The 144,179-nt window shown below is 40.8% G+C and overlaps 3 protein-coding genes across 5 annotated transcripts; all 3 read left to right on the top strand.

Annotated features, from left to right (window-relative positions):
* The first annotated feature begins 4,520 nt into the window (after positions 1-4,520).
* filip1b (filamin A interacting protein 1b) lies at positions 4,521-25,572 on the top strand. 3 transcript variants are annotated; one of them, XM_079474408.1, is made up of 7 exons: positions 4,521-5,024; positions 13,842-14,114; positions 14,685-14,858; positions 15,007-15,185; positions 18,555-21,306; positions 22,426-22,483; positions 24,175-25,572. In XM_079474408.1, exons 2-7 carry the CDS (start codon positions 13,848-13,850, stop codon positions 24,210-24,212), a joined length of 3,468 nt encoding a protein of 1,155 aa, XP_079330534.1. In that variant the 5' UTR covers positions 4,521-5,024; positions 13,842-13,847; the 3' UTR covers positions 24,213-25,572. The 3 variants fall into 3 exon arrangements, with proteins under 3 accessions (XP_079330534.1, XP_079330533.1, XP_079330535.1); XM_079474407.1 differs by lacking the exon at positions 24,175-25,572 and having other exon boundaries at positions 22,426-22,961; XM_079474409.1 differs by lacking the exons at positions 4,521-5,024; positions 13,842-14,114; positions 14,685-14,858; positions 15,007-15,185; positions 24,175-25,572 and adding an exon at positions 17,777-17,920 and having other exon boundaries at positions 22,426-22,961.
* A 128-nt stretch (positions 25,573-25,700) lies between these two features.
* Positions 25,701-28,307, top strand: cox7a2b (cytochrome c oxidase subunit 7A2b). Its single transcript, XM_079475055.1, has 4 exons — positions 25,701-25,750; positions 26,542-26,631; positions 27,944-28,028; positions 28,141-28,307. The coding sequence occupies exons 1-4, from the start codon at positions 25,733-25,735 to the stop codon at positions 28,197-28,199; spliced, it is 252 nt and encodes an 83-aa protein (XP_079331181.1). The 5' UTR covers positions 25,701-25,732; the 3' UTR covers positions 28,200-28,307.
* Positions 28,308-30,134: 1,827 nt separating this feature from the next.
* Positions 30,135-84,309, top strand: col12a1b (collagen, type XII, alpha 1b). The gene is made up of 78 exons (XM_079475644.1): positions 30,135-30,271; positions 31,444-31,546; positions 34,447-34,563; positions 35,414-35,557; positions 36,330-36,386; positions 37,270-37,533; positions 37,626-37,790; positions 38,230-38,403; positions 38,488-38,778; positions 38,856-39,458; positions 39,570-39,848; positions 39,948-40,223; positions 40,361-40,633; positions 45,401-45,670; positions 46,876-47,142; positions 47,319-47,511; positions 47,593-47,717; positions 50,063-50,223; positions 50,379-50,487; positions 50,573-50,737; positions 50,826-50,972; positions 51,261-51,403; positions 51,843-51,972; positions 52,595-52,740; positions 53,065-53,194; positions 53,285-53,421; positions 53,595-53,724; positions 54,085-54,224; positions 54,316-54,448; positions 54,699-54,719; positions 55,558-55,697; positions 57,273-57,402; positions 57,507-57,646; positions 58,589-58,718; positions 58,934-59,073; positions 59,199-59,328; positions 59,503-59,642; positions 60,209-60,338; positions 60,833-60,972; positions 61,051-61,180; positions 61,254-61,393; positions 61,568-61,700; positions 61,773-61,912; positions 61,992-62,121; positions 62,201-62,340; positions 62,424-62,553; positions 63,268-63,410; positions 64,240-64,369; positions 64,491-64,633; positions 64,989-65,118; positions 65,195-65,314; positions 65,391-65,537; positions 65,616-65,732; positions 67,782-67,934; positions 68,024-68,098; positions 68,701-68,840; positions 68,967-69,090; positions 69,295-69,438; positions 69,639-69,803; positions 69,885-69,923; positions 70,008-70,146; positions 70,396-70,538; positions 70,960-71,069; positions 74,828-74,986; positions 75,222-75,299; positions 77,458-77,544; positions 77,670-77,723; positions 77,801-77,896; positions 78,343-78,396; positions 79,604-79,657; positions 79,756-79,809; positions 79,893-79,964; positions 80,495-80,530; positions 80,615-80,681; positions 80,814-80,996; positions 81,384-81,461; positions 81,774-81,944; positions 83,561-84,309. The coding sequence occupies exons 2-78, from the start codon at positions 31,477-31,479 to the stop codon at positions 83,662-83,664; spliced, it is 10,932 nt and encodes a 3,643-aa protein (XP_079331770.1). The 5' UTR covers positions 30,135-30,271; positions 31,444-31,476; the 3' UTR covers positions 83,665-84,309.
* The last annotated feature ends 59,870 nt before the right edge of the window (positions 84,310-144,179 follow it).

Genomic DNA, 144,179 nt, shown 5'->3' on the forward strand with positions numbered 1-144,179 from the left:
GTGCACATAGACACACACAATATGCACACACAGACACACACACAATACGTTCACATAGACACACACAATATGCACACACAGACACACACACAATACGTTCACATAGACACACACAATATGCACACACAGACACACACACAATACGTGCATATAGACACACACAATATGCACACACAGACACACACACACAATACGTGCACATAGACACACACAATATGCACACACAGACACACACACACAATACGTGCACATAGACACACACAATATGCACACACAGACACACACACAATACGTGCACATAGACACACACAATATGCACACACAGACACACACACAATACGTTCATATAGACACACACAATATGCACACACAGACACACACACAATACGTTCACATAGACACACACAATATGCACACACAGACACACACACAATACGTTCACATAGACACACACAATATGCACACACAGACACACACACACAATACGTGCACATAGACACACACAATATGCACACACAGACACACACACAATACGTTCACATAGACACACACAATATGCACACACAGACACACACACACAATACGTGCACATAGACACACACAATATGCACACACAGACACACACACAATACGTGCACATAGACACACACAATATGCACACACAGACACACACACAATACGTGCACATAGACACACACAATATGCACACACACACAGACACACACACAATACGTTCATATAGACACACACAATATGCACACACACACACAGACACACACACAATACGTTCACATAGACACACACAATATGCACACACAATACGTGCACATAGACACACACAATATGCACACACAGACACACACATAATACGTTCACATAGACACACAAAATATGCACACACAGACACACACACAATACGTTCACATAGACACACACAATATGCACACACAGACACACACACAATACGTGCACATAGACACACACAATATGCACACACACACACACAGACACACACACAATACGTTCATATAGACACACACAATATGCACACACAGACACACACACAATACGTTCACATAGACACACACAATATGCACACACAGACACACACACACAATACGTGCACATAGACACACACAATATGCACACACAGACACACACACAATACGTGCATATAGACACACACAATATGCACACACAGACACACACACAATACGTGCACATAGACACACACAATATGCACACACAGACACACACACACAATACGTGCACATAGACACACACAATATGCACACACAGACACACACACAATACGTTCACATAGACACACACACAGCAAATACGTAAAATGATTGACAGAACAGAAGCAGAGCGCGTGTTCTGATTGGCTGCAGTTCCTGACTGACCGAAGGCGCAGTGTTTTCTCAGCGATGTCCCAATATTATCTCACTGTTATCTCACTGTTATTAACTACATTTGGTTTTCCTGAACATTTATTTTAGTGCGTGAACACGAGCCAGTGTTTAAATTTGGAGTTAAATGAAGATAAAAGTACGTTACGTGTTGAGTGACGCTGTCTGACCGCAAAACCTTTTTTTCTCACTAAAGAAACAACGAGGAACAGTTTAAAACAGCACAAATAACAAATCTTAGGGTACTCGCATTCTTGGTTTTGATTGTTTATTTGTCAGTAGGGGGCGTTATGTACTGTTTTCTGCAACACTGAGAATATGGAGAAAACTTCAGCACAGTTTAAATGTCTTACTACAGAAAAGCTGTACACTGTTAACTGTGATGTGTATGTTTGAGACAGCTTTGACTGGTTAACTAGGCTATAGTTAATATTCTATTATATAATAATATAATATACCCCAGAAAGAAGGATTCAGGGACTGTCGCCATCACCCACATGTCATTCCAAACCCCCTATATCCTCAAATAATAGATAGATAAACACATAGCCGCGGGAAGTGACGTCGAGCTAAAGAAAAACTAATAGTGTTGTAAATAAATAAACAAAGTCAGATACTATTTGCATTAGGATTACTTCTCCAGGGGTGTAAGGCGTAAAGTCTGCATAGCGTGGTATAAGGAGACAGGGGTTCTATTATAACTCTTGCTAAACTGCTCTTTTACTTTTTTTCTATCACATTACAGATCATAAAGGAATTTGGATAACGCTATACATTGAGGTACCCTTTATAAAGCATTTATAAATGTGTTCATAAATGATTAATGAGTCATTTACAAATGCATTAGGAAGCAGTTATAACTGCATGAATAAAAAGAGCGATTCTAAGGAAATACCTGCCAAATAGTGAGCCATTCTCTAACTCACATGTTATAAATGATTAATAAATTTATTTATTGATTATTTATTAAGCAGATTCATTATTATCTTGATGTTGTTTGCAATACACTCTGTCAGACTGGACACTGTAGGATGTTATGTTTTCTTTTCTTATACCTGTTCACTATTTTCCCTCTTTTAATTCATGCAGTTATAACTACTTTATAACTGCTTACATAATTGCTTATTAATCGTTAATGAACACATTTATAAATGCTTCATAAAGGTAACCTTAATGTAAAGTGTTATCTGAATTCGTTTTCAATTAAACGGATTTAAGACTTAAAATTAATTTGTATTCATAAAGTTTAGGGTAAGGTTAGGGGTGTAGGGCTTAAATATATATCAATAAGTTGCCATCATTTTAATAATTATTATAAATATAATGGTTTACACTGTTATGATTGCATAATGTTTAATGCACAACGAGGTGCAAATAGTAACGTAATCTGACATTATTTATAAGTACTTAGTTAAAATAAAAACAGCTATTTTCGGTGTAAAAAGTATTGATGCCTTGGGCTGGCTATTTGCACTCAGTGATATTTTTTTTATAAAAAATAAAGATAATACATTTTTTAAACGTGTCTATACCCTAATATCCATTGAAAACATTTATACCGTTACAATGACAACACAAGTGTCTCATGACGTCACAGCGTTAGTGAAGGTCACAAGAGAATTTCAGATTTTCTCTGTAAAACCCTTTTAAAAAGTTGTGTTTTTGAAAACAAAGAAAGCCAAACGGAGACATTTTTGTAAAAAGAGACATTTTTGGACTTTCCTCTTAAGGTGGTGGTGTTCAGCAGGATGTCACTTATAATTGTTTCAGTCACATGACAAATGAATAAAACCGTAAATAGACGGTCAGTCTGTTTGGACTGTGTGTAGGGGTTTCAGATTCTTTGGACAGACACGCATCTCTGTCTGTAATGAATGGGAAATGTGTTTCATTGCCATACATTGATCTACATATATTATCACTGATAATGTGAATAGTACGCTGGGATGCTTGTGTGCTGCCTACGGTCAGCTCAGAGTATGCCACAAACCACACTAGCATTCTTCTTTCACTTTTTAATTACGATTTCTTGACGTATCTGACCAAAATGCACATATTTGTACTTGTGGGTGATGTTGTGCTTTGAATGAATGCATTGTCTAAAATAAACCTCAAAACAATGACATGAGTTTTTGGTTTGGATTATGATGCTTAATAACTGGTTCAGGAATAGGTCGTAAACTCTGTGTTTTATTTTCTACAAATGTGTCGGGATAATTTACTCGTTGATATTATATATTGTCATTTTATTTTATACATATAGAGATGAGAAATAAACGTTTAAACAAACCTGTTTAAATGACATTTCTAACACGTCTATGTCAGTCTTTGTCATATGATGTCAAGCTTGTGACGCTAAAGAAAGACAATTACACTCCGAGGAAGCAAACGTTTCCCATAGTAAAAGATCTGTGATCGCTCTTATGTTGTTTACATGTAAACGTTCTTAGAAACATGAAAGATCCAACTCTCAGTAAGATATTTTTAACATAAACATATGTGATCCTCAAACGTATTTATTACGTTGGATACGTGTCATAAAATAATCTCCAGGTATAAAACACGACACACATTTTTTGATCCTCTAAAACTCTCATTACCATAATGAATCTGAATAGTTTTAAGCCAGTAATTCTTATTTTCCTCCGTGTTTTATTTTTAAAGATGCCTTTTTATTGACTTTGGCAGATGTACTAGACAGTACAAATATGAATAGTACCATGAAGCATAAACATTTCTAAGCGTTAAAACTTCATGATTTTTATGGTGATGAGAATTTAAGAAGAACATAACTGTTAGGTCATTTTATGATTCCAATGATTCCAGAAGAGTTTTGTTTTTCCTTTTCCTTGATATGGGACCTGGACATCTTTTGTACAGGTTTCGAGAGGTTCATCAAGCTGACCGTCCCAAACATTTCCCCACAGTCTCCATCCAAGTCCCTGATACAGGAAAAAGTGGATTTCTACCCCGGCAACTGCTCGGCGGGTTACGACAGTCTTTTCCTCATTTGGCTCAATACCATGGTCCAGCTGTCATCAGGGTTCACAAGCGTCCCCCCCCTCAGCTGCTAAATGCTACGAGAGACTGAGCGCATGGGTTATAATTAGCTCTTAGTCGACACACCACTTCACTGTTGAGAACATAAAGGAGTGCCGGGTCTCTTCACACTCTCTAAACTGTCTATCGTGTCTTTCTCTCATCCAGAACACTGGAAACCAAAGAAGAGAAATCAACCAGGTCGGACCACCTCTGCCTCCTCTTCTTATTGTTCATATTCTCTCTCTCTCTCTCTCTCTCTCTCTCTCTCTCTCTCTCTTTCTCTCTCTCTCTCTCTCTGAGAATCATTGTGCTTGCTCAGACTTGGATACTGGACGGCGCATAGCTCACAGGGTCATAGTATTCAAACGGTTTCGGTTCTGACTGCAGGAGCAGATGACGACGTGAAGATCGTCCAGCAGGAGGTTTTTTGTGTGATGGTTTATTCCAGGAACAGTTTGCTTCAAGTGGACATTTCTCATGTTGACGACACATTTTAAAAAACTTCACAGACTTTGAAGCAAAGTCATCTTCATTGAACTGGTGCCTGAAGCGTGGGAACACTTAAAAACGGTACGTCACATTATTTTAATTCATATATTGATTGTCTTATCAGTACATTCATATTGAAATAGTTCAGAAATCTCCTTTTTACTGACATACGCTGTACTGTGAAAATTCGCACAGAATTGATATTTTTGTGTCGGAAGACATTATAATGTAACGGCAGTAACTTTGAAGAACCGTAAAACATTGAGCGTAACCGTTGAGAGGTTTATTCAAGAGTTCTCCCAGAGGTCAAACGTAATCATCCTTATCTCATTCCAAACCTGTATGAAAGTAAGTAAAAGTAGAAAATCCGAAGGAACGGGACGTTGAATGAAAACGAGCACTCTCAAACTTTAGGAAAGGAAGAAAAAGGGTTCGAATCCGCATCGCCAAATTGACATTGAGCTGTCAGCATTTAGTGTCACGGATGTGGCGTGTTTCAACACATAGAAGCGTGAATGATTTTGAGAGCTAATCCTCCGAAGCCATACAATAGCATTATGTAAGCTGTTCGAACCGTTTAAATATTATATTTGTGGACTGAAGAAATTCACACAGGTTGAAGAAGTGTGAACCGCTCCTTTGAAAAGTTGACTTCATTGTGAGGGTTTGCCTTCGGTAAACGCTTCATCAGATTCCATGTCCTATAGAGGAGTGTCTTTCAGTCTGAGCTCTGGGGAACTGAGGATAAAACAGAGATGCTTGGCAAAGCCGCAGCGCTTTGAAGTTTCAACCTTTCAGTCATGATGTCTTAAATCAGCCCGTGTGACCTAATATTCCCTCTGGACTTTGACTCTGAACTGTCTAAACACTTCGGTTTGTGAAGGCCGAGGAGTCCGCTGCTCATATTTCTCTCATGAGAGGTAACAGAAGAGTTAAAGTACAGAATGCATGTGTTTAGACTCAGACAGAAGATTACAAATAAAGCTGGAATTTGACTGGAGTCATCATGATGTTTGGCTAATTTCTCACACACACCTCCCTTCTTCCTGCCGGGATGGTGAGCCAAATGTTTCCCTTGAATCATGTGCTGCAGTTAGCGCTCGTGTCACCGATGGACTGATAGGACACGGGTTGTGACATCAGTGTGCTAATTCTGCACTGCCATGTGAGACTTAAACAACAAGCCTTCACTCCTACTGTCTGTCCTCACGTCGTCATGGCATCAGAACATACACCGTTTGTGTGTGTGTGTTTGTTTGTTTATGTGTGTAGTGTATTTTTAGCTAACACACAATGTCCAAGATGGCAGTATCACTGTTTAAGCTTGGCATAGCACACTTACTAAAAAGTACAAAGATATGTTTTAGAAGTCGCATGTTTTGCTCGGTTGGTAGAGTATTGTGTTTGCAACGCAAACGTCACGGGTTTCAAGATTAAATGCAGGTCAAGTTGCCTCTTAATGTGCCAAGTGCATGTAAAAGTACTTTGGCGGACCGTATAGACGGTTTCATCAGATGCATGTGCCTGGCCTGAAGTTAACTTCCGGTCTGTGTTTGTTTATCGGTCTGACTAGTGACGCCGTTAATATAACAATTCATTTTATATTGAATTTATAGTAATATCTTAATTGTGTGAAGGATAATCCACAGCTAGCCATGCGTTGAAGGGTTTTAATGCACGATTTGGAGGCCAAGAACCCCCCGACGCCAAGTGCATTAAAATGAATGCACGGCTAGCTGCGGATTATCGCGCTTAAACTATGGTCAATTGCCAAGTTAAAGCGTTTATTGATGTTTACAGTGTAATATTAGAATAAACAGGTTGAAATGACAGATATTTTGTACGTTAATTTCAAACTGACTGTGCGTTAAAGGGTTTTAATGCACAACTTCCAGCCAATCAGTATCAAGTATTCAAAGAGACATTGGTATAAATTAAATTAAGATACTCAACTTTCTGGAGGTCTACCGTGTCGTTGCTGCCGAAATCGTCTATAATGATATGTAAATAAGCATTCAGTATCAAGGTATTTACCGTATAAAAGTACCGTGGTTTGAGGTTCTGTACCGTGGTATTTTTTTTACCATTGTATTATTTAGTTTTACTAAGAATTTATTTCACAGGCCTGTTTAAAAAAATGCTAGTCTAGATCTGTTTTTATGTAAGAATAAATCACAGAAAAATAAAGAAGTGAGGTATACTTGTTTATTTAATAAAGAGGTGGATTGATGTATATCAGCAGAAAGATGATTTCCGCCATGTGTGAAGCGTTAAAGTCTTCACCTGTTAGTACTTGGGAAAAACACTCCCTTCAGGAAGGGTGTGAGGCGCTATAAATGACACAGCCGTGGGACTCAGAATTAACAATATATCATTACAGCCAAAACAGACTCGGCGGTGAGGTCATCTTTGTGCTGCGGCCCACACCTATTGTCAGAACCGATCGTGGCATCGGCCCAGACGCATTAATGTAGACGCTGAGAGATTCCAAGCCGCTGATGGCCGTATGCTTTTCCTTTCTTTTTTAGCAGATACTAGTATATAAGGTTCCTTACAGTCTCTCTGGAGTGTTAACTTAAGACTGCGTTCCAGTTCACACAGATGCTGTGTGTTGAAATATTGTACTTCGCTGGCGATAGGAAAGTGCATTTTTTCAGTATGCAGAATCACAGTACAAAAGTGGTAGCAAACAATAGATTTGTGTTATACAATTGTGTCTTGATATCAGAGATCCCTTTGTCGCGTAGTTCTGTAGGGGGTGTGTAATGATGTTGCTTTTCTCTTGTCGCCGTTTGAAAACAGTAAGAGATTATTGATCAAGGAACCCGCTAGCTATGTTTACTGTACATGCATCAAATAATCGAGTTATTGGACTGATGGATCAAAGTGTACTGATGGATCTTAATGTAAACGTCAAACTTAATCCAAAATAAAAGTTGGATGGTGGAAGGGATGATGTAGACCTGAAATAATTCAATTAACATGACAGAATTAAGTATGTCAACTAGGGATGCCTAAATCCTTTCTCTGCCATATCGGTATCAGCCGATAAATGGTCATTTTTTATGTTATCGGTATTTGCCGATAATACAATATATTATTGCCGATAAATCATTTCATCTGGTTAAACTGCTTCAGCTGGACGCTGCCCACATATAAAATAAAGCACAGTTCTGTCTTTCTGTCGTGATCATTCACTTGTTGATGTAGGTACGGTATGTACTGTAGATACAGTATTTTTCAATGTGTAAGTGATAGGAACAAAAGCATATTGTTTAAATCAGACCGCGGTCTGAATGTTGTCTGTCTTCAGATCTGTTAGACATGTGGCTATTAAAAAAACAATTCTGGGTTGCTCGGGAAGAACATCTACCATTTGTTTATCAAATAAAAATATACCAGAAGAGTTTGAAGGTTAAATGTAAAGTAAACTTGGTACATGATTTTCAGGGGTAAAAGAGAACTAACGGTTTCCTTGTTTTCTGCAGTCGTCCACTTTTTACCCTTTTTTTACATCTTAGGGAATATTCAGATACTGTATATCGACCAATATATCGGTTATTGGCTTCCAATGTTAAAGAATTATTGGTTATTCTTCACGGCCAAAATGTACATATCGTTGCAACCCTAATGTAAGCACTTGAATCTGAGTATTTTCTCATTTGGATTCATAAATATCAATGATGTTTATGTCCAAATCTTAAGTGTATTTTCCAAGCAAGTCAAACACGCTATTCGATGGTGTTTTTCGTTTTTGTGTGTCAGAAAGTTGAGGGTGTGTGTATTCAAAGGTTTGCGTTCTACGCCGTGCAATTCTGTAAACAACGTGAAGTTATACTTAATATTTGTAATAATATATAATAATTGTATTTTTTATTTATAAATAACTGTTGAGATTCCATGTTGCAATTGGTTACGATAAAATATTGAATGCAATAATTTATTACAGATTGGTCATTCCGTTCACCCCAGCTGTGATTAGTTTCGCATTTTTCCATTGTCCTCCTTTTTTACTGTACGAGAGCAATGACATCATCATCTTCACATCAGAAAAGCACGAGGTCTGAGCTGAGGTCATGCTGGAATCCGAGCGAAACCATGCAGAGATTAAAACCCAGCTTTATCACTAACATTTACTCATCCGTCGCAGCTAGGCCAAACAAAAGAGAGCGTGCTTATATAACGGACTCTAAAGGCGTGTGTGTAATGCTGAGGTCATTGCAAAATGTATTTCTCGTTCTGGGTCAACAGATCTGGCAACCTGCGAACTCCTTTCTGAAGGAGCCAGTGGAAAAGATTTTCTAGATAGCAGCTCATTCGCATTAAAGTACATCACTGCGGTTGTGTTTGTTGGGTCATTTCCAGAAACCGTTTTAGAATCAGCGTACGAATTGAAAAATTAAGAAGGTGACATAGACATAGGCATAGGTTTAATAGACATCAGCAATTTTTCCAAAGAGAAAGTTTTACCAAAGAGAGTTGATGGAGCAGTTGTCACGTTCTGTGGTCAAATAATATAACAAAATATATATTGTATAGTAAAAGCTAATGAAAGCTGTGACTGTTCTATCCCATGTCTTTTAAAGGGGTCATATATTGGACGGCTAAAATGAACATTATTGTGTGTATTTGGTTTAATACAGTGTGTTTACGCAGTTTACGTAAAAAATGTCACATACCGTGCATTACTGTTGCTCCTCTGTGCTCTTGCTTTCTAAAACGCCTCCATTTACTACATTTCGTTACACTGTACTTGTATATGTGTAATGACAATAAAGTTGAATCTAATGAAATCTAATTTGGAACAAAGCTCATCGTGTAAAAGCGCAGGATGCTCTGATTGGCCAGCTACCCAATGCCTTGGGATTTGCCGAATACCTCAAACATGTGGTGGAAATGTAACGGCCCTTTCCATATGCCGTAGGGCTGGGCGATATGTATCGCGATTCACGCTACTGTCTAAATCGATTCTGAAATCGATTCGATGTTTTATGGACAGCTCTTCTGTGAACTACGGCTCTTTGATCACTAGGAAGTGCTACTCAATCTAAAACTACTAGAAGATTGCGTCGTTTATAAGGAACATTTGAAGAAGCAACGCTCGTCAAACATCATCACTATAAATATACTTTATTATCATGAAAATACCTGAAAAGGTTTGAAGTGCAGCGATGGAATATGACCATTGGCATTTCTTCTTTTGTTACCAAAGATCACTCGTCATATGACTTCTTTATATAACAGATTATTTTTATTTTAGGGCTGTCAAAAGATGAATTGCAATAAATCGCATTTAGATTAAAAGTTTGTGCTTACATAATACATGTCTGTGTACTGTGCATATTTATTTTGTATTTAAAAACTCATACACATTCTCATATTTACATTTTACAATTTTTACCAATAATTAAAATGACTTATGAACGTTTATAAAGTTTATATTTTACTTAGATATATGCATGTATGTGTTTATAAATACAAAATAATATGCACAGTACACAGACGTATGTTATGTAAACACGCTTTCATTCTGAATGCGATTTATCGTGATTAATTGTTTGACAGCCCTATTTTTAATAAGTTTATTTCTTTGGTAAAAAGCTGTTTAAGTTGCTGTGTAATGTACCATGGGACGGTCCTCATGATCATAAAATAAACCCTTAGTGGGAGAAAACATCTCGATCACACTGTGTGTATTTATTTTGTGATGATGACTATCCCCTAATAAAATTGCACACGCAAATGACCGTGTGGACGCAAGGACACGAGCTTAAACAAAAAAGTAAATCTGATAGACTCCTGAACCTTCACCTAAAACATCACAGCACATTTTAAACTAGGATACAGTTTATGACTTCTATTTATGAACATGTGCGCTCTACAACCTCTCAATGTCATCTCGCTCTCTCTCTCCCCATAATTCTATTGAATTCAGGCACAGCTTGTGGGTGTGAAAGGGTGTTGTGAATGTGATATCAAAATCTGTGATACAGTAAAAAAGCTTGTGCATTGGAGAAAATGATTATTAACCAACCTCAGTCTGAAAAGCGAACTTCATAATATCTCACTTCTTCTTCTTTGTGTCTGCCTCACAGGAAGGTTATGTGCGCCTCGTGTGTGTTAAAGATTACCGTATGATGAGCTTTTGGCAATTATATCATCAACACGAATGCAATGCTTCTGCAATAACACATTTTTCTCAAGTATCGTGTATTTGTGTGTCTGTGCCTGTCCGGGTCTGTGACCACTATGACCAGTCTTGAGTATCATCAAAGTATGTTAAAGCCTTTAAACCGATGTGAGATGACCAGTCGTATCAGTGGTTCGGAAAAAGCAGTTTTATTCTCAAAGGGGTGGTCTACCATGACCGGATGTGTTCAAACGAGAGCATTCGCTTCTCATGTCAACCTGCAGAGACATCAGGGTACTCGTGAGCCTGTGAGATAACAAATCATAGACGTCTGCAGTATGTTGTTTTCGGAGGGTGTTGTCTTCAGTGTACATCGTGCAGTACGTCACTTCTCAACGGTGTCTTAACGTCTGAAACGAAGTGGGAAATTTCACAAGCTGAGATAGATGTGCCCTGTTAAATATGACAGCAATGCCTGGCAGGCACGAAGCCTAGATGAGTTATGCCAACAAACAATGTGCCAGTTTTTTGACCTGCATGTCCGTTCTAAATATACAGTTAACACTACCGCTCACCTCGGCTGAAAATACCTGAAGAATCGGAAGAATTAAGAGCTGCAAGTAACCATCCTTCATTCAATCCGTATGCCATTATAAATGTCTCCAATGCGTGGATTAAGAATTCAGGGACCGCTGGGCACAAGTGTCTTGTAGACCACCCCATACGCACAAGATTACAACCTGAAGGACAATATCTGTACACATTCTACATCATATAGGATTTACAACTCAACAATGCTTTTCTGGACCAGCAACAACAATATCAAGACATTTTCCAGCACACTGTAATTCACCGGCATTTGCAAGCACACACTGCCTCGCCTCGACCTATATTCATTCAGTTCTGTCTGATTCTTCCTTAATTCACACACAAAACTGATTTTCTAATAACGAAAGCCAGAAATTGGTAAAGTAAGGCAGTTAGTCCTGATAAACATTATATCAAAATTCTTTAATGGCGAAGAACACCACCAAACTCTTAGATTTTGATATTTTAAGGACAAGCGTGAGGGTATTGTAACTGACTGTCACCGGTTCTATTCGCCCTGCTTTGCTCGGGCCTCGAACCGGTGACTACCCGGATGTGAGACGACCACAGTGTCTAATGTCTGTCGCTAGAGCACCTCTGATGGTCGGGGAGTGAGGTTTACACACTGCACAGCTCTTCACTAGCCTATAGATTATATTTACGACAATAAAGCCGTTTTCATTTACATATTTTCTGTTTCTAAAAGTTAATAAATCAAAACTTGCTAACGTTACCCCTGGGCCGGTGCCCATAATGCCCATTGGATAATCCGGCCCGGATGTCTCCAAAGACGCCCGTGTCTCGGTCTGATTGGTCCACCCGGTGTCTCCTGTGTGGACGTCTCTATAAATACAGTTCAATTTCAGCACCGAACAGCTGGGCTGAGCATCCAGGGAGCTCTTGAGATGTGAAGTACACAGAGTCAGTTGTAAATATATAGAAGACAAATTCACGTTTATATCCACCGGCTGCCTCGGCCTCTAATTACAAGAGAAGTAATGTCACCCCAGGTGTCAGGGATAATCAGACATATATAAATACACCCATCTCAACACTTTCTATGCTTTATTTATTTTGTTTGTATGTTATTTTTATGTTGTATTGAGGTTAAACAGATGAGAATTAGAGGTTAGCTAAACAAGTCAAAGGTCGGGACTGAAATTAATATTCCCACCCCTACATGACTAATATAGACCACTTTGCTAGATGGTCCAGATGCACTTCCGGTCTACTTTTTTTTATCGTACATACTTAAATCTCAAAGATATTCCTTTAAATTCAGATTTGGTAAATGTTGTATAGGCTGTATTTTGTAGTTTTGAAGCAGCGTTGGTTTACATCATCTGTGGTGGTCTGCAGTGCAGTGAATTGAGAGTGAAGATATTTGATCAGAAGATGATTTTTTTTGCCCGGCGAACAATAACACGGGTGATTAAAATCACACTAATCTAAGTGTGTGAGATTTGTATCGATTCTGTCAAAACTTTATGACCTGTTGTGAAATTGAGCTTTTTGAACATCTTGTTTCGATTTTTAAGATATTAAAGTCTTTTTTTCCGGATGCTTTTCTAGTGGGAACGTGGATCCCGAGAGATGTTTGGGTTGTGAAAAGAGGATTGTGGGATATGATGTCAGAGCAGAGAGGTTCGGTGTGAGATCATAAGGGAGGGAGTTCATACGCTGTTTATCAAAAATCTTGACGTCGTCGTTGAGCTCAGCAGTGATTACACAAAGAGCTCTCTCTCTCTCTTTCTATCTCTCTCTCTCTCTCTCTTTCTATCTCTCTTTCTCTCTCTCTCTCTCTCTCTCTCTGTCTCTCTCTTTCTATCTCTCTTTGTCTCTCTCTCTCTCTTTCTATCTCTCTTTGTCTCTCTCTCGCTCTTTTAGGAAAATCCCCCACTTAAATCTACAGATGGGAACATGAGAAACTTGCAGATTGATGAACTCCATATTATAATATTGTAGCCAAAAACCTGTGTTTGTCTAGTAGATGGGTGAATGTTAGAAAACATATCAAGAACATGTGACCTGTTCATATATAATCCCCCAAAACAAAGAGTTTGTGTTCGGTTATGACCGTACAAATTGTCCGACGTGGCATCAGAATGGCACGTGTCACACTGTACTTGAACACTCGGTGTATCTGTCCGTGTTCATCACGTTGTTGTTTGCACGTCCAGGTGAAGATGAGGTCAAGGACCAGCGATATGGAAGGATCAGAGAACCGACCGTTTGCTAAAATCCACAACACGGAGAAAGAGAAAAGCGTGCCGGAGCAGATGAAGAAGCAAACCATAGGTCAAAAGGAAAGCAGCGGGGAGAATATTGTCGTTTCTGGAACGCTGAAAAAGCCGCAGAACCCTCACGAGACGCAGCAGAGAAAAGCCGGACTGATGGACCTGTCTAAGGAAGAGCTCATCCGTCTTCTGGGTGTCATGGAAGGAGAAGTTCAGGTGAGACTTGGACGTGTGATAGAATTGATTTTATGTCTACCGTGGTAATAAGTTTACTCCAAAATATCTTGGTAAAAGAGGTAACTTGTTAACGTGTGCATTAATCTGCACGATGGATTTTTGGAAATCGACTATCCGTGTGCTATAAGAAAGCTCATTTAAGCATTCTATCATTTGGCAGATTGCTAATTCTACAACCAAATACTATGTAACCCAATATAATGCGAATGCTAAGGAAGGGCCGAAAAGCAGCGCACGCTGCATGAAATACTCTATCCCATAATGCAAGTGTACTGTATTTAGCACATTCATACACTTTAGGCAGAATGCATTTATCCATTGGAATTCCAGCCAGTCTTATGATTTGCTTTTAATGCGTAGAGCTCCCCCTGCTGGTGTATAGAGAGAACGCTATTACATTTTCAGAACAGCGTGAACGATTGACCTAATAATTGAAAAATTCAGCGTTAAGATATATTCGACCAGCACTGTCAAAAGAGTATCATACAGGGACTTTTCGGATGAAAATGATATCAACATTTTATGTAACACAATGATTGTGTTCATCAGGCACGTGAGGACATTATTCACATGCTCCAGTCTGAGAGAACACGACCAGAGGTTCTAGAGGCCCATTACGGTTCTGCGGTTCCCATCCAACCCCTGCAAGCCCTGCAGAGAGACAGTCTGATGACCAGCAGTGACATGACTAGAGATGATGTGTACGACATCCCCATGATGGAGGTGTGATTTCATCTCTACTCCCTTCAAAACGACCTTTCTCGTAAAGAGAAGAGACCGTTCAGCCGGACCGTGCAAATCATTTTGATCCATTCATCAATGTTTGAAATATGTTTTGACATGCATGAATATAAAGATGATGTTTCTACAGCTGGACCGTTTGGAGGAGAAGCAACGAGAAACGTACAGACGGATGTTAGAGCAGCTTCTGTTAGCAGAGAAGTGTCACAGACGGACGGTCTCCGAGCTGGAGAGTGAGAAACGCAAACACGCCGACTTCATGAATAAAAGCGACGATTTCACCAACCTGCTGGAGCAGGACAGAGAGCGGTGAGCGGGTCTGCACGGTCGCGTGTCACAAGCCCTTGTCTGAACTATCTGACTTTTACTTTAAGGATTTAGATTCTCGGAGGAATCTGCTTCAGCTTTCATAGCTCAGGAGATGTGATGTAGTGTAAGAGCTGTTTGTGTCACAAATGAAATATCAATGACACGTTTTATTGGAGCTTTGTCTCAGTATAGGTAAGATATTTAGAGCAACTGTGGTGTTGTGTATTATAGACATTGCAGATATTAGAAATGCTTTTTATCTGTTGAAAATCAGGTGACTCATACCTGCGAAATCCAAACAAGGTCATGATGAGATAATGAGATCATTCATGTTCACATGATAAGAACCTTATGAGGGTTTCTCTGTCACGCTCCTCTGAATTCCCCCTAAACTTTAGAAAAGCATGATTTTAAAACAAAGATTTTAACATTTTCTAAATATTATACATTCATGACTTTTTTTCGTCTGTCGGGTGAGAATCATTTCATTGGTCGCCTAGAAAACAACGAGCCACGTGTTGTTTATTTTTGGGGTTTTCTCAATAGTCAATGGTTACTCAGAAACCCATCAAAACCTAAATAAATTCAAACCCAACAACAAATGCCTAAACATAATATTTGTAGCCATGTGACGACTCGTTGAAATAAAACTTAAAGCCCACATGAAAGTACACTGTTATAGTATTTACCATGTAGTATAATCTGTTTAGTATACCAGAGTGATTATAGTTTTGTTTTGTTTTATTCATATTTAAAATACCTTTTATTTTTTTATCTTTAGTTTTTATGTTAGTTGTAGTTCATATTTCTAAGCAACTTTGCTTTATGCTTTGTCATTTGATTATTTATTTGTTTATTTTTAATGTTACTATATAATATTTATTATTATAATTGAACATATAATAATTTTTAGGCAATTTTTCACTAGTCAAATATTTGATTTGACTTCAACCAACAGAAACTTTTCTAAAGTTCGTTTCATTTAAGGAAACAAAAATGACCTTTTAGTAAACTACTGGAAGTTGATCAACCATAGTAAACCGTGTAGAATACTTTAATATTTACTATAGTAAAGTTCAAAAACACTACATATGTATCTATGAATTCCACTATAGTAAAGCAGTATTGTTTCATGTGTGATGTTTCTTAGCTCTGGTGTTTTTACCAGTATCACGCTGATCTCTGAGCGCTGTGTGTGAGCACATTCCTCCATGATTCTCTCATTTCACAGATTCATAGCAGGTGAGGTCACGCTATCACCACACCACCTGGGACTGAATGACGGGTGGAGACGGGGAATCCCGCCAAGAATATAAAACTGCAGCGTGCCGAGCTTCTGCAAGCTCCTGTGATGTGCTTCCTCCTCACATTACCCCTCTCTCTTCTTCACTCTTGTTGTTTGTTAACCTCTCATTTTAGAAACCCTGTAATTTGAAGACAGGAACTAGTTTTGTTCTTTTATTGGAAGAAGGTCACTGCGAGACAGACACTGATCTTTATCTATGTAAACATTCATATTGAGTTAAAATCTGAATTCACCTTGTTTACTAACTGCAAAAACCTTTTTAAGTCGAAGAACCTTACCACAGTAAAGTTTAACATAGTTAAAACTACAATATACGTACATCATACATTACCAAAATGTATGCTTCACTATAATATACTTCAGTATACTACGTTACAACAGTTTACTATAGTAAATACCAGTGTTTACTCAAAATACTAGTATACTGTAGTATTTTGATGTCTTTATTTATATTTCAAGTGTAAAACATTAGAAAGGGTCATTTAGAAATTGACAAGCTGTGTGAATTAAAGTTTATTTGTGTAGGGTGACCATACGTGTCAGTTTTCCCGGATGCACCCTGGCCAAGGTTTGGCTGCGTCCTCCGGAGGTCACATTTTTCGCATACGTCATCACGGTTGTCTCATTTGAGTAAAATAATAAAATTAACATTTATTTCTCTTAACATGCAATCATTGTAGTTGCTTGCCTAAAATAATAAACCCCGGTGACGTGTGCGCCAAAGCTATAGAAATCCTGGCCAGGACACGTCCGGGAAAAATGGCACGTATGGTCACCGTAATCTATGTCTGTATTGCAAAATGTTTTTTACTTACGGTAAATCAAATGACACCATCCCATTTATACGAAATACCGTGTCATTGTTCTCCCACAAAACAAAACCTTCCCCTGCATTGTCATCCAGTTCCCATGGGAACACAAAGTCGCAAGTGAGAAAAGCAGTAAATGGGTCATTTCGGTCAAGTTTATGTGAGCTGGAAAGGGAGCTCATGAAATGCTGCAAAAGATTGAATGTGTTGGCCATCAGTTTAATTGACTGTTTCCTAAAACAATATCCTGACTCGGACAAAGAGAGAGTGAGAGAGAGAGAGAGAGAGAGAGAGAGAGTGAGAGAGAGAGAGAGAGAGAGAGAGAGAGAGAGAGAGAGAGTGAGAGAGAGAGAAAGCTGGGAAAAGAGTCCGAAAGCTGTCTGTTAGCTCCTCCTCCTCTCACCGAATAAGGTCAGAAGAGTTGTGTGTTAGTGGGATGATATCACCAGTGCCGTTTCACACAACGTTCACCTCTCACTGTGATGATGACATGTTTGGAATGTGATGGTTAACACAGGATCCTTGAAATGATGCGGTGAGCGTCTCTGCAGAGTAGTTAAAGTTGTGCGGTTCACATCGCTGTAGACATGGATCTACCTGGACTGCTTCCCAGATAGATGGTGAGTTTGAAAACTGTTTAAAGAGAATGCAAATGAGCAGTCGGATTGGATCGGTACTGTAGAATTCTCAGGAAAATTAGGTCATGGAATTGTGAATAATATACTGTGGGTTTTTTGGTGGTGTCTGGCATTTATTTTGCAATAGGCGTTTATATAAGTTTGTGAGACTCCCGCAAAGCAGGTCAGGTTAAACATTTACCAGCATCGTAGATGTTTCTTTAAGTGGCTGAAAATCAACTCTTGTGATGTGTCGACTATTATCCCGGTGGGAGTGATTCCCCATTGATCTGTCAAGCTGCTGGGGAGCTGTTGCAATGCTGTGACCATGTAAGCGTGAAACTCTCAGTGACTGAGGGACAATCACAGCTTCCAATCTGTTCTCTCAACTGACATGCTTTTTGTCTGTAGAAACATTCAACTGTTTTTTTCTGAGTCTACTCATGCATTTGGGATCATGTGCCAGGAATTGCATGGGTTGTGTTTTTTTCTCATTTAATACTGTTAAGAGTTATATCATATAAAATATAATTATAGTGTATGATTGTTGTTGTTACCGATCAATTTAGGTAAAATCCCGTTTGGGAGGAATTGCGTGAACTTTGTTTTGAATGAGTCCTTAATCGTGTTTTTCCAGACTCAAGAGACTGTTGGAGCAGGAGAAAGTGTACCAGGCTCGGAAGGACAAAGATCACCGAAAACATCTTGAGAAGGTTCAGGAGGAGCTGGTCAAGCTGAAATCATTTGCACTGATGCTGGTGGATGAAAGGCAGCTTCACATTGAGAAGATTGACCAGCAGACACAGAACGTCCAGGAGCTCAGCAAAAAGCTGCATGAAAGGGAGCAACAACTGGAAGTCGTCAACAGCAAAGCTAAAGACGACAGCTTGAAGATTCAGAGGTTGGAGCTTGACTTAGAACATAAGACCTCTAAATTCACACAGGAACATGAGGAGATGACCACCAGGCTCACCAAGACAGATTCTGAAAGCCGACAGTTGCGTCTGAAGTTGGCTGGCTTGTCACGCAAGATCGAGGAGTTAGAGGAGACCAATCGTACGTTACAGAAATCTGAAGAAGATCTGCAAGACCTGCGTGACAAAATAAGCAGAGGGGAGTGTGGAAACTCAAGCCTTATGGCTGAGCTGGAGAACCTTCGGAAGAGAGTTCTGGAGATGCAGGGAAAGGATGAGGAGATCACGAAAACAGAGACGCAGTGCAAGGAGCTAAAAAGAAAGCTTCAGGATGAGGAGAACCACGGCCGTGAGCTAAAACTAGAGGTGGAGAAACTGAAGAAGAGGATGATGGACCTGGAGAAACTGGAGGGAGCTTCTAACATGAGCAAATCTGAATGTGCTCAACTTCACACCAACCTGGACAGAGAAAGAACCTTGACGAAGAACTTGGCCTGTGAACTAGAGACGGTAAAAAAACACATCAAAGAACTTGAGAGCTCCGAATCGAGACTGGAAAAGGCAGAGAAGAGTTTGAAAGATGACTTGGCGAAACTGAAATCATTCACTGTGATTTTGATGGACGAAAGGAAGAACATGGCAGAGCGAATTAAACAGGAGGAGAAGAAAAGGGAAGAGCTGAGCAAAATGTTCAAAGCGGAGCAATGCAAGGTCACGGACGTCACCGAAAAGCTGATTGAGGAAAGTAAAAAGCTTCTTAAATTGAAGTCTGAGATGGAAACAAAAGTGTCCACGCTTACAAAAGAAAATGAGGACCTGAAGTCTCAACTCGCAGGTGGAGAAGAGAAAATCATAGATCTGAGTGCAAAGGTATGTCAGATGCAAAGTAAACTAGATGAGCAAGAGGAGAGCAAGTGGGAATCTTCCAGAAACAAGGTTGGATTTTCTGATGAGGACAACAAGGTTAAGGAGCTCACGCAGGAGATCGAGAGACTCAAGAACCGTCTGAAACAGCTTGAGGTGGTTGAGGGTGATTTGTTGAAGACGGAAGATGAGTACGACATGCTTGAGAAGAAGTTTAGAACTGAGCAAGACAAAGCCAATTCCCTGTCCCTGCTTCTTGAAGAGATGAAGACCCAGATCACCAAGAATAAAGCCATAGAGAAAGGAGAACTGGTGAGCCAAGAAGCTGAGCTTAGACTACGCTGCAAAATGGAGGAGGCCAGAACGAGAGATCTTCGAGCCGATGTCCAAGCTCTGAAGGAGAAGATTCATGAGCTCATGAACAAGGAGGACCAACTTTCCCAGCTTCAGGTGGAGTACGCTGTTCTCCAAAAGCGATTGATTGAAGAGGAGGAGAAAAAGAAAAACACGAGTCAAGAGGTCCTTAAACTAACCAAAGAGCTGGAAGCTACAAAGCGTTACAGTCGTGCTCTTAGACCCAGCATGAATGGAAGGAGAATGGTGGACGTTCCTCTCACTTCCACTGCGGTACAGACGGAAGTCGATATGAGCGAACACGCCGAGGATGAGACTCCGGCCGTGTTCATTCAGAAGTCCGTTCAAGAAGAAAATCACATCATGAGCAACTTGAGGCAGAAAGGTCTCAAGAAGCCTACGGTGTTGGAGTGTTACCCGCCGGCAGCCACAGAGATGGCCGTGAGGAAATCCTGGAACCCTTGGATGAAAAAGAAAGAAGCTGTAACGATCACCCAAGAGTTCATATCAGACAAAACAACCCAACAGGTCAACGGAACAATATCTCCAGAACTAACCATGTCTCAGAAAACAGGTCGACCACTCCATATTAAGGTGACTCCGGATCACCAGAACAGCACGGCCACGTTGGAGATCACTAGTCCACGAGCTGAAGACTTCTTTGCCAGCACTACTATCATCCCAACTCTTGGTCTCCAGAAGCCACGGATAACTATCGTTCCTACCTCCATGCTGACAAAGTCCAAAGCAAACAACGGAGCGAGTGGTCCGGAGCGGACAAAGTCTCCGGTTACCATCACAACCATCTCTCGAGCCAAATCTCCTGAAAAGGGTAAAACCGACCATCCCACCTCTCCTCTGGCCTTCATCACTGTTAGCGCGACGCCGGTCTCCCATGCCTCCCCGGAACCACAGGAGATGACCATGGGAAGGGCTATGTTCAAGTTGACCCCTGAAAAGCAGACCGTGCCAACGCCCGTCCGCAAATACAACTCCAATATAATCACAACAGAAGATAACAAGATCCATATCCACCTGGGCTCACCTGGGTTTAAGAAACCTCAGGATGATAGAAGTGGCACGGTAACCCTTTGGCCCAATGGTGTAAGTTCAGACAGCATGAACACGGGGACGGTTCTGCGCTCTCCGCGTCAGCTGACCGCTCACGTGGGGAACTCGGGAACACAGGGCAAGGTGACCAGCAGCATCACGATCACTCCCATCACATCGGCACCTTCACGATCGACTCAGTCTGTAGTGAGTATCACATTTGATTTGTGTTTTGAAGTGCATAAGTGTGTGAGCATACTATTGTGATTGTAAATTGTCATTTAACCATTAATATTGTGATTTTGTGTCCCTGAAAACAAAAGTGTAATATTTAATCTTCTACATTACAGTTGCTTCTGAAATGTTTCAAAATGATATCAGGCGGTGCCTGCTCTCTAGATAGCTCTCTTTCAAGGTATCAACAAAAATCAAATGCATTCCCCTTTTATATATATGATTTCTAACACAAGAATGGTGTTTGTCTACCCAGTAAAATCCTTGAGATAGTGGCACCAACTGACAACCTTCCCCATACCTTAATCTGAGATAAATTGGCTTTAATTATTATTAGCACACACTTTATAGTGTTATGTATGACTGCTTTCCTTGCCTTACACATCCTACTAAAATAAACAACAGCTATAAAAGCCTGTTACGAGAGATTATGCATGACAAGAACAGCATCTGACATATCGACTTTAAGAAATTCTAGTTTCTGAAAAGATTTTCATTTTGGAAATGAGAATTCTTATCTCTATTCAGTTTGAAGTCAAATTTTAAAAACGCACAAAGAGATAAATACGTTAAGCAGCCTGCAATTTTGTTTGTGATGGAGAGAGACAAAGTTACGGATTGCAGTTTTTCAACAATTCTTTATATCCTAGATAGTATACGTCTGTAAAATGTCTGCTAAAGATCTGTAAAACATCTGCTGTGTAGAGACATCTTAGAAATGTCTTAGAAAAGGAAGTATTGCATACATTCTGAATCATAAACATCTTAAAGACATCTTCTAAACGTCTACATGACATCTGGCAGAAAAAAGGTCTCAATCTTGCAGATGTAAATGCAGCCGTCATTTAGACGTCTCTGAGATGAATGTGTGCTGCTTTCAGGGTCGTTGATGCATTTTTCATGACTATGTTAGACACTTTCGTAAAGGAGTCTATAAAAGGTTCATGTTCGGAAATAAAAGGTAATCTACATACGTAAATATGAAGGCCATACTAAAGGTTATTTAAAACAAGAAGGGATATTCACCCAAAAATGAAAGTTCTGTCATTCTCAAGTTTTGACAGACGTATGTGTTTTGTTGTCTTTTTGCAGCATGGGACGAATGTGCAGTCACCTCGCTCCGCGGCAACAAGAATCCCTGTGTCAAAAGGTATGAAACCAGGGAAAGCGGTTATAGGCCTGTCCACGACGTCACGCTCTGAGAGCCAATCTATGAAAATTGAACTGAGGAAATCTGCCGTTTGCAGCTCTGTAACCGCAGGAGGAGGAAAGAGCTGAGAGCGACTCGTGTTAATGTACCACTGAAACCGTATCAAACACATTCATTCAATCATTTCACTGAGCCTGCCACTTTTAAACTGAGTCACATGACTTCTATTGTAAATATTATGTCATATCAATCTTTATGTACAGATATTTACGTTCAGGATTTCACATGAACGTCAGCACGTTTGTTTTCCAGCTCATTATCTCTAACCTTTTATCTTGTTTTCTTTCTTTTTTCTATTTATTTTTATCACTTCACTAATGTTTTGTTTTGTAAAGCTGTTTGTGGAGGTTTCCAAATGGCTAAAAATGTAATTGTGTGATTCCACGAAATAAAACATGTTTCTGTCTTCAGAATACACAGATAGCTTGTTATTTGGGCTTTTTGGAGTCACCAACACATGCATCACATGCATACGTACACACGCACCTCATCATCTTATCAGAGGCATTGAATATTGATCAGGAAACCTCCATGACATGTGAATAACATTAAGGCATGTGCCAACGATCATCACAAACTCACTCATTCACAGACCACAGGTATTTTACACAGAAGAAAATCTTTTGGTTTTGTGTTCATATAATTGAAGTCAGTGGCATTCAGTCTGGTTTGGTAACCAGCGTCCTTTAAAATATCTTCTTTTGTGTTCCGAAGAAGAAAGTCATACAGGTTTGAAATGACATCAGGGTGAGCAAATGATGACAATATTCTTATTATTGACTATCCCTTTAAATGATATCAACAGAAGCGCTATTCAATTCCTTACAATTTAGAAACAACACTGCCTAGACTTTGATAGTTAGGCGTTAGTGTGAAACAGTCTTTGTTTAAATGTGGTAACATTTCAACTCAAATCAAAAACAGTCCCTTAATGATAAAAGTTTTGAAAAAAAAGAAGCCACCAGGAGAAATTTATGACTGTCATTGAGAGTAAATAAATGATCATTTTGGGGCTGTAAGGTTCATCTTGAATCAATGCTTCTCCTGAGATCTGTACAACTAGAAACGAAAAATACAAACGTTCAAACCAGTGTGACATTCTCATTTCATGTTTTCATTTGGGCTCTTGAGCTGCTTTTTAATTTGTATGAATTATAGCTTTTTGAAATGTGTTAGAAAGCTACTAAAGTCTTAACATGTGTTCACAGTTTTTCAAAAGTCAATGACGTGACGTGGCTAAGAATTCGGCACATTAAATTGACATTAGACTTTATTGAAATTGCTCAGCATCTTGGTCATTATTCTTTGTTACTGATGTTCTTGTGTATCAGCAGCTTTTTCATTGGATTAATTCAGTTTTCATCGCACTGCCAATAATATGACTGTTTTCATTTTCTAATCCATCCGTGTACTATAACACGCTCTGACAGCTTGCCGATGACATCACTCGACAGCGCTACAATTCTGAGAAAGCGGTCATAAAATCCTGCTGATATTTTCCCCATTCGTGATTCTGGCTCCTAAGACGCATTTACACCAATCGGAAAACGATTCTTTCCATGAGGTCAGCTGCTGGAGTTTAAGAGCTCATTGTGTCTCAGTTTGCTCACGTTCCCTGTTTTCATCCTCAGAGAATGTTGTGCTCCATGTGAATCGAGAGCCACGCTGAGATGTGTTCCAGCTTCACTATGATACGGCTCGACAGATCGAAGCCCTGCGCACCACACCGCTGAGAGAACACCAGATCCATCACACCTGCACACCTGTAGTTCGGTTGGGTTCGTGCATGAGTCCGCAGCATAGGATGATGAAGATGCAGTAGAGTCGGATTCAGAGTATTAAGGGAGTAGAAATAGAAAGTGTTCGGGATGTGGAATTGAGATTTGGAGAAAAAAGTGTCAAAGTGAAAGGCTACAGTATGTTAGGAGAAATATGTTTTGTAAGGATTGAGACGTCAAGCTGATTTGTTTAAATTTCCTAAATCAATTTAAAAAGCGGTATGTCAATGGAAGACACATATAGAAGCTTTAACAGTAACACTTTATATCAAGGTACCCTTTATAAAGAATTTATAAATGTGTTCATTAATTAATAATACGTCATGCACAAATGCATTATGTAGCCGTTATAACTGCATTTATAAAAAGAGGGATTCTAACGAAATACCAGCCAAATAATGAGCCGTGTTTAAATCACATGTTATAAATGCTTAATAAATGTATTTGTTTATTTGACTCGAAAGCAGATTTATTATTATCTTGATGTTGTTTGTAATATAGGCTGTCAGATGGACACTGTAAGGTGTTGTGTTGTTTTCCTTACACCAGCTCACTATTTGGCGGGTATTTCATTAGAATCCCCCTTTATATTCATGCAGTTATAACTCCTTTATAACACATTTATAAATGTGTTCATTATTTTTAATAAGTAATTTGCAAATGCTTTTTGAAACAGTTATAACTGCATGAATAAAAAGAGGAATTCTACCGCAAAATTCCTGCCAAATAGTGAGCCAAGTTTAACTCACATGTTATAAATGCTTAATGTATTTGTTCATTATTTATTTGACTCAAAAGCAGATTCATTATTATCTTGATGTTCTTTTCAATATAGTCTGTCAGATGGACACTGTAGGTGTTGTGTTGTTTTCCAAACACCTGCTCACTATTTGGCAGGTATTCCATTAGAATCACCCTTTTAATTCATGCAGTTATAACTGCTTTATAACGCATTTGTAAATGACTTATTATTCATTATTGAACACATTGAACAAAAACATTTCAATTCTGTTTTAGGCAACTGTACAAGGCCTATCTGACTTTTTGAGATCAACGACTTTCCCTGAATATGCTCATTTAATACAGAACTACATCATTACGAAGGTAAAATGGGTGTTTATTGAAAGGTTTTTGATGGCACGGGTCTATGTAAAAAAAGGGTATGTGCTTTTTAAACTCTGTGTATGTGACTGTAATGAAGTCTGTGTTCGCCAACACCTGGACAATTCACTGAATAAATGTCTCAAAGTGTCTTGTCTGTTTTCTCTTACTCTGCCGATCTTTACATTAAGAAAGGAAAGTTGAAGTATATGAATTGATGTGACGTAACGGCGGTGTTTCTCCAGTGCAGCAGGGGGCGCTGCTGTTATTTCTCTTTCTCTCTGCGTCTTCAGTCACACACGCGTGGAAGATGCTTCGACACATCACGGTAATTGTTATATTTAATTATGTTACTCGTTGTTAAAAAACACATCATGTGTGACATCTTATAAATCATCAATTATGTTCTGGATTCACTTTGAAATTAGAGGTTGTACTTTAAAACGCGTTTGTTTCACTGCAACCGAAACGCGGAAGTCAAGAAGCGTTTAAAGTTCTGCACGTTCACCAACAAAATAAACATTTGGATTTAAAGACGTTTAAAATGTCACAATTGTTTCGTTTTCACACATTAAAATAGTTCAGACATTATGTCATTCATTAAACAAATCGAGATGTCTGAATGTCCATTAGGTCAGTAAAACAAGATCAAACTAAGTTGTGTCTTTATAAAACTATCAGAGTTTATATTAAAACGACTAAAGTCGGTGTTGTTGTTTATTCTGCAATCATTTTCACACCAACCGCCTGCAAAAATGCTCAGAAAGTGCAGTTAGGTCACAGAGATGCTCTTGAGACTTTTGTTTACAGGTGTAATTTGCTTTGTTGATATTTTATTGTCTAATGCAAGGACTTTCTAATATTATTTATTAAAAAACTAAATGTGATTATCAATTACATTCAAGCATTCCGTTTTTATATAAAATGAAGGAAATAAAACAAAGAGATTCATCCTGAAGAAGAAGCAACATGTGGAGAGCTGATATACAAAGTTGTTTTAGTTCATATTAATATTTAATTAAATCTTTTTTAGTTATTTTGACAGAATTAGGAATATTGAAGGCAGGGGCAGTGAATGCTGGGAAAAATCAGTAGAAAGTGAAGTGTGTTCTTTCTCAGAACCTTCATCAGGTTTTCAGACGGCAGATCTCCAGCAGCGTCCGGCGAAAACTGGAGAACAAGGTTGCAGAAAAGCAGAAGATCTTTCAGGTAAGTTCACATGCCATCTGTGTCACAAGTTTGTCATGTATTAACTTCACAGGACATTAACATTTAGTCATTTAGCAGACGCTTTTATCCAAAGCGACTTACAAAGAGTTCAGGGAGCAATAAGTGACAGGTCATAAAAGAGCAATAGGTGCTAATACAAAGTTTCTAGTTTCAACAAAAGCCAGAAGAGAGAGAGAAGAGAGAGGGTTAGTGTGGAGGGACACTGTTGACCGTTAACACGTTTGTGTCTTTAAATGTCATCAGCTTACACTTTATATCGTTTTTATATCAAACTCTCCAACTCACTGACACTGAAGTCACCAGACGTCTCTCCAGACACCCCACCACCTGTCCCCTTGACCCAATCCCCTCCCATCTCCTCCAGGCCATATCCAGCACACTCACACCTGGACTCACACACATCATCAACACCTCCCTGCTCACCGGCAATTTCCCATCCACAGTCAAACAGGCCCACACATTTGACCCCTCTACTACATACAGTTACAGACCTGTCTCACTCCTCCCATTTATTGCAAAAACTCTTGAAATGGCAGTTTTCAACCAGGTGTCTTCCTACTTATCCCACAACAAACTACTGGATGACATGCAGTCTGGCTTCAAAACAAACCACTCCACTGAGACGGCACTGCTATCTGTCACAGAAGCACTGCGGCTAGCCAAGGCGGAATCTAAACCCTCAGTCCTGATACTGCTAACCCTATATGCTGCGTTTGACACTGTCAATCACCAGATTCTGCTAGCAACCCTGTCATCTCTAGAAATCTGAGGCTCCGCTGGTTCCAATCCTACCTCTCCGGTAGATCCTTCAGGGTGTCATGGAGGGGCTCGCTGTCCACGGCTCACCACATGATTACTGGGGTCCCTCAGGGATCGGTGCTTGGACCGCTGTTTTTTTCCATCTACATGGCGTCTTGTAATGCCTTCTTATAAAGGCAGTAAATCGCTTTCCCGCTCATTCTCCTTCACAACTCCTTCCTGGTGGAACTTACTTCCTAACTCATTCTGGTCAACCACATCTCTCACAACCTTCAAAACACTACTTAAAACCCAGCTCTTCTGTGAATGCTTGACAGACACATTCAAAAAAAATGATGTACACTAACGTTTTTAACTTTTACACTTTTTTTAAACTAGTAACTTTGTATTAGCTCCTATTGTATTGTTGCTCCTGTATGACATATCGCTTATTGCTTCCTGAACTCTTAGTAAGTCGCTTTAGATAAAAGCATCTGCTAAATGACTAAATGTAAATATCTGCTTAATAACATCTGTGTTTACTGCTGTGTAGGAGGCCAATGGAATGCCAGTACATCTGAAGGGAGGGATCGGTGATGCTGTTCTTTACAGAGCTACTATGGGACTCACAGTGCTGGGTGTGTCAATGCTGCTTTGTTATGATGTATCGGTCATTGATCACTGTTAATAATGTGATGTATGTTCTATGTTGTAGCTGTATTCACTTTTTATTCATGTGTCTGTTTTCAGGAACAGCGTGTGTCATATATGAGCTTGTAAAGGCAGCCGTCCCTCAGAAGAAAGCTTGATTTCAACTTCCGGTTTTTCTACATCTACATTGAGTGTATTTATACTTTCTTTTGAAAGGCAAATGGGACCAATGTGATTTTAGGAAAATAAAATGAGTATCATAAACAGATCTGTATTTTTTCAACTCTTCTATTTTTTGAAGGAATAGCCGCAGTGGTTATGAGCTAAGATTACTTTTGGAAAGTCAACTGTAAGTAACCTTTACCATGTTAAAAATGCTTATAGATATACATTGTAATAAGAGGTGGGCTGTTTTGACCGGGAGCATTGAACAGTTTCCCAGAACTAGCTAGTTTTGTGGCGATGAGTACAAATCCCTTTTGAAACTAAGTGACCGTTTTCCAGATGTGTGTAAAGTCACTCAAGTTAATGTTCATTTGAAGAATAAAATCAAAGAGGTCTGTGACTGAAGATGTAGCGATTACCAGAACGTTTTTGAAGCGGCGTGGTTCTTAGATTTCTTCTTTTGATAGGCAGAAAACAAACAGCAATATGGACTTACTTCTTGCACTTCAAAACAATGTGTTATATTTGTAAATGTGTGTATATACATCAGAGGATTGTCGTTCCCTCTGGAAATTAAAATAGATAAGAATTGAGGAAAAGTAAATCGATCTCAGGTTGTGTCGAGCTTTGGTGGTCTATACAATTAAGTTTGAATGAGAATAGTAGAGTACAGTATGTCATTTGTGTCCCAGAGCGGCACGCAGTTATAAACATTATAAAACTACATTTGTGGTTGATTGTTCAAGCAATCTGTAAGACGCATAAGAAGATTACTTATCCAAAATCACATAAATAGGTTTTATAAATAGATCCATATGCAGATTTAACAAAGTAGTAAGATGGAAAGCAGGCGCTCCATCTTATTTTGACCCTCGGACAGTTGGCACCCACATGTTGAGTAAACGACTAAACATTGCCTCATCAGATGGACAATAGATGTATTACACAGCTGTTCTTTTATCTAGACATCTAAACATTTTTGGTTTTTAATTTAGTATTAATAGGAGTGTTTATTTGAAACAGCCCTCGGTCCACACCATACGTCACCAGAGTCGACCACCAGAGGGCTTCAGAGTCAAACAAATAGACGGGCTTGTCACCTGTCAATTTTGATGAAAGAAAAACGTCGTTTCCGCTTTATAACTATTTACTAACTATGATTCTAGTATAGTATTTTAGTTTAACTGTAGTGACTTTTTTTTATAAGATGGTGTTTTAAGTCATAGATAATTTGGTAGTACTGCATTAAAATGACAGAAGACAAAATCTACACATTTTGTTGACAGTTTTCAAAGATGCTGACAAGGTGTCGGCGAATTATATGATAAGTATCTCACAGAAAGTTTGACGGTATCTATAGTAACCGAATCAGTTATCTATAGAATCAGTTGAAACTCACTCGTCTTGAGAAACAACCATTACATACATTCTGTGGTTATAATGAGAAACGTACCGGTTCAGCATTTGTAAGTAAGGAAGACATTATCATTTCTAATGCAGAGATTATACGCTTCTGACAGAAAGTTATCTACTAAACCTCTATAAAGTTATTCTGTACATTCGCGTGCGAAATAATTATTTAACGATTTAGTTAGTTTGCAACAATGAATGCGTCCACAAACAGGCCCGTGAACTCAGACATTCCTTCGCACGTCGTTCGGAAAATCTGTCCAAAGCCATTCCCGCTAAACCTCCGACATTCAGATGAGCGCCTGTGACGTCACGGGCCTGGTTCAGAAGCGCATCCCCACAGCCATGACGTCACGGCTGCAGGTCCGGGTCCCGCCCTCTGCCCAAGAGCGCATCCCAGCGCGTGTGACGTCACGGACCCGGGTGCGGGTGCCGCCCCCTGTTAAGAAGCGCGTTCTGGTCTGCGACCCGGTGCATTTGGAAACAGCCCTCGCGAGCTGTGGGTGATCAAAAGCCTCGTCATCTTCATCTTTCGCTCCATCACACTCATCCTCAGGGAGAGAGAGAGAACATTAAAGACTCTTTACATCGGTCTCAGCGTTATTTCATTCATTTGTGATGTATTGAAAGAGCCGTCGGAAACTTGAGGAGTTCGGTAAGTGTTCGTGTGGATTATTCTTCTCTCTTTATGAATGAACTTTCAAACTTTCTCTGGAAGGCAGTGCTGTGATTTAAATGTGAGATCTGTGAGAGTGATATGTGGGATGATCTGCACGCACGCACGCACGCACGCACGCACTGACCCATTTACCGAAGCTCTGATCACTTTTTTCCACAGATGTTTGAATGGTGATTTCATTTTCCACCCTCGCTTTCCCCCCCCTGTGCTCTTTATTTCAAGTTTGATTGATGATGAAATATTCTCTAAGGTTTATGATCCTGAAAACAGTTTAAATAACTTTCTTTGTCTATTTGTGCCACATGATTTGTGTGACTTATCTCGGTATTGTTTTATTTCGCTCAGGATTTCAATAAACCTTTTTCTGAGTTAATATATGTTCAATTGGTCAAATTTGTGTCACGCTTTGCAACAGGTGGTTGACATTCAACATATTTATGAACTTTATTGACCTAACTACGTGTGAATAATGTCCTGTTAGAGCTCACCGGCTCATTTCATTGGATTTCAAAGTTTTGTCTTCTACACTTCAATGCTTTTTTAAATATACATTTGTCTCACTTAATGATGAAGCACACGCAGGAGAAAAACAGGAAAAATGCTAAACTTTGTGAAATGTGAATGTAATGCTAAAATATGACACATAGCCCTAATAATTGCAATGCATACATTGTTGGTGCTGTCTGTGGTTATATATTTGGCGTGTGAAATACCAGAAGTGTCCAGTAGTCAGTTTCCCTCAGCATGAACTTCAGGAAAGCAAGTCTTTGTTAGGGGAGACACGACAGGGGGCGCAGGAGTTTTTCCATCCCTGATGTGCAGGATCTCAGATCAGGCACACATCCAAACAATTGCATATATCGTCTATGAACTCACAGTTTCCGATGTAAAACAGATGATTTGGGAGAATGACGTGAAGCGGCTTATGCCTTTACTGAGTCTATAATTTTACACCGCAGTAACGTTTGCCTTGTTTTAAGCTCATTTTCTCAAGTATTAATCAAGGAAATGTTTTTTCCTTTGGTGTCCTCAGATGTGGCAGTAATAAAATGTTGATTTGGAAAGAAGTGTAGCTGTACTGTGTTGTATTCTGCTTGGTGTTTTTGATTTATGTGCAGACTGTTGTGTTTAATGTGATTGATTTTCAGACTGATTGATGTTCTGTTAATACTGGAGTGAAGATGTCGCTCAGGCGTTTGGCAGCTGCCGCTCTCATAACTCTTTCAGTGCTGGCTTCAGTCACAGCTCAAGGTAAAACAGACAACACATCTTTCTCCGTTCATAAACTTTTACTTCTTTGTGAAATATATTCATTAATAATGTGAGTCAGTTTGAAGGTGTTTTAAAATTAAACCTACATTAATTTAGTTCATATGTAGGCAATATGATGTTTCTATAACCGTTTTGATCCATTTTATCATTTTCAGGGTGAAAATTCTTGTTTCTTTATTGCACAAAGGTTCAGAGTATCTGTGTGTAATGCCTCATTTCAGACACTAGGGGGACACTGCAAGAGGACATGAACCGTCCTGAAATAACTCTTAAATAAAAGCGCTTGTGTGATGTTAAAGCTGCAATCTGTAACTTTTCCGTTTAATGAACAACAATGCAATTATTGGGCAAGTTCGTGCAATTTTATGTATTTAAACAGAGATGGTGACCGAGTTGACTAGTTACAGATTGCAACTTTAATACAAGTGGACAAACTTTAATGTAATCATGACAGCACTTGTAAGAAGTCATTTAAAGGCATACTCCACCCAAAAATATATATTTGGAAAAATGTTCGTAACTGACACAAAATATTGTATCTTTAAATTCTGTTGAAGACAAAATGTGATATTTTAGGAATTTAGGTCTGTAAACAGGTTTAGGGCACCATTGACTACCATTTATTTTTCCGGTAACACTTAACATTAAGGTTTCCTTTATGAAGCATTTATAAATGTGTTCATTAATGATTAATAAGTCATTTACAAAGGCATTATAAAGCAGTTATAACTGCATGAATAAAAAGGGGGATTCTAACGAAATACCTGCCAAATAGTGAGCAGGAAACAACATAACAACCTACAGTGTCCATCTGACAGCCTATATTTCAAACAACATCAAGATAATAGTCAGTCTGCTTTTGAGTCAAATAAATGATGAATACATACATTAATTAAGCATTTATAACATGTGAGTTAAACATGGCTCACTATTTGGCAGGTATTTTGTTAGAATTCTTCTTTTTATTCATGCAGTTATAACTGCTTCATAATGCATTTGCAAATGACTTATTCATCATTAATGAACACATTTATAAATGCTTTATAAAGGGTACCTTGATGTAAAGTTTCCCAAATTTTTAGTGATGTCCCAGAAATGTCAGTCACTAACATTTTTCCCATCATCTTCTTTTGTGTTCAACGTAACAAAGACATTTAAAGAGGTTTGGAACAACTTGTTAGAGCATGACAGAATTTTCATTTTTGGGTGGACTACCCCTTTAAGTGAATCCTCTCTAATGTCTTACCATTTTAAATGATTAAGTAGCACATGTTAGGTCAAATTCATTGAACGCAGCCTGCGTACGAATATTTTCCATATGCAACATCAGACACGTGCAGGATTCAAGACCCCTCAGACGGAGAGAGTCACTTTCAACTATTTCCTCTAGTAAAACAGTTCGTCTTGAATTTCATTCGTTCAGTAGCAGAGCTCCTCGGTGGCTCCGAGTGGTAGAAGCTGTAAAACTGTGAAATAACCATATCAAATTGTTCAATAAGCACCTCTACAACACACATCGACGATTTACAGTGGAAAGTGTAGTGGGACAATTTGCAGGTTTTTATTATGCACACAAAGAAAATCTTTATTTTAAAGCCAAGTTTCCTTTTTCTGACTCAAAGGAAACGACAAAGAGAAAATATGAGCTTTACTTTTTTTATTTTCTTAGGGCAGTTCTTGGTAAGAGTGTTCTTGTCAGCATTCACATATGGATGAATTCAAATGTTTTTTACATGTTATTTTAATAATATCACACATAAGTGTGCTGGCTTTCATCAATGACCGCCGTGGTAGCTCTGCCGATGACGATGGGCATCGGTGCTTACCGTCATCTTCGCTATAGTGCTGAGCTGTGACAAAACAGCTCAATGTCATGAAATGATCTTCCAGTTGATTTTTGGACTGGCTTGGACAAAGAGAAAAAAGGAACGCTGTAGGATGGATGATTGGCTTGAATGCGAGTTGTGTGTGTGATGTGAGGTAGCTCTTGGGTTGGACCCATTTGGAGTCAGAAATGGAGCCGTTTGTGACGTCTGGTACAGCCAGGTTGGTAAATCTTGATTTTGGTGAATCTGTTTCGGTCAAGCTGAAGGCCTGGTCGAATTCTGATCAGAGCCACGGCTTCACAAATATTTTATTGTGATATTCCAGCACATCTGCACACGTCCCATATTTCCCACACAGATTTCAAACACAATGGAGCTTTTTCATGAAACACGAGCAGAACAGATTTGTAGAACAAGAAAACAATTTTGGGTAAATTCTCTCATTGAATTTGGTGTTACAATGTCTACTTGCGTTTCGTGATTAGGACACAGTGAATACACACACGAAACACACAAGAATATCACTTTAAAATATTTCAACGTCTTCTACGTGTGCGTCTTGTACATGAAATCTTTAGTCCCATAAGTTGTTGCTGACAACTTTTCATGTACAAGTGCATGAGTTTCCAGTTCATGTAGTTCGTCACTGAAGTCAATGTACACAATGTGCACTCTTAAGCGGTTTGCAATTGAAACTGAAGTCTTGTTGTTTTATGTCTTTGTATATATAACGCTATTGGAAACAGGTCAACACGGCATGTCTAACTGTGTTGGCTGGGCCGTAATGACTGCATGCGAGTCGTGGCGTAACGTTTCGTCAAGGTCTCTGTACTCCTGTACTTGTCTATGCTTGAGCAGTCGAGGCCCTACGGTCAGACGGCTCAAACAGATGTCATTTTGACCCAAAATGGCCGTCGTCCACGTGTGTTCAGTGTTGTTTCGAGTACTCCCCCAATGATGAACTTCATTTCGTCCATAAACCTATGTGCTCCTCTCATAAATACAGCTCTGGAAAGGTGTCGCGGAAATAACTTTCGCCTTCTTTTTCCACAGTAATGCCTCCGTCAGACCTGAGGTTTAAGATTTTAAATGAAAACACAGTGCAAATGACGTGGACGCAACCGCTGTCGAGAATCGAAGGCTACAGAATACAAGTCATGTCGAATGAAGGTGGGTTCGAAAACAAGATATTTGGATATTTGGTAAGGTGTTAGCATGAATAGTAGGGATGTGACGATATATCACGATTCACACTAATTATAGCGGTCTAGGTCGATTCTAAAATGTCTGTGTTTTGTGCACAGCTCTTCCGTGAACTAAGGCTCTTTGATCAGTAGGAACTACTGCTGGATCCAAAATCACTACGAGATTGAATCATTTATAACCTGCATTTGAAAAAGCTCTCATTAAACATTATAAATATACTTTATTATCATGGAAAAATCTGAACAGGTTTGAAGAACAACCATATCATTTACATTTCCTGGAACTTCGTGTGTAAATCACGCTTCTTCTGTGTCCCATATTCTGAGTTTCTGCGTGAGAGCGCCCTCTGGCTTTCAGATGTCGCAGCATTTAAACAGAGCATTTAAAAACACACGATACATCGTCAAAGCCCTTGACAAACCGTGTACAATAAGACCAGAAATGTGTGTTATGCAAAAGTTTCATTTTTGGAAGAACTTCAAGGTTGTTAAATGCAAGGGGTTTTTCAATGAATCTATTGCTATAGTGGCCTTGAGCACTAAAGCCTATGCAGTTTGCTCCAGGGTATCTGTCCCTGTTGTTAATGTACCGTATGCTTCTTAAGATAAGTGTGCATCTGGTAAACGACAAGTAACCTTTAAAGTCAGTGCTACGGGCAACCGGAGAGACTGCGTCCTGACGCGTCCTTCAACAGTGATTTACACACCCGACCGATGTCTGAATTAGATTCATCTGTGAACTTGATGTTATCTTCACGCAGAATGTATATCATGATATTTAACATTTCAAATGCCAATGTTTCATTTTCTCGTAGAAGAGGCAGTTAAAGAATTCACGCTGTCTGGGTCTTCTACCAAAACCTCCATCAGAGATTTGACTCCCGATTTGGATTATGTTGTTATGATAACGTCATATTTAGGATCTGAAGAGAGTATACCCATCTCCGGTCAAATTACAAGTAAGTGCTGAGACAGCTAGAGAAAATGGATCTGCTTTTCTGTAGAAATGCAAACTGTTTGAGTAGAAATGGTGAATTATGTGTAGAAATTAATAAATTATATATTTTTCAATTCAGAACTATGTGGTATGTCTACACTTGACATGCACAGGCTGAGAATGGCCCAAGAAAATCTGGTCATGGTCAATTTTTTCTAGAAATAGTCTAAATTGTATTGTTTTATTCTTCACTTTATGTTTTGGAGTTTTCTTGGGTTTGTTTTAAAATACTAAAGCTAAAAACTTTTTAGGTTTACAATCTCGATCTTGGTAGTTCTGTTCACGTTCTGTTAAACTCTCTGAAGAAAGAAAATTCCAGCATGAGATCTCTGTAATGCTTCTGATGAGTTTTAATCTCATGAACTGCATCTCATATATAAGATTCAGAAATGTTACAGATGTCTCTGTCATTAGAGTTTGAGAAGAGATGTCAAATATGCGTCAAACTGACCTCAGATTTGTCAAGTCTGCAATCAAAAGTCAATATTATTGAAGACCTTAATATGAACTCGAACATTTCTCATCAAATCCAGATTAATTTACCTCTACACTCTACGTTCATGAACATCTCCATACTCTTCATGTGTTTCAACAATAACACGCTCATTTGATTCTCTTTTTATTTCTCCAAAGCTGTTTTAGAAGACACATCTGACACTAATGAAACACAACTAGCAATTGCTTTTTCCTCTGTATGGATATATTTGCTTGAATATCTCTCTGTTTTGTTTTAGTTCAGTCAAGTGGTTTTGAAGGAGGTTCCAGAAAGCCTCAGGTCTCAGATGCAGTCCGTAAGTAACTCCCATCATTCTTATCTGTGTGTTTCTTTCTGAACTTATGTTTCCTGTGTTCAGCTTGTTAGTCAGCATCACTGATAAAACCAGTCAGCGTTCACAGCGAGAGTTGTTAAGTAGACCCTTTGTGCCTGATTTGAAATAAAAAGGGTGGCGTGCTGAGGGTTGAAATCATTACAGCACGTCTCTCTTTACAAGAGCGCTGTGGCCTGTTCTTCCACATGAAGGTGAACAGATTTACTTTTCCTTTCCTACATCAAGCAGAAGTGGAAAATACAACCACCCCCTCTGATACCATGAGGGTTATAGTGGCTTCTAACGATGACTCGCTAACCAAATCCAGTCCTGTTTGCCGTGCTTTACGGTGTCTGCGCTCCAGCTCTTCCCTTCTGCTGGCGCACGTGAAAAATAACTGAATCCAGTTACTGTAATAAAGGCAGGCAAGCTGCGATACGTCCAAAACGCCCGTCCTGTCCCGTCTGCTCAAATCCCACCAAAGACGCAACCAATGCGGTCCGTTCAAGGACATCAAATTCCACAGATTGTGGTTGAGGGAAGAAGTGATTGAACGGGAAGGAATTTTTCCAAACTGCGTGGAGGACAAAGATAGAGAGAGGGAGAAGACTAGTAACAACTCGCCCAATAACATAATTGAGAGGCACGCTGTTTGATTTCCAGACCCGTGTGTCAATAAATGAACGTGCATGTTGTCATGTGCAGAATATTTAGCTGAATGAATATACAGATTGCATGAGGTTACTTGCTTGTATAAACACTGAAACATTCAAAATTGTACCTTGAATTAAGATATTTGTATTGGTAAAAAAGGATAATAATATTAATAATAATAATTCTGACTGACCGATAATGTTTTCCCCAGAATGCTCAGCCAGTGCCATCGGTGACCTGGTGTTCCTGGTGGACGGCTCTTGGAGCGTCGGCCGGGACAATTTCAAATTCATCCGCAGTTTCATGGTAGCCATGGCAGGAGCATTTGACCTTGGAGAAGACAAAACCAGAGTGGGTGTGATCCAGTACAGCACGGACATCAGAACCGAGTTTAACCTGAATCAATACTTCAGACGGGCCGACCTGCTCAGAGCCATTAACAATTTGCCCTACAAGGGCGGCAACACTATGACAGGTACCTAACTTATACTGTGAATCATACCTCTCTTGACTCTCATGTTGAACAGATATGATATAAGTCTTGTTTTTTCTTGTCTTTTTACGCAGGCGATGCCCTGGACTATCTGCTGAAAAACACATTCACAGAGGCCGCCGGTGCCCGCCAGGGATTCCCCAAAGTGGCTGTCATTATAACAGATGGAAAATCTCAGGACCCTGTGGAGGGCTACGCCAAGAAGCTGAAGAATGCTGGAGTTGAACTCTTCACTCTGGGTGTGTAGTTTTAAGTGAACATGATTCGAGGGTGAAGTAGGACGTGTTCTTAAATGAACATTCTTGTTGCTAGAATCAACCATCAGATTTTAGGGATGGGTTTAGATGTAATGTTTTGGTTAGGACTGGAGTCAGAGAGGCTTACCATTCAATCAGATTTTTAGGGATGATTTATGGATAGACTCAGAGTTTTGAACTTTACTTTTAAAAAACAAACCAACAACAAAAGATTATGTTGCTCATTTGATGGAGCATTGCAGTAGAGGTTGTATGTTGATTCAGAAACATCTCACATGGCAGAGTCAAAGTGATCTTAGTAGTTAATTCTTGCTTTGAGGTTTGGATTGGTTCTGTTTTAATGGACCTTTCAAGAAATCCATCTGCACAGAAAAACTACATTAACTTATATCCCATGTCATCATTTGTTGTGTTTATTCAGGAATCAAAGAGGCAGATGAGGAAGAGTTGAAACAAATGTCTTCCACGCCCCACAGGACACACGTGTACACAGTGCCAAACTTCGATTTGATCAAAGCCGTGGAGAAATCGCTCATTACGCAAGTGTGCAGCAGCGTGGAAGACCAACTTAACTCTCTGATAAGCGGCGAGGAAGGTAAACAAAAACAAATATCAGAGTTAGCCTTAAACCCAATGACTGACCTTAACCCCAACATTTCTTCCTTCTGTCTTTTTTCAGACATTGAACCAGCATCAAACCTTCATGTCACAGAGGTTGCGTCCAAATCCATGCGGATTACCTGGGATGCGTCGACAGGGGAGGTAACCGGATACAAAGTGCAGTTGGTTCCGATGATGGCCGGCAGCAAGCGGCAGGACCTATACGTCAGGCCAACACAAACATCTGTTAACGTCAGAGATCTGACCCCCGACACCGAATATGAGATCAGCCTGTTTGCACTCTTCGGACTGACGCCCAGCGAGCCCGTGATGGCCATGGAGAAAACCCAGCCTGTTAAAGTATCATTGGGTGAGGAGGACATCCATTATTATCCGCTCTTGAAAAGTCTCATCTGACTGTTAACTGAGCTCTGTTTTGGTTTCCAGAATGTTCTCTGGGCGTGGACGTGCAAGCGGACGTCGTCCTCCTGGTCGATGGCTCATACAGTATCGGCCTGGATAACTTCGCTAAAGTCAGATCTTTCTTGGAAGTCCTGGTCAACAGTTTTGACATTGGGCCGGACAGAGTTCAAATCAGCTTGGTCCAGTATAGCAGAGACCCGCACACTGAGTTCTACCTGAACACCCATCACGATCTGAGCGCCGTGGTCAAAGCCGTAAGAACGTTTCCATATCGAGGAGGCTCCACCAACACGGGCAAAGCCATGACGTACGTGAGAGACAAAATCTTCATATCTAACAGAGGTGCTCGCGCCAACGTCCCTCGCGTTATGATCCTCATCACCGATGGAAAATCCTCGGATGCCTTCAAAGACCCAGCGAATAAGCTCAGGAACACGGACGTGGAAATTTTTGCTGTGGGTGTGAAAGATGCCGTCCGCTCGGAGCTGGAGGCCATCGCTAATCCTCCGGTGGAGACACACGTGTATACGGTGGAGGACTTTGACGCCTTCCAGAGAATTTCTAATGAGCTTACCCAGTCCATCTGTCTGCGGATTGAGCAGGAGCTTTTGAACATTAAGAGGAGACGTGAGTACAAGATTGTATTCATCTATAAAAGGCTCAATTTGTCAGAAATGTGTCTTCCATCATCTACTTTTTCTGTAAGACTAAGAATTTTTAATGTTCTTCCATCTTCAGAGTTGACCGCACCCAGGTCTCTGACCTTCTCAGAGGTGACCTCCAGGAGTTTTCGGGCATCGTGGATAACAGATGCTGTAGATGTGCAGTCTTATATGGTGGAATACAGGCCTGAAGCGGACACAGACGCTAGCTACATCTCCGTCTCTGTGCCTGGTGACATGCCCACGGCTGTGTTACTTCACCTCACTCCAGTCACAAAGTATGAGGTCAAGGTGTACGCCCAATATGAGAAAGGAGAAAGCTTTCCTCTCATTGACTATGAGACCACACTAGAAGGTGGGCATCAGTTCTTTTATCTTTAAAAAGTCTAATAAGTTCTCCTCTTTGAACTTAAAGTCAACATTTATCTTTGTCTGTGTCCTGGATGTTTTGCAGAACAGGGAGCCGTGAGCAACCTCAGAGTGTCTGAGGAGACCACCGACAGTTTCCGTGTTTCCTGGCAAGCAGCTCCTGGTTCAGTGGTGCGTTACAGACTCACGTACGTCCCGGTGAGAGGGGATAGTGGGCCGCTAGAAACAGCAACAGTCGGTCCCGAGACCACCATCGTCCTGCAGCAACTGTTCCCGGTCACCACATATCGTGTCTCTGTGGCAGCTGAATACCCATCAGGCGTTGGGCCTCAGATGCAGGTTGACGGGACAACGAAAGATGGTAATGAAATACTCTATCTTCTCTTTTAATATATTTGACCTCTTAGTGAACGCGGTTGATCATTGGGGCACACTACAGTTTTGAGAGTCGCCATCTCTGATTGGTGATCAGTTGTTTTCTCTTCTTGTGTCTGACAGAGCGTGGCTCACCAAGAGACCTGCGTGTCTCCCAAGAGACCACATCCAGCATGCAGCTGTCCTGGGCAGCGGCTCCGGGAAAAGTCCTTCAGTACAGAGTGTCCTATCAACCCACGGCCGGCGGTGAGATGAAGGAGGTGACAGTCAGGGGTGATACCTCTGCCACCGTACTGAAGAATCTCCAGCCGGGCACGGACTACCAGCTGGCCGTGAGGGCACGATACTCCTCAGGATCAGGAGAGTCACTACAGGGAACCGGAACTACACTGGAGGGTATGGTCACACACAACTGTCCCTTAACAAACATGGATGAGTCTAAACATTTCAATTCAATGAAACATTGAATCAAAACAAAGAATCACCCGTACACCTACTGTACATACTACATGCTTTCCCTTACCAAAATCAACCGTGGTAATACTACAGTATAAAACCTAAAATAGTTACTATAGTTAAACTGTAGTAAACACAAATTAATTATGATTTTGCTAAAGTGTGCCAAAGATGTGCCCAAAAATGCTCACTTCATTACTTTTACTATAATAAAATGATGGTACTGCCATCCAACCAATCCTCAAACAGCCGCTGACTGTGAAGTGACCCCAGCATCTTCTGACTTTTTACAAAACAAATAGAGAATTTTTGACTAAACCTTGCTAACAAGCAGCAATACCAAACGTTTTCAGAGTGACTACGGAATAACGAGAGCTGCTGCCTCCTTATCAGACGCGTTTGGCCAGATAGAAATATTACAAGTACCAAGCAAGCACTATAGACTTGGAGTGGAAGGTCCTAAATTTACAATATTTGTGCAAATACACACAAATCATGTGAAAAATACACATCAGTCTGTTTTAAAAATGTCACACATCAGTCTATTCTGTAAGGTTAGTGATATGCAGAGTCTGTTTTTATGCAGACAATAAATGAGGCACACCCAGTTTTTCTGATGCACACCCAGAGTCTCTTTTCTGGCTACGTTATGGTTGAAGCAATGTGGTAGTAAATGGAAGATGGCTGGTTCAATCCCAACAGAATAGAGTCTTTTTTTATGAATACCTTTAAACCTTTGCACATTAATGTCACATGAGCACTAAAGGGCAATTCCAACGTGATAGAGTCTAAACATAAAAAAAATTCAGTCTATGACATATTTTTAATTTTCTATTTTAAAAAAGGGTATAAAATGTGCTTTGGACGTGACAAAAAAAGGAAATGCTTTTTGGGAGATGACAAACTTTTTGTAGGATTTCTGTAGAAGGGATGCCTCTTTATAAAACATAAAAGTTTTTTGTCTCCATTATGTCTCCATTTATGAGGAATATGTAGCATGAAAACAAATGCTTTAGAAATTTGAAGCGAGATCTCACATGGGTATTTGAACCACCAAATGTTAATATCTGTGTGAGATATGTTACCATAGTAAAACATTTTAATGGTAAGGTTGACATTTTTACGGAATTGCCCTAAAATCTACATATACTTTCGCTCTACCAAAGAAATTTGAACTTGAACAATATTTCGTGTGTTTTGTGTGTACATGGATATCTGACCTTTTAGTCTGTGAATGCATTTCAAGATAATACTTTTCGCTCTAATTCAGTATCTTTCTGACATCACAACGGTAACGATAATACCACATTTTTCTGGACTGGAGTCTAAATACTAGATCTGGAAACCAAATCTGATGTCCAATAATCTTACTGAAACCCTCATTTAAGGTCTGATGACCAGACCTGGTTCGGTGAAAAACTGCTAAAAGTGTTAATTCATTCAAAAAACAAACTCTTCTTTAACAGAGCCTATGCTGTTCCAAATGGCATGGTCTTTGATTCAGTATAAGCATGTTCATCTGTCAAGCTCCAGAAAAGCACCAGTCATATAAAATGCAATATCTTCAAAGTGCTTTTTTGGAGCAAAACAGGGCTCAGTAAATCAAGACACATTTGAGTTATCATGTGGATGTTTGTCCTGCATGCAAAAGCCCCCTTTTCATAATTCAGCCTCTTTGTTGGATGCCAGTATGGAATGATGTCATACAATAGATGTCACAGATCTGAAATAGTGATTTCACTCCATCGAGATTGAGAAGCTGAGCTAAATGAAGATCTCTGTTGCAGACTGGAACATAATTCAGGAACTATGCTCCACATCCCGCTTTAAAAGATTTCCCAAATTCATCACAATCCCTCCAGCTCACCCTCAAGAGATACAAACCAGAATAAGATTTCCATTCCAGGTGTGTGTTGAACGAGTGGGACGTTCTCCGGTGTATTGCTGTAATTCTCAGCTCAAACACCTTGAGTTAATTCATCGTGTCGTAACTAAACCTACAGAACCGTCTGCGTGCCGTGTGTCAGTTTGGGAAAAAGCATACATGGAATTGGAAACAGGATGATTTCCAGCCAGCGCTGGCCTTGGGGCTTTGGGAAGGAGAAGGGAAATGTTATATGGGTTCTATAATTGTTTCCATATGTCTTACGTAAGTTATACATTACCCAGTTTAGTTGAATTAAGAGTGGAGGGATGTGAAATGACATTTGCCCTTTACTACTTACGTGAGAGAATATTCGATGGAAATAAAAGACTTTCATCCATCAGAGTCGAATTTTGAATGAATACAGACTTTTTCCTTCTTGAAACGATTTTGTAACTGGCACAGTAGTTTGCCATGCGTTTTTTTAATCTGCAGAACCTTAAAGCCGATGCTCTGATAATGCGTGTTCATGATCTCACCGGATGAAGATCGCGAAACTAAGTTTAGCCGTCTTGTGATTTCACTCACATATACTGTAAATAAAAGACATTCAGAGTTACTGTAATACACACGCATGTGGAAAGTATTACCAATCCAGTGTTTTCGAAGAGATCCGTTCCAAAGAGATTCATTTGCATTGCGTTCTGACCGAAGCTGCACACGGTCAGATGGGTTACAGATGATAATAGCGTTACACGTGGATTAGAATTTAAAATCAAGTCTCAATCAGCAAAACCCAAACAGGCCAAAAGATGCTTATCTCCTCCAGATCCACAACACCTGGGTGTCCGACCGTTCCTTCCTGTTTGCCATCTGTAAAAGTCTGGAATGAGTTCAAGCTGCTCTCTCTGTCCCGCCCGTGACCCCCGAGATACGTAAAATTCAGATGAAGAGGACGAGCTGAAGGGCACCTGTGCTTTGCCGGTCATTGACACGAGGGTTAAACTTCAAAAGCGCTCCGGAGAGAATTTACAGCGCGTGTGTGTGTATGCTTTGCCTCAGGTTTTGGATTTCTGAACGGCAAGGGGTGTTGAATTGGCTTTTGGAGTCCAGTTTGGTTTTTAACTGCATTCAAAGGATCATTTCACATGCGGACGACTTTTTTTCTGTAGCAACAGTTCTGGAAAGAGACAGAAAGGAGAGGAGGAAGAAGGATGACAAAAGGAAGTTATCATTAGACAGTCAGCGACTAGAATTTGATGGTTTTGTTTTAAAGCACTTATAGGTTGGCAAGCATATCCTCTGATTCTTCTGCAGAATGGAGGAGAGGAAAGAAACGCATTTGAGTCTTTGCCAGTAAAGATGAGATATTGGAAAACCGAAGCGGTTTCAAGTGAAATGTGATGTGGATATTGCAGATGTTCGGACAAAAGACACATTGGTTAATGTCATCTTAAAATAACTACCTACTTACTGAAGTATTTGAATTCAACACGCTAGAGAAAGATTGAAAGCAGACATTAAGTCTGGGCTGTGTGTTGGCAGTGTCACCATGAGCCTCCCTCTCTCCCTCTTTCTCTCTCTCTCTCTCCCTCTCCCTCTCTCTCTCTCTCTCTCTCTCTCTCTCTCTCTCCCTCTTTCTCTCTCTCTCTCTCCCTCTCCCTCTCTCTCTCTCTGTCTCTCTCTCTCTCTCTCTCTCTCTCTCCCTCTCTCTCTCTCCCTCTCTCTCTCTCTCTCTCTCTCTCTCTCTCCCTCTCTCTCTCTCTCTCTCTCTCCCTCTCTCTCTCTCTCTCTCCTCTCTCTCTCTCTCTCTCTCTCTCTCTCCCTCTCTCTCTCTCTCTCTCTCTCTCTCTCTCTCTCACAAACACACACGCATACAGACGTAAATGTGTGATATATTTATAGAGGCAGATGTCTCACGATGTCTCTGGTGTAGTTTGTGTGCAGGTGTGTTGAAACGGCAGTGAGCACTAATTCATTCAGGTGAAACCAAATTTAACAGCTGGTCATAAAGTCACACGCACACTTATTTTCCCCCAGAGGTCTCACAGTTAATGTTAGAAAGCTTTCTGACCCGTGAGATCTTACAGTCACGTACTATCTTTCTGTGTGTACACATTGTTTTTGAGTTAGATTGTTAGATTGATGTCCTATCAGAGATATGATCTAGATATGAGATATCGATGTGGATGTGGAGATACATAAAGTCAACTCTTATGATGAGCGTGTGTGAGATCAAATACGCAAATCAACTCTGAAATGTAAGACTTTTACGCTTGTACTGTATTTACAGTATATAGTACTAAACCATTATAGGGTGGCTCATTCTTTATACATATTTTTCCACATTTCAGAATAATACGAAATGCTTTGAAACTATGGAATCACACAAATGTGACTTTGGGAATTATTTGTATCTAAATTTAAGCAGAACTATTAAATAACATGGATTTAGTCATTTGATTTGATTTTATTTGACTTTTTCGTTTTATTTAGTTTTAGTTTTAGTTTTAGTTTTAGTTTGGTTTGGTTTACTTTAGTTTCATTATTTATTTAATTAAGTTGCCCTACAATTATTATTTTTTATACTATATAATTATAGAGACGATTTAAATACATAAGTATACAAGAAAAAAAAAAATTATGCAGTCCCCTTAAATAAGTTTATAAAAAAATTGTAATATAATAAAAAAAATTAAGATCATGAAAGACATTATACTGTATAGATATTTACTCACTACATGCGTTCACAAAACATAAATATTAAATTAATATAATAAAGAAAAGCTGTCTATAGTATCCTGTCTGTTGTATATTGAGTGTGTTTTTACTGTTACCTGCAGAGTTGGGCTCCCCCAGAGACCTGATAACCAGCGATGTGACCGATACCAGTTTCATGGTGTCGTGGACTGCCGCTCCAGGACGGGTGAGACAGTATCGTATCCGCTGGAGGTCTCTCTTCTCTGAGAACTCTGGGGAGAAGGTCATACCTGCTGATGTGACCAGCACGCTGTTGGAGAACCTCACGCCTGAAACACGCTATCAGGTGTCTGTGTTTGCATCATACGACAGAGGAGATGGAGAGCCGCTCGTGGGTGAAGAGACCACAGATGGTGAGCGTCTTGATTCATTCAATGATGTGTTATTTGTGTTAAAGGGATAGTAAGAACACAAAAGAAGATATTTTGAGAAATGTGTTCTGAAGAAGAAAGAAACTCATGCAGGTTTGAAATGACATGAGATTGCGTACAAGATGATAGAATTTCCAATTTTTATTGAACATTCCCTTCAATGCCATATATACTTGAGATTTTTACCGGTTAAATGGTCGAATCATGTTCTCCAAGAACCATTTTTCTAGTCTAAGATTCTAGAATTGCTGTAAAGCCATTCATTAGAGATTTGGTTGTAAAAGGTAAGCTCTGGGCTTTTAACACCTTTTTTAAACCATGCAACTCAAAAAGTTGTTCAATAGGGTTTTAGGAACTCATGGGGTTCATAGATGGCCATAAAAACCTTTTTGAAACATTTTTAGGTTTGTTAAAAATGATTGGTTGAAAGAAGTTGGAGGTTAAGTGAAGGTTAGATGAGTGTTGTGTAAGGTTACGTTCAGGTTGGGGTGGGGTGGGTTAGGTTACAGTGAAACAAGAGCTGGATTGAGCGAAAGATTGAAAATCATTTGCGCCTTCTTTACCTTTAGGAGAAACATCTTGAATACGCCCAAGATTGTCAAGGAAAGAGAAATGGTTCTCAAGATAATTCAGACCTGACAGAACATGTACGTCTGCGCCTCGGGCTCGGCTCTTTAAAGTGCATCAATCAACAAGCTTTTGATAGAACGAGAGAAAACCTTTCAATCTTAGCTCGACACAAAATTATTTAGTGGTAGCGTGACTTCTCCAAGTTGTGGTTTCATGCCTGGCATCAGATTTTGGCAGATGATGGGAGTTTTGAGGCTCTGTGCAGAAGTCACTTGCCCCTAAGTGGAAAAAGTGAGCTGGTCGCGGCATGGGTGCAGGGAACATCACCGCCGTTTTAAAGGGAGACATGTGTGCAGGGCAGCCCATAATATAAGCCGTATGTTGTCTGGGACGCTTGCTGAAGCAGTGGCTTCGTTCCATCATCCCATCACAGACACACAACTCAAAACATACAAATGGAAAATTTCACCAATGTCAGTTTTGAGAAAATATTGGAATAAGGGTTGCTTAATTTTGGCCTGACGTGTTTCAACATTTGGTTTTCAAGTTCTCATTTACTCCCATTGTTGAGGAAAAACTCAAATTTAATTTAATTTTGTTTCGTGCGTGTTTTGTAGCGTCTGCATCCACAAAGGCTTTGGCCGTGTCTGACGAAACCGAGAGAACCATGCGGGCGACGTGGAACCCAGCTCCAGGCCCCGTGCAGCACTACAAGCTCACGTACGTCCCTCAGGCTGGAGGAAAAGATATGACCATGAAAGTTCCTGCCAGCGTGACCACGGCCGTGCTGAGGAAACTTCAGCCCCTCACCATCTACAACATCAAAGTGCATCCCATTTACAAACGCGGAGAAGGAAAAGCAAGGCAAGGAGTAGGAACCACACGTACGTTGGCCAATAATTCAAAGCCCATGAGTCTGAAAGATCTGTAGAGACGCAACAAGCATCGCTTTTACTGTTGCTCATATTCAACATACCTCAAAAGCCGAAGAACCTGGATTGTTCTGTCCTTGTTTGTGTCTGTTGATCATATATTGATATTGCTGTTTCTTTTTCTGCAGTGTCACCTTATAAAGCCCCAAGAAACTTGCAGACCTCAGAACCCACCAAGACGAGTTTCCGCGTGTCCTGGGACCCCGCTCCCGGCAACGTACGTGGATACAAAGTTTCCTTCCATCCCATCGGCAGCGATATTGATCTGGGAGAGCTTCTAGTTGGACCTTACGACAACACGGTCGTTCTGGAGGAACTCAGGTAGAACAGCTCGCCATGAACTTTAGACGTTTCCCTTAACATAAAGAAACATATGGTTTGAGTTGTGCGTTTTATTCCCAGAGCTGGAACCAAGTACTCTGTGGCTGTTTTTGGAATGTTTGAAGGAGGTCAAAGTATGCCTTTAGCTGGAGAGGAGAAGACCACCCTCTCCGATGCCCCCGAGCCACCTTCTGTCAGACCTTCTGGTACAAAACGCAACAATGACACATTCACGTTGTATTTGTTCAGTTTGTGGTTTTATTAGTGTAACCTGCCAACGTAACAAATATATGATGCTGACATGGCGGATTTTAGGTTTCGTTGATTCGTCTCACAACGTTTATACGAAATGTCTGAACATGGTGAGATCTTGACAAGAGGCTAAACAGGTGCCAGAAACGCGGTCTTAAAGCTTAACACGCGGGCTATTGGCAGACACTTTAAAGATGTGAACGTAGTCATAACATGAATGAATTTGAGGTTCAGTTGTGAAGCGGCGACGAGCTAAATTCATGACAGGCCCTGATCAAATTAAGGATTTGGCTACCAAATGGAACACAAATTTGGTAGTAATATTTATTTTAGAATGTGCAGTAGATAAGAACATGTAAAAGTTAGGGATGCACCGATACCTTTTTTAAAAGCAGAGTACGACTACCGATATTTTTTCCGGTATGCGGCGATACCGATGCCTGTACCTTTTACAACACAGTGTGACCAATAAAAATAAAATTGCTTCTTAACTCCACCTAAACACATTCTGAAAAATACAGTGCTTTTCATAAATTTCAAAGCAAATTTCACAACAAATTTCTGAGTTATGTCACATGAGGTATCGGTCTTTGGTATCAGTGCAGTTTTACGAGTACATGTGCTTCTCTCGGTAAAGTGTCTGAACGTATTTCACTTCCTCGAGACGGCGATTTATAGTCTCTTTTTACTGTATAAAAAGAGTACTGTATATCAATAACAGATCTTGTATTATTTAAAAACTTTGTGAAGTGTTTTACTAGAAAAGTGTGTGGAAACGTTCAAGTTTTGATATCTGATGCAATAACGTTTATTTACATTTAGTCATTTAGCAGACGCTTTTATCTAAAGCGACTAACAAAGAGTTCAGGGAGCAATAAGCGATATGTCATACAAGAGCAATAATACAATAGGTTCTAATTCAAAGTTACTAGTTTAAACAAAAGCCAGAACAATACCTGTTGAGTTTTTTTTCACTTTGTAATTCATGTTAGTGTCCAATTTAACGTATAAGTGATCTTTTCTTATTTTTTAATCCTGCGAAACATGCGAAAAGTGTTGTGATTTTAGCACTATTTCAGTTTGACCAGGCAAAGAGCTTTCCACAGGAATATATTTCTCCAACCAAACCCTTATATCCAATACCTTCATCCTGAGAGATATCATCACATCTCCAGCAGATGAAAACCTGGCCAGGGAGTCACAGTCGGAACAGCCTGTATGTTCAGCAATAATGGTCGGGAGAATCATTTCCGCTTGACAGCTTTTTCCATTTAGGACTACATGACCTTTGCGCTCACAGTTTTGCTTTACGAGACGTCACATTTCATTAATTTAAGGCGAAACATCCAGCCAGTTGTTAAAATCAAATCTGACACTGTTTACTTTCTATACGAATGGTTCTGCTGGTTTTGGATGATCCATCATTGCACGTGTTTCTAAAGAGAAAAAAGTAGTCTTGGTAATCTTTCATCAAAAAGTGTAGTTTCAACAGCTACAGCTATAAGTTTTGGCAGTGGTTGTGATAGATTTTGTGACGAGTGCTAAATGACTTTCAAATGATTCTTTCCTTATGTTGATTATCGTTTTATTTCAGTGACTTATTCAGCTGTTGATCTAGTATTTGCATTAATTTCTTATCAGTTTGTACTCTCAAAGGGTCCAATGTTCTTTTTGGGGCTTCTACAGATTAAAAAAGGTAGAAATGGTTCTTTTAAGAACCCTTGACCGAAAGGTTCTTTGGTGAACCAAACATGTTTTTCATTTTGGTTTTGCAGAAAGGAGGAGATTCCACCACACCTTCTTGAAAGTTTCAATTGCTCTTTATGATTTTGAGTTTGACCAAATCTTTTTCAATTGCAGAGCGATCGCATGTGCTTTAGTCTCAGTTTTGGAGCTTCCGGCTCTTGCAGGTTTCTGGAACATCACGAGGTCCACAGAGATGGAATGCACGAAAGTGCTTGGAAAAGGAGCCGTTTTTATTTCACGTGTCACAATGAGCTGTTTTTTGTGCTGTGTAGAACAGAAGCAGTGACAATTCCAGGAAAACAGCCCCTGGGCCGGATGCCAGAGGGGATTTGGATACAACACCAGGCTGAAGGTTTTAAAAGAGAAAACGAATTCCTTGTGGAAAAAGACAGCCGTTCTAAAACAAGAAAAATAAATAAAAGCCTTCAAGAAAAAGTGTGATGGTCATTTTTTTGTGGTGTCAGGGTGTGTGAGTGTGTGTACGCATTTACAGGTTGTCTTTTCCATCGCTCTAAATGTCTCGGTGTTTAATTCCATTGTCTTTTAATCACAGATAATGAGTGTAAAACTACAGCCAAGGCCGACATCGTCCTGCTGGTGGACGGCTCCTGGAGCATCGGCCGTCTGAACTTCAAAACCATCCGAGGTTTTATCTCTCGCATGGTGGGCGTCTTTGACATTGGGCCAGACCGGGTTCAGATCGGCAAGTCTTCCGTGCTTCACTTTACTGTTTTAGTTGTGTTAAAGGTTTTTTATGACCGCATTTGGGCACCAGATGTGAGCTTTATGATGCAGGCTTCTTTTTGAGTTATTACCACCCGTTTTCTTTGTATTAAACACGGAATGTGCTTGTCCCAGGTTTGGCCCAGTACAGCGGGGATCCCAAAACCGAGTGGCATCTCAACGCTCATTCCACCAGGCAATCCCTCTTAGAGGCCGTTGCAAATTTACCCTACAAGGGAGGAAATACAATGACGGGTAAACCTAACTAGCGCTTTTGACCCAGACAAACAAAAGCATAGTCATTAAAAACTCCAGAAAATAACGCGCAATGTTTTCAAAGGTATGGCCTTGAACTACATCCTCCAGAACAACTTCAAACCGAATGTGGGTTTGAGACCCGACTCACGTAAGATCGGAGTCCTCGTAACCGACGGCAAATCTCAAGATGAAATTATAGAGAAATCTCAACGCCTGCGTGACTCGGGAATCGAACTGTATGCCATCGGTAAGATCTTAATTTGATAACCCTGAAGGTCAGTTTGAGATTTGAGATCTGACGGTAATGGTCAAATCGGTGTCCTCTTGGCTTGAAGGTGTGAAGAATGCTGATGAAAATGAGTTGCGATCTATTGCCACCGACCCGGACGAGATCCACATGTACAACGTCAAGGACTTCTCATTCCTGCTGGACATCGTGGACGATCTCACGGTCAACCTCTGTAACAGCGTTAAAGGCCCAGGTAGAGTCATGCTTGAGTCTCTGTGTCAAGATATAGGCCAGGACAGCAAGAGAATCTGAAAAAATATCTGTCAGGGTTATTGAGTTTGATAGATAGATTTTACATGCTCTATGGTTAATTTCTGCGGACCATTAGCATCCAAGAGTTCCGAAAGCTCCTTAATTTGTCTCTATTCAAATTGTGCTCTTCTTTTGCTAAATTGTTCTTAATTTTTATATTAACAATCCTGCTGGATGGATACATCACAGATGACATCATTTTTATGTTCCATTGTTTTTTATGCGGCAGGTGGTGGACCGGGGACGCCCTTTGACCTGGTGACTTCAGAAGTAACGCACTACTCTTTCCGTGCTACCTGGATGCCTCCTGATGAGCCAGTGGAGAAATTCCGGATCGAGTATGTCCCTGCCGCCGGAGGAAAAACTGAAGTGGTGAGCGCCTTAGACACATTTGTCACAAACAGAGCGTAACCTTCTTCATGCTTGCTGTATTTATTCATTTACATTTATTTATCTAGCATGCTTTGAGTGAAGATTTTGAGATGACAATAAACTGTATACAAAGCTAAGTGTACAACTCGGAAGAGCATTCAAAACTGAAGTCCATACTGCCCATTCAAGCTTTCTGTATTTTACGTTTACATTTAGTCATTTAGCAGACACTTTTATCCAAAGCAACTTACAAAGAGTTCAGAATAAAATGTGTCATACAGGAGCAATAATACCAAGTCGCTTGTGTGCATATCACAATATTTACAGAAATTACACAACACGCTCATCGTGTGCTGATCTCTGACTGTGTTCCTCCCGATTTCCCCTCTCTCTCATCTTGTATAAACCCCTCTCAGCATTCTCCCATGATGTTTTGCAGATGTTTGTCGACGGTGAAGAAAACACACTTGTCCTGGTCAACCTAACCCCGATGACCAAGTACATTGTCCGTGTCTTTGGCGTGATCGGCGAGGAGAGCAGCGAGCCTCTGGAAGGAACCGAAACCACACGTGAGTTCAAAGCATCTCGTGCTTTTCTTTGTTTAATGGCATCATTTGACTTTCTAAATCAGACATTTCTCACAGCAGACATTTCTCAGACAATATTCTGTTCTGTGGTGTGTGCTCCTAATGCCTTTTGGGATTGCATTATCTGTAAAGGATAAATACGATGCGTATCAGGTAACTCGGTTAAACTCAGAAGGGGTTTGGAAAACCTCAGAGAAACTTTTCACAGGCTGTGAAGCGGTCTTGGGTTTGGTCTGATTATGGAGCGACAAAGTAAACTTGAACCATGTTTTACTGATCAAAAGCAAACAGAACATTTTTAATTGTCCATTCTCACTTTATCGTCCTTTTCACATTTCTCATTATAACATTTATAGTCAATATTACAAGACCTTGTGTTGTTTTAAAGAGACGCTTATCGTTTGGTCATGCGCCATTCGAAGGCAATAATCTGCTGTGGTCATTGCGTCTTTCATTTTATGGTCATTTTATACTTCACATACTCCATTTATACTGTTTGACCACTGACCACTTTTCTTGAGTAACCACACTAGTTTTCAAACTAATGAACCTTTTATGAATGTGTTGATATTTGGGATCAAAGCTCTCTCTGTCTGTTCTGCAGTGCCTCTGCCCGCTGTGACCAGCATGACGGTTTACGACGAGGGTCTGACGACCATGAGGGTCAGGTGGGAGCTGGTGGGTGGAGCCAGCGGGTACATGCTGAGCTACAGCGCCCTAAATGCCACCGTGCCCTCTGGAAAGAAGGAGGTGAGCCCGATGCCTTCCAGAACCTTCCTCCAGACTAGCGCTCACAATTTCCACCTCTGCTTTATTAGACCTCAAGGCAGAATAAATAAACCCTTGCCAACCCTAACACATCCAGATGGCCAAACCAGTGGCCCGAATCAGAGAACAAGTGCTGTTCAGACAGACCAATAGAAAACTTCTGCGACCCACTTTACTTTTTTGTATCATTAAGATCTGAACCTAGAACTTCGGATCAATAAAAGACTAACCAAAATGAAATATTGTGTAATGAATAATGTCCACAGAACCCGGCTGTTTCTTCACTAATGTTTCTTTCCGCCACAGTTGCGAGTTGCTGAAGATGTCAATGATGTCCAGCTGTCCCAGCTGCTTCCCAACACGGCGTACTCCATCTCTCTCTTCGCCATGCACGGAGACTTGGCCAGCGATCCCCTCATCGACAGAGGAGTCACTCGTACGTCTGTGCTTCTGATGTCTGGAGCAGATTTGACAGGTGTTTTGTGTTCTATTGTGTTGTATGTGATGTTGTGTATGTGTGTTTCAGTGCCTCTGCCTCCAGCCGGTGAACTGAGAATCTCAGAGGTCACTCACAGCTCTATGCGTCTGACCTGGGATGCCGCTACCGGGAATGTCAGAAAGTACATTATCACCTACAAGCGAGAGGACGGAGAGTTGAAAGAGGTAATCCGTACGCTGAGAATTTCTCCAAACACCTTTGACCAACTTGGCAACAGAAATGACACTCGAAATTGTGAAACACTAAATAATAGAGACAAATGTATCAATGGTTAAAAATGCATGGATTAACTTACATGTGCGATGTTTGATTGCCGATGGTGGTGTTTGATTGACAGGTCGAGGTCAACGGTGACATCAGCACCCTGGTTCTCACTAGCCTGAGGTCACAGACAGAGTATGATGCCGCTGTCACTCCCATGTATGACGAGGGTCCGGGGAATCCGATGCTCGGCAGCGCAATAACCGGTGAGATTTTTTAGGATGACCGAATTGACCGGCGGTTCTACGCCAACAAGTAATCATCGCCTGTTGTTATTTGATCCGTGGGTGGTAAAGTATACGACCACAGGGCATTTCAGCAGCTCCTCGTGTGTATAATGACCACCATGTGTGAGATCATCTCAACCCAAATCCATTTTTCATGGTTTCATAAGTTTCTCCACGGATGTGTTTTTTGCTCTCAGACACACAAACCACTTCACAAAGAAACTGATCCTGAAGAGGCTTGTATAACAGCCGCGGCTGGTCGCCCACTTGATCTCAAGTGGTTTGCTATTGAGATGGGTTTGTTTCTTTGTGTCTCACCCTTTCAATGTCGATGTGCAGATGTCGTTCCTGCGCCCAAGAATTTGAGGTTTTCTGAGGTGACCCAGACGTCCTTCAGAGCCACGTGGGAGCACGGAGCTCCAGATGTCGCGCTGTACCGTATCGGATGGTCCAAAAAGGGCGAGAACAATTTCAAATATGTACGTTTACCTCTGGGTTTTAAAACAGACCTGTGGATTCAGTAAACTTTCTGATTTCACATTGTGACTTACCGGAACAAATCTTTTGTAGGAAATATTGGGCAACGAAGATACAACAAGCGTTTTGACGGATTTAGATCAAGACACACTGTATGATGTCACCGTAACAGCCATCTATCCCGATGAGTCCGAGAGCGAAGATCTAATTGGAGACCAACGCACATGTGAGACTGCACACCCCCACGCATAATTGTTTTGGTATCTTCATGGGGACTTGCCCTAAACCCTCCCACAAACCTTTCTGCATTTTACATGTTCAAAGAAGATTAATTTAGTATGTATAATAATCATATCGCATCGTGTGAACTATTCGTCGTGTCCACACAAGGATTGGCAAACAAGACCACACTCACAATACACATCTGTTGACATTACTATACAATAATGTGTTGTTCTCTCAACATCTTTTTCTAGTGTCAAGGCCCCCTTCAAGCGGTATGTTGTTTCAAAACCAGAGGAAGTGTTTATAGAATGTGTTCATGAAAGGAGAAGATGAACTGCATGTGCATTTAGAAATAGGGCTGGGCGGTATGATGGGAAATTTCACACGACCAGAGAAACTAGAGACGTAGAAGTATAGAAACCATAGCGTGTATACCACACTTGGTTTAATAAATGCTTCATCCAATCAAAAATGTAAGTCAGTTTAAATGTGGTATGGATTTCTTTTGGTTTGCATTCATCAAGTTTCAAATTTAAAGCGGAATAGCTTACATAACATATGTACAGTAAATAACTGGTATTGAATTTAACCATCCAATCATTTATGATATGAGCCATTTTATTTTTTATCTTTCAAAATAAACTATACATTGCGATATGAACGGTCACTATTACAGTAGAATAAAAATCAGGACTTTGGTCATGCCGCCCATCTCTATCAGACACCATCAGCCACGCGTCCATCAATTCATCATGTATCATCATTGCTATTTCATTACCATCTTTGCCGTTGTCATCCGCTGTCAATCATAAAGTGCATGCTCATTAAGTCATTGTTTTGTTGTGGATTCTCATGTCTTCATGTCAAACACTCATAAGTGTCCATCATCAGCTTCTTCATCAAGACTCATATCATACTCATGTGACCGGCACAATATACAGGGTTGGGAATCCTAAACTTGCCCCTTTTTGGAAAGTATTCGCGATTGATTTTTATTGTTTGAAATCTGAATTTGAACCAGAATAATTCATTTCCTTAAGATTCCCAACCCTATTGACTCTGACTGAGCTACTGATACAAAGACTGAATGGAGTTTTCATGTTCCCCCAGTGACCACCGGACCACCACAAAACCTTCAGGTGTTCAACGCCACCACGACCACTCTCACTGTGAAATGGGACCATGCGCCGGGACCGGTCCAGAACTATAAAGTGACCTTCCAGCCCACGGCGGGTGGAAAACCTTTGTCTGTGAGTTCATCCTGCGTTGAGATGTTTAGAATAAACAAACATTGAATTAACATAATGATGAGTGGCAGAACTTTTTGCGGGGATGTTGCAAAATCTGTTTTATGAAGTTTAAGGGCTGTGTGTTAATAATTACAGTAGGTACCCGCTGGAAAGCTGGATGCAGGACAGTTGCTACCAACAGATTCCAAATCATCACAACATGGCCTGTAGTTATACTTACTGTTATACATTTTAGACTCGGGATGAAGAGCCCAGACAACAACGTTTGTTTAGGGATTGTGTTGTAAACAGTGATAAAATCTAACAATGACCACTTTATCTGGTTATAATAAAAGTCTCATATAAATATTTCAATATTTTAAATAAGTCAAATAAGCAACACTGGGTTAAGATAATTTCAGCCAAAATAGATTTTGTTAGATATAACAACAGAAAAATAAATGCTTGCTATGTCGATCATCTTATGTAATTCCGCTTCTTGCATAAATTGCATACATTTTAGATTTTCCTCCCACATGATGTTTTTGTAATCCTGTGTTTTTGTTCTGTCTTTGGTGTCATAAAGCTGTCCACTTTCTCTTTTTTTTTAAGGGACTTTCTTTTTGACATCAAGCACAATCTTACAACACAGATAGCTGCTTTGTTTTTGCAATTGGTGCCATATTCCTTTTTGTCGCTCAATGATAAACATCAAGGTTGCAGACCAACGTTTGTGACATGTTCACTTGATAAAGGGTTTTGAACTAATTCATAGAAACGAATAAAGGGAATTGATTCTTGGACTTCCCGACACTACAGGGAGCTGAGAACGGTTTCACATGTGCTTTATTAAAATATAACAAAGTAAAAAACGTTCCAGCTGACGTCGCTCACTGACCCGAGCTGCTGAAACCAATCTAATTGGGTCCAGCGGGACCTGCCGACTCAGAATCTGATTTCATTTAAAGAATATGTTGTGGTGCACGATTCAGAATGCCAAAAGTCAAGACTTATACAGTGTTGTTTTATTGGATCTGGGGAAACCCAAGTATAGAGGTGTCATTGTAAATGTAAAATGAAACGGGGTCAACTCAGTCAAGAAACACACCTTACAGTAAGAAGACAATATATTGATCAATTATCACTCCTTTATTATTTGTGTGACAGTGTCTCATGATGTGAGGAGGTCTGTGCTGCCAAATATTCATTACTGATCACTTCTGGGTATCATCTTCCATTTAGAAACGCATTTCTTGTCAGGAACAATTTGTATTGTGTTCAGGTTTTGACGACCTTCATTGTGAGTTTTCAGACTGCCTGATTAACAGATGAATAGTTAGACACACTGGGACGTAATATATCAAGTTAACAATAAAAGTTAATGAGGAATTGTCAAAATGACATATAGCTTTGTGCGAGGAGCAGACTGAGTTTTGACAAACGTAAGTAGACTCGAGGGGGAAAATGTTATAAAAGTGTTTTATTTGGCTCCTTTTGTGTGGTGCGTTTTGTTGTTTCACACTGAGAGTGTGATTGAAGTTTGATGGAAACCATTGAACAACAGAACTAAAGTGCTGATGTCTTCCATCCGTTCAGGTTCAGGTCGGTGGAAAGAAGAACAGTGTGATTCTCCAGAAGCTGAGTCCTGATACGCCCTACTCCATCACGGTGGCGGCCGTCTATCGCACTGGAGAAAGCAAAGACATTTCAGGTCAAGGAAAGACAAGTAAGTATTTCATTTTTCCTTACAGAATCAGTGTATTTTTAATTTTCAGATATTATGCAATGAAACTGAGATGAATTAAATATATGGAATGATGTGTCCTCCAGAACCTTTAGGAGGAGTGAGAAACCTGCAGGTCTTGAACCCCACCATGACCACACTGAACGTTCGCTGGGAACCTGCCGAAGGGAAAGTGAAGGAATACAAGGTCATGTACGTGCCGGCAGCCGGTGGGGCGGAAAGCATGGTAGGACTGGTAGGACGTAATGCTTTAAGTGTGATGTTTAGCTGAAATATGAATCTGACATGAAGATGATGATGAAATTTCTTTAATGCTAGAACCGCCAAGTGGTAAAATTTCCCTGTGCATGTTTTTCAAATATACATAACAACAGATTTTATATAAAATATGTAAGTCTCCCCGTCATTTACTTTTACTTTAATTGTGTTATTTACAATCCTATGTTGTTAATTTTTTTCTCGGTAAAACCAGATTAAAAAGCAGGGCATTTATACCTATAAGTGCCGTCGGGGCAAATTTACCTCATGCCTTTGTTTTTTATGACCACCTAATGTTTTGATCTCTTGTCCGACTTATAAATGATAAAAGTAAAGCATCAATTATTATACCGCTAGAAACACAATTTAAACGTGATTTTCTTACTTTAGCTTTAAAGATAAAGCAACAGCACAAAAACATAGTTGATGACAAAAATTTTTAATTTTATGTCTCTAGACCAGTTGTTCTCAAACTTTTCGTTGTAAGGCCCCCTTTGTGTAGGGTGCATCGCTTTGTGGACCCCCAAATAAAGACATATAATCTTAAACTAAGAATCTTTGTTAGACCAAAAACATATTCAGGTATACAATGCGTTAACCTTAATTATTTTGGTCGGTGGTCTTATTTTTCTAATGTTTGATTCGATTAAATTTTCTGATAAATTTCGATATTTTATAAAATGCCACAAAATCTTTGTCCCCCCTTGATCCATCTTGGGCTCCCCCAGTTTGAGAACCACTGGTTTAGACATTACTTTGTGATGACTGTCACATAAAACAGTGACATAATACGCCATATCAAAACAATATTCATGTGCATGGCTAAATTTTACCATATACAGCAAACTCTGGCGGTTTTAGTGCTAAAATGTCTCAAACTTTCCTTAACATATGTCATTTCTGGAAACAGGAGCAAGTATCAGGAACTACCACCACTACAGTCCTGAGAGCTCTTACACCAGACACGCTCTACACCGTCACCTTGATTCCTGTTTACGCCGAAGGAGATGGTCAGAGAAATTCAGAGAACGGAAAAACAAGTGAGTTTCCCCTTGAAATATCACCATAAGGTGATTTCAATTATTTTATTGTCTGAAATCATAAAGGAACGTTTTAAAGAATTTTTTATTGAAAGGTTTTCAGATGTGTGTCCAAAAAGAAATAAATTGATGTATTTGTCATGGAGAGTCTCATTCATACATTCTTCTCAATCCATTATAAAACCATCAAATAGAAAATGTTATTTTCTTCAAAGGGGCCTTGGGTGGTGTGAAAAATCTGAGGGTCACTGACCCCACCATGACCTCTCTGAACGTCAAATGGGATCCTGCTGATGGGGCCGTGCGCCAGTACAAGATATTCTTTGTGCCCGCAGCCGGAGGAACAGAGATGATGGTGAGGGCTTGTTTTCTCACAAACCTTCCCATTCATGAACAAATCTGAGTGAAGTCTCTGTAACAGTTTGATGATCTTGCAAAAACAGTGTCCATCACTTTATTTCCCATCGTTGTTGTAAACAGGAACAAGTACCTGGAAGCCAAACCACCATTGTCCTGCGAAACCTGCAGCCTGATACTCCATACGCCATATCTGTAGCTCCGGTGTATCCCGCCACAGAGGGCAGACGTCAGTCTGAGAACGGAAGAACTTGTACGTATACATTTATCACATGATAAAGAACCTTTAACATCTGAAGAACCTTGTGTTAAATTAAGGAGGAAAACCTCAGATGATAAAAAAGTAGGAATGGTTCTTCTATGGCATCGCTGTGAGTGTACTGACAAGACAACATATGTTTGTTGTTATCTCTCCGTCTCTATCCAGTGCCGCTCGGAGGGGTCAGAAACCTCCGTCTCCACGATGCCACCTTCACGACGCTCACCGCCACATGGGAGGCAGCAGACGGAAACGTGCAGGGCTATAAAGTGGTCTACGTGCCCACCAACGGCGGAACCGAGCTCATGGTATAAAAATCTCTTTCACAAGTGAAATCTCTCTGAGACTGGATTTAAAGCCAATGACATGGATTAGTGAAGGACACAGATTGTTATTGACGGCATCGTCCCCCGAGGAACAGAGATGAAGGAGAACTCTAATGAAATACGACTCGATTTCTCATTACGCTGGAAACTGCCGGGAAAGTTTACGACTGGGAATACCAATGTTTAGACTGAGCTGGAGTAAACTGTGAAACCTAGAAAAAGATTTGTTTGGCGAGACTCAGAGAAATAGCGCTCAAGGTTTAGTTTTCTTTATCGCTTTGAAATTGGAAGACCTTCGATTTCTGTCAGGATGAACAAAGGCAGAGATGATGGCATGGGTTTGAAGACATATCAGAGATGTCACTTTAGGCTAGAAATCTGATATAACTCATCAAGTTATAAAGTTTGCTGACGTGAATAATTCCTCCTGTCACTTTGATCAGTTTTATCACCTAGGGGAAGAATAAACTCCCATCATCTCACTTTAAACTGTAATGTGTAAGATGTTTTTCTGAAGTGAAACTGATTAAAATTATGTGTGTTTGCAGGAGCAAGTGTCTGAAAGCACCACGACATTAGTTTTGAAGAATCTCACTCCAAACACCATGTACACGGTGACCGTAGTGCCGGTGTACGCCGAGGGAGACGGACCGCAGCTGACTGAGAAGGGAAAGACTAGTAAGTGTGCTATCATTACCAAAAATCTTTAGTTAAACAGAAGTGGACAAGTGTCACAAAAGAAACTATGCTTGATATTAAATATATAAACAAAAATGACGATTAACACTTCTGAACAGAATATTTTTATTCTGAATTATTTCTAATCAAGATGTCATTTAGTTAAATGACATAAAAAGTGTGTGGATGCTATTTAATTGTGTTTTAAGGATACTATAACTTACTGTTGCTGGGACAAATTTAATTTAGCCATTTTATTCCAAATATGTTATACTTTCCACCAAAGAATGGAATATAATTCAGTTTTTTTTCGGCCTTGTTTTATATTAATATCTGATTGTCTCTGAAAGTGCTGTAGAAATACATTTTAATTTAATCTATATGGGAAATGTTTATGACTGTTTGACTTTTGTAAATAAGATAAGCCCATTTACATTCTATTGTACATCCTTAAACACCTCCATGTTGATTGAGTTTTACCCTTGTCTCCATAGAACCGTTGGGTAGCGTCAGCAACCTGCAGGTTACAGATCCGACCATCAGTACCTTGAATGTTCGCTGGGAGCCAGCGGAGGGAAACGTACGGGAATACATCGTCATTTACGTTCCTGCCGGAGGCCAAGATCAGGAAGTGGTGAGAAAAATGCTCACTGTGGAAATACAGTGACCCATTTAAATGTCATTTTTATTGACTAAGTTTTTTTCTGAACAGGATCAAGTATCTGGAAGCACCACCTCCACCGTTCTGAAGAACCTGCAGCCGGACACCACCTACACTGTGACTTTGGTGCCGGTGTATGCAGAGATGGAGGGCAAACCTCTTTCAGAGAACGGAAAAACAAGTGAGTTGAAGATACACTTAGTCATAGGGGTACATTTATGGACTTATTAAGAGTTATTAATGATTTGTTTCAGAACCGTTGGGTGGAGTTCGCAACCTTCAGGTCACTGATCCCACCAGCAGCACCTTAAATGTGCGTTGGGAGCACGCCGACGGAAACCCTCGAAACTACAAAGTTTTCTACGTCCCACAGCCGGGAGATGAGGAGAAAATGGTACGACGTGATTTACTAACTTCAAGCATGAAAATATTATCAATAACAATAGTGTAACAAATGCATCAGCTGTTTGAGGAAAAAACCTGCTTGTTTGCTCACCCGCTGATGTTCAAATGTAATCTTGTGTACAAACTGTAGATGAAGACTTTTGTTTTGTTGGTTTTTAAACAGGAACTGGTTTCTGGAGGCACAACAAGCACCGTCCTGCGTAATCTCAATGCCAACACGTTGTACAAGGTCACACTTTTGCCTATGTATGAAAATGATGTGGAAGGAAAACGTCAGTCTGAAAATGGAAAGACGAGTAAGTCTTGAAAATGTTTTGGGATGGAGAACTACTTTTGCGAATGGTTCATTGAGTCTCTTTTATTGACAGAACCTTTGGGAAGCGTGAAGAACATCCAGGTGACGGACCCGACTGTGAACTCTTTAAGGGTACGATGGGAGCCGGCCGATGGAGATGTCCGCCAGTATAACGTCCTTTATGTGCCTGTTGCCGGGGGAGCTGAGGGCATGGTAACGGAGGAAGTCTCAGTATATCTCAGATGTATCATTTCGCTAAGCTAGTTGCTAAACGTGATGGTGTGCTCTACAGACACAAGTGTCCGGGATGTCAACCAATACTGTTCTGAGAAACCTGCAACCAGACATAGAGTACAGAGTCACCCTTGTGCCCGTATATGCAGATGCTGAAGGAAAGAAACAATCCGAGAACGGCAAGACAAGTACGTACCAGCGAAGTTCAGAAATTCGTCGGCATGCAGTCTACTTTGTCTTTACAATTCCATTTGTTCTCATTCTCAGAGCCTTTGGGTGGAGTTAAGAACCTGCAGGTCACAGATCCCACAACCAGCTCACTGAAGGTGCGCTGGGAGCCTGGTGAGGGTAACATCCGGCAGTACCGAATCTTCTATGTGCCAGCTTCAGGCGGTGCAGAGGACATGGTAAGAGATGCTCTACCATCTTTCCTGACCTGCCGCTGATTTTCTTTAAGTTTTAGTGTCTATAAACTTTCATGTGTCAACAGGAACAAGTTTCCGGAGGAACCACTAACACGGTTCTTAGGAATCTTCTATCCGACACGCCCTATACGGTGACCGTGGTTCCTGTTTATCCGGAGGGAGAGGGTCTCCGTCAATCTGAGAAAGGAAAGACACGTAAGTGGACACAAAATGATGTTTTATTAACTAAGTTCGGGAGGAGAAGGAGCAGACTCGGCTGGTCCGCTATCAGCAATCACATCACCCGACCTATCAGTTCAAGAGAGAGAGAGCTGGCTGATTTATTTTATTTTAGTAATGCAGTATAGCGTCACTATACTTCGCCCTCTTTCGGTGAGTTGTGAGTAATATCAGCCGTTAAGTGTCCATGAATTCACACTTCGAATTTTCACAGGAAACAGTAGGCTGCAATCCTGCACTTGTGTCTCATAGCGATTATAGGAATTACAATTGTTAATCTTTTCTATGTACTTCCTCATTAAAAAATAGATTTTTTAATTTTTAACCAAAAGATTAAGAAAATTGCAGCTTTAAGAAATCGGATTCTTTGAAGTTATTTTTCAAGGTTTTTCTGTTTGCCCAATTCTGTAGAACTAGTCACATCTGCTTCAGGTTAAGAAGCATGTTCAGCAGTTTTAGCATCAACTCTAAATGCCCCCCCACCAGCTGAATTTCCCTTTTGGCACTTTCTCACCATAAAACCCATCTGCGTCTCCGTGGACCGCTTCACTTAGCATTCATTCGTCAGTTTTACAGAGCTTCCTCCTGAGCTATTCTTCTTCCTCTGCTGTTCTTTGCCTTCCTTGTTCTCACGTCGCCGTTTAATAGTTTCTCTTTAACACTCGTTCTCTCTCTCCGCCTCTCTTCCAGTTCCTCGTTCCCCACCCAGAAACATTGTGGTGTACAACCCCACACCCAACAGTCTGAATGTGAGATGGGAGCCCGCCACAGGTCAGGTGCAGCAGTACAGGGTCGTCTACGCCCCGCTGAGTGGCATCCGGCCTCTGGAATCAGTGAGTGAAATACACAACAATATATCATTAAATTTCATTTCATTCCGAGAAAGTTCTCGGTGGTATTGTTCAAATTTAATATGTACAGCACACAGAAATATATTATGTGAACACAAACCTTTATTATGAATTCGATAAATCACGAGTAATGGTAGTAATCAAAATTTGACGGGATATGTTTGGACAGATTGTGGTCACTATATTTATAAAAGCAGTGTGAACTTTAGTCACGTGGGTTTGGTTATAATCCAGGATTTTTGGTTGAACTGTTCCTTTAAGGCAATAAGAAGTCATTGACACATTTTAGAACAAATTTTGTCGCTGTTTTTACAATCGAGAGATGCAGCGTTCTGATTGATTGTGATAACTTTGACACAGATTTGTGATTGCTTGTGATTGTCTCACAACCTTTTTGCATTTTCTTCATGACCAAGTGCATGTCGGGACACAAAAGAGGGACATTCTTAAATTCAGTGCACACATGTGTCAAAAAGTGATTCTGTCATAAGCGTTTGCGTATGGAAGGAATGTAGAATCTTACAAATGAGCAGATGTGCTGATAATCCTGCCGGGTGATGACAGGTAGCTGACGGGTTTCCTCAGAACCTCGAGTCGAGTCTCCAGCAGACCCGGGGCGATCGCGTCGAGCTGACAGTATTTATGTAGCAGCGAGAACATCTGTTTGCATTACATATCTGTTTGGAAACGTTATCTTGCGCTGGTAATCTAAACAGCGGCTTAATGGTGACATCATTATGTATATTTGCCCTGCCAGATTTGTAGCATCTGCTGAATTGTAATGTAATCTAAACTGTAGTCGTCTCCGCAGGTTCTCGTTCCTGGAAGCATCAGCAATGCCTTCCTGGATCAGCTCGTCCCGGATACACCGTACTCAGTGACCGTCTTGGCTGTGTATGCCGACGGAGAGGGACCAGGCCTCGATGGGAGAGGAAAAACATGTGAGTTTTGTCTTTACCTAACATGTAACATTGCAAAACAATTCATGTATTTAAGTTCTGCTTGACCAGCATCAGATGCACGTTCTTTTTCTTCTTAAAAAAATGTTGTTGTTTGTTTCAGTACCGCGGGCTGGACCCAGAAACATGCGAGTCTTTGAGACCACCACGAGCACCATCAGCATCGGCTGGGAGCACGCGGAGGGTCCCGTGCAACAATATAAGATTTCATACGCCCCCATGACAGGAGACCCCATCACTGAATTTGTGAGTATGAACATTGAGATTCTGTCGTATAAAGCTAACATTTAACTCAGAATCTGTGTTATGGTCCATCTGTCGTGAATTGTGGCCCATCAGTCCAAACTGCTCCGAAAAAAGACAATGAACTGGTTCTTTTTCGGTGGAAAATGTTGTTTGGACTGGGAAACATACAAAGGCTAAATACACTGTGTACTTCTCTTGTAAACATTCTGAGATCTGAGAATAAATCAGAAGTGGACATCCAGTAGGAATGCTGCGATGTCTGTACCATCTGTACCGCTCAATAACCATCAAATGATAATTGAATGAAGGATATTTAATAAAAAAACAGGTTCTAATAGGCTGGTTTCGTCTGTAGGCGTCTGTTCCTGGCAATAGAAACAATGCTATCCTTCAAAACCTGCTTCCCGACACGCCGTACAACATCACAGTGGAGGCCATCTATCCAGAAGGACCCGGAGGATCTCTGAACGGAAACGCAAGAACACGTGAGTAAAGACAAATAAGCGTTGTTGGGTAAATAATTGATCGGAAATCTTAATGGCTCTTGCATTTTGTGTTTAGTTGGTCTGCTGGCACCTCAGAACCTGCGGGTCTCAGACGAGTGGTACACCCGATTCCGTGTGTCCTGGGACCCGGCGCCAACTCCTGTCATGGGTTACAAGCTGGTTTACCAGCCGACAGGTAAATACTGTGACCACAACCAATGTCGACTTTCAATCCCATACATGACCTAAATTAATGAGGATTTTATCTGTAGACAAGGACGAGACTTTGGAGGTGTTTGTTGGTGATGTCACCACTTTCACGCTTCACAACCTCTGGCCCGGCACGACGTATGACGTTCAGGTGTACGCCCAGTATGAAGGCGATGTAAGCATACCTCTCGTCGGTCAAGGAACAACACGTAAGTCTGATGTTTTATACTCATGTGGTGGTATGATTCGCAGTTTTAGAGTCACATGACTGTCTCTTGCTCTTTTAGTGTACCTCAATGTGACCAATATCGAGTCCTACGACGTCGGCTATGACAGATTCTGCGTTAGATGGATGCCTCACCGCGCTGCCACCTCTTACAGAATCAAACTCAACCCTCTGGATCGTAAGTCAGGTTTCCATCCATTAACCATAAATCTGTTCTTAAACCATTTTTAGGCATCGTAGGTGACCAGTGGTAGTTCTAAGGAGTACATTTACTTTTAGTCATTTAGCAGACGCTTTTATCCAAAGCGACTTACAAAGAGTTCAGGGAGCAATAAGCGATATGTCATACAAAGGTAATAGTACAATAGGTGCTAATTCAAAGTTACTAGTTTCAACAAAAGCTAGACCACTACCTGTTGAGAGAAGAGGGCTAGTGTACGTATTTTTTTTCTTTTTCATTTGTCTGTCAAGTATAGAAGTATCAAATGACCTTATTGATATCAGCATGACTTGTTATTTGAAGATGAGGCAATCCCAGAATGCATTGCGATGTGTTATAGAGTTTATGGAAATGTTGATTTTGATTAAGTTAATATTTTTATTTCGGTTCTTTTGGATATTTTAGTCCGGTAAATAAAATGTAGTCCTGGTTCACTTAACGTTCAGACAGCCATTTTAACAGCTACCTAAAGCTTACGTGTAAAGTCACAACGTGATTGGACAGTTTTTACGATTTATATTTTGAAACGAAACTTACCGGACATCCAAAACAATGCTGTGTGCTGGGTTACGCATGCTTAGTGTTTGCCTGCGCTGATGAGGGTATTTTTAACAAGCCGGTAACCTGTGTTGTAGTCGAGACCAGCCCCGCCGAGTCCGAGTCAAGTCATAGTCCAGAGTAGTTTCAGTCAAGTCAGAGTCCAGAGTAGTTAGAGTCAGAGTCAAGTCCGAGTCCTAGGACAACAAACTAGTCTGATAAAGTCGAAATGTCAACCAGTTTTTTATTTGTACAGACTGGACATCAATATTAGACAATCAGGAAACGTCATGCAAAGCCATAGAAACAACTTTCATTTTTGGCCCATAAAGGGACATCTTTTCAATGTATTTTATATTTTTGATGCGACTCGAGTGGACTCGGGCACAAGTCCAATTCCGAACATGTTTGAGTATGAGTTGAGACCGAATCAAAATGCACACAGTCCATGACAAGACCATTAAAATAGGGTTTTCAACACTTCCGGTATCACACGAAGACGTGAGAATGTTTAAAGCAGTCAAAACGGCGCAAGGAATTCCTTTTATATGACCAAATCTGATTATTTTTTGGGTCGTATATTGTTATCACTTCCTGGTTTTGGTTCGGTCCGATGACTTTGGTCTGCGTTGAGTTCATATTTAAATTGAACCGCGTCAGAGTTCGTTTGAAAGTGGACCGAGACCCATCTTTTCAGCAGTCTCGGCCCACTTGTTTGGTGCGCACCAGGGTGTTCACACTTACACAAATAAACCGCAGCAACTGAGCAGTCGCACCAGAGTTCGTTTTAATCGGACCAAACATGGAATGTATGATCAAACTCAAGATCATTTTAGAACATTCTGTCTTGGAAGGTTAGGTTGCAGCCTAAGTAGACACACTGGATGAATATCAGAATTTCACCCGGATGTCCTTATGTGGGTGAAAACAACCACAGACCACCCTGCTTTTAATCCTGCATCATTTTATGAGATGTATAACTCTCATAAACTCTTATCAGTGTGTTTGTCTAAAGCATCTGTGTTGCCAGAGAAAGACGTGTAACGTTTCACAGATCGTCAACTTTTCAGTTCTCCAAAATGGATTAGAGGAGTTTACAGAAAAACTAAAAGTATAATAGTACAGTAGAATTACCAGATTTATTCAGACTCCTTTTGTCAAATACTCCTTTATAATACCATGTTTAAAAAAAAATGATCCAAGAGCGTTACAACACAGCCAGCCTTAAGAAAAGTTTAAATTTAAATTACATTTATTTTCCCAATGTTTAATTTTAAATATGGTAAAACTATTTTAAACTATTTGTTCAAGTGTTTAGTTAAACCATGGTTTAGTGCCACAATATTACCATATTTTCCTTTATGTCATCCATGGTATTACCACAGTATTATTTGAAGCATTTTAACATACCCTGTATATGAATAAAGTGATCGTGACATGACTGTTTTTGTATTTCTGATGCATTGACAGCATCAGCTAAAGGTCAACAGGAGATCACCATCACAGCGGCTCAGAGTCAGTACTGTTTCGATGGTTTGAGCCCAGACTCTCTCTACAACGCCACTGTGTTTGTCCAGACCCCCAATCTAGAGGGACCCGGAGTCAGTACCAAAGATCGAACCCGTAAGTTCAGCATCTGTTTCAAAATTAACATCAGGAAGCAGAGTTAAAGAACAACTTTAAGCTTTGATTCTTTTTTTCTGTTTGTCTAGTGGTCAAACCCACACCTGTGCCAACAAAACCACCCACTCCTCCTCCACCACCCACAATTCCACCTGGTTGGGCAGGTATGTGTGAGCAGTCGCTGCTCTAGGAATTTATATTGCATTAATATTGAGATTCAGTGCAATGGCAGAACGCCACAACACTTTTGCAAGAGTAAGACATCTCACATTTGTTTGGACAATTTATAAATTGTAGTTAATTACTGGAGAGCAACGAGTGGTTTGGAACACATTGTTTTCTACAGATACGTGCTGTGCAAACATGTTTTAGATCTGGCCGCTTTGATATGGGCTTTGATCAAAGCAATACGAAAAAAATCTTGAAAAGAAAACGTTCTTCCGCTAATGAAGAAGTCGAAGGAAAACGATAAAAAATTGGATCTGTAAATCCAGGCTGGCTCGTCCTCAGATCCTTCGGTTCACAGCAGTTTCCACAGAAGTCAACAGACTTAAAGCAGAACATTGTTTTATTAATATTCGCTCTTTCTGAGATCTGCTTTTCCAATATTCTTCAGTCTTGGATCATTTCTCCAGAAAGTAGGATGGATCCCAACAGTAATCACAAAATGGAGTCACAAAGTCTCTTGTCAGTCATCACCTTCTCTTGTGTTATGATTCACATGATTAGAAAATCTGTCCGTTCACAGAGTTGTTTTTACTGTTAGTATGTAAAGGTGCCAAGGCAGATGTGGTTTTCCTCATCGATGGATCATGGAGTATTGGAGATGAGAGCTTCAGCAAAGTGGTTCAGTTTGTCTCCAGCGTCGTCGGAGCGTTTGACTTCATAGGCCCATCTGGAATGCAGGTAACACAGTTGACTCAGCGTATCTTTGGTCTTCTGCTTGAAGAATGTTCCTGTAGATCAGTTGGTAATGCATGTTGAATGTAAATGCTAACGTGTTGAATATTCTTGCCCTGTTGGTTGGAAAAGATCTCATTCGTGCAATACAGCGATGATGCAAAGACGGAGTTCAAACTGAAGTCATATGACGACAAGGGCACCGCGCTCTCCGCTCTGAAACTCATCCAGTACAGAGGAGGAAACACCAAAACAGGTATTATTCACACACAAAATCAAGTACAAAATCATCCATGTACTTTCATTAAAATGACTCGAAGAATGCAAAACCCAGAAAGCATCCAAAGCAACGTGTTTTAGGAACCGTAATACTGGATTTTAACCAGAAAATGTAATCTGTTTTGCACGCTGTATATCTTTGTTCAAACACACACAATTTCACCGACCCTTTGTTGTCCAGGCGTGGCTCTGAAACATGTGTACGAGAAGGTCTTCACTCTTGAAAGCGGAATGAGGCGAAACGTACCGAAGGTCGTGGTCGCCGTAACAGACGGCCGATCCCAAGATGAAGTACAGAAGAACGCTGACAAACTACAGCATGCAGGTACGGCCAAAACCCTCAGGTCTAGAAACCCCGCTGATTGATCAGAGAGTCAGATTCTTGCACAATCCTAGAAAAGAAAATCCTATAGTTTTGCGAAGATTCGATTTTCTTGAACAACGACTTTGGAAACGAAGAACTAAATTATAATGGAAACCGTGGTTAACATTATAAGTAACACAAATACAAATTTGTCGTTTCAGGTTACAGCGTGTTCGTGATCGGCGTGGCCGACGTTGATTTCGTTGAGCTGCAGAACATCGCAAGCAAACCGAGTGAACGTCACGTATTCGTGGTGGACGACTTTGACGCCTTCTCCACCATCCAGGACAACCTGGTGACTTTCATTTGTGAAACTGCAACCTCTTGTGAGTTCATGTTTTATGACAACACACTTTCTTGATCTATATTTTGGTTTTGGTTCATGATTCTTTTGTTTGATTTTCCAGCTTGTCCTCTGATCTATGTGAATGGATTCACATCTCCAGGTAGACTTGTGACATGCTGTGTTTAAACTCATGTTTTTTATATGCACAGCATATATGCTGACATGCATCTGTGTGTTTTTACAGGATTCAGAATGTTGGAGGCCTTCAATCTCACCGAGAAGATGTATGCTAACACCAAAGGCGTCTCGATGGAACCCGGTTCTTTCAACAGTTACACTGCTTACAGACTGCACAAGAACGCTTACCTCAGCCAGCCCTCGTCGTGAGTTCTTTTCAAATCAGTTTGGGATTAAAAAGTCATTAGAGAGTTGTAGGTCTGATCTGTGAGTTTTGTTGGCTCGCAGTGTTACTCCCACACACTTCCTTAATTACTTTACCATCCAGAGAACTGAAAAACTGCATCACATCAATCCAGTGGTGCTTTGGACCGGCCGCTCAGCTGCTGAGATCTGCAGAAACATGAGCCTTCACCTCCTTTCCATTTGGCTGAGTTCATTCGTGTTTTTTACAGATATATTCATCCGGACGGTCTGCCTTTCACGTACACCATCATTCTGATGTTCCGTCTGTTACCCGACTCGCCGACAGAGGCCTTCGACATCTGGCAGGTGTCAGACAAGGACTACAAACCGGAGACCGGTGTCACTATCAATCGTGAGTCTCATTCGTACTCTTTCTGAATTGTTGCCTGTTTACAGCAAAGATCACAACTGTAACTGTAAAGTAAAAAAAACAGTTGAAATGTTAGACAGTATAGCAATAACAATACAGAGAAATGATATCTTTCCAATCACTTTCTGGGTGATTTTCTTTCTCACTGATGATCTATAAAACATTGAGGGCCAATTCAAAGGAATTTTAATTCTGATTTAAATGGTAAAATGGAAACGCAAGCTTTCAATGAACATAACGTTATCGCACAAAGGTGTGGACGCCAAAATAATTATCGTTCTTTGTGTGAACGCAATAGAGTTTGCGGTCATTTCACTAAGATAGCGATGAATCTGCTTTTGACGATTATTTAATAAGTGTTGGCATATCTACGTTCCCACCTTTTGTTTTTTTCTTTCTTTAGCCTCCAGCCAAACTGTGTCGTTTTATAATAAGGACACAACTGGAGAGATCCAGCGAGTCACATTCAATAATGATCAAGTGAAGAGGATCTTCCACGGAAGTTTCCACAAGGTACATGTGCAGTGCATCAACAAATAAATCAGTGCATTTGTTTTTCGCTTTGTAACCAGTATGCTTTGTCCGGAAAAAAAAGCAATTTGTGTTTGAAGCCTTTTGCCTCTTCAGGCCAGTAATGAGAGTCAAGCTTCTTCTCACATTAACTCTGTCACAGTCCGTTAAGAAGCAGCGCAAGGGTGTGTCTCCCAAAATCACTTTCACAAGAATCTACTTTCCTCCAAAAACGCTTCTCTGGCAGAGGAAACTGGAAAATGTTGGATCACGGCTCTGTGTATTTAACAGTGACATCAGAAAACATGAGCGGATCGGCTGAAGTGCTTTTGTCTTCGCTTATCTTTCTGAAGTCTGCGTCTGGATCGCGATACCTGCCTGTCAAAGTCCACCACAGGGGAAATTCTTGCGGTTTGAATGGGAGGTGTAGTGGCTTGTTTGTTGTGGTTTTGCCTCCCAGAATCCTCGGGTGAACACAGTAACCCCCCTGGGCGGTACCTGTTAGTCTGAACCCTTGGGAGGAAGTCATTAATCCTACACACAGCATCCAATATACTGCTGGGATGTATATAAACGACGCCATTAAAAGTTTACGATCACTTACTCTTTCTATACGAATTTATTTAGCCACATTTAAGAATTAAAGCTCATCAACACTATGGAATAACTATGAAAATTATGATGTCGGCCATCTTTGTTGTTGAGAATTTGTCGTGAATTACAGCTGAGAATATGCAAGCGGTTTCTTAAGGTCACCCTGAGATGCTTTTTAAACATAGTTTGCATTCATTCTGACCTCTTATACAGTATTTTATTATTCAGTATTAGTTATTTCTTTTGAATTTTTTTTTATTTTTGTAATAGAAGAAATGAAGATGTTGGCACAACTACACAATTTTGTAGGGTTTTTAGCTCGTAAAAAACATTTTATTGAAATGACGCTCAAAAAGAATCTAAACAGTTTTGTTTAGATATCTTAAAGTCACCATGAGATGCTTTTCAAACATATTGAAGGAGTTCACGTTCATTCTGACCTCTTAATCACTATTTGTCTTCATTATTGAGTTTTAGTCATTTCTCTCGAAGACTTTTTTAATTTCCTAATAGAAGAAATGAAGATGTTGGCACAACTGTTAAATGACGCTCAACAATAATCTAAACAGTTTTGTTCAAAGAAAAAGTGTGATGTACTGTTACTGCGAATCGTTTGATTTTTCAAGGTCATTCTGTATGCAAAGTTATGTTTCAGTAGCAAAAAATATTTTATTTTGCAAAGATAAATCTTTTATTTTTTAAATGACAGATTAACTGATTTGAAAAGCAATGAAAAATGCTTGAATATCAGTGCGTTTTTAAAGCTGGAGGTTTCTGGCACCACTTAATTTAATGCAGATGTCTTTTGGTTCTGGAGATAAACAAACATGATTTAAACCATTTAGCTTCAGAAGACTTGGACTGGAGCTCATAGGCACATGGATGGTTTTTGTGGTTCTTTTATATCTTTTTGGAAGTGTTGTTATGTTGAAAAGGGCAGATTTGCATGTATTTGTATTCTTTTTAGCTACACCCGAGAAGGAAATGCATAGATTTGGAGTTACACGAGGGTATAATAAAAACAAAATGGATTTGTTTTCTTAAAGTCCCAGTGAAATGAAAAATGACAATGCAATTTTTTTTGTTTATAGTAAATTGTTTTTCAATGTGGGTTATTCTCGTTTTAATGCCCTCATTATTTTCAGTTAAAATCTGAAAATGGACTGTTGTGACTATCCATCTTAAATGACGTACGTTAGACGGCTTGGGCGGAGCATCTGTTAACTCCTCCCCTTCAACTGTCAGTCTGATGACAGTTCCATTTAAAAATGCAACAGCTGATTTTATACATCCAATCAAATCGCAGAGAAAGACGAAAGCCATGGCCACTATTTTTCTCATTCGAAATTCCATTTCACTCGGAAATAATATGGAAGTAAAAACGATCGCAACTTTCGATTCAGAGGGACTCTAAAATCGAGTCAGAATGGGAATGTTTGTGTCAGTAAGTGAGTCCCGCTGCAATCTGCGATATCTCTGAAAGCCTTGCTGTACTGGAATGAAGTTTTGAGCAAAATCTGTTAGATAAATGCTGCGTCTGAACATCCACAGGTGGCTATTTGAGCTGGGTGGACGGCTACCAATAATCAGAAAAGATTGAATGAATATAATAATTTCCAACAATACGTTATGTAACAGTGAAGAGAGTTTATAACAGACTGCAGAGGATCCGATTGGTTGAGTTTATGTCAGACTGCCAGGAAAAAAAGCATTTACTGGGCAGACAGGTACTTAAATGTAACAAAAGGAAAAGAACAGGATTTTAGTGATCGCTTTACCCCTCCATTGCCATATTGTAGTTTGTTTCTTGGCCCAAGCAAATGGTAAATGTTTATACTTAAAACAAGAAAAAAATAGGTCAGAATCGCTTCTGGCCACTACTGTATCTTGGATGGAATTTCTATTTCTTTTATGCCAAAAATCATTAGGATATGAAGGATCGATCATGTTATATGAACATAATTGGACATTTTCTACCGTAAATGTACAAAACTTTTTTTTTGTGAGTGGATGCGGCAAAACCTTGAACAAAAATGGCCTGAAACATTCCTATAAACTTCACTCGCTGCTGCCGCTCTTTGGGATTTACCCACTCGAGTTTGATATCTATGTAAAGTTGAACAAGGCCATTTTCTTAATATTTAGATTTTTTTGCACCCTCAGATTCCAGATTTTCAAATAGTTGCATATCGCCCAAATATTGTCCTATCCCAACAAACCGTACATCAACAGAACGCTTATTTATTCAGCTGTCAGATGATGCATAAATCTTAATTTCGACCCTTATGGCTGGTTTTGTGGTCCACGGTCACATTTTTGAATTGTCGAAATGAAGTATTTCTTCCGCTGTGAGAGGAATTGTCTCAAAAGTTAGACCAAACAATATGCTCAAGTCAAAAGTCTGGTTCTGCGGGTCAAAGTTGGACATCTAGTGATCTCACATTTGGTTGGTATCAGCGGTTCGAGTCGTGTGATGCCGGCGCAGTTCAAAAGAAAACTTCTTGTCAGGTTCCATTACATCCAATTCATCATTTTAATGAATATGACGTCTCTTTAACTCTATTTACTGCCTCGATTTTATCAAAATCTCTGTCCACACCCTGAACCGCAGAATCAGTCCTCGATCATCTCGTGAAACATCCCTGCATTCTGTTTTAGTGTAGCGGCCGGCCGGCGGATGATCCGTAGCGAGAGCCCTTCATCCCCCGCTGTGATGAACAGGGAACATCAATCCCACCCGCTGATATCATTGTTGATTTGCACGCGATGTCTGTGTTGTTTTAGCACGATTGAGCCTTGTTTCATATTTGGCGTAGTTGTTGTGAATTCACCCTGAAATGTAACAGTGGGAGGCGTTTCTGATCAGTCCGAGGGATTTAAGATTGTGTCCCTGATTCTCTGTAAAAAGTATTGTACAATTAAACTAGACTGTTATTTGCGGCTTGAGGACGTCAGGATGGATTCTGCAATAAATGATTTTTTTACGAGCGCCTCTGGCCCAAACACGCCCTCAGAACGGAGACTCCCATCATCTGTAATTATGCTTTTGGCGTTAACGAAACGCTAGAAAACCGCCAACTGGAGGATGTTTAATGATGAATTGAATGCGTGTTCTCTGCTGTTAAATCACCATCCACTAATACATCCAACATCATTTTCTCTTTCAGCTTCACATCCTAGTGTCTCCCAAGAGCGTCAAGCTGAACATGGATTGCCAAGAAGTTGCCGAGAAGGAGATGAAACCGAGAGGAAACACATCCACAGACGGATATCAAGTGCTCGGCAAAATGTCCAAATCTATTGGATCTAAAGGGGAATCGGCGACAGTGAGTACCTGCTTTTCAACGCTACACGGTTGTAATGTGGACCAATGACATTTCACAGGGGACAGGTGTTCTTTATCACACAGGTTTTTGAAAACAACAAACCCGTTGGCATTATCACAGCACGCATCGCTCCAGCCTGGATCCTTTTACTGGGCCGTCTGAGCCCCTTATTATCTGAAAATGCACAGCTTTTATCAAAGACACATGTAACATCCGTTTTCTCTCTGCTCTTCAGTTCCAGCTCCAGATGTTTGACATTGTGTGCAGTCTCGGCTGGACCAGCAGAGACAGATGTTGTGACCTTCCTTCCATGGTAAGAAAAGACCTCAAGAAAGATCTACGGATGGGTGTGGAAAGCACAAACGTTTGGTTACATTTGGGGTAGGGTTGACCCGTGATGAACCAACCGCTTGTTTACGTTCCACGCCACACCTTTGATCATCGTAGCTTTAAGCGAGACACTTGACCTCGCTCTAGTGGTTGGCACACAAAGTGCTCCTCCAAACGCACGTGTAGCGGTTGCCCCGAGCTGTGCGCTCTTTTCTCTGTCTTGATATTCCAGATGTTTTCCACGCGTCTCTGTTGAGCAGATTTAAACATGACGTGAAACACGACAAACACATCGCTGTTGTTAGCTCTCTTCCAATCGTCGTCCGTCACACATCTCTACCAAATTCGTGTTGCTCAGCTGTCACGAGGTGCGACTTCACTGCTAAACATGACATTCTTACAGAGCGTTTTTGTGTTGTTTTGTGCTACAAATATCTAAACATTCTTAAATCAAGATGCACTTTCAAGAATCAAGAAACGTGACCTAAGATATTTAGTCTGGTTTTATGAAACATTATATAAACATATAGTAAGTTTATGGTTAAAACAAGCATAAATATCTGCCAATGGGGCGAGAAAAATGTAATTCTCAAGTATCTTATTCAATATTTTTACTTTTCTTTACCATAAACTTACTTCATGCTTGTATCATTTTTCATAAAACAAGACAAAAACGCTTAGTAAGACGTTTATTGTTTTCAATACAACTATCATTCTCACGACTGAACAAACACGAAGGACATGCATGCGGTAATGCCTGTAGCCAGCTGTGATTTATTATTCATTTAGTTGTTCATAAGCAAATAATTTAAGTCTTTAAATGTACTCGTGGGATTTCATGATGAGTGTTTATGACACGAGTCCTCTACCCACACACCCAAAGCCAAAGAGAGACGTGTCCAGAGCCATAAAATCATAGAGATTATAATACATTCACTTAGTGAAACCTCTTATTGAGTCAAATGCATCACTGTGTTTTTCTTAAGAATTATAACGTTGTTTCATAATCCTTCTTTAGAATACTTGACTACACCATAAATCTTCTCAATGGTTATCACAACAAGTTAACAATATAACAAAGCAAACAGTGCTGTGTACAGTCAGGTAACAGCAATATCAGCAGATGATGATGTCTGGCTGACAAAGAACACCTGCTTTTCACTCGGTTGAATTATGTCAAGATTGAAAACTTGTTTCATTCAGAAAAACGTTGACTTTTAAAGAATATGTTATGCTAAAATAACACTTGCAACGCCAAGCTCATGGGTTCGATCCCAGAGGAGTGCACATAGTCAGAAACAAATGTATAATACAATGCAATGTAAGTCGCATTCGAGGAAAGTGTCTGGCAAACGCATGAAGGTAAACGTTAATATAAAAGGAAGATTCTGTCTTTTTTCATATCATCCAAACATCATTTCTTTGGTCTTGAGAGCCATTAATCCAAAATGTGGATTTAACAAAGACACGTTTTGTGTTTTTAAAATGCGAGTGAATGCTGAACCATTTTCACATTTTACAAAGGCACAAAATCAGTATAGCATATTTTGTACATTTCATCATATGATGGATTATAGTTTTTGTTTTGTTTGCACCAAACCCATGTGTAGGTCTGTAGAACGACTAAAACATACAGTTTGAGTTAGACGGAGGTATTTAATGATGTTTTGTGTCTCTTTGAAGCTTGAGATGTGTGGGTCTCCATCCACTCCCATTGTAACCAAAAAACCTAAAACAATACTTTCTTTATTCTCAAGAACAAAAAAAGCTGTTGGGGGTTTGAACGACACAAGTACGTGTTAATAATGACATTCATTTTTGCACGGACTAACATTTTAACAAAACTGAAAAAAAGAAAGCTGTTTAATGAGTCTTAAAAACAACAGTAGGCAATACTCTTTGCTTTTGAAGTTCCAAGTCTTTTTGATGAATAAGCAGACATTTATTCAAAGTGACAAACAGAATAAAGTCTTTTGACAATAGTTTATGAATTCCTCCTCATGGGGTTTGATCTCACAGTAATCTGTTACCAGCCACCAAACACAGGTTCTTCCGTCTGTTTCATGAATCCACCTAAAATTGAAGAAGTTCTTTCTTTATCTCTTATCTTCTCTCTTGTTTTCTTTCCTGCTGTGTTTCAGAGAGATGAGTCCAAGTGTCCAGCGCTTCCCAACTCCTGCACATGTACCTCAGACAGTTCGGGAGTTCCGGGCCCTCAGGGACCAGTGGTGAGTACATCAGGAGAACTTTTCTACATTTGCTTTGTTCACCAAGTAGTTGATTTATACTAATGTACATGCATTTGATTGGTCGAAACATGACAGGACATTGTATTTACGTTTTTCTTTCCCAGGGTGCACCTGGAAGCAAAGGACCACGTGGTGAGAGAGGAGAGAACGGTGCAAATGTGAGTACCACATCACTCTGTAAACCAAAGTTATTACCTGTTCCAGCTCATCTCACCATGTTTATTCATCTCTGCAGGGTCCGTCCGGACCGCGAGGAGATATGGGATCGCCCGGTCCAATGGGCCCTCCAGGACCACAAGGACCCAGCGGGCGCTCCATCCCAGGCGAGGCTGTGAGTCTCTTCTCATAACTATGGTGTGGTGTCGTAGTCAAATGTCAGTAGCTGGCCGTAAATCACGCAGCAAACAGGGATTATTGAGGCTATTTATTATCCCGGGGCTTGCGGTAGAGGCATAATTATGGCAGGAGCTCGGCATTCGGCATTCCTGTACATCTGAGGGCTTTACACTCATCTGAGTTGAGTTCTCGTAAACTGTATGATCCCACTCAACGCACAAATCTCGCTGGATTTCCTTCCTCCTTTTCCGAAGAGCCTGCAGTTTTCAGTTGTATCATATTGGATCATACTTAGCGTTAGAAATTTCAGCCCAAACCAGTCACCTAGAAACCACGCAAAACACCCTAGCAACCACTTTTAAAACGACGTAGCATCTCCTTCGTCTGATGTGTGCATTTCATTTTTGTTTAGACTATTCACTTTTTTTTTTCTCCATTCAGGGTCGTCCCGGTCCGAAGGGAGATCCAGGCGACTCTGGCCAACCTGGACAGAAAGTAAGTGTTGTTCTGGAGCACAGTGTGTGTTTTTTTAGGGTGAAATGGGAGGATTTTTTCTGTCGCAAGGCTTTCGCTAACTCTCTGGATGATCTCCATGGGGTTCATGTGAAGTTGTAAGTCAACCACCTTGGGCTGGCTCGAGGCAGAGCTCAAACAATAGTTGTAGATCCCATCATGAGGTAAAGTGTCGCTGGTTCTTGATCTCTCTCTTTCACGTTTCTTCTGTCGAGCTTTTGATTTTCGTTCAGAAAAGCAATGAAGTTTGATTGGTGAGGTCAGACGTGAATAATCTGGAGGTGTCAATGAATGTAGATCGCAGAGGTCAATTATAGTGTCGATTTGAGTAAATTGAATGAAAAATGAATTTGTGTTCATATGGAGATTTTCAATCAGATTGACATTCGATTGCAGAATGACAAATCTGAGCTCAGTTGACGACGTCGTTGACATCTCTTCTGAATCTCTAATGACGGAGACATTTGTGAGACTTCGGACTCCTTTTCTCATGAGGAAATGTCTCAAATTGAGACATAATGAGATATTAAAGGGATGTCATCTGCAGGTTTGACATCCGTGTTGAGATGTCATTTAGCATCGCAGATTTTAGACTCAGTGAGATGTGTTGTGGACTTCTTCAAGGACAGACCCTCTCGCCGTATGTCTCCATACAAGGTTCAAAAGGGCTTCATTAACATGTCACTTTCATTCTTGGCTGATCTGTTTCTTTTAAGCAGTCACGACTGATTGAAAACGACTTCGCAATGTTTTGCTTTTCCACTTTAAAAGACACAGACAAGATTGTTTATTTGAGTCTGATGAATAAAGGCGAAATGAAGCACGAGCGAATGAAGGCGGAAGTGTTCTGGTGACTGTCATGTCATTTCTTCAGGGTATTTGATCAGGTGAGCGTGTCGCAGGAGTTGCTATGGCGATGCGCATTTAATGACTTGCAGAGAATGCAGCCGGGGTTTATAACTGGCAGTAAAAAAGATCTGGAATAAATTAAGTGCCCTGTAAATTTAATGCCAAGACATCAAAGAATATGGAGAGAAGGGGAGAGAGAGAGAAAACACATTTTTTGTAAGAAATTGTTAGTCTAAAATAATTTCATTTATTTTTGACTGTGTTTAGTGACCTGTGCTAATATGAAACCCCTGCGAGTCTCACCGCTCTTCTCTCTCGCTTTGTTTTTCTTTTCTCTCAGGGTCCACCGGGACCAGCCGGTGCCGTCGGGCCTGTTGGAACCACCGGAATAAGGGTGAGTGAGGACCGTTCAATGTACCTGCAAACAATGATACAGGAGAAACCTCTCAATCTGATCACGCTTGTTTCTCTGCATGTGTGTTCTCAATGCAGGGACCTCCAGGGAAAGAGGGGCCTGCCGGACCCCGAGGACCACAAGGACCAATGGTATGTTCTTGATTTTCTAAAGTGTTGTTTAATTTGTTTGGTTGGATGTTAAGTCTTATGCGATCTTTTATTCTGTTGTTCAGGGACCCCCGGGAGCCCCCGGAATGTCCGGACCTTCAGGAAAACCTGGAAAACCCGGAGATACAGGCGTGCCGGTAAGAAAACTCCAGTTCTGTTTTCATGATAGGAGCGGGTTACGCAGACACACAACAGCGTGATGCTTGTCAGAGGAGGAAAGGAAAATCTCGATTGCTTTTTCTAGACAAAAATGAGATGAAATGAAAACAAATGGATATTTTTGCTCAAGTCTGCTGGAGTTTATTTTCCTGATAAAAGGCAGCGGTAATCTTACACATCTCGCCTTCTTAACAAATCCCCAATCATTTGAATCATTTGTCTTTCATCATTTCTTTTGAATAGTCTGATCAATGTCTGTCAGCCCTATGGTTTAGATTTGTGCCCCAAACACACTGAGCCCATTATTGACTTTTCTGTCCTAAATCGAAACAGTTTAACAACAAAGCGCGAACGCTCTGACACGATCCACACTGTTTGTAATTGGATAAATATTTACTCATTGAGATGTACGGTGTGGTTTCAGACACAAATGAAGACCAAATGAATCCTTCTACGTCATGTTGTGATGCAGTCTGCTTAACAAGAAATGTGATTTTTATTCCTGCAGGGTCCAGTGGGGGTTAAAGGAGACAGGGGCGAAAGAGTGAGTGATCATTGTCTGATCTCATCGTGTTCATCATGTGTTTATAAACGCACGTTCGTTGACCTGTTGCGTTGATTCTTTTAGGGTGACATCGCCTCTCAGAGTATGATGAGATCCATCGCCCGACAGGTCTGCGAACAGCTTGTCAACGGTAAAAAAAAACTTTTGTAAAATTGGGTAATATGCAATAGGAAAGTTCATTTCAATTGAAATGAAAATACACCAAAAGTGTGGTTCTATTTTGGCTGGTTTCATAATAATCCACGTTTGTGTTTTCGTAAAGGTCAACTGAGTCGGTTTAACGAAATGCTGAACCAGATCCCCAATAACTATCAAAGCAACAGTCCAGGGCCCGCCGGCCCACCTGGACCTCCAGGATCTGAGGGACCGCGCGGAGAGCCCGGTCGGTTAGGCAGAAACGGTCTTCCGGGGAATCCAGGTTCGCCCGGTCGCCAGGGAGAAAGAGGTACCTGAAACAACCAGCAAAATGTTAACCTAAACCAAGTGATTGTAATGTGAAAGCCCCATGTGTCGGGAGATCTGTGGTTAGTTGGATATACTGTATGTTTTTTTGTAACGTGATCCGATTTGCATGAATACTGCATTGAATCATAAGCTACAACAATACAGATGACAGTTGCATGTATATTCATGATGGCAGCATTGTTCACGTATAGTGTCTGTTAGCCTCCAGGCGATGCTTGATTCATTTCAGCTTCACAGAAGTCAGGCCTGTGTGTTAATGTTGTGAAGTGCTGGTTTTTACAGGCATCAAGGTGTGATGTCACACTCTTGTGTTGTGTGTTGTGCGTGTTCGGACTCACATAGTTGTGTTTGTGTGTGTTTACATCAGGACCACCTGGAGAAAAGGGCGATCGAGGAAGTCAAGGCATCGGAGAGAGAGGACAGAGAGGGGCTACCGGACCACCGGGTGTGTTTCTCACACACGAGTTTACTCAGCTGTCGAAATTAAGACTTTGAGAAAAATGTTATCAGTGTTGTTTTATCTTCGGCCTGATTTAACTTTACATTTTTTGCATTTGTCAAATGTAAAATATATCAAGGATGCCCCTTATTTTGTGAAACCCTTTGTTTCATCTCATTTGATCAAATGACGGACTGGTTTGATTCGTCTCTTTCTTGTCTCATTCTCATGCTCACGTCGAGCACTTTTATTTTCAGACACAGTGCAGTCAAACTTTTCGGGAAAATTTCAAAGACACTTTTCTTCTCGATTCTGTAGGACCATCGGGTGAATCCAGACCAGGTCCTCCAGGTCCATCGGGTTCTCCAGGTGCCCGCGGTCCACCCGGTCGCACCGGCGTCGCTGGAGTACGGGGTCCACCCGGCCCACCTGGATACTGCGACTCCTCTCAGTGCGTTGGCATTCCGTATAACGGACAGGGATACAGAGGTACGTCCCCCATGGTTCTCGCTGCGCCTGTTGCTATTGGCGAATCAGCATTAACGGCATGCGGTACAGTAACATAGTGCATGAATTCACCAGTTGTTGATGTAGTGAGATGAGAATGTGCGGTTCATTTTTAATCTAGGAAATACCTGCTCCGTGTCCTAACTGGGTTTGGCATTAGAAATCCAAATTGTGACCACAAAACAAATCTGATCTGGCCAATTTTTCTTGCTTTGCGCAGCATTGCCAGCCTGATCTTATTGGATTTCTAAAACTATTCTACAAATTGCATTGATATGATATAATTTAAATAAAGTTATTGTAAAAAAGTACCAATGAAGCTCCACCCCTAAACTAACCGTGACTGTCACAAATCACACAAACGACAAATCTATACAAATTATCCACCTCGTACAATTGTTCTGAATTGTTATGCGATTGTGTCGGCATTGCACTGTTATTACAGACAAATTAGTTTGATTGTCTGTAAAGTGTATCTTTTCACTCTCGCATCAGTTCGGACACGGTGTTATTCGACAGCACATCGTAACCACGATGTCAATCTGTGATTTTCTGGCAGAGAAAGGCGTCTGTGATTTCTAACCCCTCCTGTTTAACCCGTTCCAGGTTCATAAACTTTCTAAAGCACCTGTGCTGCTTACACTTTGAAATCCCGAGAAAGTCACATGTTATTGGGCTCTGTGCGGATAACCTCCACGGAGACGAATAAAGCAACACAACCGAATGAAAACAAACAAAGCCAAACCGAACGAAAAGAGATGATACTAACAACAACTCACAGCCACGGGCATCAGCGATGACAGCCACCACAAGCAAACCAGCTTCAGTCTACCGGACACCGCATGAATAAAACCCCGCCGGCAACCACCACAAATACTAACCGGGTGGAACCCGCAAGGCATTTAGCATGTTAACTCCGCGGTTTCTGTTTATCTGTAAATAAACTAATCATGCAATGTAGTAAATGAAACCCTAGTCCACTAAAGCCTATAGTTTAACCCCTTGTAGTGAGCTTGTGCGTGTGTTCTTCTGCTTGCTGACCAAACGTGCCTTTAGTGATCTCACAGACTGCTGCTCAGGGCCAAAACACGTGTGTTTCATACGCCCGACCCTGGAGGTTTTCTTCTCTCCGTGTGTTATGTTTCCATTAGCTAACATTCATGTTTCAGTGAGGTCATTGAGGATTCATATAGCGATTGGATCGAGGTGGAATTCTTCATTCTAGTTCTCATGCAGATGCTGTATGGAAGAATTCAACCATATATTATCATTAAGCTTTGATAGACAGATGTTTCTTATAGTTATAGGTGTGTTTTAAACATACGGTGGGGTCCTCAAAGTCTGAGACGGCATTGAAAATCTGAAAAAATAAGATTTTTAAGAAAGTTGGTTACCTAATACCCATTTTGTTTAGTTGAACCTTGATTTCAGGATGCTGATAATATAAACAGCAATGCAAACCAGCCCCCCCTCAAAAAATGAATCAGTGGTCTTGGACCCGGACCCCATTGTATGATCTACACTCACCTTCAGAAGATATCCGTTGTATGTTGCTTGCACGCTGACACGCGATTGGTCGCTGCCGTATTTCCAAGCAGAACAGTTTCCACCGGAAGCCGAACACGTAGACACGATACCCGAAGAAGATTTCGAGATTTCCCCTCAGGAGCGGCGCAGGAGGTCACAGCCACACTCCGGATGAAGGGGACGTTGATTGGCTGAAGTCGTTTGTTTGTTGACGTTCCAGTGGCCTTTACAGTTCACCGAATAATCGTAATCGAACCTCACAGCTTCACGTCTTGTACTCCATTGCTTGTAAAACCGCGCTGAATATTTGTCCGAATGGCGTGCAGGTGACAGGTGTTTGATAATTTATTAACATTGAAGGGTTTCCAAAGATCATCATCATCATCATCATCATCATCGCCTCTTCCAGCAAAAATCATCCTTTATGTCACACACACACTTACATTAGTTAGTTATTCATGTCTCTCGTGTTTTCTTATCATCTGCTCTTCATCACAGTATTGTAAATCAAATATTTCTCATAACGGATGAATGTTTGATATCACCGCACAGTTGATTTTACCCAAGGTGGAATTGCATGTCTGTGGTGTATATTTACTATGTTTTCTTTCCATTTTGTAGTTGTTCGTTTCCTTTTTTAATCCAGAATATAGTTGTTGTAATTGTTGTTTATCAGTATCGAATGCAGCTGGCATTTGCGTGCAAGACTATAGATGTAGTATTTGCTGGCTTATGTTCATCGCTGCGCATTGTGAATTCCACGGCCTTATTTTCTTATTTATTTCTGAAACAGAGGAGGCATTTTTCAATAAAACTACTGAAAATTAAATGCTTTGTGCAGTTTCTTTATGTTTTGAAAAATAAAGACCCAGATGTGATGCCAGTGACGATATGCAAATATTACGACGATGTCATTGCTCTTTAGTAATGGTTTTATGCAACAGTGCTGGCTCATTTCAGCACTGTTGCATTCTCATTTTTGTAGATCGGTTATATGTCGTTTCATTAGAGACAAATTCATCTGCTGCTCATTTTTAAATTTTGAACCGAGGGCTACAGTTCATATCAACAATATGAATATCGTCTGTATGAAAAACGCCTTCCTCCCACGAGGATTCACTTCAAGACGGACGGAAAGCTTCTGTGAGGAGCTTCATTGATTTGTGACCGGAGGCGTTGCACAACAGGCCGCCTTTAATTTGCTTCAGACGCACAGAGAATCATTTCTGTGATTTAAAGGAACGCCTCATAACTGTTGACCGTCAGCAGCGCTAGGCTGGAATTTCATTTGAAAGGTATGAATCACAATCTGATGCTGGGACAGTGTGCTGCTCTCGGCTTTGAAGTCGGTCCAGACGTGCCCTTCAGAGGAATGCTTTGGAAGAAGGAACGTGACCTTTAATGTCAAAATATAAAACACATGATATTTTGTCTTTTTTGGGGGGGTTTGGAAGCTCCGTTTGTCCATGGATTCGAAGTTACACACACGATGAAATTTGTTTCGTTTTGTTGAGGATCTAGTGAAGCAGCCAAAAGGAGCCATCGCTAAAACTGCCAACATGAGAATGAGGTTATGTAGTAATAGACGAAAATCACATCGCACTCCTGCAGAGAGATTTCAGCACGAACGGATTCTGTCAGAGGACAAAGAAAACGCTTCTCTTCTTTTTACAGCATTTATTTGCCGAGTTAAAAATCTGCATTGATGCAAAGGCCAAACATGAGTTCATGGAAAGAATAGAAGATATCTGGCAACGATGACCGTTTGCGCAACGGAAGGGGTTTCAACCGCGCCAATTACTTTCACTGCGTGCCTGTCTGCAGAAATCTTTATTGCACCATAGTAAAATATCCCGTAGAGCAATCGTGCGCGACGCTACAATCGAGATTTTGAGCGATTCTGATATGCAGACATTTTCGTTTGAAAGTGATATCATCAGCTGTTAAGGCCAAAAGCACAACAGGACAAATTTATTTGCCTCTCTATCACCATCTCTGTTTGAAACATAAAAATGCGGGTTACTTTACATGTTTGACAAACAATTGACGTTTATCATAAAACTATCATAAGGAACGTTTTTCTATTTACGTGCCAACAGACGCTTTCTTATTTGAAACCAAAACGCTTTAAACATGGAAGGCTTCGTTTTTTTAACTGTTGCCAAAGTTCAGTTGTCAGAGCTGTCTTTATCTTCCTCACAGACATTTTAACAATTGTTTAAACTTGTTTTTTATGAACTGTCCCTTTAAAAGAATTAGTTTGGTGATTATTTTGAAGCGTTCAAGGAACGGATCGTTCTGGCAGACGAGGTTTATTTTATAATTAATCATCAAACCGGCATAAGCAAAGTCAACAGGAAATCAAATTCCTCTCTGTTTACTTTCTGAATACACATTTGTGGTGGTGTGCACATTATTCCAATGAAACAAAGCTCGTCTCTTCAATCATTCCTCGGTGCAGTCATTTCCTCCGCTTTCTAAAATACAATAAAATAAAAATAGTAACATAAACTAAGAGTCATAATTCAATCGGGGTCTACTAGCAGCGAATAAATAAACACTGGGCTCATGTATTTTTGTTAAAGCATTTATATAGTTTCATTTCCTTTAATGAAGCGTCTAGACTGAATGAGTGTTTGATAGGAGTTGTTTGTGCTGAAGGTGTTTTTGATTCATCAGGGTGGTCTTCATCCTTCAATCTGAATGAATTCACTTGAGGTTCATTTCCTCTTCATTCTGTTTCGGCCTCTTCATTTGGCAGAACTGCAGGAATAATTTATGTGCTAGAACATCTGGGACGCGTGAAAGCCATTTACAAAATAGCTGAAGCGTGTGGAAGATAATAAATGAACTGAGATAAAAAAATATTTTGGGGAACGTGACACATTTTCATTTCTTCATTAAGCAATTGCTTTCATGCAGAAGGAACATATACTGTTGCATATTGCCTGAACACCATAAACGAGAAAGGGTTTTTGTTAAACCAAACTAGGCTTAAAGAATAGTCAAGTGTATACATGTGTCTTCAGTTGTTCTTTGAATACCAAAGATTACGCATCAGCTTTTTTTAGTTTTAGAGGTTCTTGGTTTAAAGGCAGAATAGATCATTAGGAAAATGCTAACGTTTGCCTGCTAGCAGTGCAATCATACGATCCCTCCCTCTCGCAAATCACCATCCAAAGCCACGCCTCCTCCACAACACACAGACCAGAAGCTGTTGGATCGGTTCTAGTGAAGTCATGTCACATTGTCAAGTTCTCAGGGGGTTTTGCTTTACTTCTGCCCAAACTTGAAAGAGGCCTTAGCCATAAACAGGGTTTGATGGAATCAACTCAAACGATTTCTTCTTTTTGTGATTTATTTAGACAAATTTATCAGAAGTTTTCCATTTAGTTAGCCATTTAGTTAGGTTGAAAACCTTTACAAGAAAAGAGAAACAAAATACAAAATACAACAATTACTTTAAACCTTACATTAACTTCAACAAACAACATTCACAGTGTTAGATGAACCAACATGAGTGCAAGGCATTTAGAAATTAACTACATTAACTCTAGCAATTTCACCATCAACATTTGCATTTAACAGTAAACAGTTGACAAATATCAGCATCAAATCATTATCTTACCAGTAGCATCCCTGGAAATGCCCAGCAAGTAAAGTCCTTCCCCAATTCATCAACTTTCAACAGCAACTCACAACAAGTGCTTCACAGCCTCTCACTACATGTGCTTCAAACAAAACTCTTCACTTCCTGATTTCTGGTCTGAAGACTGGAAAGTCTCAACTCCCTTTTTCAAAATAAAAGTCTCATCACCCTCAAAAGAAGAAGTTCTCGTTCTCAATGTTGAAAACTGCGACTATGCCTTCAGAACTCTCTCCTTGGCAGCTCAAGAAGGCACAACATTCTCAAAAACTCCGGTCCACTTTGCCAACAGGATAGGAGAAATCCAGAAGTCTGTGTCGGTTGAAGACTGGTGGTGGATCCCAGGGAACCTCAATATAGCAGACATCATTACTAGGGGAGCTGCTCTAAAGGATCTGGAAGAGACTTGGCAAAGTGGACCGGAGTTTTTGAGGAGGCCATTAGAAGACTGGCCAATAAAGTCAGCTGGGGAAGTGGTAACTGACGCCAGAGACAGCATTAGTAAGCTACAGAGGAAGGCCTTTTCAGCAGTGGTGACAAGAGGTCAAGTGAAGAGACGCCGCGGGGTTTCCTCCCAGGAGCACACCAAAGCTGAAGACTCTAATGAAAGGAATATTGCGGAAACAACTCACCTGACTGTCTGCCCTGATGCATCAGACATTGATCCAGGAGTGAAGCAGGATGAAGCCGCGATGAGGAAAACACTTTCCAGTTCAGCTGTCAAAAATCTTTTGGAGGTGAAGAAGTTTAGCTGCTTGTCCAGGTTGGTGAATGTCGTTGCTTGGGTACGACAGGCTGCTGACAGCTGGCTAGGCCTGAAATATCAGGCCCAAAAGAAATCAAAGTGGGAGGCATCACCCTCAAAAGAAGAAGTTCTCGTTCTCAATGTTGAAAACTGCGACTATGCCTTCAGAACTCTCTCCTTGGCAGCTCAAGAAGGCACAAACGATTTGTCTTCCCTGAAGGTCTGGATTCTGCCGCCGCAGAGAAGGAGTCCATCTTTGTCCTTAATCACCACTAGTCGGTTGAGCGTAGTATCAGGGAATGTTGTGCCTTCTTGAGCTGCCAAGGAGAGAGTTCTGAAGGCATAGTCGCAGTTTTCAACATTGAGAACGAGAACTTCTTCTTTTGAGGGTGATGCCTCCCACTTTGATTTCTTTTGGGCCTGATATTTCAGGCCTAGCCAGCTGTCAGCAGCCTGTCGTACCCAAGCAACGACATTCACCAACCTGGACAAGCAGCTAAACTTCTTCACCTCCAAAAGATTTTTGACAGCTGAACTGGAAAGTGTTTTCCTCATCGCGGCTTCATCCTGCTTCACTCCTGGATCAATGTCTGATGCATCAGGGCAGACAGTCAGGTGAGTTGTTTCCGCAATATTCCTTTCATTAGAGTCTTCAGCTTTGGTGTGCTCCTGGGAGGAAACCCCGCGGCGTCTCTTCACTTGACCTCTTGTCACCACTGCTGAAAAGGCCTTCCTCTGTAGCTTACTAATGCTGTCTCTGGCGTCAGTTACCACTTCCCCAGCTGACTTTATTGGCCAGTCTTCTAATGGCCTCCTCAAAAACTCCGGTCCACTTTGCCAAGTCTCTTCCAGATCCTTTAGAGCAGCTCCCCTAGTAATGATGTCTGCTATATTGAGGTTCCCTGGGATCCACCACCAGTCTTCAACCGACACAGACTTCTGGATTTCTCCTATCCTGTTGGCAAAAAATGTTTGGTAGCCATAGCTGTCTCGCTGAATGGCTCCCAATACGGTCTGGCTGTCAACTAGGTGAAACCAACGCTCCATCTCCATTCGGCCATGCCTCTCCACGTATTTTCTCAATCTGGCTGCAAACACAGCGCCACAGACTTCAGCCTTCACGGCATCGCCCTTCTGATCCATTGGTGTCAGCTTCGCCTTGGATTCTAGCAACCTGATGTCTATACCTGCATCCGTCTCCCATCTAAGGTATAGAACCGCTCCGTAGGACTTATCACTGCCATCTGAGAAGGTAATGGCCCAGGGTTTTCCTTTCCAACCTAGTGGAGTAAGGCTTCTATGAAACTTTACTTGTCCCAGCTGTGCATACTCCTCAAACAGCTTGGTGGCCTCCTCCCTGAGGCCCTCAGAAAGTGGCTTGTCCCAGGTGTTTTGGGCCAGATTCCCACTCCCTGTTTCCTGGAATGCTTTCCTAACGAGGATGGCACCTTTCTGCTTTAGAGGTGTGACCAGTCCGATTGGGTCATAGAGCCCTGCAACCTGACTCAGCAGTAATCTTCTAGTGAGAGGATTAGGTGTTTTTGATCTCACCTCCTCCATCAGCAGGTCTTGGCCCGTCCTCATCTTCCCTCTTCTTCTGGAGAAGTTGACTGATGACATTATGTAGAGTTTGTCTTCCTCTGCTAGATACCCAATGCCTAATGCCTTGTTGTCCTCATCCTTCATCTGATTTGGCAAAACAAGCATTTTGTTCGTCTCAGAGGGCGTCCTCGCCGTGAGGTTTGTTTCTCCACTTTTCTGCCTGCTACTCTGTGCAGACTGGACCCATGGCTTCAGGGAAAATCCACCTGCTTGCAGAATCTCTTCAATCTCTTTCGTCATTTTGCTAAGTCTGTTTGCATCATTGTGGGATGTGAGGACATCATCCATGTAGCTGTCTTCCTCCAGCACTCTTCGCGCCTCCTCCAGGTGAGAGAACTTGGTGAGCCTTGCAGTTTCTCGCATAGCCAGCTGTGCTATGCATCCAGCAGGTCTGTCCCCTATATTCACCCTTGTGATGACGTACTCCCCTATCTCTTCATCCTGCCGGTCCCTCCAAAGGAATCTGTGCAGATGCATTTCACGTTCCTCCAGCCACACAGAGTTATACATCTTCCTGATGTCTCCTAAGGCTGCATGCACTCCTTTCCTAAACCTTAGTAAGACAGCTCTGATGGGGTTTAAGACATCTGGCCCTTTGAGCAGCAGGTCGTTCATGCTCACTCCCCTGAACTTTTGACTGCTGTTCCATACAAGGCGCACTGGAGTAGTGACTGAGTGGGGATTTGGCGCAACTAGATGACTCACGTACCAAACTGGCCCTTTCCAATCCTCAGTCATCTTCTTTGTGAGTCTCTTTGCAGCTCCGCGCTCAACCATCTCGTGAACTTGAGCAGTGTAAGCAGCGAGCCACTCTGGTTCCTTCCTGAGCCTTTTCTCAGTTCTTAAAAAGGTGGCCTCAACTCCACTTCGGTTATTGGGAAGGCAGGCAGGATCCATTATCCAAGGATACCTTGCATCCCAGTGTGGAGACTTGCTGTGTTCATCTTCAATGATGTACGTAAGGCCATCTTTTATTATTTCAAGTTCCCTTTCCTCTGCTAAGGTCATCTCCTTTCCTCCAGGCTGACAATTCCCACAGCGGCATCCACCACATTTCGGCTCGCAGGCTGCACCGATACTGTCCCATCTCCACCACTCAAGGAAGTCGCGGTGAGTTGCGGCTGTATGCCTAGTTTCAGCGATGGTGTCTTGAATATGGAGTGTCTTCATCATGAAGGGGATCTCAGCAGGAATCTCCTCATATTTGATGGCAGCTGTTCTCATAGAACGGGCAAAGTGCGTCTTCGACTCATGTGCGGCCACGTTTACTTGCTCAAACAGATCAGGGTGTGCTCCGCCCACCGTCTTTCCAAGAGGACTCTCCCACAAGACAAGATCTCCTACAACCTTCATCCTTTGCGGGGCAAGTCTCCCTTCTCTGTGACTTATGAGCAATTCAATCTTCTTCGGTCTCCTTAGCTCCTCAATTTCAACTTCAGGGAAGAATCTCCTCAGCTCTTCAGGCCTAATGACTTGGTGAACTTTGGCGATCTCCTTCAGCCCATAACAGAGCAGTTCATGGGCCCTCTCAGTTCCCTTGGAGGTTTTGATTCGAACTCTGAGGAGGTATCTCCTCGTGGCTACTTTGGTAACCATTCCACCAACTCCATGCACAACAAGTGTGATCTTCTCGCTCCTAAGATTCAACCTGTTGGCTGCTTTATGAGTGATATAATTGGTGTCTGAAGCCAGATCCACCAGGGCTCCGATTTTTTGACCTGCATTAGCGGTCACTTCCATCAACATCATAATGACGGGGAGTTCTCTCAATCCACCTTCTTTGAGGAGGCTCACCTGGCAGTTGGCTGGACAGCTAACCTTTGACACTGTATTGGTGAAGGCCTTCCTGCATCTCTCAGCTAACTCTGGTGTAAGTTCACCCAGGAATTTCTTCTGTTCCTCAGTTAAGCCCTTTTTGTCTCTGTCATCTGTTTGAGGTCTCTCAAGTTCACGCCTCTTGTTGTTTCCTCGTGGACAGAGAAAGAAGTGGTGATCTGAGGGGCCTCTCGTCCTGCAGTCTGCATTTCTGCACAGATAAGTGTCTCTGCAGCCGTCATCATACTTGTGGCATCCCAAACACTCCCTACATGCACCGATCCTTTTCACAGCAGCTTCCTTTTCTGATAGCTTCAGACCCTTGAATTTCTTGCAGAAGAAAATCCTGTCCTTATGTTTCTCATCTCCACAGATAATGCACCCTTCCTCAGCATCCTCTTTCTTCGTGGCTTTAGTCGAGGCATATTTCTTGTTGAACTTCCTTTCTGCTTGGTCTGGTTTCTCTGGCTTGTCTGTGATTCGTAGTTGGTCTAGCCTCTCGAAGATCTCCTCTTGCTTCTTTAGAAAAGCTAGGAGCACATCAAAATGGTTGTCTGGAGTAACACCGTTGCTAGGATCCACCATGAACGTTAGCCAGTCCTTCTTCACAAACTCCGGAAGTTTGCTCTCTAAAGACCTCACCACCAGAGGGTTTTTGATGGCGCCGGTACTTCCTAGATCTGTGAGATCAGCAAGCGCTTTCTCTATTGTCTGGATAAGGTCTACTACTTTTCTTGGCTGATTTCCTTTAACAGGCGGAATCTTCTCCAGCTCTTCAGCAATCTCTAGAGCAATGGCAGATTTATTTCCATACCTGTTAGCTAGCACTCTGAAAACATCATCCGCTGCGGTATAGGTTGACAGGCGAAGATCTTTCACAATTCTTTCTTCCACACTATCAAGAAGCTGAATCTTTTTGACCTCTGGCGAACCAGTTGGCTCTCCCTGCTTTTGAAGGATCTCCCAGTCAGACTTCCAGCGGTGGAAGTCTCTTTTACAGCCGTTAAACGTGGGCAGTTTGGTCGGCTTAATTTTCACTACTGGTATTCTCAGTCCAGTTGGCTCCTGATTCACGCCTATACCTTGCTTCTCCACAGCAATCCTCCGTGCTCTGGCAAACTCAGCTTTCCTCATGTCAAGCTCATTGTAAGACACTCTCAGGTCCTTGCTTCGCATCCGAAAGTTGCTTGCCTCTGCTCCAGGAATCCACGACTCCCAGGCTGTGAATGCGATAGATGTTTCTTTGATCAACTTTTCCAGTACAGTAAGGTGGACTTCAAATCCTTCACAGTTACTGCTTTCCACAGGTATTCCATATGCATGCCTCCCGGCTTTTTCTGCTTCTTCAAAGGCAGCCTCCAGCGTGTCTGATCCATATCTGCTCCAGAGGTTGGTTTGAACAATCTGCTTTACGTCATTGAACTTTTGCTCACATTCACTGGCAGATTCCTTTAGGCTCGTATCCGGTTTTGTACTTAGCTCTGCACCTTCACCATCTTCACTGGCTGCAAGCTCTGCTTCTAAGCCAGTCCTGTAATCATCATTGGCCTCAAGGACTTTCCTTGAATCGGCAGAGAGCTTCACAAACTCTTGTCTGAGTTCTGTCTCAGTCAAATCACCTGCTCTCCGACAGAGATAGTTAGCTTGCTTAGTGAAGGAAATCTTTGCTGCTGTTCTGCCTTTCTTTAGCTGCTCCAGTGTCTTGCCGAGTGTTTCGACTGCCATCTTGATTACGATAAAGTATTATCTCTCTTCAACTCTTGAATTATTGAATCAGATGAACTCTTCTGCATCCACACTCTGGACTCATTGAAGCCGTTAATCTTCTAGTCTCGACGCAGCTCCTTGGTTATCAGGCAGCACAGTGATGGGTGCCAGGTGGCACAATGTCACTCAGCAAACAAAAAGGAAGGATCAATCCTCCAATCTTCAACTTTTCCTTTTCCGTTTCCAACTGTGCCGTTGGTTTTCAACTGTCAAGTTCTCAGGGGGTTTTGCTTTACTTCTGCCCAAACTTGAAAGAGGCCTTAGCCATAAACAGGGTTTGATGGAATCAACTCACCTGACTGTCTGCCCTGATGCATCAGACATTGATCCAGGAGTGAAGCAGGATGAAGCCGCGATGAGGAAAACACTTTCCAGTTCAGCTGTCAAAAATCTTTTGGAGGTGAAGAAGTTTAGCTGCTTGTCCAGGTTGGTGAATGTCGTTGCTTGGGTACGACAGGCTGCTGACAGCTGGCTAGGCCTGAAATATCAGGCCCAAAAGAAATCAAAGTGGGAGGCATCACCCTCAAAAGAAGAAGTTCTCGTTCTCAATGTTGAAAACTGCGACTATGCCTTCAGAACTCTCTCCTTGGCAGCTCAAGAAGGCACAACATTCCCTGATACTACGCTCAACCGACTAGTGGTGATTAAGGACAAAGATGGACTCCTTCTCTGCGGCGGCAGAATCCAGACCTTCAGGGAAGACAAATCGTTTGTGCCCATTCTCCCTCATGATGCGTGGATTTCTACACTGCTTGCGCAAGAGGCACACAATGTCAATCATGAGGGTATAGCAGGGACGCTGTTGAGGATGAGGAGAAAAGCCTGGGTGGTTAAGGGAAGAAGGATAGCCAAAAAAGTAGTGGACAGTTGTGTCATCTGCAGGAAAGCGAGAGGTGAGAGATGCCAGCAAATAATGAGCGACCTGCCGCCTGAGCGGACCACGCCAGCAGCTCCATATCAGTTCACTGCCGTGGACCTATTTGGCCCATATGAAGTGAAAGATGAGGTGAAGAAGAGAGCAAGGCTGAAAGTGTGGGGTATTGTGTTCAGTTGCATGGCATCCAGAGCCATTCATGCTGATATTGTCAGTGATATGTCCGCAGAAGGATTTCTGCTGGCCTATCAGAGATTTACGTCGTTGAGGGGACACCCCAGCAAGGTATGGTCTGACCCAGGCACTAACTTTGTCGGGGCCAAACCTGCCCTCGAAGACCTGTATCAGTTCCTGGAGCACCTGGAAAGATCAGGAGTGGAAAAAAAGGTGGCCAAGCATGGCACAAAGTGGTCCTGGAAGATCCATCCAGCTGACTCGCCTCATAGAAATGGAGCGGCGGAGGCAGGAGTGCGAACCGTAAAGAGAGCCCTCCAGAATGTAGGTGGCAATGGAGTCTTCACATGGGGAGAATTCCAGACCTTTGTATATATGGCAGCCAACCTGGCCAACGAGAGGCCTATAGATGCGAGAGCACAAGTCCAAGAGGATTGTGTGGAGTATATTACTCCAAACTCTCTCCTGCTGGGGCGAGCAAGCTTGAGAGGAGACCCAGGAGACTTCCAGTTCGAGGGTTACCCCTACAAAAGGCTGAGAGTGATCCAGTCAGAGGTGAATAAATTCTGGAAGAAATGGTGTCAATTGGCAGGCCCGAACCTCTTCGTCAGAAGCAAATGGCACACAAAGGAGAGGAATGTTGCAGTAGGAGATGTTGTTTGGCTTGCGGATCAGAATGCCTTAAGAGGTCAGTTCAAATTAGGCAGAGTGATCAGTGTGTGTCCTGACGAGAAAGGAGTTGTGAGAGACGTCAGAATCAGGACGTTTCCCAGCTATCCGGTCATGATCAAGAAGCCATCCCATGAAGAACACAGCGGGAGTACGCCAGCAAAGAAGAAGCTTTCCAACAAAATCCCTGCAACGATCTTACACAGAGACGTTAGGCGTCTTGTTGTGTTGATTCCAGTGGAGGAGCAATGAAGAGAAGATCCGGTACACTCCAAAGAAGCTTGACATGACCTCCTCGGGTTCTGGAACCAGGAGCTCAAGTGGGAGGTGTGCTGTCAGATTGCAAATGGACAGAGACTTTTGTTTTTAACAGTAAACAGTTGACAAATATCAGCATCAAATCATTATCTTACCAGTAGCATCCCTGGAAATGCCCAGCAAGTAAAGTCCTTCCCCAATTCATCAACTTTCAACAGCAACTCACAACAAGTGCTTCACAGCCTCTCACTACATGTGCTTCAAACAAAACTCTTCACTTCCTGATTTCTGGTCTGAAGACTGGAAAGTCTCAACTCCCTTTTTCAAAATAAAAGTCTCTTTTTTAAAACAAAAGTCTCTGTCCATTTGCAATCTGACAGCACACACATTCACCGGTGGGACAACATTACTACATTATGGAACATCTCCAGCTCTCAGTCATTGTCACGCTGCCTGCACATCTCACATGAGCGCGCTGATGACGAATGATGTCTGCGTGAAAAAGGGTGCGCAGTGGGATGCAAAATAAATATAAACAAAATATAGAATTATAAAAATACCAATGTTTCGCTTTACTTATCGATTGCTATCAGGATGTTAAGAGACTTCCAACCAGCATGACTAAAAACTTTTCTGGACAGGATTGCCTACTCTGCCTTTAAGCAAGCAGAACTTTCAGATTTGGATTACTGTTAAATTAAAGTTCTTAATAAATGTTAGTAAGTGTGACTCAAACATTCATTTATCCTTCTCATGAAACAAAGACATTTTTTAAGTTAACTAAACTATACTTTCAGTTTCATTGTTTTACATATTTCTTAGTCGAAACATGCATAAATCAAACACCTTGAGAAATACAACCCATAATGAGCGAGAAGAGACTGATCTCAGAACTGACATCAGCACAGTCATTGCTCACTGATGCCTCAACACATGTTACAGGTTACATGTATCCATCCTCCCACAGACTAAGCACATGCACCACTATTCTAACCACCAAACTGAATATGTCAAATTCGTCTAAATATCCAAGACAATTGAACATTAAAGCAAATCTTTAACTTCACTGAAAAACATAAAATAATCATTTAAAAATGTACTCTCCTAATGCAGACTGACGCAAAGCATGCTGGGAATTGGAGATCCTTCTCAACCAATTGTGTTGAATTAAAGTGTTTAAATGAAGTAAATTGAACAAGGATGAATAGCCAAAACTTCAATTGAATCAAAATAATCATTATACTTAACTCAAAAGTAAAAATGCGTTTCAGGAATTTAAAATATTAAGTAAGCAGATTTAAATTAAATTATCATTACTTAATCTGTTGGATTATTTTAAGCATTCGAGTAGACGTCGTAGACGGTTTGGTAGTGTCGTGTTTGTGACATTTGGTGACATGTTGTTGTGTCTGCCATCTCGGAACGGTCCACATTTTGGTTGCTGTCATCACTCTCAAGAAGTTTTCCAAGATGTCCCAACTTTGTCCAGCCTCTGGTTGTGAAAAGTTCAAAGAGGTAAGTAATCCAAGAAATGGGATAACCTTTCACAGGTGAGAATGTGTTGGGTTGTGTTTTTATATGCCTTTCAGGTAACTTTTTATTGTTGTGTTAGTGCCAACTGCCATGTTGTTCGAGTTTTTAAAAGAGCTATAAAACCAGCTATAAAATGAGTTTTTCATTCACATTATGTGTGAAAATATGTGGAAATGTCTTCCAAAGAAACCTGATCGCTAACATACACTCTTATCTAAACACGTTTTAAATGAAGCAGGGCAGCGATTGTATTAGATCATGCAGTTTAGCTTTAATATACTGTAATTTCAGTGATTGAATTTATGCTTGATAATGCAATAATGATGGATAAATAAGGATCTAAACTACTCTTCGCCACTGCCATTAAAATCTGCCTGAAGTAACTCTACATGATCCGTTAAATGTGTTTATCTAGTTAAGATTCATAAACCCGCACATTATGTAAAATAAAAAAAATGATTACATGCCGGGCAGTGAACAGTCACCACAGCAGACAGATTTGGAATAAAACAGCAGAAAATGAAAAAATGAAAACAAGATGTTTTTATGTGAATGGTTGATTATTACCATTATGATAGTTCATTATTTGGTGATGGATGATGCCAACTCAAGGCTTTGGATTCGAATAAACTATTTGTATTCATACTTTTCACTTTCGATTGTAATGTCTACGGCTTCGGAATAGTTCGGCAGAGATAGTCTTAAAAATATATGCAACCAAATAGCAATTTCCTATTACACTTCACTTTTTCAATGACGCCTCGAATTGATTTTCTGTATTTCTCAATAGGTTGATCTTTGTGTTAGGAACTCAAAGGTCAGAGGTTCACACAGTTTGGATAAAAGCATCTGCACCGTGACACACATACTGTAGATGTGAGCACCCTCATCGTGACGGCTGAAAAGAGTTTAACAAACTCGATCCGTTAAAAGGTTCATAATGGACTTTCCGCTACGGTCCCGCAGGAATTATTTCGAGTTCAGCAAGAAAACAGTCATTTGTCAAAAGTAAATGGGATGATGTGATTCAGCTGTAATGACATCCCATCAAAGCACCTGTTTGATTTTATCCGCTGATTGCTGATAAATTGTTTTAAAACACAAGCGGGAATGCCACGTCATTCCAGAGCCGTTCTTCACCTTCTCCTGGATTCCAATGTGCCGTTATCCAGTGTTAATGTTCATCACTCGACGGCTGGATGTGTAGGCGGGCACTGCTGCGTGCAGGTGCCTTTGTTGGAAGAGGTTTCTCGCAGGGCTTCATAATCTGATTTTACCGCAAAATTTGGGTGAGCAGATCTTTAAGGGGGCAATTGTTCCCTTGTGATGACTTGATTATCCTTGTGTGCAGAATCCTGGAGTGCTTTATACTTACACTTGTAATCATTTACAGACTCATTATGAATGCCTGGGTCTCATTCAGAAACATGATGGAGTTCTATGAGTGGATGCAGAAACATCAGCAGATCTTTAATTTCCGTAATAAGGTGCGATTAGGCACAATAAGGGCCTTTGTGAACACAGGCTGGAATGTAGAACATCAGCCAGCGGCGGACTGGCCATCTGGAGCACCCGGAGTTTTCCCGGTGGGCCGCTTGCAAACGTGTGCCGGCCCACTCAGAACAAAAGTAGGAAGGATCTCTTTTCTATGCAGATGGATAAGTGCGGCAATCGCGCGGGCGCCGCCGACAAAAGAGCATGTGCCCGCCGACAAAAGAGCGTGTGCCCGCGAATGCACTGCCCTCCCTGGCTGTTGTGATTTCTTTGTCCCAGTGGTTTAATGCAGCAGTAACAAGAGCTCGTCAATGTCAAAAGATTGACCAATCAAATTAAATATGTCTATACCATTAAGCGTCTGATAATGCTTGAAAACTCATTCTTATGACAGAATCATTGGAGCCGTACCACCAGACCAGAAACGCCTGTAATGTTTTTAAAGAAAATGTTCCTAATATAATTTAGCATGTTTTTTTCTCTAAAGCTCGTAATAAATCAAATGCAGTTGTGCTCAATAGCGGAAGAAGTGGAAACCACAGTGCAGTGAGCTTTACAGCAGTGGACTGAGAAGGTCAGCCAGATATATCAGGGAAATCGGTAGCACTGTGTGTATGAAGAGATGAATAAACCCCAGAGTTCTGTTGACTTTGGAGAGAAACTTCAGACCCGTCTGACATAGATTAATGACGAGATCTCCTCCTCACAGCTCATGCAGAATCATTCATGCGTGAGTCAGATGTTTGCTAACTTTACAAACCCTCAAAGGGTACAACAATTCATATTTCACTTTGTATATATACGATATAGCAGTCACTGAGAAGTACTATTTCTCAAAAACGTACTATGACTAATAATAATGTGAATAATGTGTGTTGGGAATGTGTGTGCGTGACATATATTTTGATCAAAAAACAATTGTTAACATGTGACTTTACGCATTAGAGGGATGTCTTTTACCTGGAAGGTTGGAAAAAGTGTCTACATTCATTATGATGATGGGTCGCATACAATGTGTCGTCCCTATTTTAGCTTTAGTTTTTATTATGACATTGCTGTCCCGATGGGATTTGATTTCTCAGAGAACCCTTGGGTTAGCCTAGGAACAGCAAGTACTGTAATTTCCTTCAGAATTTGCTCAAGAAAAGCACAGATGCGTTTGATTCAGACATTCATTAGTATCATAACATACGTCTGTAGTGACCTCTGAATATGACTTAAGTCATCCGTTTCAATATTATAGTTTTTCTTATATTACACCATGAAATTGCGGTAGCTTGCCTTTTGATGTAAAATATCTTACATAGCAAGAAAAGCATGAGATTAATAAAAAAAACGTGTTTGCTGGAAACGTCCCGGTTACGTATGTAACCTCTGTTCCCTGATGGAGGGAACAAGACGTTGTGTCGAAGCCGACAGATGGGGGTTCGCCCTTGAGAACCAATCGTCTCTGACTATTTTGAAAAGGCCAATGAAATTGGCGAATGAAATTTGCATGCCGGGCTCCGCCCCCGGATATCCGGGTATAAAAGGGGAGCCGGCGTGCTCATTCATTCACCTTTGTGCTGAGGAGCCTGAGAGCATCTCGTGACTGCTGCAGCGGACGGCTATTGTCGTGGCAAGAAGGACACAACGTCTTGTTCCCTCCATCAGGGAACAGAGGTTACATACGTAACCGGGACGTTCCCTTTCTGTCGGTCTCTCGACGTTGTGTCGAAGCCGACAGATGGGGTTCCTATGGAAAACGCCACGGCACTAGCCGCGTCACAATCTCTAGCGAAGCGACGTTGACCGGCCTGGGCGAGCCACACGTGAGCGCTATCGCGAAATTTGTAACCTTCCAGTGGGCAGGCAGGGGCTCCCAGAGCTTTTGGCAAAGATGAGTAGCCCCTGCCCTCTGCCAACTCAGACGGCCCCATTGGCGAGGGCCATCCAGTCGTAGGGCTACTGGGTAAGCGCTGTTCCTTCAATGAGGACGTGCGCTACGGAGACCACTTCCCACCCTAGGGGGGAATACAGTGGAGACACCAACATGGTCTCACCAAATAGGGGAGAACTCATGGGAGGTATGTGCGGAATGCCGCAAGGTGGATGTCCACCTGGGGAGGTCATGGGTTGCCACGCGGGGAACCATCTCATGACGACATCTCAGACGGAACCACCCTAGTGGGGGGTTACTACGTGTGGGGCACTAGGTCCGGTTAGAGCTATATGTAATAACTCAGCTTGATACCCGGCCATAGGCGGCAGGGCTGCTCCGCCGAGCCCGCCGCCCTGAGTGCTATTGATGGATGGACGGACTGCCTATTCTTCACCCTTGGGGAAAGAAGGGAGGCAGCCCATAGCGCACTGGTCCACCTCAGAAGGGGAATGGCGCTATGGGCAGGCGTACGCCCCACGACTGCTGGTCTCACCTGCTGGCAAGACTCGAGCTGCCGACTCCCCACGGAGGTTGTAAGCCTCTGCGAGGTATAGCGTAGCCCAACCCGCAGCTCTACAGATGTCTGCCAGAGAGGCGCACTAAGCCGATGCCCACGAGGAGGTCACACCCCGAGCGGAGTGTACCGTCACTCAAATGGGCACGGGCTAGGATCGGCACGCCGTAGTGACGGCGTGTGCGACCCAGCGCTACAACTCTCCTCGGATACAGCACTCCCGTTGCTGACCTCCATAACAGACAAGAGCTGCTCAGGGCCTTGAAGCCCTCAGTGTGGTTCGAGTAGAGGCGCAATGCGCTTACTGGACACCCCACGTACAGGTTGGGTCTTTCTCCCGGTGTGGGAGCGCCTGCAAGTTCACCACCTAGTCCCAAAGGGGGGCGGCGGAACTTTGGGCACGTAAGTCGGCCGGGGTCTCAGGATCACGTGAGAGTCACCGGGCCTGAAATTTGGCAATCGGTGGACACGGAATGCTTGCAGGTGCCTCACCCTCTGGATGGACTCGAGCCCCAGCAGGAGAGCCAACCCCCCTCGCAGAACGAGGAAGGGGCTCTCGGCAGGGCCCGAAAAAAGGGGACCCAAAGGTCCACCTTAAGGTCCCAAGAGGGTACGGGGCGCGGACGAGGCCTTAGCCCCTCGCGCCCTAGAGGAACCTAATAATCAGGTCATGCCGCCCCAGAGGCTCACCAGCAACTGGTACGTGATAACCGCGACAGCGGGTACCCACGTTCCAATGTGGAAGGGGAGATTACTCCCCAGCCTCTCCTGCAATAGGACAGCACGTTCCTGAGCGAGCAATTCCGCGGGTCTTCTCCTCGAGAAGAGCACCAGGACGAGAAGGGGCGCCACTTAAAGGCATCCAGCCTTGTGGGCATGGCCCTTGCCTGAGTGACAGTCTCCACCACTGAGGGGGGTAGGTCATCCAGGAACTCCTCGTCCCATCCAGGAGCCAGACCCAGAGGTCCGGCTCGAACGCCACAACGTGTCCATCCCCTGCGAGTAGGCCCTTCGCCAGGGGATTTGGCCAGGGGGAGTTGTCGTCAGGAGTATTAGCTCCGAGGACCAAGTGTAGTTGGGCCCGTAAGGCGCAACTAGCAGCACTTGATACTCCCTTCCCAGACCTTGCACAGGACCTGCGCAATGAAGCTCACTGGGGGGAAGCGTAGTTCCGCTTGTCCCGCGGCCAGCTGCGCGCTAGGGCCTCCGTGTCGAGGGGGGAGCCTCGACCAGGGAGTGCCCAGCGGCACTGGGGGGTGTTCAGGGAGGCAACAGGTCCACCTGTGCCCGCCCAAACCACACCCAAGCCGGCCGCAGTGGTGGAGTCGTCACTTCGCACGAGGTGTCAACTGACGAGAGAGCGCTTGGCTGTCTGGTTCAGGACACCCGGTGGCGTGTGACCTGCAGGGGCCTTGCCACCTGCTGTCTCCACCAGGGGTGGAGTCGTCACTTCCCACGAGGCGTCAACTGACGAGAGAGCGCTTGGCTGTCTGGTTCAGGACATCCGGTGGTCATGTGACCTGCAGGGGCTTTGCCACCTGCTGTCTCCACTGGAGGCTGCGCGCTAGGGCCTCCGTGTCGAGGGGGTCCTCGTCCAAGGAATGCCCAGCGGTACTGGGTGGTGTTCAGGGAGGCGACAGGTCCCCCTGTGCCCGCCCAAACCACACCCAGGCCAGCCCGCAGGGGTGGAGTCATCACTTCCCACGGGGTGTCAACTGACGAGAGAGCGCTTGGCTGTCTGGTTCAGGACGCCCGGTGGGCATGTGACCTGCAGGGGCTTTGCCACCTGCTGTCTCCACGGGAGGAGGCGTTTTGGGCGAGTTTCGATGACTGCAGCGAGCGAGTGCCACCCTGAGGTTTAGTACGCTACGCCGGTCGTGCTGTCCGGGCCAGTATGCTGGCTCTGCACGAGAGGCCGGAGCCTCATCAGTGCAAGCAGGACAGCTAGCAACTTGAAGGCAGTGATCTGCCAACGCAGGCGGGGGCCCGTCCAGCGACCCGACACTGCGCGCCCATTGCACACCGCACCCGCACCCCGTAGGGAGGCGTCTGTCGTTCCACGACCGGCCTCAAGACCTGCTCGGGGTTAGGATGCGATGGCAGCAGGTGTAATGACGATACGCCTACTGCCGGTGCGCCACGCTCTCCAGGGAACTCATCTCTGTAGTCAGTGCTGTCGCGGTCCCATGTGCGTCAACCCGAGGGGGACAGGCCACCCCCGAGGACACCATGCCCAGGAGCCTCTGAAACTGATTTCAGGGGACCGCTGGCTGCTGCCTGAAAGTTCAAGCAGCTCAGCACTGACTGTGCGTGCTCGTGAGCGAGCACGCCGTCATGGAGACAGTGTTGAGTTCTCTACCAGGAAAAGGGGGAGCTCCGCGCCAGGGAGAGCTGCTCTCTTTTTCCCGGCTGACCCGTTTACTGACATGCCAGCCCCTCGACAGTGCCGAGGGAACTGTACATGAGAGTATGCGGTCAGTTGTCATGAACCACTCCTGGCGTCTGACAGACACCAGGACGCGCTTCTGCGCCTCCCGAACGGCACCCTTGCAAGGTGCTGCTCAAGGTATGCAGCGACCCCTGGTTTTGGGGATGATGAAGTGCGGCTGTCGAAGCCACTGGACATCTCGGCCGAGGGGACGGTTCGATCGCCTTCGCCAGAGGGGTGGCAGCCCCGGCCTGGAGCACAGGAACATCCCTGCCTCTGCTGAGGTAAGAGGATGCCTGAAGTCCGGCGGAGGTCTGGCGAGCTGGATCGAATGCCGAGACGGACCACACTCCCAGCCACCGTGATGGTTTGAAATGCTAACCAAGCACCCAGAGACCTCACAGGGGGGGCTGCGATCTACTTCATCAACCCGCGGGGGTTGGTTCAATGACTAGCAGTGCTGTTCTCCCCGGGGGGAACGGCTCCGCTAAATCACCTGCCAGGCGATGGCGCAGCTCGACGCACCGTCGAAGCGAGAGTGCTGAGGGCTGCTTTATACTCGTCATTGCGTGCCGCCACGACGCAACGTCGAGTTGCCGAACACCATCTTTCAGAGGGTGAGAGCGGCTGCAAGTGGGACCCAGAGAGAGACCTCTCCTTGTGAGAAGGCGGGCACTAGGCCCCCGAAGGGGCCCAGAAGGTGTTTGGGACGCGGCAGGGACCGCCCCAGTCCGACCATCCAGCAACCCAGGCTGGGTCGGGCCCGATGGTTCAATCTCTCTAGGTGGTCCTTCTCTTGACGTCCTCCTCCGGGGGGCCACCTGCGGGGGCACCAGAACCGGAGTCGACGCTGGAGAAGGCCAGGGCTGCTGGGGGCAGACCACGTGCGAGACCTCGACGGCCGAAAGGCGGCCGGGTCACAGCAGGCCGGTCTGTTTCTACACTGTCAAAAGGCTGCTGGAGCAGTCCTTGACAGCGCCACCAATCAGCCGACCTTGCGAGAGGGGAGTCGGGAAAGTGGCCTTTCTCGACATCGCCCCCCTGCGCAAGATTGGGTCCGAGGCATCTTTCCGGGCCACTGATGTGGACATCGTCCGACCCAGCCTGCGCTGCCACCGCGGTCCCCGGAGGGCCAGTCGGCGGCGGCACTACTTGGGTCGGTCTTACCCCGTGGGGCTCTCTTTAGCGCCCTGGCCTGCAGGAAGGCCATGCGTAAGAGTGGAGGCAGCTTGGTCCACGGCACTGCCAGCCTCAACACCAGAGATGTTGAGACCTTACATGCCCTGGACGGTGAGTCTAGGTCAAGCCCCCCAGGTGGCCGCCGTCTGCGGATACCCGCGACTGCATGCTCCACCCAGGGTGCATTGACATAGTCCCTAGCTGCCTCCCCGCCCCGAGGGAAGAGAGGGCGATAGAGTCAGCTAGACGGAAGTGCGCCGAAAGGGACGCTCCAGGTCTTACTGAACTCCTTATGCAGCTCGGTAAAACTTGGCACTTGAGCCGGGCCCAATGTGCGAGTACCCAGCCGCGAGCACCAGGGCTGCACCGCAACCCGACGCTCACGGCGGTCCGAGCGAGCATGGCTGACATCTTGACGTCTGCTCTCACCTGTGCTCGACCTCCCGAGGGAGGGAGCTTCAGGGAATCGCCAGAGTCTGATGCCAGCAGGTCGCGCTCCGATGTTGCAAGAGACACCTCATCTCCACGGCTCGTGTCCGAGCGCGTGGCTGAGGAATAAGATGGCTTAGGACCATCCTTGGGGACCTGCTAAACAAGCGAGACGGGGCGCGAGCGGTCCGCGAGCCGACCGGCTGACGGATTAACGCTCACGATAATCCCCACATCACCCTCGCTGCTCGCCGCCGCTGACGGCAGGGCCGTAGCCGCTGCGGTCACAGAACGGGAAGCAAACGAGGTGGTGGCTTGCTCTTGACAGAACGTAGCCAACGTGACGCAACGTCTGAATAGCCGTCCGCCCGCAGTGACGCAACGTCTGACTAGCCATCCGCGCGCAGTGACGCAACGTCTGAATAGCCATCCGCGCGCCGTGCGGGCAGGACGAATCCACGAGGCTGCCACAGTGATCGGACCCCCGAACACTTGCGGCAACCACCGTGTCCGTCCCCGTCCTCGATGAGTGTACTGCACCCAAGAGATCAGCGGGCAATGCCACGCTGAGGAAATTGCTCTTTTAGAAAAATACCTCAGGAACTGCCAGGACGCCCAGGGGAATCTCCGCTGCACCGCGTCGTAGAAATCGGCAATTCGAAGAATGTCATCAGATGCGAAGGCTCCGAAGAACAAAAGGTGAATGAATGAGCACGCCGGCTCCCCTTTTATACCCGGATATCCGGGGGCGGAGCCCGGCATGCAAATTTCATTCGCCAATTTCATTGGCCTTTTCAAAATAGTCAGAGACGATTGGTTCTCAAGGGCGAACCCCCATCTGTCGGCTTCGACACAACGTCGAGAGACCGACAGAAAGGGAATTATAGCTATTTTGATTACATTGTAATTTTTGAGATTGATATGGCTGTCGTGAACACTGTAATGGAAAAACTTTCCAGACAGATGTTGTAGAGAATGTCAAATTAACATACATTTAAGAAGTCAATCCATCTTTACGACAGAAAAATTGAAGAGTTTGGTTCCAAAATGAGATAATCTTTTAAAAATCATGTTTTTTGATTTTGTATGCCAATTATTATCAATCAAACTGCAGTTGTTTTGTTTTGATTTAACCCATAATAACTAAACAAATACTAACACATTAAAACATTATAACATAATAAAAGCATGTTTTGGGAAAATGAGCAATATCTCATATTGGAACCAAACTCTTTGGTTGTACAGACGCTGAATGACAAACAGGTGCAACAATCCCATTGACTAACATTGAAGAAAAAAACTAGAGATCAGAGTGTCATAGAAGCATATGAGCGTACATTCCTCAGGACATCAACTTCTGAATGGCTTGAAACTGCATCTTCATGTAATCGTAAAAGCGGGATGAGGTTGTTTTAGTCTTTTCCAATGCAAGCGGTCTTCAAATGATAAATGTCTATATTAGTTTTTTTGAATTGCAATCACTGCCAGGCTACATCACGTATGTTTTAGTCATCATACCATCACAGTGTAGTGTACGGATCCCAGTATATTACTCGGGAACACTGAGATTTTATGGAGAAGACCAGCAGATACCCTGCGGCCGATTTCTTCTGTTGGCTTCTGACATCTCCAGTGGAAAGTATTTCGGTGGCACATGTCAAGTTAATACGCAAACACGACAGGTATCAAATGTTAACTGATTATGATAAACATTTGTCTGGGACGACGTGCCACGGGGTCACTTTGATCGGCTCAAAACATTCAGACATTTTCCAGATATAAACATCACATTCTGTCTCGCTGAGAATTCGCAGGGCTTTGCTTGATGTCAAAATGTACAAATATCATATCAATAACAACACTCATACAGCACATAGTTCGATCGTATTTCTTCTGCGATGTCTTTGAATGATGTGAGAATCGTTTCTTTTGCTTTAGGGTTGAAATAACAGATGGAAAAGGTCTTTATTCGAACCCACTATTACATCTCAGCATTTGAGGGATGTCTGAGAAAAAGCTGAGTGTGTCTGTTCCGTGGCCTGAGAACATTAAAAACTCATTTGTCAGACGAAACCTTTGGTTTCAACAAAGATTTGTTGTCGGCATTATAAACTACAGCGTCAGTGTGAAGTCAAGTCAAAACGCTTTTGATTTAGATAACGCTGTTCATTTTACATCGGACATTCGAATGCGTTAATTCTTCAGAAGAGCTGGTAAAACGTTTAGGAAAGAATTGCTGACGCTCAAACACACAATACACAGCGCAATGTCCGGCCTTTCAGATTTGGACAGGGATGTAAAATACGTAACCCACAGCAATGATGTGATTCATCTCTGGGCATTTACTGTATATTCCCTTTAAATAACAACACTAACATTCTCTTTTGGCATCGTTTATGATTTCACTCTCATTTCTGGTTTCTGCCAGCCGGCCGTAAGAGGTGACACAAGAGAATAGACTGTCTAATGCTGGGAAAAACTTCTTCAGCTTAAATGAGACGTTCCTCTGAGAGACGACGATATCCTCTCATGAGGTTTTGTCTGTCACAGCGTTCCAGGTTAAAGTAAAAGTCTTTCATTAATCTTAGAAGTCATGTTGGCCAAGTCATCTGGCATCTTTGTGTGTCTTTGCATCGCGTCATTGACATGGCAGAGAGAGAGAGAGAAATATTGAAGAATCTTCTATTGATTGGAGAACATGTAAATATGTCATATTAATAATGGATTTTGTAAACCACCCAAAGGGTGTAGCATTGGATTACATGGTGACTAATTCGTTTAAAGTTGTTTAATCTCATTTGTAAAAAAAGGGATGAACCCAATCTATACCGGGTTGTTATAACCCATTGTTCGGTCAAATAGAACATTGAGACGCTTTGATCCAAAATGAGAAACAACGGAAGCAATCACTGCAGCAAACGTGTATAAACTGAGCCTGATTTGTGAAAACCCACTATTTATTTTATTTTAAGAATAGACAGGACAGGATATTACAGAAAGTAAGAGTTAGTGGTATTGTGTCAGATGTTAGTGAAAAAGGTGAATGTTTCTATAATCCAATGACTGGATTTGTCCCAACCATGTGTTGAAAATTCCCCAGCAAGTCAAATGAACTTGTACAATTTGTACTAATCTGAACAGAAGATCTGGTTGAATTGAACCCAAGGGTTGGATTCATGCCATTTTGACCCAATGCTGGGTCAGCATATTTTATAATGTTGCTTTGCCCTAGGAAAGGTTATGTTTTGGGATCAGGCTTAATTCTTGTTTTTTTCCAGATATTTGCACTCTTGTCTACAATTTACTGCACACAAATTCATATAAATGATCCTTTATCCTTAAAATGCTGGGTTTTCAGCCCATGGTTGGGTCAAAAAATGACCAATCCAGTCGTTGGGTTAAAATAACCCAGAAATGTTTATATTCACCCAACAGTAGGTGTAAAGATCCCACCATAGGTTAATTGACAACCCAATGATTGTGTTGGTGCCTTTTTGACCCAACGCTGCTTTGAAAAGAACCCAGTATTTTGTAAGGCTAAGGTTGTTTTAGGAATTCCTGTGAGGTTAGATTCAGTATTCATATCAACAAACAGAGCTGCAACAAACGCACAGATGTATTTGACAAATGCAGTATATCTGGGTCACATCGTTCACAACAAATCTATTTCCTGCTGAGAACCGTACAACATCTACTGCGGTATGAAGAGTCGCAAGAATCTCAACCGGTTGACATAGTGACATTTACCATCACGCTGCCCGGCACCAGCAATAAACGCTTATGTTTATATAACGCTTATCATCTCTCTTTACATTTTCTGAGGAAAAGCAGGTCAACAGCTAAGATAAGGCAGATGGCCGTATTTGTAAAACCACATGGTAAAACCTCATCCATCTTTTACACTGAAATAAACACTCTTGATTTCTCCATATGAGAACATTGAATCAGCTGAGTGGATAAACACACACACAGAGATGTTTCCGTGCTTGCGCTGGTAAACTGAAATAACATGTATGTGTTCGCTTGTGTTCGTATGCTTGATGGAAGATTGCATTGTTCATTTAGCGAAATATTTACATTAGACTATTGGAATCTAGTGTGAGTAGACTTTCTCGTGCGCTGTTTGTTCGGCGTATGGCCTTTGTTTTTATTAAGATCTGTCATTTCCGAGACAATATAGATGATGCTTTTATACGTTTTAAAAATCCATTGCTCAGATGTTGCTCATAGTTTGGGAGATTTGATGGAGTTCTCAGTTGTGTTGCCGTACTCAGAGTCTGGAGGTGTAAATGAATGTAGATTGGAGAGGTGAAATAATCTGGATTTGAGTACATTTGTCAGATTTCTGACTTTTGAAAGGTTCTCATGAGAAATATCTGAGACGCTTTCCATTCGCTCTCCATGTAATCTCATGGATATCTATGAGAAATAATTGAGATATGAAAGAGAGCCCATCTGTGTTTTTTCTTTCTTACGGGTAAACACCTGTCGCAGGCCGCAGTGCAGTACGAGCGGGTTATTGCCGCTTTCAGACGTTTGCGAGACAGAATAAGGTGACATTTGTGGGGCACCACACTGTTTTACGGGCGTCTCGTTCTGCTCAGAACCTTTTATCAGCCCAGAAAAGGACTGGCGAGTGTCTTAAAGGATTCACATTTACTCACAGACAATAAATAACATCATTTCCACAGCGTAAACAGAAGCATTTAGCTTCAGCGGTCAGAACATGTTTCCAAAAGCTCAAGGTTTTCTCTGGAGACCGGCCGTCTACAGTGAGGGATTTGAGCCGATAAATCCTCTTGGCAGTTTCAGGTTGTTTTTTTTGCGTCCGTGAACCAGCGATCGCTTTTCGGTTGGCTGCAGTCAGGAAAGAATTTCTACATTCAGACAGTTTTTGCAGAACATTTTTCCAATCCAGACGCTACCGGTAAACCCGGGAGACAAAAACGCAGATATAAAATGTCAGACATCAGAAGATGTCATTTCTAAAGTAAGCACATTACCATGCGGTTGCAGAATGTGTTATGTAATGTTCAAGCAGGAGAAAAAAGACAAGATAAGAGCGTATGAAAGGTCTCAAAAGATCAACCTGGGGATAGTTGAATTAAATCTAAAGTGTGAATACAACAAAAGCTTACATTGCACGAGATGGGGTTATATCAGTTTGCTTGATGGCCATCTGCCAAAACATTAAAAACAACTAGATCAGGGCTCCAGACTTCGACCAAATCACAATTTGCGACCAGTTTTCAAAACAGCGTGAGCAGTAAGTAGACTACTCGCGCATGTACGACCTGCAAATATGTCAGCCATCAACGATGGATGATGTCATCGTCTATCGGCCCAACACTTATTTCAAGTGTTTTCAGCACATCTATAGGCCGAGGATGATTTAAGGGAAGGAGATGAAACGTCTCTTCTCAGGTAGGATTCTGAACAGGCCTGCTGAACAAATAAAAACTGTGATCGAGCCAGTTATCCCTCTTCACCCAATAAAACTTTTATAGCAGACGTCTGATGATAACCTTTAGTTACATGTTTTAAAAGGGAGTATTTGGCTTTGTAAACTACTTTGCTTGCGTGCACATATATAGAGCCAATGGCAAACAATGATAAACATGTTCACGGAAGGGTTAAAGCGGCCGTACGTTCAGCTCAAAATGAACTGTATTGCAGGACTTTGGTTCTAAAGGTTTTAACTGTGTAAAATTATTTCCAGTTCATTGAATTTCTGACAAGCACCACCGTGAGCTGAAATGAATCGGCTTCCAAGAAAACACAGAGAGAAACAGAAGAAAACCATGAAAAATCCACATGACTTCTGCACACATAGAGTAGCTTTGTATGAAAAATCATGCAGTGAAAAGTAAAGTGATTATATCATTTAAACGTAATGTCAAGACAAAGCCATAACTATTTTACGAGGTGGCTAATTCGTATGAATTCATTTTAGTACGATTTGCTTTCATTACCTTAGGACGTGTTTTCGTGACCTTCAGTGTTGCTTTTTACGTTATCGATCTATTATTGTGAGACCAGGTTGATCATTTTATTAAAACATACAAGACACAAAATGTAAAACATCTGAAATCTACATATTAAGAAGTAAATTGATGCTTAAGATTAGAAAAGTCTAGGGAAGGTTAAGGAAAGGTCTTCATCTAAATTCAGATCTTTTTTACAGAAGCTTGAGTAGACGTGATTGATAATACTTTTTGTATTCTGCTTTGAAGGTAAAGCTCTTTATGTTTGTGGTTCAGTTTATTGAAAGGCTGAGCGATGTGTTCATATACACTAACAGACCAGCAGCTGATTTTAATTATAAACTTAAGTGTAATCTTGATCCCATGACATTTCTGTGCCATTCAGCATGAGCAAATCCAACGGTTTCCGCTCAGGATATGGTCATGATGTCAGTGGAAATATTTACCATCTCTCTGAAAGCGTTTCGTTCGACCACCCTCACGGTCCGACTCGCCTCTGTCTTCTTCTTTGGAGAAAATCATTTCAAGTGTTGCTAGTGGACCGGGTCTAGTGAGATCTCAGCGATGCTTAGAATATTGTATGATTTTTTTCTTGTTAAGTGAAGAAAATGTCCTCGAGAGTAAAAACACCTGTACGCCGGTTTACAACTGATGGAAAAAGTCATTAGATACGTCATGCGTGTTAAACCGCCGTGTTTTGTTCTTGTTTATACCAATTACACTTTTATGACTTTATTTAATATCAATGTCATTTTTATAGCTTTCTCTTACGGGCGCTGCACATCTATAAGATGAAGCGTTTCTGGATGGATGTTCTGGAAACGCTGATATGAGAAAATACAGAATGTCTATTCAATCATTACTTTTCAACACTTTGTGGTCGTTTGGAAACATAAAGCATAGAAACATGACGGCTCACTGTAATATAAAAAGACTGTTTCACTTTAACTTCAAAGTCGTGGGTTTATTTGAAAGTATGGGAGTACAGCAGCTGATGTCCAGTGAATGAATGTGAGGATTTAAAAGAAAAACAATAAGATCTGCAGAAATGTTTTGATTTTTTTTTTGCATGACAAAAACAGATTTAGTAGTTCATGAATTTGTGTGATTAAGACATCGTCCGTATGCGAAAGTTTTACATTTTTGGTATGTTGTTGTCTGTAGGCCTACACAAACTTTTCAAGAAAGTTTCCATTTTCATTGTGTTGTTGTCGTGTAAACGTCCCCTCACGTGAGCTGAGTTGTGCACAGATCCAGATGCTGATGTAGTGTGATTTTCACTGTCCCAGAATCATGTGACCATGTGATGCACGTTTTGACCTATTTCACAATGACTTAAACTGTAAATAAATAACATATTTGGTTTGTAAGAAAGTGTTTGTTGAGGATATTAACATTTTGTAATGTAACTGAATTATTCTTATTTTAATCTCCATCAGTTTCAGATTGTACAGCGAAAATGAAAAGGTCTGTTTTCAATGTCCTTCATGTGTTTTGCTTTAGTGTGTCGGTAGTAAATATCTATTCATTTACGGTTGACTCGATTTTTTAGGTTGCTTATTAAAATAATAGCACATCTCTCCTAGAAAAATGAATGTTTGAGGTGATGACGAGCTTAAGATCAGTGTTTTTTTTATCAATGTGAGTTTGTCTTCATTTGGTGGTGATGGTGAGATTAAATATTTTACTGTCAGCATTCATACAGTTTTCAATTCTTTAGATTTTGGAAGTTTAACACGTAAGAATACGAGAAACATTCAAGACACATAAATGTTTGGGATACTATGACAACTACCCAAGTCACACAATGGTTTATTTTTACTGCGCCATGTCTTTTTCCTTTACATCAAACCCATTTCGTGTTTTTTATGAAGCATTACAGCACACAGATTTTCCATTCTCAGTAAGTGATGGGAGGAACTCTGACCGCCTGTATGTATCGAAGGAAAATTCCAGATCGCAGATATCGCCAGTCCGCTAATGCCAACCATATGTGGAACATACGGAAAATCTACAGGACTGGATGAGTGTTATAAGAGAACAACACTGACAAATGAGAACTTTTTGAGAAACAGCTTGAGGTCCTGTAAGAAGATGACTGAAGAATGAGTTAGAGCAAGATAAACTTCTATGGTTCTGCCGGCGAACACTGAACTTTACCACGTGCCATGTAAGCAGGCTGTATACGTTTTTGCATCTTTATTCTGTTCAATCCTTGAAAATGAAATCTGTTGTTGTGTTCAGTCTATACAGGGTTTATGCTTCAGTTTACAGGCACATTCAAATATGTTTGGATGGATTGATGTACGCAGAGAGATTATTTCTGAGATTCTAATGTCCAGTGGACTTTCTGCTCACATCAATAATAATAATCAGATCAAAGGCTTCTCCAGGTGAGATAGATGAGCAGGTGTGATTCATGATTCAACCTATGATCTTCTCCATGTGTAATAATCTCATACACCTCTCAGCAGGACAGATATCTGTGAACCATATGGATGAAATAGCACATAGTATCTGATTGATACATACTTCAGGGGTGAATGCCAGAAGCAGATTCATTTATCGTCAGCTATACCCTGAACTCTGGGTTGGTTAACCCAAACCTTCCTTACTCGAGGTGTGTCGGGTCCAGAACACGTTTGAAGAATAAATTGAATCAACCTCATGAAAGAGACCCAGAGTTAACGCTCGCTCACAGGAACAACATGAAGACATTGTCAATGGATCACAGATTTTACGAGTCATCATGGAAACGGTTGTGAAACAACGTTATAAATCAGGGTTTTGATTTTTCTAAGACATGAATCTGCATCGGTGTATAAAGTGCAGGATTAAAAACCATGAAATTAAATTATATAGTTTATGTGTTTATAAAACTATAAACTTAATGAAATATATCAATGATTTAAATATATGCACTATTTTATACTATAATATTTGTTACATAAAGTGCAGATTTGTTGAGATAAATGGTATTTTATTATGTCTACACTGTAAATAATTTCTGTAGATATGACTGCATTACTGCAGCAGTTTGCCAGTAACATACTATTTATGCATCTAATTATATTTAGAGATTAAAAAATAATCCTTATTAAAAGTATGTACAGTGTTCAGTATAAAAACACTACTTTATTTAAAGATTATTTTATTTTAAATGGTTACAAAACATAAAATTGGCATTAGATCAGTTGCTCAATCGCAGTGGGTGTGACTGGAAATGTAATCATCGTAATACTGTCAAATTATAACATATGATACGTTATCTGTGCCTGCACACCCACTTGATGGACAACCTCTGAAGCTCAGTAAAGTTTCCTTTAAATGAACAAACTGGAACATAAGGAGGGTTGTTCGCTTTTGTCACACACCTGCAGTGTTTGTTTACTTCAGCAGCTGCTTTTGTTTGTGTTGGATATGTGGAAATACAAATAAATTGCAGTGCGGGTCGAGCTAATTGAATGTAAGATTAAGGTCAGAGGATTTCTGCGGTCCCATTCGTCACACTTTAGAATATCGGTTTGGAAAATCACATGCTTATTTTCTTAATAAATGTTCCTGTTACTCAATTGTGGAGCTGAGCTTTTTATAAAAAAACACGAAGGGTCGCGGGTTTGATCCACAGAAAATACACAAAATGCAAAAGCATAAATTCCAAATGCTTAAATCACATTACGTGTCTTTTGCACGCACATTTTCTAGGTCCGTCGGCGCCGAATCGAGATGGAAGTGTTTAGACTTTTCAGAGTGTCGGCACGGGTACCACGGGTCATGTGACGAGACCACACGGTTTTAGACACGAAATGTGAATGACCCCTAAATGTACCTGGTTATTGTATTGGTTATTTCCCCCCATAATCTGTCATCAAAATCAAATAACACTTTGCACTGAAAATTGTTTTCCTTTTCTGCTGACATAACCAAAGCCATCTGGGAAGAGATGATTTATATAATTTATAGAATCAAATGTTTTATCCAATTTGCATTATTTATACTTTGCATGCATTGCCAAAGCTTTTCATTTCTCAATACCGTGATAAGTCACATTTCTTCAGAAACATACAAAAGGTTTGGAAGAAAAGTGTCAGACCTCTCCAGAATGAGTGAGTTTACTGAGGCTGAATTCATCTCTTCAGATCAGATCAGATCAGATGTGAAGGTCAGGAGCTCTTCTCAAACAGATGTTTGTTTGCAAGACTAAAAGGCTTTCAATCAGATCCAATTTTCTCATATTTGTTTTTCATTTTAAAATTTGATTTCCTTTCATTTATCAATGTTTCAGATAGATTCAGATAGTCCTCACAGGATATACGTTTGCCAATAAAATATAACACCATTGATTTGGTGCGCAGGTGAAAGCTTGTGCTTTCATTTCAACCAGAAAGTCACAAAAATTCTTGACAATGAACATTTTTTTAGACAGCTGATCAGCGACAAAGGTCCCGTCCATAGCTCACATCCCGAGGGTCAATAATTCCTGCACTTCCTGTCTGAAGTTGAAGGCAGGGGCGCAGCCAACGCCCCTTGGGTTAATGGACAGGGACCATTCTGGTGGTGGTGGGGAGGATGGGGGTGAATATGGGCTGCTTCAACTGCGAACGCAAACCAAGGGAAAGTGGCGATCTTATATACTCCAAGTGTTAAATGATGATTAGGTTGGGTCTGTACGTAGTAAGTAATGTAAGATTGTGTCTTCCCGGCAGAACATTACATTTCTGAATAACACTGACATTAAGAACATATTATTTACTTTCTTAATGCATGTTTTTGGTCATTTTGTAAATTAAAGGATAACTCAGACGAAAAATATATTACTCATCCTCAAGTATTTTAACATCCGTATGACCTCCATTCTTCCCAAAAACGCAAATTTGGAAGCTTTCTGACTACTCCAAACACACGAGCAGTTTCTGAATCGCCCGACTCAAGCGATGCTGTCAGCGGATGCACTGTCCTGTGGCTGTCTGGAACGCATGCTGGAAACTAACACTCAAATCAGGATGTTTTTTATATAGTCCTTAGTTTTGTTTGTTTGTGGTGTTTGACAAAAGGTGTACTTCTCTTTTGTGCATGATCCACAGGGCAGTTAACAAAGAGACAAATGTTTAACTTTAGCCTCCTTCAGAAAACCGCACCATGGTTTTTAAAGTGAAATTGTAGAATTCATGTTGGGTTATTGCAGTCTGACTAGTAGATGTGTTGCTATTTCGCATAAAAAAACGATGGTTTTCTATTGTTCATTTCGATGGTTTTCAATAGTTAAACTATTGTTCATTTCATGAGGGTTCGGATGGTTTCTCGTGGATAGAAATACTCTTAAGTTGCGATGCAAGTATAAAAAAATTATTCTTGCACACTTGATTATTTAGCGCCACTAATTTATGCAACAGTATCTCTGGACCAGAACGTGAAACGCATTATCGTGTAAGCCAGACAAACAGATCCAGAGTGAACATGATTCTGTAACAGAGATGTCAAATCAGCAGAATCCTTAACTGTGGAGAGAGGCCAAGACATTTCCATCTCCATTTACTCCACGGGCGTCTCTGTTCGTCATGCACGACTGATGTTGTGTCTCCGGGGGATGAAACATGACTTCTGTGGAGTTATGCAGTTTAAGACCTCTGTGTTTTTAAGGTCACGACCTTATCTGTCATTCTCCACTTGAGGTAAAAAGCTGCACGGGATCATGGGACGACTCCTGCCTCAAATATTAAATGAAAGAAGCACTGCAGGAACAAATCCAGCCGCAAACGTACGTTCTTGCTGAAGGACTGCAGGCTTCTTGCCGTCTATCTGTAAAATCTTTTGATTTGGAGGTCAGGCTATAGCGGCTCGTGAGAAATGTTAAATCCAGTCTTCCATAGCAGTTAATGCTGGCACGCTTAGAAAGAGATGGAAGAATGGAAACTTTTGCTCTTAAGGCTCCATATCCACCAAGGCTCTTTTACGCGGCTGAAAATGGCGGTTATGGGCACTTGAACTGCGTTTTTTGTTTTCAGACGGAGGCACTATTGGTTGGTTACTATGATACACTGAGAGTGAAAGAAAAAGCTGAGCCTGCGGAAAAGAACAGCAGCTGCTGGCATTTTCAAAAAAAACGTGGCGTTTCCGTTGGAAACAATTTTGCCAGAAACGTCGAAAGTCTCAGATATTTCTCCTGAGCGAAAGAGTCTCTGACAAATGTCTCTGTCATTAGAATTTCAGAAGAGATGTCAACAATTACACTCTCATTTGTTTCTGTTTTTATTTCTTCATTTCGAGGCTAAGTTGAAACGAAACACAACTGAGAACTACATTTCCCGAGCTATTAAAAAAGAAGAACGTCTGAGCGAACACATTTCCTCTGAGTGTATCTCACAAATGTATAAAGAAAATATAGGACAACTATCTACTTGTTTTCTTGTCTGATTTTACTAAACGACTTAATATCACGACTCCTAAACTTAGAAAGAAAATTGAAGCTGTCTGTATTCGCCCCCATCTCCTATATAGTGCACTATATAGGGTGTCTGACATTTTGTAGTGTTGTCTCAATTCTGAGTGAACAACTCGTTCCCTACATTCGTTCACTACTTTTTACTCACAATGCATTCTGATTTTAAGTGCACATCCGATGTACACTCGTTCACTCACTATTTCACTATTTGAATCAACCGTCTGATTAGAATCAGCTGGTGGAGGGTAACGTTTATTCTTTAAGTAAGCTACCCGTAAAGTTTATACTTTGTTTTTGTTGACAGTTATTTTCTTCTTTTTGAGAATAAACAGATGAAATGAATGTTATAGACAGTGGTGCTTTATTTTAGCCGCAAAAACACGAGTTTCACGAGGTAGTAAAACAACGATAAATAGCTCCCCTAACCCCGCCCCTAAACCTAACGTCACAAGGGAAAAGTCAAATCATATCAAAACATACCAATGACATCGTAGGAAATAGTAATTCAAACGAATGAGCGACATTGTAAAATAGGTATGAATTCCCATCAGCTTGTGTTGATATATATTTATACTTATGAAAGATACCGCGTATTAAAATACATTAGACTGAAAGTGTGCTTATACTGACATGAAAAAAGGACATTTTGCACAGTGTCCGAAATTGTTCACTGGATTAATAAGCGAATTCCGACGCAGCATTAGCTATGAACTGTAAATCAGCAATGTGTACTTTCACTTTTTTGTGTAAACTCACAAACAGTCTACAGTATCTTGTGGGTGGTCTGAGGTTGATTCTCACACAAATATCACATTGGTGGAATAGAGTCAGTGGAATAATGCATACTGTAAGTTTTGTGCGGTTCTGGTGGATTGAATTTTTTCTGTATGGCTTCAGTTGAATCAGACAAAATACTTTTGGCTGTATCGCAGGTTCTTTTGGGTGAACTCTAACCAAAGTCACTTTAGATAAAAGCATTGGAGCTAAGTGAGGAGAAATGTATAAGGGCAGCTGTTGGCTCTGAAGGAACTGTATTTATTTCCACATCCCATCTGTGGCAGCAATAGCTGATAATTATGGAGGGCTGAAGTATATTTCCAACATCTGAGTCGCATTTCCTTTCTGTTTACGTTCTTTTATCGCTAATCTTTGTCCTCCAGCCAGATGCTTCGTCCGTCTCCTGCAGTTTTTCGATTCTGTCCAATTCTTATCATTCTGTGAATTCTTAATTGCTTTTGTGTTGATAATATTTTTCATGAATGTTTATAAAATGAGCATTAAAAAATGACAATATTGTGTACTCCCTAAAATGATATTTAAATAATTTATCTCTTTTTCTTTATTTGTTTTGAAAATATTAAAACGGGTTATACCAGTAGGCATTACCAATTTGATAAGATAACTCAAATTAAATGACTACAGGAGACATTTCATTCTATTATTATTATAATTTTTATAAATAGGTCATACATGAAATATAAGTTTATTATATTATACAGCATATTTTTGTTGACAGATGTAAGAAATCAAAATGTCGCTCGTTAAAATATTAATATATGGCTATTGCAAGGTAATACACTAATCATTAGGTAAGACAGGTTGTCTGTAGGTGACTGCATGTTTAAAGTGACCAATCAAATGAGCGGAGGCTGGGCAATGGCAGACGTATACGCTCATTTGATTGTAATGTAAGTCATAAAGTCTCAGAAGTCAACACGACAGGAAAGCGATGGTTGAGCAGTTGCGAGAGAATTTCATGCAAAAAATCTTTATTGTGAAATCTGTGAATTTACCAATTAAAGTTTACTGAATTAAAAAATAAAATATTTGAAAGCGCTTGATGATAATAGTTATCGCAGTATTAATTGTCATTTAAAACATCCCAATGCAAATATATTGTAAAAACAGACTTCTTCATATTTGATGATCTGGGCATTTCTTCAAGACTTTTTGTTTGGAAAATCGCATGAAGTATTACTGGATTTTAATGGAAGAACAATATGACAAAGAAGAAATCAAATGATATCGAATACTCTTATAATGGCGGATATTGACTTCTGAAAATTTGTCTTTATAAGGTAAATACTTTCTGTGATTGAGACATTCCTTGGAAATTTAATAATAGAAAAACATCTCCCTTCCAAGAAAATCCTTCCAGGGCTTCTGAAATCTCTACATTTTGATGTTTTTCAATCGCAGATGAGCCGAAGAATAAATCATTGTTTTCATCGAAACACTTCTGTATGTTATGTTATTTTGAGTACATACAGTAAGTAATGTTTTCCTCAGTTCATAACACATTGGATGTGTGGATTGGAAAGATGCCAATGGAGGTTTAGTTAAGAAAAAAGCATTTGTTATGTAATCCACTTTAGTCTTGGATCGAGTAATAGTGAAATTCTATACACAGGTACAGTCAGTGCTGCCCAAATTAGGAAATGTTGAACTTTTATTTTCTAACTTAATCTATAAGCAGTATTACTGGTGTGTTTGTGCTAAATATATTCAAAATTAGTTTTCTCATGTTTGGGTGAACTATTCCTTTAAGAGAGGGTCTCTGATAATACAGTACATCACATGCATCACTGACTGCATGTTTATACTGTTTTATGATGAAAATGATCCTTGTATTTTAATATTGTCTGGATGATGGTAAACCGGATGTAAATGTGGTTTATGAGAGAATTAACAGCATAGAATAAAACAATGAACTCAAACCTAGTTTTATATTAACATGCCAAATGTTTTGATTGAATTTAGGGTCTGATTTTAATCCCGTAAATCATGAACGTGATCTACAGTGTCCCAGACACACAGCCAATGTGGATTTTTCCTTAAAGAAAAAACTCTACATGTACTGTACATCATCTTCTGAGCACCATATCAGAGGTGGATAAGTAAACAAGTAATACAGGCTAAATGATAAAGTCAGCAGTCGTTGAGATGGATTCAGCAGCGTTCAGTTCTTGTGTTGTGAATGAAGCAATGGAGAAGGATTGTGACCAGTTCTCCAGTAGTTTTGGGTGTGGACTTGTGACTTCTTTTAACCCTTTACAACCCTGCTGGTGTTTATAATCTGTAACAAGATGATTTTTACCTTATTAACAAGATGTGCTACTGCCATTACAATGAGCGGAGAGGAATGCGGCACTCAATATGGCCGCTCTAGCGATGGAAGCCCCGCCTTGCAGTAGAATTGTCCAATTGTCAATTGATAAAGAATGATGATTTTCTGGGCCAGGGAGCATGAGAGGCGCTTGCCAGCCTATGCGCAGTAACTTAAGCCACCTTGAAAACTTAGATTTTTAATGCAATTCAAGTTTAACAAACCAAAGTTATGGCACATTTCATATCAGGTTTCATCGTAGATCGGAAATGTGTTATTTTATTTTGACGTTGGCCTGCGACTTTAGAAATATCTGATTTCCACCATTCACAGAGATGGGACTGTTGACTTGCTATTGACTGTTTCAAACATGGCCACCAAGTAGCACGACTTCCATAAATGGACTTTGCTTTTACTTGATGTGAATTCAAGTTGTTAGCGTTAAAGTTTTTTATTAACTCTGAATTCTTGTACGGTTTCCTATAGAATCCAGACTCCTGGGAGTTTGAAAACAAACATTTATGAACTTTTTACAATAATCATTTAAACCATAATGCTTCGTCCAAAATTGTGCTGTGTCGCTGTCTTTCTGACCCTCGGATGTCCAAAATTGCCGGCTTTCAGGAAATTGATTTATTTGTTATTTTATAGATTTTTGATTGATTATAAATGATTAAATACGGTGTTGTCAAGTTGATATCTACGAATCCCAGGGACAAACATAAAGGATGACCAATAATGATGATTTATGGCAAAAAATAAGAATGATGCAATATGGAGAGACAAGGTCTCAGAAGGCCAGATTTTTCTTTTCACTTAAGTTTTTATTATTGTTAGAATAAATTATGATAACTTAGTAGTTGCATGATTTCCTTTTTTTCCTGCATGTTGAAATATTTTGCTTAACACAACAACAACAAACTTTACTGAAGAATTGAATTGAATTTGATTCAGATGATGTTGTCTATAGACCGCACTTGACAGATGCACATGTTGTTTTGCACGTGTAAAGTGGATCTAGCGTTTTTGCAAACTACAATATATTGATGCTAAATTATAAATTTGCTGATGTTTTGGGGAAAAAAACACTTGCGCTCCGTCATGTTTGGCATTCGCATCAAAAGATCCTCACATGATGAACTGGAGGCGGGCTGCAGATTTGATGTGCTTATCAGAATGACCATTGGTATCGTTTCATCTAGCATATTTTGTCCCCACAACTTGGGGTTACCCTCACCACACACCACTAACCAAATCCATGTAATCCTCTTTTTACTCAGGTATGCTTATATGTTTGCTCTGACACAAAGAGAAGCTTTCAATCTGTCATCGGTGTGTTGTCATGTAAGGTGATGGGGGTGTCGAGTGTTGATAACAATCTGTGTCTGTAACACAAAAGACCGGGCTTCAGTTTTCATCAGATGTAACTACTTCTACATTACTGTAGCTCAACTGATTTTTTTATGTTTTGCATTAACACATTGTTTCCCCCCATAAAGTAGCAGTATAGTGTGACAAAAAGTCTCCTAGTTGTGAGATTGTATTGCACAGTCGCATGACTAATGGAGCTGGTCGATAACCAAACATGCAATTTTACAAGAATGTCCTCTCCAAGTAGAATTGAGAAGGGTTTGGCCGCAGACACGGTCCACAGCGCCCCCGCTGGTACATACTGTAACTACACCATTCTGAGGGTCAAGAGCATCTCCCCAAAATAAAATCAAAACCACTTTTAAAGAAAACCTGCAAGATTTATAACTTTGGTGTGTATTATGGGGGGCTCTTGATAGCGAGGGGCTTCAGACTATGCTTTCAGCCAATCCACGTTGTCATGACACGGGTCACATAACATTTAGTGTCCTCCAGCAAAGCAGCGAGTCTGCAGACAGCCTTAGCAGTTGTCAAAGCTTCGTGTGTTTCACTGCCAACGTGTTTAGAGGAATTTACACCGAGCAGATTACTGCAATCGCTTCTCGCGGGCGTCCCGACGTCTCTCGTGTGCTCGTTCAGCCAAGTTTAGATTGAAACAAGAGCGAGACGCAACAATGCACAAAAGAACGGTTAGACTTTCAACCAGATGCGTGAGAATGAAAATGACTGATGAGGTGATGATCATATGTTCAAATGATTCCTCCAACACTGTGATGCATGATTGTTCTTCTGAGCTTCTTTTTATTTAAATCATATTTTCTTTTTAGTTCTATTACAGTCTAAACAGATTGTTTACAAATGTTTCGTGACCGTGTCAGATCTTTAACATCGACTGCAGGCGACGTGTTGAAAGTGACAGAGCAGTAAATCAAGGTAATGTCACATTCAGACACAGAGAGAGAGAGAAAACAAGATGCTTGTTTGATGTGGTTGCCGCTGCTCTCCATATATTACATTGATACTCTCACACGGCTTCATCAGTTCACTTAGATGACAGCTGCCATGATAATGGAGATAAACGGCAGCAGAATGAATGTTCTCGATCACAAACTACATCCTCTTATCTCTCAAACACTGATACGCCGTGTTCTTGAGAACGTCTTAGATCCGTATCACATCTACTGTCAACATGCACAAACAGAACTGAATGACCAGTGACATTTCTAACAACTTTTGCAATCCCGTTCTCAATGAAAATTGAAAAGTCAAAGCTCATTGATATGACTCTTGATAATACTTGATTCCGATTGGTCAGTCCAGTCCCAGATCTGTTATCACCTGATGACAACTGATACGTCTTAGGTGTCGTGGATCACTTCACCGTCTCTTTTCTTATGTTTTAAAGTCAACAAATGAACTGTTCCTATAAACCAAGTTATCTGATTTATCACTTTATTTCAAACTTGTTTTATTTAAAGAACGCAGATGTGCTTTTATTTGAAATATCTCAGATATCAGATATCAGTTTAGAGCGTGATTTCTTGTTGACAGTTAGTTATCAGAGAAACAGCAGCCGCGTTGTTTTATTTGCTTCAATCTGTTCCAACAAATCAGTAATGAAGGTCTCAATTCGAGCTTCTGGCTCCGGCAAGGAATTCGGGTTTAAACCCCTCGTGAATTCGCCGACTGCATGTCGTTTCCATGTTAGAACGAGCGATTCCAGCCCAACAAGCAGCGTATAACAGCCCCTGCCAGTGTGATATCATTCACTAATGGGCATCTTAAAGAATTAAGACGAACTATTTCTGGCTCTTTCCACTCATGACTTCATGAATGTTGCATTTTATAACTCCTTCTGCAGCCTCGAGCTTTACTGCTTTTTATTGTAGCCGTTTACCAACAAGTCTTTATATGAGATTTCGTGGAAAAGGACTTCTGCAATAACATCAAGTGATTCAAAGTTGCGTTGCACATTTCTCTTTCATAACTTGATGACGTTCTCACTCGTGTATATTTGAGTATCAACTTAGTCTGAGATGTTCCTTTTTTAAAAGAGTGTCATTGTAGACACACATGCAGATCGTGGAGGTGTAAAATGAATGTAGATTGTCAAGGTAACATAATCTGGATTTGAGTTAATATGATGAGAAATGTTTCAGTAAAATATCTTTAAAAATATTGACTTTTGATTTCAGACTTGACAAATCTGAGCCTAGTTTGACACATAGCTGACATCTCAGGAGAAACATCTGAGACACAGATAACACTTAACTCTCCATTTAATCTCATTGATGTCTCAGAGAAATCTCATCTGTCATTTTTCTAGGGGTGCTTCAGTAGACGTATCTCAAATCATCCTTCCATTGTGAGATTAAATAGACGGCCAGACGCTGTCAACTCTCCCTGCGTTTTGTTTTCAGAGTTGTATTCAAAAAGAACAAATCATTTAGAAAAATTTCTCACGACAAATTCCAAAAGGAGCGCAGACATCTGACCTCATGTCTGGAATGAAACGGTTAAGGAAAGGAAACTGCGTCCCCTACCGAAGTCTGTCTTCGCTTTTTAGCCAAAGGCTCGATCTTTAAACACTAACATGTGCCGTCACGCTGATCCTAAATCAAATGACCTCCACACCGGCCCGTGACCCCAGACGAAGATCCATCCATCACATCTGTTTGTGGGTTATACCTGAAAAACTCAAACTGATGTCTCACTGAGCTGTGTGGAGATGAATCTGAGATGAGTTCTCTATATTCTCAATATCTCTGGAAACGTCTGCTTAAGTCTCATCTGCGTCTCAGATATTTTTCTTGAATTAGAGTTTCAGAAGAGATCTCAACACTGCCTCAAACCGATTTAAATGCACAAATCTCCTGAGCTATAAAAGAGCAACATCTCAGAAATAAACGTTGAATCTGATAATGATGCTTCATATGAACTAAAATGAACTCGAATGTTTCATTTGAACTAAAATGAACGTTTGTTTGTGGATGGATGGATGGACAGAATCTTCAGTGTTTGTGTAAAGGTCGTAGACATTCCATAGCGGTGAAACAAAGCTGTTTTCCAAACCACTGAAAGTGTTTACAGATGTGCTGTCAGATTTTACATCTGAAATGTCACCAAGAGCTCCTCTATAAATATATATATATATATAAAGATCCTAAAAAACAGCATCACAAATCTGTCGCTGGTCAAAAAAACGCTTTCCAAGAAAATGACGTTCATGAGAAGCGAAGAAGGGCCGTGACACAGCAAACCTTTAGTGCCGCGTTCTTAAGAGCTGCGAGGGGCTGGAAAATAAACGCTGCACATGTCTTAAGATGCCTGCATGGAGACCAGATGGTGGTTCAGCGTGAGCAGATCTTTCAGCAGCTGGACTTGTGTCTGAAATTGTTCTTCTGGGATCGGTTTATCTCTTGCAGACAGCGAGAAGCAAGACTGGGCACACATGACGGCTCGCCTCGGCTTTTCTACGGGACAGTGAGATCAGACGGTGTTGGGTTGATCTGATCCTTTAATTTTTTTTTAAAAGTGTCACACTTTGAGAAGCAACTGTGAGCGATGCTAAAGTCTTGACTTGAAGAAAAGTCATCAAACACGGCGGCCCTATTTGCAACACCACCATATTCCATCAGCTTGAATCTAGGAAAACTGAAATCTCTTGAAAGCATTTTAATGTAATGATGTAATTCATGGCCTAATTGCTTTGAGAACGAAAATAGAAATATGAATGCGCTTGTGCAATATCATATCGTAAAATGTGCATCTTCTCTTTAAATGTTCCATCCGTATTTAAATGACTGTGTCAAAGCGATAAGAGACTTGAAAGCAAAATTCTCACGATTTTGTAATTTCTGGAGAATGACAGTTTTATAAATATTAGCTTAGACAAACTAAACATGAAATTCCTCGATGATTTCGTGTTCCATTATGATTTTGAAATCTTTGGCTTGTTTGGAGGTTTCGGGTCATCTGAAGGTCCATGGCAGCCCAGCAGCAGCAGCTTACTGGTGACGAAAAAATCCAGAGTGGATGGAAAAGGACTATTAGCGATCCAACAGGCAACTTTCCCTTAAAGATATCTATAAATCTTTCTTTCAGTACATTTATTAGAGCATTCATATACACTTTATGTCGTATTTTGTGATTGTTCCACTGCTGAGGAACGGACATTGATGAGCTGCATTGCGAGGAAAAACAAAGCCACTTAACCAAAAGCCTGCAACCTTTAGACAAAAAAAACGTAATTCTAACGCACCGGATTGGGCGGAATGCAGGATAAGAGACTAGAGGCTGTTATATGATTGGCTGAGGTGCCTCATGTGAACCATACAAGCTTTGTATGGTTCCCGTAACCTAAGTATGCACAAAACGTAGACTGCTTCCGCCTAGTGTGCATCGGATGGACACTTCTCTATCCCATGATGCAGCGGGAGCTGAGAAATGGTCAAATTTTAAAAGAAAATCAAACTAAAATAGTGAGGTTCTCATTTAAATCGCGACGAACTGTTATAGTATGTGCTTTCGGACGCAGCGATTGTTTTGCTATACTTTGCTTGAACCTGTGGAAACAAAGGAAGCTTTAAAGATGAATCGCATGGCTAAACAGCTGTAATCTGACATAGATGTGATAAATGTGACTTTAATCTATACACTTTGTGAAGATTAATAATTGTTTTTTGACAGCACAATATGCAGTAAATGCCAAACAAACCTGGTTACGGTTTCGTGGTTGATGAATATAAAATCACTGAGGTCTCAACAACTTTGACAGAATAGATGTGAATAAAAGGAGTGTTTAATCAAGCTTTATTGTTTGTATGTATGTTCAGTCTGTATAAATATTCTGTACTCTGCTTGTGCAGTTATGAGAAAGTACTCAGTCACCGATGCTCAAAACAAACACGTCACGGTATTTACTGTACACACTTCAGTGAAATGAACCACAAATGTCTTACAGGATACATTCAGTTTTGTTTCTCTTTGAATTTCTTCTAAGCAACTTAGGAGAAACGTTGGAGTCTTTAATGAAACACATTGTTTGAGTTGATCATTCGAATAGAAGCACAGCAGGTGAACGCCTGTCGACATGCCTGTGATCTGTTCTGAATTCGGCAGAGACCCAAAACGAGACCCCTCCAGTTTACAAGCTGTTACAAAAGGAAATGCGTTCTCCTTTAAACGCATTCATTGAAACTGACTGGAAACAGGCGGTGAAATGGATTAATGCTTCGCAGGCAATGGTGAAGCAACAGCGGCTTCAGTGATCCTGATCACAGATATCGATGTGTTTGTTTTTTAAAGATGAAAATGAAGTCCTCGTGTGCAGTTGGCACGCCTCTGCAGAAACACTAATGTACCACGTAGGACATCATCAACCGGCCAAATCATTTTGAAATGAAATAAATACATAATGCAATAAATCATCTTTAGTTTGGTGTTTTCCCTTTTTTGGCCATTGAAAAAAACCTACAATACATCCAAAGCAATTTAGAGTGCATGTAATCTATAGATTTAATCAACCCACAACTTTTGCAAAGTTAACATAATGATCTATGAGTCGTAACACCACAGACCTCCTGCGGAGACGCAACAGAAGTTCACAGTAAAAGCGAAGTCGCTGAGGGTTTCCGATGTCGTTGAAGTCTTTAAAAACATGCCATTAATGCCACTGTGCCTCAGTACAATTAATAAACATTCAAACGGCAAAGAAGAACAAAAAGTAACGTCTTTATTGGGACTTCATTTATGACCGGAGTAGTACGTGCTTAAAATTATTTAGTTTGTTCCCAATTTCGAGTCTTATAAACAAACACATAAAGTTTAATGGTTCCTAGATAAATGATGTTTGCGTTACTGCCATGTGTGAGCTGATATCCCGTGTTTTCATGACCCGTCGTGCCCACGAGCCAACGCCGGCATCGACGCCCTGACCAGATGTCATGAACGATTTCAACATGGAAACTGACGTTTTGGTTTTAACCCATACCGAGGTAAACCTACAGAGCAAAATTGATGTACTCCTGTTTTTTTAAAGGGTAAGATAATATATTCGGACATATTTCTACAGTGGAAGTGCGTGTAGTTTGCATTGAATGGCAATCCCATAATGCATCGTGATATTAAACTAGATCAACATTTTCATGACACAATGTAACTCAATTGTAGACATAAACGATACCGGAAATTGTTTGGCTTACAGGATCCAGATTTGTTACTTTCAGGTAAAATCCTGAATCCTGCAAGAGGAGGAGCCTAAGCCTTGATGGGACCAATCAGAGATCTAAAGGTGGGCTCTTCTTGATTGGACCAGAAAGCAACAACCTTGCAATCACTCACATCTTTATTAAGTATAACAATAGTTCCTTAACATTACTAAATCCGAGAGGTGAGAATCATTTTGGAGGATTTTATAACTTGTCATCTGCGTTGTAATAAAATTCTTTCTTATCAGTTTCAGAGATAAAAATCGACTATTCACACCCAGTCTCTGGATTTTCTCAAGTGAAAGATGTCTTTCTGACTGTTCGGCAGTGAATGTTTATAGTAATTGTTCATATTATGCAAATCCTAGTTCAAAGGACTTTTGCAGAAATAACTCTTTTATCCTGAGATTGCAGTTCTATTGATCTACAGACGGTGTGATATAAGTATTCCCGGTTGCTTTCAGCAACAATATGTTTAGACTTGCCCTGCCCGAACGATCACATCTGTAGAGATGAAAGGAAAACGAGAGCAATGCTTTCACATACCAAAGGAAGCATTTCATTCCACGCTGTGCAAAAACAACAAGACCTTGTGTGCGCTTCACACTCCTATTTTTGTCGTATTTTGTGATCGATATCAGACAAATGGACTGTTCATAGTATATTTGTAAGATCTAACACAATCTTTTACTTTACATTTACTTACATTTTCATACAAAATTGTCTCAATCAAGTGAGACACAAACAAAAGTCATGGCTTTAATGTGTGATAAGAGCATGCACAAACCATTTTTATAAGATTTATTTGTGAAAAGTCTTTGCCAAAAGACACACCTAATAGATCTGAGTCAGTACCTGACGCGAGTGCACAGTGTTTCTCTCTCAGCATACATATACAGATCAGTCTGTGGTTTAGCCCTCGACATCCATCATTGCAGTACACGTGCTTCTGACATTTTGAGTTAAAAATGCATTTATTCAAAGCAACTTGTGATGCATTGAAGCTCAGTGTTTGTGTTCCCTGGGCATCAAACCCACAGCAATTGTGTTTCTAATTCAATGAACACTAAAACTAGATTGAACTTGTATTACTTAATATGTTTTTGTATTGAGTGAATGTTTTTATTTCGTCAACATTTCTCCAGCCTTGTGCAGGTAACAGATGGATTTCCCCCATGAGTTCAGCATACTGCATGCTGGGATTGACTTGCGATTGAAATGCTGTAAATCATGACCATAAGAAGATATCTTTAGATTTGTGAACTTTGTGTGAGGAACATTTTAATGATGACTTGAAATACTGCCTACATAGATAGAAACCTGTACAATTTTGAGTCTCAAAGTGCTGAATTTTTTTTCTTAATTTGAGAGAAATAAGGTTGTGTTATTTTGTGTTTTCAAATGTGTTTGAGTTTCAAAACCAATTACTTAACGGTCAGTGTCGATAGGCTGCAGATGGTCAATATGTTCATGCTTGGCTAAATGAAATGTAATGACGGCACATGAGCCGTGCATGAAATTGCTTAAAATGAAAGAAAGGTTTGACCATGACAGTCCCTGGCAGACATTATCTTCAGATTTTATAACTTGGACGGTGTTTCAGATCTCTGGGCTAATTTACCATAATAAGTGTTGATCTGTTTACTGAGGATGAAAACGAAGGATTAACATGTCCCATATGACATAAATAAAGCAACACTTTTGTCCCATAATGAAAAGTGTCTGATTCCTGCTTTTAAAACTTCCAAAGAATTTTTGTATTAAACAAACAGTTCGCCCATCAAATCTGTATCAATGCCTTATATTCAGAATAGCACACAAAAACAAAGAATATCTACATATTAATAATCCACTCCAAATACTCTTTTATGTTAAAGCACAAACACGCAAAGCGGAGTGCCTAAAACCCCCTCAGCTGTTATAAAATGCTTCGCGGGGCTTATTGCTTTTATAAAACGGTTACATAGCAGGGTTTCATTAAATAAAGGAAATAACAGGATATGATCGGTATCGGCCGATAAATTGACATTTTTTAGGTTATCGGTAATCTATCGGCTCGATAATCAGATTTAGGCTGATAATTTATAGCCGATAAATGATGAATCATTGACTCTGGTTGAATCACTTTAGCTCCCCGCTGCTCACAGTTAAACTATGTGTATGTTATGTGTTTTCATTAGGTTGTTCAGGGTAGTTTGAGACATTCCCAATCAGTGAACATCTGAAACAGTAAGAATTTGAAATGTTTTATGTAAAGAAGGCTCATGTTTTTTGTCTTTTTGTGTAATGGAAGAATGAGTTTTGTCAATGTAAGCCAGGTTAAAACTAAAAACTGCTTCGCCTGCAGTTGCTGGACATTCTAGTGCTGAAATGTGTCTAGAGAAGAAACCGATGCTGTTAAAATACATGCTGCTTTATCATGTACATTATTTCCAAAATCATTGCATCATAAAGTTACACCAGTGGACCAGTGTGTCTCAAAGCTTTACATTGACATCCAAATATTAAACATCCTTCTGTGTTTGTTTGTTTCTTTCTCTCGCTGGACACATACACCACAAAGAAATAGATTTATTAGATCGATATATTATAGAACGGTTATTTCTGGTCCTTGATTCTGATTAGTTGACTGATTAGTTCCAAGCCGTTATGAAATACTAACATTTATAACTGCTGACAAAGCATAAGTATTAAGGATGCACTGATGTACATTTTGGCCGATAATGATAACCGATATATCTTGAACATGGGAAACCGATAATCGATATATTGACCGATATACCGACCTAAATATTCACATAAAATTTTCTGAAACTGAAAACTATTTGTATTCTTTTTTTAAATCATGTACCAAGCCTACTTTACACTAGATTTTGTAACTTTTTAACTTTACTGGTACAATTTGCATTTAATAAACAAAGGATGGATGTTCTTTCAGCGCAACCCAGAAAGGTGTTCTCAGTAACTACAGAAAGCATTCAGACAGCAGGCGGCTTCAAACAATATGTTTTTGTTCCTATAATTCACACATTCATAAATATCTACATACTACATCAACAATGTTTTTCTAATAGCAGTAAGTGAATGATCATCACAGTACTGCACGGGTTCTGTAGGTCTGGTTTAAATCTGTATAACAGTAGGCTTTTCTGGAGTAAATGTACGTTTATTTACCGCCTTAGTTTATACGATTTCCCTTCTAATGTGTGAACCTTCAGGCAATTTAACATCTGAACAATTTCTATAGTAACGCAATAATCGGCATCATTTTCACATCGGATAAAACGTTGAGAATTTCCTGCTCGTGAACCGACTTGTTTGACACAAGTAAATAAATCAGTAATTTCATTGTTTTAATAGTTGCGAAGCCAGTTTAAGAAAAACGGTGGCATTTGGAATGTCTGAGTGTGTGTGTGTATGTATAATGCTCCAAAACCCATAAAACTATACATCTGCTGCATAAATTTTAATGAGTACATGGCTTGAATACGCCTATTATCATGTTTTATTTTATGGCTAAGGGATATTTGCGGAGAATGCGAAGTTTTTCCTGTAAGCTTTTGGCGTAGGGTTTGTTAAATGGAGAATACGGGTGGGTTCCCGAGATGTTGGTCAAGCGGGGAACAAGAGCGATGTATGTTATACTGCCCGAATACTTTCCATTCATATCTGAGACACGCCGTTTAGTAAATGCAGCTTGATATGAATGTACATTTGCCAAATGAACTCAATAACCTTTAGTACGGAGAGAATATGTGACGAATATGTGACGACCGTGTATTGCAGAATAGGAGGCCATTAAAGTCATCTTTTTCTACTTTTTTGCACCCAAAACAGTTGTGATTCCGTTTACGTAGCCTTTCTCTGAAAACAGCAACACTTTACAATAAGGTTTCATTAACATTAGGTGAACTTGCATGAATGAACCATCGTATTTGCATGACAATTGTAAACCAACATTATGTTAAATGCGTTAAATTTAAAACACTGTAAATTTAAAATGATTTTAACAAGTTGACAAGCACTTTGTAATACTTTTCATAGATTATACAATTGTAGAACCCAGTGACAAACATAAAGGGGGACTCATAGTGTTGGTTATAAAATATTTCTTCTTTTTTTATTCATGTTGGCCTATACAACCATGTTAATGAATCTCATTGTAAAATGTTTGCAGAAATCTTCTGTTAGTAATGTTATGAGTGAGAATGACCTTTCCATTGCAAAAGTTCTTAAAAATCAAGCCTTTAAAGAGAAGTATGAGGTTGCGGCAGACGGAGGATTTGTGTACTGAACAGATTCTTAAAGTGCCAAGACTTTATTTGATGAATTACAGGGAGTTTAAGTTCTCTTAAGTACGCGTAAATCTTCAACACTCCCTCTGAATAACTTCACATCCCTATAAGAGCTTTTCAGAGTTACAACAGAACTTTGAATTTACATCTGGTGAGTAAAACACATTTATGATCTGGACTGGTTCATCTGGCAAAAATTGTTTTCATTTGGATACAAAAGAGCAAAACAGATCGAATTAATTCTAAGCAGTCTTAGTATAATATACAGTCACACATGATCTATAAGCCACACTGTGGGATCTTGGTTGTCATTAAAGTTAGGCCGTATGACATTTATTTAAATGTATTCATTTGGCAGACGATATTATCCAAGGCGACTTACAAGTAGGAGAGATTTTCCTGATATTGTAGTTGACGTTCGTCCTAAAGCCACAAAACTTCTAGGAGAATGTTGGTGGAAGAAAATGTGATCTCAATGGCCTTTAATCGTCCGTCAAACTACAGTAGTGATCCAAGATTACAAACTTTGGCTGAGGACCATAGGAATTTTATTTCATCTGCACATATGTCTCAGATGTCTGGCCAAAACCCGTACAATGTTCATTGACCTGACAGTGACCTTGAAAAACAATGAACAGTTGGTGAGTTTGTACGACCCATAAACTGCATTTTATTATCTTCTAAAGTCATATAGTTTGTGTGAGGAGCATCTTAAATCTGCACTCACGTGTTGTCTTGTTCTTCTTCAGTATCACAGTTCTCACTCTGAGTTGAAGGTCTATACTCATAACTCAATGACATTTACATCTGCTGAGGGTCGGAAAGTGTTTTTGAAACAACCCTTCCGTCATGAGGGACATGATGCAGCTGGTCATATAAAATGACACAACAGAGGCGTACAGAGACATTATCTGATATATGAGAGCTGGAAGATATCTGTTCATCTGAATCCTTAAACAACACACATTACAGGACAAACCTTTCTAACCTCTGTGTTAGCACTTCATGTTTGTGTCTCTGAGAGAGCTCATGCCACTGTTTATACAATCTATAGTGGATCTAAAGGAGAGGATTCAAGACTTCACAAATACAAAATATTCATCTTTTCTTAAGATGTTTTGTTTTAGAACAATCTAAACATAAATAATCACTTTATACTGAAGTGAATAGGGTTGTGAGTAAGCGACAAGATACTGATTTTCTCCACTTAAATGGACAGTTCACACAAACATCATTTTATTCCCTCTCATGTGGTTCAAAACCTGTATCTGACTATCTTGTCCGTGGAACACAAAGATATTTCGAGAAATGTCTAAGCAAGGTCATTTTAGTAAGTTAGCGATTAAATTAAAGCTAGGAAAACACTTCTGTTTATTGAAATCAAATGAATGAAGAGTGTAGGAAAAACTAAACAAAAAACTCATCTGATGCTTCAGAAATGCACTGAAATAAGTTAAGGCACTAAAAAATAAACAATAAAAATATAAACAAAAAATACATAAAATAATCAAATAAGAATATAGCAACCTACAAAATGCTAAAATGACAATAGCATATAACAAAATACCTTAGAATGTTACTGAAATGATCACTAGAACTAAACATCTTAAAATAAAAGCTCATTTAAAATATAAATACAACTAAATAAACTAAAAACAAAACTATAATAACTCGTTTAAGGATTTATGTTAATTCTGTGTTTATGTTGTCTGTTTTCTTTTTATACAATGTCTTTGTGCAGATCTCTCAGTGAAAAAATAAGGAGACCACTAACGCTCATGAGACTTCACAGAATCTCTAAATTGGGCATAAACTTCATTGCATCACATTACTTACATTAACAGTTTAAATAACGTTTGTGGAGAACACCGCAAATGACATATCCATCAAATAATCCGCAAACAGCAATTATACAGAAATAAACAGAGACAGTAAAGTTTAAGATCAGTGTGCTTGCCTTATTGTCACTGTGGTGTAATAAATTTACCCTCGGTTTTTTGCATTGGTTATAAAAGACAACATAAGAGCGTTCTCAGTGTTCGGTCGTGGGAAAATGCTTTGTGTCGATGCATTTGTAATGGTTTTGGGACTCTTTAAATATCTGCTTATTATGACTGTTTAAGTGGCTGATTACGTTTTTCGTAAAATGTTAAAAGCGCTGCAGACGGACTCAGAATATGAGGGAGGTCATTTTCTGCATTCATCTGAATCCGTATTTTATTGTTTCTTCCATGATATTTGCATTTATTCAGTCTTCATCCAGTTCTATGATGTAATGCTGCGTTGGAAATTACAAATGTACTTCTTTAGTCTCGATGTCTCGATGAACAACGGAAATCCATTAAAAACACAGAAGTGATGTGAAAAAGGGTTTTATTTTTATTATTTGAGCTTGAGCTTCCAATTCCTCCTTGCGTGATTCATTCTGCCGCCATACGTGATGGCCGTACATCAGTCCAGAAACATCTTTTTCTTCTATAATATGCAATGTAGAAAATGATTAGTTGTAACGTGTAATGTCTGGCTGCTATGGTGTTGTGGGTGGATGCTGGGGCGTTGCTAAGCAGTTGTTAGGCAGCTGTTATGATGTTTAGAGTGGATGCGATTGTGTTCCGGGTGGATGCTTCTCTACTCTTTCTATCCTTTAAAAAGGTGCTTTGTATACTGTGATATGAGACTAGTTTTACTGCATTTATGCTTGTTGTTGTCCTTATGATGTTTCAATTGCTCCTTTTGTATCCCTCATTGGTAAGTCGCTTTGGATAAAAGCCTCTGCTAAATGACTAAATGTAAAAGTAAATGCTGGGCATTGCTAGGCCGTCGCTTGCTATGTAGGTGGCTGTTAGAATGTTCTGTGTGGTTGCTATGGGGTTCTTGGTGGATGCTGCAGCGTTGCTAAGTAGTTGCTAGGTGGCCGTTATGATGCTTAGAGGGGTTGCTATAATGTTCTGGGCTGAAGCTTACCTAAAGAATTGATAAATCTGCTTAAAAAAGCAACACTCCTTTCCTCGGTCATGTGATTTGAAATATGAATCACATCTGTATCTGTTGCACAAACGGAAAAAGAAAAAGTAAAAAAATGAAGGTAAATGGTTCTTTGGATAAGCAAAACGGGTTCCTCTGTGGTATTTGTAGCACCTTTGTCCTTTACAGCTCTAGGAAAAACAACTTTTGGACTCGGAGTAGCAGGAAATTGCTTACACAAACATCTCAAGGTGCGTCCACACGGCACCACATTTGCACAGGACAATACATATTCAACAGATTCAGTTCAGAAAGAAACACATCACTGGAGAGAGTTTGCTATTGAATGTTTGTAAATATGTGCCTCTATCTCTTCAGGCGAGGGAGGGCATGCCTGAGCGCTGGGTGTCAGGGGCGCTGCCAAGATGCTGAACTCTTATAGAGTTGCAGTAGCTCTCGGTTCTTCAAGATCTGCCACTCAGACACTTCTGAGTAAGTGTATGTTATGTCTGGAGGACGACAGTCGAGCGCCAGTTATCTGCTTTAAACCGCTGATGCTTTCAACAGACGGCCGATGGTGGAACTTATACTACTAGAAAGCTCAGATGGAAAATATCACACAATATACAGCAAAACTTAGCTTGGACAGAAAACCACAATGTGATCTCGTAAAATCGTATATAAAAGCGTGTAACCAGAAAACTAGAGCATTTCAAGGTATCCGTGTACTTCTGATGCTCGTGTACCCCCGCTGTAAAAGATTAAAACAAAAGGGCTTGAATATTTATCTGGATTTGGGTAAAATTCAATATTGTTGACTTTTGATTGCAGACTTGACAAATCTGAGCTCAGCTTGAGACATCTCTTCAGGAACTCGAATGACAGACACATTTCTGAGATGCCAGAGCAAGTTTCCATTTGCTCTCAAAGGATTCTCATTAATGTCTAGAGGAAAATAAGATATGAAACAGATCAAAATATTGGACGGTCAAGTTTAGCCAATTAACGCTTCTTCTCGGTTTCTTTTGATTGGTATCAGAAATAATCTACAGGCGCTCTATTGTCTGTGAATGTGAAAGTTCAGTCGGGGTCACAAAAGTGGGAATGCGCAGTTACGTTTGTTTATGTTGTTAAGATCAAATCATCTATAGGTCAGTCTTTGAAATGGAAGAGCACCTCCAACGCCAAAAACTTTAGCCATCACAGACACATCATTAGGTTTTGGACATCATGCCAGAAGAATGACGACAGAACCGACAATGAAATGAAATTCCTGCCCTCAGTCTGTACAGATGCTGTGTTTTCCTTTTCAAAGCTCTGCCAGAATGAAAATCAATCGATGCTCTGAAACTTCATATAAACCAAACAACATAAAAACATGAATGGAATTCATCTCAGCTTTGAAGAAAGCCAATGCACCAGATTTCTCACCCTGTACCGTATGTGAAAGGAGCAGAAAGAGTGCAGAGAAGTGGCGAGGGTTTGTTCGCAGCCAAAACTCTCTTTCCCTCATTACGGGAAACTCTGAGCATTTGCATAACCCACAAAGCACGCCGGCAATAGACCTTCACGCAAATAGTCCAAAATAGTTTTTCCATGTGCGACAAAGCGTTGCATATGAGCCGAGATACAATTCCTCAAAGTTCTCCACTGTCTGATAGTTTTTCCATTGACTTTCTTTTCCATAAGAAATCACAGGAGCTGCCCAGAAGACCTACAAATTACACCCCATATGATTATATAATGTAAAAAACAGCCTTTTGTGTGTTTTGATAAATGAAGTCATGCAGAAGGATAAAGTGATATTATAATTATGAAGATTATACATGTGACAGCCATACAGGTGAAGTGAATTTTAGAGCTCATTTTAAGACCGTTAAGATGTTTGCCGTGGGACATTATTTTCACGATTGTCTTTATGGGATTTGGAGGAAAATCCATGCGCTGGATTGCCAGGAAAAGTCTCACACAGTAAATACAGTTCTGTAGGGAGGAATGTCTCTGTCTTACGGACTCGAAATCTCCTTATGCAAGTCGTGTTGCGTGTGTGGTTGATGTGGGGTGAAACGCAGCGATGGAAACACTTCCTCACCAGACGAGTCTGTTAGAATGTTCAAGCGAGACAGACAGAGGAAGAAACGACGATATAATGAGAGGAAACGACATGCTGTTCTGTTGCGTTTCACCTATGGAGAAGCGTTTAGTTTCCATTAAACGGCCAGACTGACATCTAGCGGCATCGTGTACTTACAGTCTGGATCTTTAGTCCTTTCCCTCAGGTTGGATCGCGAGATCACAGTACTGATGCACAAATACAATCTTGAATTACTTCATTTTTACAGTTAGTATATACTGTTTACATAATGCATGACATGGGTAACAAAAGTGATTTACAGTGTTTTTAAGGTATATCATCGGTGAGATGTACCTTTGTGCTGCTTACACAATGATCTACATTGAACTGATTTACCAAAACACAACAATGATAAAACCATACATACAAATATGTATAGCTACTGGTATTTTCTGCATTGCTGCCTTGCAAAATTGTGGAAAGCATTATAGACGTTTCATCGGACACACACCCGGGCCGAAGTTAACTTAAGGCCTGTTTATATTTGGTTAAATTATAACAATTGATTTATTGTATTTTTCATTTATGTTTATTTTATTGCATTAACTTTAATTAATACTACTCAACAGTTACAGATTTCTTTTGCAGAGGTCTGCCGGAAGTTAAGTATGGGCCACACGGGCGATTCCAGCGTGTATGGATGTGACATAAAAAGAATCGGAGGATGTATTAGTTACCAATATAATGAACTATTTGTTTACATTTTACTAAACACTTGTTGAAAAATATCTGTCTTTGCACAAGTTTTCTGTTTAAAAAAAGGAAATGAACATGTGTTAATTTTGTAGGATTTCTGTGAATTAAAATGTGAAGCAATTCTACCCGACAAATGGAGAAGGGATGACCCTTAAACATAACATAGTTACTTACCTTAAATTTTCATGTATTATTTAATAATATGATATTTAAACCACCAATTGTTATTTTGCCACACAATGTTTGTTTTTGTTGTTGTTGCTGAAACCGTCTATAGAAATACATTTAAATGAAGTGAACTAAATAGTGTGAATACTGATGTTCAGCTTGTAGAAACCTGTTCCTGGATCAACTTCATTGTCCATTCTGGAACAACATTCCAACACTGACCGCAAAAATAATAAACGTATATTATTACACAATTATGTTTTGCTAGCAACAAACCTAAATATAAATTGTAAATAATTCACAGTACAGTATAAATATAACACACTTAAACAAGAAAAACAAGACAACAAATAAACAAACACCGCGCAGATGAGTTGAATGACTTAATGAGTTATAAGACCACGGGTTGACTGATGTGTAATATAGGAACTGATAACACGGCTTGATTCTGATTGGCCAGTCGTGACATTTGCAGGTTCTTTTATTTCCAGATAACATCCTCTGAAAACGAATAACACACGGATGCAGCAAATCATTTTGACGGGCTTTTTTGACCAATTAAATATAAATATGTCCTCGAATTACAGATATGAAATTATATTTTCAAATGATTCAAACAAATTGCCTGTTCGTGACGTTTGAACGTCATTTCTTACCTTTAAACCCAAAGTTAAAAGATTTTCCTCCCATAATGTCTGCATTCGGTAAAAATAAGCTAATAAAATATTTCAAAATTCACATTTCATGTCTATTTTTTTCTCATGTGGCAAGTAGCCGTGTAATAAGCGGGATAATGTACAAGCAGCCGGCTGTTATCGCAAATACCAAAATAAGCCGTTCAGTGAGACACAAGACCTGATCACACTGTCAGGGCTTATTTCTGTGATAACAACCGGCTGCCTGTACATTATCCCTTATATAAAACATCGCATCAGTGTTAGTATTCAACCTTTCCACCATAAGCTCAACTGCGGGGAAAGAATTTCTCAAGTCCAGACCTGAACCATTGGATTCCTACTGGCTCATCTCCAGATATCAGACATCTCCATCAGTCCAAAATCTCTCTTTCTCTCTCGCTGTAACTATAATTCCACAAAATATCCCATTTGACAGGTCTGTGTGATGTTTTTGGACCAGTGTGTCAAATGATCTGGGTCGCCAAAACACGAGGTTAAACATATTTTATTTTATTTATAAATCTTACCTTAAGGAATTTGAGTGTCATGATTGACAATACGTGTTTTTTTCCAACTCCATTGGTCGGTCCAGATTTATTTGTGGCTTACAGATGCTCCAGTCATCTCTTTTGACTGTCTTATCCGTTTTCAAGAATCATCTCATTGTTTCCATTACAGAAAATCTGTTTTTAATCAGTATTGTTTTAATAAATGCGGTGTGGTGTGATGTACCGTACCTCTTCCTCACTAAAGTCAGAATATTTACTCAATTGAGCACGAGTCCAGGATTCCATCATGTCCACCCGTTCATCCACCTGTTTTACTGTAACTCAAGTGCTGCTGTTTTGTCCGGACACTCAAACAAATGTGGCTAGTGAGCGCTCAGGAACGTGTGAATCATAAGGCAAAACTCTTTATTCACATCTGTGGTGTGAACAGATGGAACGCCGGGACTCCATCATCACACCCAACAATGTGTTTCAGCACAGACACAAGTACCAGATTTTTTTCCTGCCGTCCGATAAAAAGCTTGACTTTTTAATGGGAAAAGCTGAATTAAACTTCAGTCATTTTTCCATTCCCCTGCCGTTTTGCTGTGTTTTTGGTTAAAGATGCTTTATTCACATCATTGATGAGCTCACCAGGACTTAAGTGTTGATTTATGAGCACAATGTCTCTCTTGTCATTAACTTTACATCTCGAGTGACCTCGGTCCTCAAGGCATTATGTGAACCTGCTGCTTTAAACATGCCATGCTGATGACACAAGACGAAAAGCTGGACCTCCAGACACAGAGATGACACAGGATTTATGACCAGCAAGCTCTTGATTTTTATGAGTGGAAAACAGAACCACGGGCCATGTTCACATATCTGGCTATTGCAGAATCCTTCCAGCTGTTGGAAGCGTCACATTCGACGAGCAGTAAAGATGGTATGAGAAACGTAAATAGCATTGGAAGGACGTGAGAGTTTGTAAGAGTCTGGACACAAAGTGTCGAGAAAATGACAAGCAGCAATATTGATATTTCATAAAGTAACATGGTGATCAGGATGTGCTGGTTTGTACATGGTACTTAAAAAATATGATAGAATGGTCTTTACTATGGGAACATGATACCGCAGGAGCCATTTTCCTTTCACACAAATTTGTAATGGCCACAGTCTTTAGTAAGTATTTTACTTGGCACTTTAAGATACCCAAAAACTAAAAAGAAATCTCCCCCAAAAATCTTGCAAAGTCTACTAGAAAGAAAGGGTGGATTGTTTCAACAACTTGGTGGAAAAATAAGGACATTTTCTTCATTTAATTCAAACCCTCTATATTTTATTTGTCTATGTTTTGTGTATATTTTTATTTAATAGTGTAAAGCCATGTCACTTCTATTTTGTTGCATATATTTCTACTCAATGGCTGGGAAAAATATGGACATTTTCTACATTAATTCTACATTAACCCTCCATATTTTATTTGTCTATATTTGTGTTGCTTTGCTTTGCTTTGCTTTGCTTTACTTCAACAATTGATCACAAGCATGCACGCGAGCACACATACTGTGTAGATTCACATGTTTACGGCGAATAATGTTTAAGCATGAAATTTCATTCATGTCATAGGCATACAACATTTATGCAAACAAAAACTGACTTTGCTGCTGATAAGCATATTCTACTGTATCTAGAATACATTTATGCATTATCCAAGGTGCATTACAGTGCATTCAAGGTACACAATTTGATGTGTGTGTTGCCTTGGAAACAAACACACAACCTTTTTCTCCTGCTAATGTAATTCCACCAGCTGAGCTACAGGAAATGTTATTTGAGATCCAATGTTAGGACGAGCCTTGCCTGTTTGGTCTGCTATCACTCATCCAAACCTACAGAGTTAGACTACGTCTGGATGTCGCAACCTCAGATCATACTCCTGTAAACCTGGGCCCGTATGTGTAAAACTTCTCAGAAATGCTCTTAAGAATAGTCTTAAACTTTGACTTAAGTGTCAAAAGATTCTTAGTAAGAAGAAGGAGTTTTTTTAAGAGTATGAGACTTTTATAAAGAAGCTAAAAGCAACTTTCAGTAAAGTTTGAGACTAATTCTCAACATACATTTTCATGATCATTTACTCACACCTGTTGTCATCCAAAATGTTGATGTGTTTTTTTCATTAGTCGAAAAGAAATCAAGGTTTCTGATGAAAACATTCCAGGATTATTCTCCATATAGTGGACTTCAATGGACTCCAAACGCTTGAAGGTCAAAATGACAGTTTCAGTGCAGCTTCACAGGGCTTTAAACGATACCAGATTATGAATAAGGGTCTTATCTAGCCTTGCTCTGTTCTGCAAAGCGCGTTCATGACTTCACATAGTACGTAGTTACGTTGCAAAGGTTGAACGTGCAAATACTTAGTCAAACGCTGTTACAAAAAAGGGAGTTAATAGGTAAAACAACAATATCGGACAATTTTGAACATGGAGGAGAAGGTGATATGGATTTTTCTCCCTTTTCAATGTGATTACGTATTACGTTAAGTCGTGCTTTAGAGAACAGAGCAAGGCAAGCATTTGTGTTTATAAATCACATACATTATTATTATTTTTAGAAAATTCGTTTTGCTAGATAAGACCCTTATTCATAATCTGGTATCGTTTAAAGCCCTTTAAAGCTGCACTGAAACTGTAATTTTGACATTCAACCGTTTGGAGTCCATTGAAGTCCACTATATGGAGAATAATCCTGGAATGTTTTCATCAGAAACCTTAATTTCTTTTCGACTAAAGAAAATAATACATAAACATCTTGGATGACAACAGGGGGGAGTAAATTATCATGAAAATGTATGTTGAAAGAGAACAATTCCTAAATTCTGATTTAAGGACTAAACTTAACTTCTAAATTAGCCATTTGGGAGCCTGCAAGGTGGAAGCTAAGCAGCATGGCACCATTTATTTATGACTGAATTATGACATGAAGCCATGTGTTGAAGTCTCACCTCTCCTGTCCTGCTTTGCAATTCTTCAACCTCTGTGCCGTCCACACGCAAACACCTGATAGATGCTGTTACAGCCTCATGTGTCATGTTGAAATAATCACACTTGCATGATCAAGAGCGTTTGGGATCTCAGGGCACTTTGTACTTCAGCTGCAATAGTGGCAGACAGATATATGGCCGTGGCTAAGACATCTGCCTGATAAATCTTTCTGTTCCACCATGCACCATAGAGTACATTAGCGCTGTCAGATATTAAACTAGTGACTGAACATCCATCGCTTTTTAACATGACGGTTCACACAAACGGTACCATAAGATCCGAAGCCCAATGGTAGCTTAATTGAGGTACACATATAACATATAAATGAAATAATGCACTTTTTTAAAGCACTTTTAAGAATATTGGAAACCCATATCTGTCCATGACTAAACTGCACGGCGGCCTTTTATTTTCATTCCCTGGAGGTGGTTTTGATTTAAGGCAAGGGTGTTACTTTTTCCGCGTAAACCTCAACCTCGTCTGATTTACTGTTGTGTTTTTTGCTATCTGACATCACTCGCTCCGCTAAAAGCTCTAAACAGCAGGTCATGGAGTCTGAAACCGGCCGGCAGACCGAGTAAAGTGCAGAAGAACACAGCATTCATCACCAGCAACCAATCGCAGGCCTCCAAACGCTATTAACCTGACAGGACTTGTGAACCTCAGGGTCAAGGGTTTCCCTTGGATGCATGCACACTTCACATTATTCCAATTATTGTGTTTAAAGATTGACTTCACAATGAAGGGCTGGTAAATGCACAACATTGCTTTCATTTCACGTATGTTCTGACAGGATGGGCCCGCCCTTACTGTTCATGTGTGGTTCAGATGGTTGAAATGAGCTTTCAAAGGGAAATTCCACATGGTCACATTTTTTCCTGAAATCTGGCAAACAGAAAATGTGGAATACCGTGGATGGGGAATTAGATATAAATCCTTCAAAGAATGCTTTTTCTGCTGGAGTATTTCAACAGGACCTGGTGCGAACCACACAAACCATTTCTTATTTATAATGCTAACGTGAACATGTTTCATTCGAAATTCAATAACTTATGCAGACGTGCAGTTTGCTGAATCCCGTCACAGGTTGAACAATAATAAACTGAGCAACTCGTGTGCTGAAAAACAACAAACACAGTTCGTAATGAATGTGTGACTAAAGAAATATTTCACAGGACAATAAAACATATCTTGTCATTTACTTAGATAAGTATGATACACTAAACATTTTCCTTAGCTGAGGAAATGTTAAAGCTCCTACAAACATCCATCACAAGAAGTGAATAATGGGAATAATAAATGTTTTATTACATGCAAAATAATTGTTTTGTGCTTGTTTACTGATATTGAAAACCAACCAAACGCTAAATTCAACAACTGTATGGTGGCACGTCCATCTCACCGGTACTTGTGTGTCTTATGTATATTTTAAGTATGAAAATGAATAACTAAGGTACATAGAATATTTAAGTGTGTAAAAAACAATGAAATAAAATATGATTTAGTATGATTAAGGTTATAAGAAAACGCACAATACAAGTAGTAAAAACTTCTGAACTTGTAGTTTATGAAAGTATACTTCTAAACTTCTGAAGTACTAAATTGGTAAACTAAAGTTTAACACTAACACTAGTAACACTAGTTGTGTTCTCAAGGTTTACTACTGCTACACAAAGTATACTTAGAAGTATATAAACTAAAAAGTGCTTCACTGCAAGAAATGACAAGTGTTTTGTCTGGTTTTCTACAAATATCTAAAGATTCTTTAATAAAGATGCATTTTCTTGTCAAGAAAAGTGACCTAAAATATCAAGTCTCTTTTTAAGGAGAATAATATAAGAATTAAGTAAGTTTATGTTGAAAACAAGCAATCAAATCTGTCACTTGAGAAAAAGGTCAAACTAAACTCATTTTCTTGCCCCTTTGGCAGATTTGTTTTTGCTTGTTTTTACCATATTCGTACATTAATTCTTATATTATTTTTCATAAAAAGACTACACATCGTCACGTTTCTTGTCAATTGATTTAAGAAGTTTTAGATATTTTAACTGAAACAGAGAC

This window comes from Barbatula barbatula (assembly GCF_947034865.1).
Source record: "Barbatula barbatula genome assembly, chromosome: 15".
Taxonomy (NCBI): Eukaryota; Metazoa; Chordata; class Actinopteri; order Cypriniformes; family Nemacheilidae; genus Barbatula; species Barbatula barbatula.

Coding starts and splice junctions, on each gene's coding strand:
- filip1b (XM_079474407.1), top strand. CDS start 13,848: ATGAGGTCAAGGACCAGCGATATGGAAGGATCAGAGAACCGACCGTTT. Junction 14,115..14,684: donor TCATGGAAGGAGAAGTTCAG/GTGAGACTTGGA, acceptor TGTGTTCATCAG/GCACGTGAGGACATTATTCA. Junction 21,307..22,425: donor CACGATCGACTCAGTCTGTA/GTGAGTATCACA, acceptor GTCTTTTTGCAG/CATGGGACGAATGTGCAGTC.
- cox7a2b (XM_079475055.1), top strand. Junction 26,632..27,943: donor AAAAGCAGAAGATCTTTCAG/GTAAGTTCACAT, acceptor ACTGCTGTGTAG/GAGGCCAATGGAATGCCAGT. Junction 28,029..28,140: donor TATGGGACTCACAGTGCTGG/GTGTGTCAATGC, acceptor GTCTGTTTTCAG/GAACAGCGTGTGTCATATAT.
- col12a1b (XM_079475644.1), top strand. CDS start 31,477: ATGTCGCTCAGGCGTTTGGCAGCTGCCGCTCTCATAACTCTTTCAGTG. Junction 59,643..60,208: donor ACGGCGGAACCGAGCTCATG/GTATAAAAATCT, acceptor GTGTGTTTGCAG/GAGCAAGTGTCTGAAAGCAC. Junction 69,439..69,638: donor TGACAAACTACAGCATGCAG/GTACGGCCAAAA, acceptor TTGTCGTTTCAG/GTTACAGCGTGTTCGTGATC.